Genomic DNA, 124879 nt, shown 5'->3' with positions numbered 1-124879 from the left:
TGGCGTTAGATGTGCCAGCTCAGAGCAGGAAAAATCTGAATCTCTCTGTTGCCAGACTCTGCTGCCCTGCATGGGAGATTTCTCCAGCTCTCTGCTTGAAATTCAGAGCCTGAACTGCCACAGGGAGGACAAAGGACTAAGGCAAACATTACAGTCAATGACAAGGACGGCTGTGAAAGCTCACAGTGTCCTCTGTGCTGTCTCCTGGCAAGCCTTACAAACAGGTTTTTAATCTTTTTACAACTTGTCAAAACAAACTCATCTAATTCCCTCCTGTCTTTTCCTCAACCCTGCTAGGGAAAAAAGAAGGAAAAAAAGAAATAAAAAATCAGTGGGAGCTAAACCTTCTACTTGCTGTAACAATGTTGGGAGTTGAAGACCAAGGTACATGGCTGTACCCAGAGGTGCCTCTATCTTTTCTGGAGACTTAATGAGTCCAACTACTTCCTAATCTATTGAAACAGGAAAATTCAGACACTCCCTCTGGAGGGGAGAGCTAGATGAAGGGACTCTGCAGTGCTGCTTGCAATTCATTGTGGCTTAGACTCCAAAGCCATGCTGTGAATGGCTCTTTTCATCTGTAGATGGAGCTGATAACTAATCCCTTCATGTGTGGGGAGTGAGGGACATATATCTAGGGATTGTTTTTCCCAGCCCTGAAATGCTGTCACCTCTAGGATGGAATTAACAGCAATTTACAGGGTGTATTCCCTACATTCCCTTCAGTGACACAAATTGTTTGGGATGAAAGGTGTCAAATCTGCAAAGGGCACTGCTGAGGTTGAATAAGAGCTTGGTGCTGTGAGCACAGGGCACAGGGCTTCGGTTTAACATGGCTTTGCTCCTGAATTGGAGACATGCTCTTCCCTCTAAATGTCAGTGCAAAAACCCCTGAGGTTGTGACATTTGGAGTGTTGTGCTGGTGGAGAGCAGAAGTTCCTCCAGGCCTGGATCCTTGCTCTGATGTGGACCAGTAATAGAAATCAGGGAAAGAGGAGGAGAAATGGCCAGTAACCTTTCCATTAACATATTCTTGCAGCTTCCACCAGTGAAGACAGAAGTAACCATCTGGATTTCCCTGTTCAATACCAATACCATTTCCTGCATGAATTTACCTAGTGTCCTTTTTTAAAATCAATTAGGTTTTGAGGCTTTATATCAAGTGATGGCAACTTGCACAATTTAATTTTATGCTACTGAAGGGGAAAAACCATCCTCCAGCTTGTCTCAAGCCTACTAGCTTATGTTATGAGCTTGGCCCCAGTCCTTGTTGGGAAAACAGCTACTCCACAATCATCTTCTCTTTAACAGCTGTAGGTTTACAGTGGTCCTCTGTCCTCTCAGGAGAAGTTTCAGTCCATCTATCTGCCTGTCATGCCCACAGGCAGCTTTCTGAGCACAGCTCCACCATCCTCAGCAGCTCTGGATATCGCTGGCTGCTGTGCCGTCTCTCTGCTCTCTTGACTGAAGTGCTTCCCAGGCTTGAGAGTGGGAGATAATATATTTTTAGTAGCTTCTCTTCCTTGTTTTTGCAGCTTAAGTAGAAATATTAATGTCTAATTTAAAGGGCACATTTTACAAGGTTATTTATGGGAGCAATAAGCTTTTTTCCTCCTGTGTCTTTCAGGAAAGAAGCTGGCAAGAGCTGAAATCCTTTACCTTTTTACTGTAAAAGTAAAACACTCTCAGGCTTGGAGCTGAGTGTCTCTTTTTTTCTTTTCTTTTTCTCTTTTTCTTTTTTTTTAAGGAAAATATTTATTATGCAATGATTAAGAGAGCAGCAATTTTTCCCTAGCTGAAGCGATACAGGGAGTGATGAGATGGGCAGGCCTGGGGATCTTGGGGATCTCCCCCAACGGCATTTATGTTGGGAATGAAGGATGCTGCTCCCGTGCCTGCCCCGGGAGCACCTCAGGACTGGCACAGACACACCAGCACCGGCGCTGCCGCTGCGGGAGGGGACTCAAGGAGCCGTCCTGAGCCTGCCCCAGGGCTGCCGGCTGAGCCTGCCGTGTGCACAAGGGGAGCCTGTTCCCCTGCGTTTATGGCCTGGCATGAACAGCAGGACATGGGAGAGAGTGTGCTCTGGGATAGTCTGGATAGAGGGAGCCTTGTTGGTGCAGCCCATCACTGCTGCTCCCTGCATGGCCGGGCTGCAGCGGGTGTTTGACTTGGACAGGATTGCTGGGAGCGAGGTTTGTCCAGCCCCTGAGCTGCACCTTTGCTGCTCCTCCAACAGCAGAGAACCAGCAGTGATGCTGGACTTAGGAAGACCAGTGTGCCTGCAGTTACTGCTGTGCCTTTACCCTGTGTCTCCTGTTCCTTCTGGCCCTGGCTGCTCCGTGCTGTGCTCCTCGAATCCCTAACCCAGGCTTGTTGGATTTATCAGTATTATGGAACATAAGCCTGGAAGGGTCTGCTTGTGCTGAAGAAGGTACTGGCTAACTCACTGGTGGCTTATGAATTGCTGCTAAAGATGAACTAATTAAAGACAGCATTTAGTTTACTAATGCTTTATCAGACTTCAAACTGAAGTAGAAACTCCTCAGCTGTTCCCTTCCCTTGCTCTTGTCTTCTCCACACACTCTTTTGGTAGGTTTCTTTAGTGTTTCTGAGGTTTGATCTTCTATGCCAGCCAATATTTTTCACTCCTGCTTTAACTAATGGAAATCTGATTTCAGATGAATCTGAAACCATTCAGATGGTAATGATGGATGTAATTAACCATCTCCACATCCCACTTCCTCTGCCCATTTCTTTGCTGCTAACTGTCACTTTTAGGTCAGCTCTGGCCTGCAGAAAGTACCTCAAGTGATGGAAATGCCTGGTAGCAGCTGAGCAGGTACCAGTGCCTGGAGGCAGGTTTTAAAGGTGGTATCTGGTGTCAGCTTGGCACCTGCAGAGCCCCAGACTCATCACTGCCAGCTCTTGCTCATTACAGCCTGTGCTTCTCCATCCAGCAGCCATCCACGTGATGGCTGCTGCACTGAGGAATGGCTCAAGCTGCTCTGAACTCCCTTTTTAGAAAGTGTTAGCCGTGGTGTTGGATGCATCCCACCCTGGGGAGAGGCAGGAAGTCCTCGGGGAGGAGGATGAGAACAAGGCACGTGGCTCGTGCTGGGGAATGGCACATCTTGAACCCTTGTAGGGCAGTTACAGCCTAAGGAAGGAAGTGCTTTGTCCGTCTGATGGCTGATCAAACCACTCATCCTCCAGCCCGTGTGTGCCCGGAGCCTGCCGGAGTTACCTCCCTGGAGCGAGCAGAGCGGACGCTGTCCCAGCCTGCTGGGAGCATCCCTGCCACCTTCCCGGCTCCCAGCCCAAGCCTGGCTGGAGCCAGCGGGTGAGAAGCCCGCAGAGCCAGGCTCGGATTGCAACAGGCTCCTCCTCCGAAGCCTGCCGACAGGGAAGGAGAGGCGGGGAGCAGGACTCAGCAACTTCAGGCTGCCAACCTGCACCCTGCCAGCGGCCGGGGACGGCGCTGGGGGCCCGGATCTTCCCAAGCCGCATCCCATGGGGAGCATCTCCCACCGCCGCCCACCGTCAGCCCGGCATGGAGAGCCTGAGCAGCAGCCTGAAGAAGAAAGCCACCGAGCAGCACTACCGGGCAGAGGTGATGATTGCTGGAGAGCAGCTGAGGTAGGAGGTGTGGGGTCCTCCTCCAGCCTGGGGCAGGGCTGTACCCGGGGCTATGGGCTCTATCCTGTTAGCAGGAGGCTCAAAGCTTTACCTCTGAGCAAGCACTTTCCCCCCAGGTATCGGTATCGCCCCCTCCCCAGTACCTGCTGATCCTTCCTTCACCCACCAAACCAGCGTTGAGTCAGGTCCTTTCCCACATTATCTTGTCCTGCTGCTCCTCTGTGGCATGTCCTGCAATTCAGCTCCAGGTGCCACGAACTGGCAAGTGGGTTGAGGTGGCAACAATTTTTTTTCTCCCTTTGCACCTTCCCCCAAGTGCAGAGCATGGTGTGCTGGCACTGAGCAGCACTGAGCACTGACCCCAAGGTCCCTGGTCCCTGCCTGGATGGGGTCAGCATCGCTTCTGGGGATGCTTGGACTTTGGGGTGACTTGGAAGGGCATCTCCTGAGTGTCATGTGCCTGAATTGGATCTTACCTCTCTTGAAAGTCACTTTTGGGAACTTCTGCTGGTTTGCAGTCCCAGCTTTTAAGCAGCTTCTGAGATTTATTTTTTCCTATGAAGACAAAAATCTATTCTATGCAAGGAAACCTGTGTGGCTCAGAAAGCGTGTTCCTTGTGCATCTGGGGTCAGAACCCTCACTTGCTTCAAAGCATGTGACTGTGGGCTTTCCTAGCTCTTGAGCAGAATGTGCTTGTTTGTATCTGAAGTCATTCTGGTTTGTTTTGAAATGTGGGTGGAAATTAGGAAATATATCCTGAATAATGTAAATAGCCCAGGGTTTGATTTTTGCTAGCATCAGACTCCTAAAATTAGCTTGGTGTTGCTCTGTTGTCCGTTCTCAGAGAGTACTGTTAGCTTTAGCTTTATTATTTGCACTGTATCAAGGACTGATAACTTCCAGCTAAGGACTGGGGCCCCATCTTGAAAACACAGCCAGTGTTCAAAGTGGCAGGGAAAGTTTATTCATATTTCTGTCTTATTTATATTTCCAGTATTTTACTCATCTGGGGTGACTGAGGTTTAAAATGAGTTCTGTAGCCAGGGCCAAAGGAAGGGATCAGGTATTCAGAGAGAAAATAAAATAATCAAGCTGTGAGTTAAAACTGTGCTCTGTGTGTGGGGAGTGATGTGTCTTCCTTGTACCTCTTGCAGGGCAGGAGCATATCAGATGCTGGACCATTGGGTGATTGTGGCTGTAAAGTGGAGAAGGGGATACAGTAAATTTATCTGTGAACAGAGCTCTTCTAGTACACTGCCCACTGGGATAAAGTTGAATAGAAAACCCAAAATTCAAGTAGTTTTGGGGACACCCATCTGAGAGTTCACAGTGATGGAAAGAAGGGCCCTTTTGCTGGTTGCTGGGAATGCTGCAGTTGCATCCTTCTGCTTTGGTCTGGGCAGGAGCCCATTGCCAGTGCAGAAGGACAGGAAGGAGCTGCTGGCCAGCACAGGGTGTGAAACCTGGGGAGAGGGTGAAGAGATGGACACCAGCCTGCAGGTGTCCTTTCCTGAACCCCTGGCTAGAAGGAGAACTGAGTGATGAAGAACATGCTTAATATTTATTTGGGGGATCTTACAGCCTGGCAGGTAAGTAGTTAGTGGTATGAATCTTCCTGGGACCTGGATTTCCAATGCATAGCAATGGGGAAGGTGAGGCAGAGAGGCTGGATGATGTCTCAGACAACAGCAGAGGGACATGGCTAAATATCCATGTTGTTATCCCTCTGCTTTTCCCCACAGATGGAATACAGAAGCATGTGAAGGAGCCTTGCAGGCTGCCCTGACTCTGTAAACCTCCATCAGCAAATAACATTGTTGCATCTACACGAAATATCAAACATTTGTTTTTCCCTGTTCTCCACTTCCTGCCCTGCCTCCCCACTATCACATTTAGTCAAACAAACCTTTGCTCCATCTTTACAGTTCTTTGGCTTCCCAGCAAGTTTGCAAATCCCTCCGAGTTTGGTTTGGCCAGAGGGATGAGTCTGTTCAGTGTCAGGATGTGTTTCCCAGCCAGAAATAGCTGCACGAGGGAAGGGTGAGGGAATGCTTCGTGGGGATGGCTGGGAATGAAATGGATCCTAAAGGAAGAGAGGGGAGATAGGCCAGTGTGGTTTGGGCTGTCTATCTGCTAGGTTCTCTCTGCTTCCATGAGGATGCTGCTGTTTGGTCTTTTAAGGGGGAAGAGGAGTTTTGGGTGTTGAGTCTCTCTCCACTAAAAAGATGAAAATAAAAATTCTAATTGATATTCCAGTCTGGAGTTTGAGAGGACTGCTGTCTTGGGCTCATTCCTCACATCTGCTGCCAGTCTTCTTGTTTCAGACATATAAACTTGCATGAAAATCACACCAGTTTTACTGGGCGTTGTGTGTTCCTGGGTGGCATTCTGTAAGAGAGGCCCAATTAGTCACTTCTAATTGCAACAAATGGCTTATCTGCACAGAGGTATTCTGGAGCAGCTTCCACGCTTTGCATTCACACCCTGCTGTAATCAGAGACTCTCAAGTATGGACAAGCCCTTGTGCACTCTCATCTGGGTATTCCCATGGTCAAGTGAACCAGCTGGGCTCTAATAACTCTGTTAAGCTGCATTAATCGCTCTTAAACATAAAATATACTCAGTAAATTTATGTCTTGCGCAGAAAAAGTGAGAGGAGAAGGAAGGTTTTCTCCTATGAAGAACAAAGTTGTGATTTCAGCCACTGTCCCAAGTTTTCAGAGGTGACAAGTGTTTTATTTGGATAATCAAACTGCGATGCTGTTAAACAAAGTGTTCATGCTTTGATGCTCTGGAAATTGGGCTCATTTAAAGATGTGTAGCTGAACATGCAAAAATTTTTATTCTTGCCCAAAAATCTTGGGTCTGCCGGAGTTTTGGTGGTTCTCTGTTGGACTTGTACCTCTTCTAGTGGGGATGTGTTCCTTGAAGAATCGTGAGGCACTGCTTGATGCAGCAGTGAATGTTATTCAGAAGATGATACTACATAGTCAGAATGACTTTTAGAAGTCAATTATTAAATTTTCAGCACTAAAAGCTGAGTAAAAGCGAGGACTGGGAAATAGACTTGTGCTTGTTGGGGTTTCTTTTTGAGATTTTGGTCTGTTTTAAATACAAGCAGGAAAAGAAAACATCTCTACCACTTTGGGGTGCCACGGGCAGGCAAAGCTCTCCCCTCTTCCCACATGTACTGGTGCTTTTGCAGACTGGGGGTGCAACAAACTGTTTGCAGTGCCTGTGTCACCTGAATGTGCCTCTCCAGCAGCTGTTTTGCAGAGATTCTCTTGTGGCTGTTGTTACCTTTTAGTGAGCACTTAGCTGATTTGGGAGGTTTTTTTGTTCTTTTTTTTTTTTTTCTGTGAAAATAGGAACAAAAAAGATCCTTTGGATGAGGTATCTTTCCAAGGCCATTCATTAGTGCTGAACTGCTTTGGGAATGTGAACTGCAGTTAGTATCCTTGAAAGATCCACCTTGGCATTTGAGATGCTCAAGGTCTGTTTACAGGGGTGGTGATGGAGAGTTTATTTCTCTTCTGTTTGCACTGCTGTGGATGTCCCTTTCAACAAGGTTACACAAGGATGAATAATGATGGCTTTGTAGTGACCTTGACAGAGAAACAATTCGCTTACCCAACACAACCAAAGCAAAGCAAATGCACATGGAAGCAGTGCTTTGACTGCCAAGCCAAGAGTATTTCATAAGAGCCCATTCCCATGTTCCAGGAAGTGTTTCGTCCTGGCTTTATTCTGCTTTTTTTTTTTTTCCCCTTTGGAGAAATAATGTGTTCACAGGGTAGATTTTGCTGTCTAGAAAACTCATAATATTGCAATATATATATTTCCTTATTTTTTTTTTAATCTGGAAGCATGATTATAACCCAGTCATGCTTTGTTTTATTACCATCATACAAGAGCTACTGGAAGACGCAGTTGCTGTTACATCCTGTGTCTGAAGGACAAAATTTGTCTCCTCAGAGTTGACAGGAAACAGTAAACAAGAGGAAAGTGAAAAGAGCACAAGGACACTCAAGTTGTGCCTTTTCCGCTGCCCTGGCTCTGTGGGACAGAGGGAAAACTTGTCACAGTCTTAAAACAGCCCACAAAGCTCCAACGTGCTGCTGCTCCAGAGGTGCTGAAATACCACCTAATTCCTGTCCTGACAATTTTCCCCAACAGGATAGTTTCAGAATAAATGCATTTTTTTATTTTTATTTTTAAATCTTAGGTGTTAGCAGCACTGTTTGTTGGAAATAATTTTTCCTTTCTTTAATTTTTCTTCTGCAAGACCTCTGAATTTTTTTTCTGTATTCTGAAACACGATTTAAAAAAATATCTATAGGGGAAATAGTGTTCTCCCAATGATTCAGGCCTTGTGTGTCTATGTGTTATTTTATGTGAAAGGCATGTCTGAGTGTGTGTATATATATAAATGTATATATATGTGTGTGTGTGTATATCTCTATATATAATGTTTATGGAGTCCTGCAGACTCTTTATGGCAATAGAGCACTCTTGGAACATTTCTTATCTCTACAAAACATGCCTCTAAAGTGCCTTCCCACTTGCTAATTGCAAAGGAAAGAAAGCATATAAAATTGACTGTGTCTTCCCCCGTAGCAGAGGGAGGGGGAGCCTGTTTGTAGTCACTGCTGGCTGTGCCTGATTGCATTTTGACAGTGGACCATGAAATAAAGGAAAGGAAAAGACAAAACCTCTAAAAATAGCAAGGCAGCTGTCAGTGGACTGTTCTTTCTGGGTAAAATCTGTATTCAGAATGAGTTCTGGACACCTGTGGGAATGAGCCTTCCAGGTAAAGAGTGAAATGCTGAATATAGACCTCAGGATTTGAGGGAGGTCTGTCAAAGGCAAGGCCAGGAGCTGGCTCTGCACGAATCTTTGGTTTAAACTTTGAATTTCCAGGAAGGTCTAAAAACTTCTGTTAATCATACTGGCTTGTAGTAGCCTCAGCATTAACTGCAATAATCAATTACTGATTTCTCATCTTAAAGAAGTTTTTATCTTTAGATTTTTAGGACCTTAGTATTTGTAAATCCTACAATAGAGGATAATCCATTATTATCTGATAGATTTTTAGGGTACTTAAACTTCTCATATGGTACCTAAAACTGTTGTCCAGCATGCTGTGTTGTACACATAACTTTTCCACAAAGAACAAAAGAACTCAAGGCATGGAATAACAAAAGGCTGCAGTGATTAATGCCTTAATAAAATACACTGGCCCAGGGCAAAACCAGGAATTGAGGAGAATAATTTGAAACCAAAAACATCCTGGAGTTACAGAGAAGTTTAATTAATATCTCCCTTCTGAGCCTGCTGCATACAGCCTGCATTTTCCAGGGTTGGTGTTTTGGGAACGGTCATGACTATAGGGCAGAACTTGGGCCCCTGGACAGATCTCCTGCCAGACTGGGTTGGCTTTGGCTGGAACACAGAAGAACTCTGTGCCTTGTGGCTTACTCAGTTGTTAAAGTCCTTTTGAAAGTCAAAGCCATGCTCACCTGAGTACTTTTGCCCATATATATCTTTCCATCAGAGCTGCAGACTAGCCATAACATCAGGGTTTTCAGGATAGGAAGGTTGTTGTTTTTGTAAACTCTGTCCCAGTCAATCCCACTTTGAAGCAGAAAATGTCAGGACTGTTGTCCACTGTTGCTGTGGATTAGTGGTTCATGGATTAGCGGGTAGTGATGGGATCCACCTGGCACTCTCTGCTTTGACAGAAGAAACCAAGGCTCCTGTTACTGCTCCCACCTGGAGCTATGACTAAAACTTTGTCCTGGGGGCAGCTTTATTCCTGTTTTCATGGTCATGGGGAAGGAGAACTAGACACAGAACAGTGCCAAGATGACAAATATACATACTGCTATTTTTTTTCCTGAGTTTTGTCCCCTCTTCACCCCCTCTGGTTTGCTGCTGCGTGTTTTTTAGAGGCTTGCTTAGAGCAAAAAGACACGTGTGGGTCAGACTATGCCTGATGCAGGCAATTATATAACCTGCATAGTAACAAGAGGAGAGAAGGGCCTGATGGAGGGGCTCCTTAGGATTGACTAATCCAGTCTTGCAATGCCAAGGGGTTTGGTTGAATTTTTTAGTCTCTGGGTGGTTGCCAGAAGTCCCAACTCATCAGCAGTGTCTCCAAGCTGGACAGATGCTGGGCAGTCAGACCCAAATTCCCCTGTGACACCAGCTGTGCTCAGTGGCTGCCTTTCCCTCCAGGCTTCGCCTCCACGATGGGAAGCTCATCAAGGACAGACGTTTCCACCTCCGGACGTACCCGAACTGCTTCGTGGCGAAGGAACTCACGGACTGGCTGATCGACCACAAGGAAGCACCGGACCGGGAGACCGGGATCCGCCTCATGCAGAAGCTGATGGACCACTACATCATCCATCACGGTGTGTGGGTGTCTCTGCTGCCTGCTGAGCCCCCTCAGGGAGGTGTCTGTGTGTCTGCTCACCGTGTGTCCGTCAGCCCAGGATACGGAAGTGTGGCCAGGTCCCTGTCCACCACTTTCCTACGGGAAGAAGCTTCTCTCCTAGAGAAGCTGGGAGAGGATGGGTAGGCAGGAGGCTGTATGGGGCTGGATCCGTGTGATGGTGCATTGCTCTGGGGAACGTGCCAGTTCCCTGCCCATCAGAAAAGGGGCTTGGGCTGTGTGCTGGTTAAAGGGCATCTGAAGTGTCTCCCATTTGGAAGCAAGTTCAGTAACACCTGGCCTGCATTGTCCTGTATCCAGCCAGGTAGGTATTTGTACAGCAGCCGGTCTGGCTCATGTTTGTGTCATGCAGAAGTGGAAGCTGAATTATAGCACACACTTCACATCTGCAGAAAAATTAATTTTCTTTCCATAAGAGCCCAGTGTTCCTCAGTTTCCCCATGATGGGACAAGTGGGGCTGTGGAGTCCACATCACTCCAAGCAAAAGTAGTCTGGTATCTGTGAAACTGGAGCTGAAGCAATCCTGTAGGAATGCCTCTCTTGGGATTTGTGTTTCAAAGGCTTGTTCATGGAACTTGTTAAAAAAAAAAAAAAGGATGGGGACAGGGGAGAAGGCAGCTTGATGCTCAAGCCCAGCTCTTAGTAATTCAGGTTTTTTTCTTTTTAAAATTTATTTGGAACTTTCAGGAGTTCTGGATTAACTCAGGTCATGTACTGACCTCTGTGCCTGTCCCTGAGCTGCAGAGCAGTCCCCAAGGTCCAGCCCTTGATCCCAATATAACAACAGAAAACAAGTGCTTCAGATTGGCAAAAGGTAGTTTCTCTCCATGTGATTTTCAGGCACAATCAGGAACAAAAGTCCCAGATTATCAAATAGTTCTTGGACACCTTTGCCATCGGTGGGAAGGGCTATGGCTGAGCTCTCTTACTCCCAGGTCTTTGGGACAGGAGATGTGGTAACCTGGAGCTGGGTGGTGGTTTGTCACACAAGGATGCAGCTGAGGAGACAGAAGCAATGACTACACCAAATCCAGTCCTCTCTTCCCCTCTCTCCTCCAGGGTCCAGAAACAGCTGCCTTTACCACTGCAGTGCAAACACTCTCTATTGCCATCTGCTACTTGCTGAGGTTAAAGCCCTTTACATTAAACTGCCTTGAATAAAAATAGACTGCTGCTGTGCTTTATCACAAAAGCACAAAGCTGAAGCAGGGAGTTCTCAGTTAACCATTAACACTTAAAGCTGATTAATTTTCCATCTCTCCAGCTGACAATTTCAAATAAGTCCATTAGTTAATTAAACCTGTGCAGCACTGGGTGCTAGTGTTGTTTTGATTGCTGACTGGGATGTGTCCATCCTGCCTCTGTGATAATTCCTGGCAGGACACAGAAGTTGACTTTCCAACTCGCTTTTTGTCCATTAATTTTTGTTAGCCCTGTGGAAAGAAGGCTGCCTGCTAATGCAGCACTGCTCTGGGTGCTTGGCAATTGCCTGACTAAACTGTTTGCCCTCTTCTCTGCTGGGATCCAGATGATAATTATCTCGTGAAGATCATTGTGCTGCCTCTTAATTGTCTGATGTGGTTTGAGCTTTGGTTCCATTACACGCTGAAAACACATTGAAAATGGTCTTTAAATAGTAAAAGTGCTTTGGTTTTCTATGGGCACAGTCCTGTAAGTCTTTAAGTTCTATTCCTGATTGCAATGGAATCAGTGGCTGCTCCTTGGAGTTATGAGGATGCAAACTTTCACTGTTCAAACCACCTTATCCTGCCCTCCTGCTCGATGACTCACCGGCTTTAGCGTCCTGATTTCATCCGAGACAACTGCTCAGCAGGAATGGTGAACTCCAGATCATCTGACAAGTTTTGGCATTTGCTGCTCACCAAAAGGGGAATGTGGTTTTGCTGGTCTGCTCAGGATGGAAAAAGTGTTAAAATTTTCACAAGAAGTGTCTTGCGCCTTTTGAATTTCACTCCAGTGGATGACGTTACTTTAGTGAGGAAATATTTGTGGGTTTTCTGTTTTCCCTTGACAATTTTTCTTTGTTTTGCAGGCATATTATTTTCTCTGGTGTTTTTTGTTTGGTTGGTTGGTTTGGTTTGTTTGTTTGTTTTTGTTCGTTTGTTTGGGGTTTTTTTGTGTGTTTTGTTTTTTTTTTTTACTATTGAACTTTGTTCTTCTTGCTTCAGATGTGTGGACCTGAACACAGGCTGGCTTTTAAAAGCTGGTGTGTGATTTTTGGGCTGTTTTTTTGTCATAATTTTATTTTTGTTTTTTAACTTGTAGTCTAGGAATGTGTTGCAAGCAAGTTCATCTCAAAGATGCATCCCAAATATTTACCTGCTAAAGGTTGCATGGACTTAACAGCCATTCATTTACAGACTGTGTGCCCATGCCCAAGATGAAACCAAGGCTTTTCAGACAGATTTGATTATTGCAGTTGTATGTATCTGGCTTTGAAGAAAACTTTCTCTTGAGGTCAGTTTGCCACACAAATGGATTGGGCAGGGTTGGCACAAAATGCTGTGGAAAAATTCATGCCACTATATTTTTTAGCTTACAAGTATTTTTGACAGACAGAGGTGATTTCATGGGGGTTTGGACGCAGTGTGGGTTTTTTTCCTCTGTCATCCAAATCTGCTTACAGCGGCAGCAGCTTTCTAAAAAAGTTGATTGAGGGAATTCTGTTTGTTCTCTTTTAGTCTAAACCTAAACATTTAAATTAAAAGAGGGGAAAAAAATTCCTGTTTTTTTCTACTGAATCTTTTAGTGTCTGGATCAATTGCAGACTCAAACTCCAGCTTTCCCGAGGTTGGGGCTGACCTCTCCCACCAGCATGGGCTGCAGGTGTTTATAAGCAGCTACTTTTTGGGGACTGAAGGCTCGGATGCTGGTTGCTCCATGGTGCAAAGGGCACGGAGAAGGACACAGAGCAGCCCTCGCAGCTTTGAACCTGGAGACAACATCCTGCTGAGTGTGAGCCCTGCCTGTCCCTCACGGACTGACATCCCTCCCCTGAACTCTTCCAGTCTGCGACGAGCACTCGGACTACAAGGATGCCAAGCTGCTCTACCGCTTCCGCAAGGATGACGGGACCTTCCCTCTCAGCAAGGATGTGAAGGTGTTCATGCGAGGGCAGAGTCTTTATGAGAAGTACGTGAGTCCTATCCCGGCACTGGGGTGTTGGGAATGTGCTCTGCTGGCTGTGCTGGCTGCTGGTGCTCTGCAGCTGGGAGCCACAGCTCCTGCTGGCTTCGCTTTCCCTTCTCTGTACCCAATACTGTCCCTCTGGGAAATGCTGTTTCCTGAGCCCTGTCACAGCTGCAGGACAACCACCATCCTTGGGGATGGAGCAGGAGCTGTACTATGAACTCATGGATGCTTCCAAGGGCTCCAGCCCAAGTGCAGGTTCTGGGATCTGTATAAGGAAGCACTAGAGTTCAGTCTGAGTGCTCCTGGGATTAGAATGTCCAGTGGCCATTCCCAGTGACCTTCTACCATCCTCCAATGAGCTGCTTCCACCAGCTCTTTTAGGACTTGTGGCCAAAGTCAGCAGGGTATGGGATTTTCAACACCCTTGTGAGCCTGGGGCCCTGTGTCTCAGTCTATTTGCAAAATTTGTCATGAAAAAGCTAATTTTCAGACAGTAAAGAAAACTCCTTCCACCTCCAAGTTAGGTTTTCTTGTGTTGATTGTTTCTGGCTTTAAATCCAGGCCACCTTCCCAGGGTTCAGCCTCAGCTCACCCTCTGGACTTGTTTCCTTCAACAGCCCCTTCACACCTTCACAACCTCACACGCTGCTGAACAGAGCCACAAACTGGTGCTGAAGGAGAAGTCCTTCATCCAGGCAGGTGGTGATTTCGGGTGTCTCTGTGCCCCTTCTCCAGATGTGCATTCCTTGGACTTTGCTTTTGATCTGCAGCAGTGTCCGTGGGATGGGGAGAGCATCCAGCCAACTTGTCTCATGGCTGAGCCAGCTGCACCCTCTCGTGGAGACGCTGGATTTTGCTCTCACATATGCTGCAGATGGAATATGTGCTGTCTGAAACCCACCTTCTCCATCCATTTGGATATCTGCCATGTGTTTCCTGCATTTGGTTGCTTTTCCCTGCGTTCTTTAGCTGAGGTGGCAGCTGAACTGGTTTTGCTGAAGCTGCTCCCTCTGCTGTGATGAAGATTTATAAAGATGCCTGACTGCAGCTCTGTGTTCCTCCCTCCTTTCCCAGTGCTCCCAGGCGGTTCTGGCTGCAATGCTTTGCTCGCTTCTCTTGGCCTTGCTTTGTCTGTCTGCAGTTCCCATGAGGAATGGCAGGGATGTGTAGCATCATGGGAGCCGTGTCACTGCTTTGTGTGGCTGCAGCTCCTGTGAGGGATGGCAGGGATGTGCAGTGTCACGGGAGCCTTGTCCCACCTCTGTGCCAGGCTGGTGAGCGTGGAAGAGTCAATTCTGAAGGTGAGAGAGGAGAACTCGGTGAAGTACCAGAGGACTTTCCTGGGCTGTGAGATGGTCGACTGGCTCGTTCAGGAGGGAGAAGTAGAAAACAGACAGGAAGCTGTGGAGCTGGGACAAGCACTGCTGGAGCATGGGATCATTCAGCATGGTGAGCAAGAGTCTGGCTGGAGCCAGGATGGAAAGCGAGGGATGAGCATTAACTGTCAAGGCTGTGCTAGGAACAAACCCCCATTCATGTCATGCAACAAGTGCTGGTCAAGTGCCCACTTGGAGATGGCAATGGAGCCTTTTAGTTCTATGTTTGGAGCTGGTGACCTTTGAAACCGGAGCAATCTTGCACCACCCGCAAAGGCTTTGAGATGAAATCTGAGCTACTGCTCTTCGGTTCTTCAAAGCAGCCGGCCACAGGCCTGGGATCCACCCCTGGGTTTGGAGGGCTGGGGTGTGAGGATGTAACGTTTAGCTCTGCTTGGCTGGACATCAGAACCATCTGCCGGAATTAAACCTGCAATTCGGAAGGCAGGAAGTCCTCTGAGTGTCTTGGGACAGGGGCAGGTGGAGAGCTGTGACACCAAGTGCACCCCTGGGAGATGGCACCTCTTGGGGAGGTGGCCCTGCTGTCCCTCCCTCCCTGCAGGCAGCGTTCTCAAACAGTCAGAAAAACCGCAGTAGAGCACAGAGGCATTAAAAGCAATTCACTGGGGTCACTCAGGATATTTGCTACATGTTTTTTGCACCCCCTCAGCCTCTCCCTCCTCCCCTGTTCTCTCCTAGTCTCCAATCGGCATCACTTCTTTGACAGTGACATCCTGTACCACTTCTGGATCAACTTCCGCCGGCGGCGTCGTCTCACAGAGCTGCTCAATGAGAACTCTTCTCGTGCCCTCTCCGAGAGCCCCGACAGCCCCTTCTGCCTTCGCAAGCTCAACCCGGACCCAGGCAACACCAGCTTTCTCTCTGGTAACTGGATGTGTTTGTGGAGGGGTGTGAAAGCAAGGATTACATTACCAGAGTGTCCAAGGGTGTTGCTCCAGCAGAGGGTAGGATGTCCCTCCAGACATCCTGTGAAGTGACCCCCCATCCCACTGGTTTGTGGTGGATGTCACAACACAGTGGCAATCTCTGTCACAGCTCCCCACCCCAGGAAAATAACTCAGCTTAGCATCAACTCAGCTCTAGATCTTTCTTTGAAGTTAGATTTATTCTTTCTAAGCTCAAATGCCATCTTCAGCGGGTGCTTACCTTTCAGGTGTGGGTCAGGCTGAGGGGTGAAGTTTGTTATTTTAAACTAGACTGTTTCCTCCTTGAGCAATTGTTATTTCTGCCTCTTTCAGTCCAGACCAACAAGGAGATCAAAATTGTCTCAGCAGTTCGAAGGAGTAGCATCACTTCCCTCTCTGGAAACTCCAACCCCTACTTCAGTGCTGCTCCTACATTGGTATTCCCTCCTGTGGCCGAGTGCAACCCCAAATCAGGTCTGGGCTTCTGCATTGCCCTGTTGTTACATGGGATACATCCATTCCTTCAGGGCACAGGCTCGCTCAACCCCAACTCATCAAGAGGAGAGGGTCAGCCTCACCTCTACTTTGTGATTTAAAAAGTTGTGCAAGTGTTTGGAAAAACCCTGAGATGAATGCAAGGAGTTCTGTGTGCAGAATGGGCAATCCCCAGGCTGCCTTGTTATGCACTTTATAGTACAAACCCCTTGATTCTGACAGAATCTGTCACCTTCTGCTCTAGTGTTAAAGAGACCCGTCACCAACGAAGAACTCCTGTCCCCTGGGGCCCCTTATGTCAAGAAAACTCTGACTGTGAGTGACCATTGTGAATGGCATTGCCAATCCATCAGTATCCAGCTCCCTGCCTGTGCTTGGATGGCTTTCTGTTGGCTGCTCTGACCTCTCTATGTTGTAGCTTTGATTGCATGTCACATCATCCTGGCTTTTGGTTGGTGACTCTCAGCGGGGATATGTCTTCACATATTCTTGTGGGTGAAAATGTGCTCAGCCCCTGCAAAGGTTTAATGTATATTAAAGGGGTAGATTAGGAAAGACAATGTTTCCTGGACAGGAAAAACCTCCCATTTTGGAGGGTTTTTTTGGTGAGGCCCTGGCACAGGTTGCCCAGAGCAGCTGTGGCTGCCCCATTCCTAGAAGTGTCCTAGGTGAGGTTGGACAGGGCTTGGAGCAACCTGGTTGAATGGAAGGTGTCCCTGCCCATGGCAGGGGGTTGGAATGAGATGATCTTTAAGGTCCATTCCAATCCAACCCATACTAAGATTCTATGATTTCTGTTTCATCCAGCTCCATGCAAACTATAGAATCAGTAAGTCTTGTGACAGCTGAGACTGTGACACATCCTCTGTCACATGGCTTTGTGCACAGCTTTATGCATCTTTCAGGTTTCTCTGCAGATCAGGGTGTGTTGATGTGATCCATCAGCAGCATAGAATAGGGGGAGCATCCAAGGGCCACTCTTGCCTTTCTTATGATGGGCTTTTTACATGGACAGATCTCCAGGATGCTGCAGACAACTCAAGTTTGAGCCTTTTCCTTTTCTAATTATTTCTAATGCTGTAGGATGGGTCAAGGCAGGGCTGGCGGGTGCTGGGTGTAAATGTTGCAAGACAACTCCTGACCTGTGGGTCTTACTGTGCTTGGTTATTTTTGTGTAAAACTTCTCATGTCTTCACTGCCTGCCTCTGAAAGGGGGGATCTCACAGAAACCATGGAGGCTGTCTTCCATACTGATTTGACACAAGTGGGGTTACAAAAGGAGCTGTGGATAAGGTTCCCAAATTAAGTGTGCCATAGAAAGTGGTGGGAAAGAGCAAGAAAAATAAAGCTGGTGATTAGCATGGCACGTATGAGGACGTGCTGTTCATTCTCCTTCTGAATGCTCTTGCCCTGCCCTTCAACTCTGCCAGCCTGGGCCTTTCATGGCTCATTTCCTCCTGCTTAGCTCTGCAGTTGCTGTTATTTATTTATATGGGTGATGTGCAAAGTCTCTTGGGAATTCCTTTTCTCTTTTAGTCACATCAGAGGGCCGCAGTACTACAGCAAACTGCTCTGACAGACTGAGATCAGAGTGGAAAAGGCAAGAGGGGCTACTTCCACCCTGGAAATGCTCTGCTGTGCCAAGGAGAAGGCACCGTGTGCGTGCTCTGGAGATGTTCTCAGCACACTCTCGGTGCATGCCTCGCACTTCAGCTTAATACTGCCTGTGCTTCACTCTTCTGCTCTTGCTGGCAGGGAATATTAATCACAAAGCAGCTTTGCAGAGGGCAATTAACCAGTTCTTCATCTCACTGGAGCACAACCCTTTCTCTCCCACCCAGAAGAGATTAGGATCATGAGCTCTCCATCTCTCTGGGAACTGTTGCATCTCCTCTATCCAGCCCATTCCTTGGTTTTTAAAGCCCTTTTGTTCTGCTTGTAGATTGTGGGGGATGCAGTGGGCTGGGGGTTTGTGGTCCGAGGAGGAAGACCTTGCCACATCCAGGCAGTGGACCCAGGAGGACCTGCTGCTGCTGCAGGGATGAAGGTACTTCTTCCTCACGGTGACTTAACTGGAGGCAAGACTTCTGTCCTGTTTGATCTTTCTGGGCTGAACACATCCTCCATGATAATCCCACCTCCTGCAGTGGAGATCAGACCTATGGAGTCAGCACATGGAGCTGTGGGAGAGGTGGAGGGAAGGATGACCTCTGCAGGCAAAGTGCACCCTGTGCGGTGGCACAGGGGAGGATTTGCCTTTGCCAGGGCAGCACAGGGGCTGTGGGCAGCTAGAACTCAAAAAACTCTCTCAAAACTAAACCATCCCTTGACTTTGGAGCTGTCAAAACTGTTTGAGCTGCTGAAAACAAAGCAGAGAATTCCCAGTTCAACTCCAGTGATTTCCCAGTGAAGCAGGGAAGGAACAGAGCTTTATCCTGGATCACATGCTCTCACAGCTCCTGAGATGCAACACATTTTGTTTCCCTGCTATCAGCAATGGAGTTCTACATGGAGCTTTTTTCCATGTGAATGAAAGCTGAATAACCTTAGACTGATGCCTTGATTTGATTCATCAAGTAACTTCCAGTATTTCCAGCTCAGGTGAAATGAAGTGAGATCTTGAAACTCATTTTGGGCCCAGGCATATATGAGTTTCACCTATAGAGTTTTAGGCATGTATGAAAGAAATGTTGAGTTTCCCAGTTCCTTATGGAGACCCTAGCAGACAGAGAGAATCATTTCTACAAGCTGATATAAATCTAAAGTCACATGGATATTTGAAATAATGGGATCCTTCAGAGGCAGAGTGTGACTCCTTGTTTGCTTCAGGCAGGATTCGGAGGGGATGGATGAATTTGTTTCATTTACTCAAGAGCCCAGTTAATTTCTCTTTACCTAATCTCATTTGCTACCAAATTGCTAGATGTTAATATTGTGCCTCATTTCCATCTGTGAAATGAACCACTGCTCATAAATGAGTCTTTTTTTCTCTGTTAGCTCACAGTCTAAATCCCCTTGGTCCCATTTTTATGATACAGTGATTGTAACACTGTGATATCAGTGTAGCTGTGGAGTGGTGATGCTTTGGGGTTTCAAGGCTTTTGAGGCAAGTTATTTGCATCACAGCCTCTGGCTCCAGTCAGTCATGGGCAGAAGGTGCCAAGAGACTGAAGGTAACCCCTCCCTCCTCTCTTGCAGGTGTGCCAGTTTGTTTTCTCAGTGAATGGTGCTTGTGTTTTGCATCTGGACTATCAGACCATCAGCAGCCTCATCATGACAGGACCACGGACTCTCGTGATGGAAGTCATGGAAGCCAGTGATGAATGAAGGAGTCTCATCCCACTGCTGTTTGGAAAGGCAGGACACTCTACTAAGCAGGGATGGACTGTGGGGAGGGACCAAGCTTGACCATTCACTGTGACGTGTTACCCAGGCATTTTAATATATTTTCAAATAAATACATTCTAATGGACAATTCTTGGATTTTTACATTCTTCAAATTCTCTCCCTGCTCTCAGGCATGCCTCAGCTCTTGCAGGTCCTTTTTAGTGCCAGTGTGAGAATTCAGCACTTTATGACCCAAGCCTTAGAACAAGCCATCCACCAGCCAGGCTGCAAGGCAGGTGGTAAAGCTGGTAAGCAGCAAGAAGTTTGATACCCAGTGAGTATGTCTGAGCTCCCCTGAGCTGTCTGTGCAGTCTACCGAGAACACAGTGTGCTCTCCAGATGGCCCCATAAGCTGTGCCATCGGCTCTGTCAAGAAAATAAGGAAATGAATACAGGAATGTGTGCTTCCTTGGAAAGTCTGAGGCTCCTGCTACTCTGTTGGCTTAGCCACACTCACTGCCGGGGCTGGTTGCTGTTCCCAGCTGTTTCTTGAAAAGGGGAGACTTCCATGATGGTGCTTTTTGTGCCCCTACCCCTTAATAATGCTTAAATTAATTAATCAGCTTCACCTCAGCGTGGAGGCAGGAGAGGTCCCAAATATTGTAAGCTTCTACCAACCTAGTGGTGAGGGGCAGTGAAGGAAAGGAGAGACCAAAAGCAGAATGTGCCCAAAAGTGTGTCCTAGTTGGAGTTTGACTCAGGGAGGGAACAGAAAAGACTGAAAGCCACCAAAATGCAGCCAACCCGGACTCTGTTGCTTGCAGGATGACTGTGTTTGTAGTCAGTGCAAAATATTCCTTCCAAACTACCCTGAAAGTGAGCTAAAAATAGAATAACAGGTAATAACAAGAAACTGGGGAGGTTTCTTGCTTTCCAGTTCGCAGAGCATCCTGCTTGTGATTAGCCTGCTGTGCTGTGCACAGAGACGATGATCTCCAGCACTCCTGCTTAGGGCAGGGCTCTCCGTGCAGCTTGGCCACAAACCAAGCCTTAAAAAAAACCCCAACTCAAACCCAAAAAAGCCCCCAAATAGTAATTTTGATTTGTGTTAAAGTGGGGTTGACTTTCTTGGAAAATCTGGTGGCAGCTGTGTATTAGGTATTGCCTTACTGCTGGCTGCCTTTTTTTTTTCCCTTGGTATAAAGGGATATGTGTTCCCCCAGTTCTGGTGCTGAAGTAATAGGACTACTTGGAGCTCAGCATTCCTGGAACATGGTGCAGGCAAGATGTTTGCATTGATAATCCACTGGGGTCCCTCCAGCCCTTAAGTGAAACCAGACCATCTTCTCAGCCATTTGTCAATACACTCCCAGTTGTTAATTGTAGCCATTCAGTGCACGAATAAAGCAGCCTCAATCTGCCTTTTTGTTTTTTAAATTCTCTTCAGGGAGCGTTTGGGTGTCCCTGATGGCCCAAAGGTTTAACCCGAGGTGTGTTCAACTTGAACTAAGGTCAAATCCAGGCATTGTGTGGGCACCTTGGGAAAGGCAGGCCAAAAAGCAGCAACCTGAACACAAGCATGGAAGCAGGTCCAGATTTTTCTGATGTAAACACAGCAGGAATTTTTAGCTCTGCATCTGAATTCCATGAAGTGAAGCACAGGAGATATGTGCTTTTTCCTTTCTCACCTTCTCCTACTTTTAAAGTAAATTGTAGCAAATCTGAGCAAATTCTGAAATCCAGTAGGAATTACAGAAGAGGTAATTTGTGGTATTTACAGGTAAGGCAGTGACAACCCTCTCTCCATGGGGTACCAAATGCTCCATGTTTTGTTTTAATATGATTTGTTGCCCATATGTTGCCCAGGGAAGCTGTGTCTGCCCCATCCCTGGAAATATTCAAGGTTAGTTTGGACTGGGCTTGGAGCAACCTGGTCTAGTGGAAGATATCCCTGCCCATGGCAGGAAGATTGGAACAAGGTGGTCTTTAAGGTCCCTTCTAATCCTTTCTGTGATTCTATGATTTAAGTGCTTCATTTTGGCATTATCCTTTGATCTGTATATTGTGATGCTTTAAAACACTCACAAAGTTATGAAACAAAACTGCAATGAACTAACAAATGTTCATTTATTATGCAGAATGTTTTGAAAACTATTATTTTTTTTCCATCTAGCTTGACTGTTCCAAAGGCACCTGTGTTTCCCATGGAATGGCAATTCCAAGTGTCTTATAGCTCGCTTGGTTGCAATGGGAGAGTGATGCTGACAGTCCCTGTAGATGCAGCTGAAAATCTGGCTTCCATTTGTAATGAGAAATGACACTGTCAGTCATTCCACTCCTGCCAATGAGGACAAAATCCTTCCAAAAGACTTTTGGCAGGGAGCTGGGTGTCTCTCCCAGGTGCTCCTGGCTCTGAGCACCTCGCTCTGGAGCGGATCAGGGCTGTATCCCACAGCCGGGGAGCCCGCAGGCACCATCGAGCTCCAGCTCATGATTCAGCCTCTGGCCTTGCAAAGCTTACAGATGTGCCTAATTTCCTTAAACAAACGCAGCACAGCTCGCCTTCAGTGCACATGCTGGGCTCTCAAAATCATTTAATGGGATGCGGGTGCTTCCCGGGGAGTCTGGCGGTGGGCGGGAGCCACGACTTGTTGCTGCGTTCTAGGAAGTCAGCGTGCAGATTCCCAGACGGATATTTTATTTAGTTAGCAAAGCCACTAAAAGCCGTTTACTGCTTTTCATAGAGGCAGACTCTTGCTTTTCATGCTTTATTTGGCTGCACGAAAGGGCCAAGCCGCTGCGTGCGGAGAGGGAGGTGGGGGAATCCCATCCCTCTCCCCCTGCTCTCCCTCCCCTTCCTTATCCCTCCTGACGTCTGGGAATTGAAATCTTTAATCGCGCCGAGGAGCGGACGAGGCGCCAGGGCAGCTTCTCCCACAATTTAAGAATGTAGCTGGATTCCCGCAGCTCCCGGCTGACTCCAGGGGAAGCCGCGCCGCTCCGCAGAGGTCTGTGGCTCGTTCCCCTTTGGGGCTCGGTTCGCAGGGATGCTCAGGAGGGGCTGTGCTGTTTTGGGGCGTGTGTGGGGATCCCAAGCAGGGAACTTCTGCAGGGTTTTGCTCTCCGGGAAACTTAGAGCTGGTGCAGCTGAGCTCGGGGCAGCACTGCCGATGTCACACAGGGGTGACAGGTCTCATCCTCTCTCTTACTGTGAAGTGGCTTCGAGGCTCACATTCCCTGCCAGTCGGTCTAAATACTGCCAGGACTACTTTGGCAATTCTTTAGGAGTGATGGCTGTGAGAAATGCACTTTTGCCTGCTGGTTTGATTTTTTTTTTCATTCTATTTTTGGTTAATAGTACAAAACTGCAGGAAATGGTTGCCAGAAAGGACAGTGGGAAGGGTTTGCTATCTGTGTGAGTTTTTCCCACCTGGAGGTGTGAGTGGGTCGGTATCAAGTTGAAGTTACTCAGCCTGATGAGTTGGGAGTGTTGCAAATGTTCAACCTAGAAGTGAAACTTATTCCTGGCTTTTTGAGGCTGGTGCTGGGATAATTGAGACTTTTTGTTGATTAGTGGAACTGAAATACAGGAACTTTCCAGGAGAGAACAGAAAGGGGTTGATGAATGTGTTTTTTTTAGTCTGGTTTAGGTCCTTCTACCAGCAAAGCACTCAGGGAATGTGGGACAGATTTATTCCCTGCAGTTGGCTGCCTGCAGGGCTGTCCCCAGTGCTGCTCGTGTGTCCGGCAGCGAGTGGGACACGAGGTGACATTGCTTCTGCCAGCACTTCTGTGCAGAGACAGTGATGACCTCTGGGATGAGAAAACATCCCCAAACTGTGGCTGTGGAGAGCAGAAATTATTCACAGTGCCCCCAAATCCTCACCTTTAGTTGTGCTGCTTTAAGTAAGTGGCGGGAATTTTTTGCTCTGATCTTTTTTTTCTTTAAATAAAGTGAGTACTTATAAAATTTCCCGTACAAATAAGGGGATCTCTGGCCGCACTAACCTCCAAATCCTCTCTGAGCACACAGCTGGGGCAAGTGGAAACTGGTGTGTCCCACACACACACCTATTTTCCAGGCCCTGGAAATACTGACCACATGCTCCATGTGTTGCTGTCTCCAAATTCCTTCCCTGAGGGTAAGTAACAGGAGAGAGGCTCTCTGCCTGCCAACAGGCTGGTGTCACTGTGGTCCCCTGAGTCCCAGGGTCCACAGCTCAGCCTGGCTGGATGTTGGCACAAGCGATGGCAGAAATGGATAGGGAGGGACCATAGAGCCCTGGAGTGAGGGCTTGGGACCTGGCAGGTGACCTGTGCAGAGAAGTTCTGCAGAGAGGGTAGGAGAGAGCTCCTCCAGCTGTGTGTCTTCCACCATTTCAAACAGGTGCATTTGTTATTTGTGATTTAAAGGGAGGAAAATGAATGTTGGAGAAGAGGTTGAATAGTGATGGATTTGCCTCTGAATTTTTTGCTCTTCACTTTAGTTACAGTAAAGATCCACACCCTGAGGACAAACTGTATCCAGCCTGGGTTAACCCCTGGTTTACTGTGAGTGTGGTGAGGCCCTGGCACAGGTTGTCCAGAGGAGTTGTGGCTGCCCCAGCTCTGGAAGTGTCCAAGGCCAGGTTGGACAGGGCTTGGAGCAACCTGGGACAGTGGAAGGTGTCCCTACTGCTGGAACAAGATGAACTTTAAGGTCCCTTCTGGCCCAAACCATTCTGTGATTACATGATAATATTTAACTCATCTTTACCATCAGGTGGAAGCTCAAGCCTTCAGGGCAAACAGAGCCTGCAATAAACCCAGATCAGTGCAGGCTGGAGGAGCCCACAGGCTTAATTTTCCGGACTTCAGATTCCATGTAACTCTGGTTAACATGAAAAGATAATACACAATCCAGTAGTTTTGCCAGAGTTTGGCATCTCATTTGCCAGCAGAGCCACGGGGAATTTGCAAGGCAATCAAAGGCAGTTTGGTGGCATTGCAAAAGGGCACAAATGAACTTTCAATTCAGGGATTTTTTTTAAAGAATGCCTGCTTCTTGCTGCTGTTTGGCACATGCATCTCTGAAGCCAGGGCAGGCTTTGTTTTTCTGGAGCTGATAGTCAGAATCCCAAACCCCCCCGTAAAATGTTTGCTGTTTTTTATAAGCAATGACCTCATTAGCTGGAAAAATAAAGCAACTGTTTCCCATGGCTAAAGGCTTTGGTTACACTGCAGTTGTTCCATATAACCTGATCTTCAATCAAAAAAAAAAAAAAAATCACAGGCAGAGTAGGGCGGTTAACAACTCCCTGTTATAACTTGCATATTTTTCCACTCATTCTTCCAGCAATTCAGAACTGATTTAAACCCCAGGAGATCATGGCTGGGTCACTCACGTGTGTATTTATTTTTCCTTGAAACTGCTACAAAGTTGACGTGTTTGAGGGGAAATAGACATTTGCCAGGAGCCTTTAAATACCTGTCCATCAAAATGAATAGAAGTGAAATGTCACTGCAGACGGCAGTGGAGGAAGCGGGTGCATGGTCTGGTTCTGCCAAAAGCAATAAGGCTGAAATGTGGAGCACAGAAATGACAGATGCCAATGATGCACTGCAAAAGGCCAACAACGTGTGTTTAAGACCTGGTTTATTGAGATCAAGACAAGGGGGAGGCACTGTTTCCACCAGGGTCGTTGGATGCTGACCTGACATTTCTGACTAAACTGAGTAACAAGGAAATCCAGGCCAGCAAAACAGGTGCAGGTGCTCGAGGTCTGTGGTCCAGGGCTGGCTGTCCTTAGCCAGCCAGCTTTGTCCGTGCTGCAGAGATTGTTCCTGAGCCAAACTGATCCTCTGCCACGATCAGGTCTGTAACTGCCTCTGCTTTCAGCCTGTTCAGGTGAACAAGTTAAAGCAAGACTATCCCAACCAGTCCCAAATGTAACTTCCTTGGGAACTCCACTGTGAGATAAGAAGCAAACCTCTTCTTTGTAAACTGTTGACATACAATCTCCATTCAGTCTGTGGACCCCTCCTGCTGCAGAAGTGCTTTATCCCAGCCACTGAGGTGTGAGGAGCTTGGCTGACAGTGAGTGCTCCTCTAAAGGCTTTTCCCCTTATGATCAGTGCCTGCATGGCAGGGACATGAGAAAGGTGCTGTCTGTATACCTGTTATGATTTTGGTCATGATAATCACAATTAATTACTTCTGTACAATTTAAAACAGAAGTTACTCTGGAATCTGTCTGTCCAATCATTTGCCAGTGTTGCTAATTTCCATGATCAGAGCAGAACCCAGCACTTAAGAGTGCCACTGTTGAGATCAGAGCAGTTCCCAGCTCCAGGACCAAGCAGGCTGAGGAGTGCTCGGGAAAAGCCCACTCCCCCTCAGGTTTATAAACACAATTTAGTTCAAGGCAATGAACAGCTATACTGGAGACACCAAGAAGATAAAATAATACATAAGAATTGCAGGAAGATTCACGTGTGATTTTCCATCCGCCCTTTCAGTGCTGTCAGTGATGCCCAGAGCTGCAGATCTCAGCTTGTGGTGCCTTAAGTGAGGACTGCAAAAAACTGGATTTTGATATGGTGAAATATAACTTTTACTTCTCCCTCCTGATATCTGCCCTCTTGTAGGTCCTGGTCATCATGCTGATTCACACTTGGTTCTTTTTTGCCTGCCTGCCTGTGCTGAGCCATGTCTGGGGACGAGTGGGCCAAGGTAAGGAGCCTGCCTGCCCTTGCCCCCAAGTTTTTTCTGTCCCCTGGGATAGCCCAGCCCTTGCCCAAGCCCTGGGCACTGGCAGTGGCACCACTGCAAGGGACATTCCCAAGGACATGCAGGATTTTGGGGGCTTGCTGTGCTCTGGTGTCTGCTGGTGAAGCTATTCCCACGCTTGAAGAGCAATGAGAGATCAAGGGGCCCATCTGGGGAGAGCACCTCGATCCCTCCCCACCCTGCAGAGCCTGTCCTCAGCACTGGCAGCAGTTCAACGTGCCACTCCCTCCCACCAGGGATACATTTCAGCCTGTGCAAGCAATGAAGGGGCTTATGTGATCTGCAGATGGAGCTTGAGATACAGGAAGGAAAAGGGGGGTGCCTCTCTCAGTCACTGCCTCTCTCCTGGTGCTTTGGATGCCTATGGTGACATGTGATGCAACATCTGGATAAGAAAACAAGAGTTGCCTTCCTCCTGCAACACATTTTGCTCACGTAGTGCCACAAGTGATCAGAACTTACCTATAGCACCTCACCACTGCCCTTCTGATGTGGAAGAACCACCTTCACATTATATTTGAACCCTGTGTGGAATTGGTGACCACAAATGTTTCTAGGGAGGTGATGGTGCTGCAGAGTTGGGACAGATGTGTCTCTGTGTTGTGTTATCTTCCAGACCAGGCTCTGCAGTTAAGCCTGGGCTTAACTCCCTGTCAGCTGGAGAGCAAGGTTACAGCATCAAATGGTGCACATCCAACACAGGGCAAGGAAACAGTGAAGCTTTCATGGCACTGGGGATCATTTGCATCCAGCACATAATGGCGCTTTAGAAGATGTTGTCCTTTCTGGTCTGCCTGGGGAAATTCTTGTCTTTTTAGCTTCTGGGCTCCTAGAGTGATGGCCAAGGAGCTGGACCACACTTGGCCAAAAGCAGACAGCTCCATGTTTAATCTAACTGTGAATTCCCCTCATTGTTCCATGATCTTTTACCATTTCTCTTAGGCACGATTCTGGGATTTGCTTTTTTCCCCTCACCCCTCTTTCCCAAGTTTTCTTTCTTCCCCTTCAGATTTGCCTGGGGTGAGATGTGAATCTGAGCTTTGTTTCCCCAAAATAGTTATCTGTTTGTTGGGCAGCCTGCAGGAAGCCTCTGTGAGGAAAGGTTAAGGCACAGATGTGGGGCTGAGACAAGCAAGTCCTCACTGCAGGCTCTCACTGCTTTCCTGGGCAGTGACTTCACAGCAAGGATGTCAGGAGGTGTCTGGACATCATGGAAAGCGAGACTGGGGACTTGAGGAGTCCTGAGTAACAGTTTGGCAGCACTGAGTCGACTCTCCAGGTCACCCCAAGCTTTTATTTTATGAGTTATGGTAAAGAGGCTGGTAACAGCTGCAAATGATGTGGGAGGGCACTTGAGTGCAGATGCTTATAGTGTGCTCACTCACTGCAAATTAGGGCATCCTGCTGGAAAGGCAGCTCTGGGCACAGTGTCAGAAGGAGGGGAGAGAAATCTGCTGAGTTGCCATCTTACATCCAGCCGAGTGAAAAAGTTTCATATGGTGGCATTTGTACGACAGGAATCATTGATTCAAAGAGTGACACATGAGCTCAGACATCTAGCTGGGGTTTAACAGATAGCTGTGAAATCTGGAGATGATAAGGCAATGTGCTCTTTCTTCTTTTTGCCTCCTTGTCTGCTACTATTTTTTTCCTTGGGATTTGTCATTTGGTTTGCAGCTCCCTGCAGCAAACTGATACAAGCTGGTGCCTATGAGTTATGGTCCTGCCAGGAACTGTTATTTACACTTTATCAGGTTTTCTTTCTTTCCTTTTTTTCTTTTTTTTTTTTTTTTTTTTTTTTTTACCTTCTCTCCAAACCCTGCTGGTCCTTGGAGCTGCTGCTGAAATGATCTCTCTGCAGAAGCATGGGATCCATCACCTTGGGAATTTCTGTATTTCTCAGCAGCCCAAGCCCCTTGAAGAGCCTCACTGAGCCCCCTTATCTGTTTCCTGCCCTCCCATTTCAGATGTTTGCACTGAACACACTTGCTGAAACAAAACACTTCGCAGGAAAGCTCCTGGGGGAGTCCTCCAAGGTGTGAGGGGTGCAGAGAAAGCTCCTACCTCTGTGGGGGGCTGTTTTTCCTGTTTTCAGAGGTATAAAATGAGGACTCCTTTGAGTGCCTGAGAAACTCCTTTTTGCATGGGTGGAGGATACAGGTCTGCAGAGGTGCAGGGGAACTGCAGGAGCTGCTGTGCAGCCTCAGGGGATAGTGAGGACTTGGGTGGGATGGTGGAGGCTTCCTTTGCACTGCTGCTGTTCCCAGGTCCTTAGAGGAGACAGCACATGTGGTGTTTTGTGGGTGTATACACAGAGGGAGGAATTGCATCCATAACAGCATGGACACGTCTCCTCCTCCCCAGGGTCAGGCCGGCTGAAGCTCACTGTCCTCTCGGAAGACAGGCTCCAGATGAAGTGGAAAGAGACTGAAGGGAACATCAGTGGCTACAAAGTTCGGGTAAAGCCCATGGCAGGTATGAGCTGAGACACTGGACATCAGCAGAGATCTGTGTATGAATGAGGGACTGATATCCACGTTTTTTTTCTGGTGGAAAACAGGACCTAAGTAGGAGCATTATTTAGACCTTAAGGTGATAGAAAGAAGTCAGAGGGAATTGTCCACAGCTTGTTCTAGTTCCAAGTGTTGATTGCCTACATCAAAACTTTTCTCTGGGCTGTACCTGTAGTACAGACAAGAAGTCTTTCTTTCATGGTCACCATGGGAGCAGTCCATAGTCCCTCTGCCACTCATTCACAAGAGAGAGATGAAATTCAGCTCTCTTCACCCTGGGGGAAAGGATTAGCCAGAAAGTGCTGTTCTTTGGGACTGTGTGATAAAAAAGATGAGGAAAGGTTCATTGCCTGATTCTTCTGTGAGAGCTCCCAACTCTGCCACCACTTGCACAGACACAGGATGGGAAGTCTTTGACTCTGTGTGCGTGGGGAGGCTCATCCCCTGGCTCCCTACCCCTACTCCATGATTCCAGATGCTGAAACTGGTGGTGTTGGAAGGACAGGACATCCCTCAGCAGAGAGCAATGGTTGGAGGCAACCTTAGTCCTGGCTGGCATCTGGTTTCCTGTTGCTGAGGCTTTCCCAGCGAGCAGAAGAAGGGAGCTGCCAGGCAGGATTGCGGCACAGCTCCTGTGATCATCCACCCGCTTTTAGCTCAGCCCCCACCTGTTTCCCCAGCTGGAGCAGGAGGTTTCTCATTCCTTCCCTGTTCCTCCCCACAGCCTCAGCTCAGCAGAGAACATCCTGGGAATGCAGAGCATCCTGGGAATGCAGGGAATCCCCACTGGCTCTCCCAGCACATGCCTGAGGCTTTCCCTCTTTGGCTGGGGAGTCTCCAGCCCTAGGCACAAGCACAGGGATGGTGGGGTCAGGAACACATCCATCTCCATAATTTAAAGCTTGTAGACTTCTCCCAATCAGAGGGGTTTAGGGAGCTGGTGTGACCCTCTCTGTTTTGTGTAGCAAAGAGCCTGTGGGGCAGCAATTGCTGCCTTGCTCCATCTGCTCACTGCCCTGCCAACACAGAAACACCCCAGTTCTTGAGTGGCCAAGACATCACAGTCCCAGGACAGGTTCCAACAGCATGGGACATCACTGTGAAGTGGTCTGGAGGCAGTGCCAGCCTCAGAAATGAGCTGTCTCCTGCAGAGAGCAACTGCCCTTAGAGAGTTGGGGCAAAGATAGCACAGTGAGAGTGTCTGGGATAAGTAAGATGAGTCCCAAGTGCCAGAATGACCTCCAGAGACACCAAGTCACTTCCTCATTTTGTCACATATGACCTCAATCAGTTGGATGTTTTCATAAGTAGTAGCCAGTTTTTACCCTCTCAAGACCAGCTTTTCACTCAAATACTCCTTGGGAAGTTGGCCAGAGTTGCAGTAATACTGGATGGGAACTGGCTTTCCATTTTGGGCACATATAAGGGATTTAAAAAAACCCACCTAAATCTTCTCAACTCTACAGAGAGAAAAAGAGTAAAAATCAGAGATCCTCAAAATTTAAGGAATAAATAAGAGTTGACTGCAGTCCCTAGGCAGAACATTCCCTGCATTTCAGCGATGCTTTCACTACTGTCAGCTTAAATTTAAGCTCCAACAGGCTCTCAACTGTGGCTTCATCCCACCTCAGGGGACTCAGAGCAAGAAGTCATGCTGAAAACCAAGACTCCCAAAGCCACAGTGGGAGGGCTGAGCCCTACCAAGGAATACACACTGCAGGTCTACGTGCTCAACGGCTCCCAGGAAGCCCTGTTTGCCAAAAGGAAATTTGTGAGTAAGTGGAGAGGGCTACATTTTACCATTCAGAGAGCTCCTGAGGCTCTTGGGGATGTGGTTCCTCTGAGCTCATCCTCTGGCATATTCCCTGTAGACTGTATGGCAATCACAAAGCTCTTTTGGTTGGAAGGTTAGAAAGGGAGATGGTGAAGACTCAGGGGATGAGGGATGGACTGTGACTCACAGACCTGTCTAGATGGACACTTTCTCTGTTTTTGGTCTTTCCACAGTAGAGGAACTAAAAAATGCATCCCAGACCAGAAGTAACAGAAGAAACACAGGAGCTGCATCAGGAAAGAATCTCACCTCTTTGGGCAGCTCGGCAGCTGAGCACAGTGAGGTGGCAGAGGCCACTCCACCACCCCTGAACACTGTCTTGACACAGACAGGTGGGTGCTCTGACCATCCTGGAGTCACATTGGCTTGATTTTGAGTCATGGCCTGTGCCCTGCTGCCATGGCTAGAGCATTGAGCTCAGATATCCCTAAAACCAATCCTACCCTTTTCCTGCTTTACCTACTGCATCAGAGACATTCATTAGTGAGACATGCTAGACAATGGGATTTTTCTCTCTGGAGCACAGCAAAGGACAGAGCTGAAAAGAAAAGGCAGAAGGGGGTTCAGCCAAAGGGCTCAGGAGAAACCACAAGACACCAGCCCAGTGTGGAGGCCGGAGTGACAGAAGCAACATCAGGAACCCCAAAATCGTCCCCGCGCACTCCTGTGAACTCAGAGCGAGAGTCCCTGGGAAAGGAAAAACCCACAAAGGATTCATCGAGGCGAGGTGAGAAGGGTTTCAAACATGTCTTGCTCCTTCTTCCCTGCTGTTTTCCCTAACGCTCGTTGAATACAAGCTTTCTATCCCACTCTCTACCCACAAGATTTTGAAGAGTACAGTCCTGCTGATGGTGCTTCCAATTACTAGGTCATGCTTTGGGAGATGTCAGGGCTCACTGGAGAAACTGGAGTTCTGTATAACAACTTGGACTTTAGGGAAAGCAGGAGTTGGGCCAAAAATTCCTTCCGGATGATTTAATTTATTGACTTTTATTGATTTGGCATTATTCTCTCTTCATGTTATCATCTCCCCCTGCTTCTGGCAGATTCATGTAAGCATTTGTATTCTTCAGCAGAGCATCCCCAGCCACAGACCTTTCCAAGCCTTCAGAAGGGGAGGAGCACATCAGGGATTTCCTTATCCAACCTGCCCCTCCTTCTGGACTTGTTCCTCATGTTTCACAGATAACTGATCCAGGATGATCCCCCAGATTCAGTTGAGACTGTGATGGCTCACAGCTCTGTTGGAATGGGATGGGCCAGAGCATCCTCTTTTGGTCCCTTTAGACCAGCAGGAATCGACATCTGTGAAATGAGATAGGAGAGGAACCTCTTTAGAGCCTGTTGAATCTTGATGGGGTCATCTCTTTCCCTCCACAAAAGATGGAAAATTCCCTATCCAAGAAATATTCAAGGAAGATGCATTCAATCAGCAACGTGCCCTATCTTATCCCCCCTTAAGCTGCAGGCCTGGGGTGGGGAGAAAGGCAGGGCTGGAGTATCTCTGATGCCAGCAGGTTTTTGTGGAGAGATTGGACTTAATATAAACCCACGAAATAATTATAGCCCACAGGGGATCTCGTGATGGAATGGAATTAAAAATCACCTGCAATTCTTGGAGACTTAGGCTAGATAAAAGGGAAGCACTGGGCTGGGGCTGAGATGGAATGGAGCTGACAGCTTGCAGAGAGCAGTGCCTGGGTTAGCACAGGCTTCCTGACAGCTTTAACCCATTCTTTGCAGAAGTGCAGCTGTGCACCACGCAATTCCTCGGTACTGAGACGGGTTATCCTTGGATCTGTGGCTTTCACAAGATGCTGAGATGTGTCAGACTGGCAGATGGTCCAATCCACCATCCAGACAAAGCCTTGCACAGCAGATTCACTCTTTCTCTTAAAACTGAAGCAGTTTTTCCTCCTTACAATTGCTTCCCTCAATATCAAACCTTTCCCCCCTCAGGTTCCCAGTTCCAGTGTGACACACCTGCAATGACTGATATTGTCCTGCTTGTGGATGGATCCTGGAGCATCGGGCGCAACAATTTCAAGCTCATTAAGGAGTTTCTGAGCAATTTGATTTCCCCATTCAGTATTGCCCAAGACAAGATAAGAGTAGGTAGGACACACTCCTGTTTCCTGACCTTAGGATGTCTGTGTTTGAAGGCGCCTTGGTCTCTTATTCCTGTGGTTATGTGCTCCTCTGAGGAGTTTTTTCCTTTAGGACAGGGTCCTAAAGCTGCTCTTGAAAGCTTTTCCTATCTGGTAGCAAGCTCTGGCCTCTAGCGGTGGTCAAAAATAGCTGCACAGTGAACAGAAGTGATGACTTTGGGCAGCACCAGGTTGGGTGGTGATGCTGAGATACTTTTGGGATTTGCTGCCTACAACAGCTGCCACAACACTGGATACAGTGGCACTGCTGCTCTGGGGCTGCTGTGAATTCAGCTAGGAATGGTGCTGCTTCCAGCTCTGAGTGATACTGACAGTCAGGATGTACATGAAACAGGACTGTGTAAATCCTTCTCACCCCTTGCAGCTGACTAGTTTGACCCCAATTAACTTTGAGACCTTAACAAACACTCCTGATCATCACAACAGGGGTAAGTACCCCTGTACCACGTGGGGTTTGAGGCACAGCTTTGCTGCCTGCATGACAAGGACTGTAGAATCATAGAATATCCTGAGTTGGAAGGGACACACAAGGATTATCAAGTCCAAGTCCTGACCCTGCAAAAGAATCCCAACATGTGCATGAGAGCATTTTCCAACACTTCTTGAGCTCTGACAGGCTTAGGGCCATGACTACCTCCCTGGGGATCCTGATGCAGTGCCTGACTACCCTCTGTGTGAAGAACCTTTTCCTAATATCCAATCTAAACCTCCCCTGAAACAGCTCCATGCCATTTCCTCAGAACCATGCAGAGAAGTGGAGTTAGAAACCCAACCTGCTCACCCCCACTCCCTTTCATTACTTTGTGCCACCTCCCCTGTCCAGGCTGACATCCCCTCCCCAGAGTGCAGCTCCTGCAGCTCACCTTGGCTGCCACAGTGCTGACAGCCCTTGCCTTCCCCAGGGCTGTCCCAGTACAGCAGTGACCCCCGCACAGAGTGGGAGCTGAGCGCCTACTCCACGAGGGAACAGCTGCTGGAGGCCATCAGGAATTTGCGGTACAAGGGCGGCAACACCTTCACAGGTAATTCCATTCACGGGTCTCTGCTGAGCAGTCTGTGCAGGGGAAGCGGTTCCCACGGGACCATGTGCTCTGTGGGGACCAAGGCCATTGTGGAGCAGAGAAAAGAGTAAAGGGGGGCTGCCTGGGAGGCTGTAGCACAACATCCAGCTCTGCTCCTCCCCAGGTCTGGCGCTGACCCATGTCCTGGAGCAGAATCTGAAACCAGACGCTGGTGCCCGGCTGGAGGCTGAGAAGCTGGTAATACTGCTGACTGATGGAAAATCCCAGGATGATGCCAACCTGGCTGCTCAGACCTTGAAGAACCTGGGCATAGAGATATTTGCCATTGGTAAGATCACAGCCATCAGTAAGGACAAAGTCAACCTACTTTTGGTCATCTTCAAATTGAAGATGATGTTCCCTCAACTTTGATAGGAGCATCCTGAGGCTGTAAAACTAAGGTAGTGGGTAAGACCTAATTACATTTTGGCTAAGATGAAAATTAACTCATTTATTCAGCACAGGCAGTGTCTTCAAAGGGTATTTTTTTTTGTTTAGAGAAAGCATTCACATGAGAGATTTCACACCTCCCATCTAAAGACCTTTGGGAGCCCCAGGGACCTGTGCAATAAAAACAATATTCTCGACTGTGGAATTAGGCAAGAGAATATTGTATTGGGGATGGCAGAAGACCTCCAGTATAATTACTGCCTCTCACAACTTCCCACTTCTCTGAATAATAACGTTATCTGCTCTTCACTGTCCAGCAGCAATAACGAGACGCAAAATGGCCTTGAGCAACTCTGTCCTTGATGACTACACAAGTCTGCTAGAGACTAATACATGAGCAATAAAGTTACACAGAAAACTCTCCTAAAGAAGAAGGGCAAAGCTGTTAGGGTAAAGGTCTTGGACTTGAGAAATCAGGCTGGATCCTGGTCTGGCAATGTTACTGCTTGGACAATATTAGGGAACCTGGAATGTAGCACTGGGAAGCAAAATGAGTTGTACTGTGGAGCTTGGTGGGCAGAGGGTTAATCTGGATGAGGAATAGAAGGAAATGGATGGAGGATGCTCTGTGATGGAGAAGTTCTGTTATATAAGCAGGCTCCTTTTTACTCATCCCTGACTCTTGAAATACAATGTGATGCTTGGATGAACAACAGACTCTCTGTGGGGAGTGCTGGCACCTCATAAATATCAAATTGTTGTTTATTCATTCAGTGCTTTGCCCATTTATGCCAACTGCCTCTCAGATTGAAAAATATCTGCCTTCCTGGGAGCACAGCCTGCAAGTGATGAGGAGGCAGGAAAACAGAAGGAGGATTCACTAGACCATCTCCAGGCCCTAAAGACAATCTGAACCCATAGCGCTGAAAGCTCTTCCCAGGCTGGACTGAGGTGGTTGCTGCAGGAAAGCCCAGGGCCACTCAGACACCACCCCTCCACTGGAATGACTGGGAGGCTCTGCTTGGAGAGAAGGGTGATGGTGAACCCATCTCTGGGGGGTCCATCTGCTCGCCTCTGGGGAGTCTCTCAGCCTGGTTCTCTCCCTGGTTGCAGGGGTGAAGAACGCGGACGAGGCAGAGCTGAAGCAAGTGGCCTCGGAGCCGCTGGAGCTCACCGTGTACAACGTGCTGGACTTCCCACTGCTGAGCTCGCTGGTTGGCAAACTCACCCGGGTCCTGTGCACCAGGATCAAAGAGAAGAGCAACAAGGAAACCGCAGGTGAAGTGAAACCTCCTCAGTGAGGGCTGACCCTCCCTCTGCTCACCATCCACCTTCCTTTGCAGTCGGGGTTGACCCTTTCTCATACCTTTCCCTCCATGAGATCCACCACCCATCGTCACCACCTGACTCTTCTCCTTCAGTGCTGATCTCCTTGCTCAGCCCTCTTGCTGCCACATCAATTTCTCTTGTGATTGTTTTCTTCTACAAGACCCTCCAGATGGAGTCCTTCCACCCTTACTCTGCTGCAGAACACCTACTGCCTCTAACATTTCACAGAACTCATCACCTGGAGATGTTTCCATTTTGATACTCTTGGTTTAGGAATCTGCTTTTGGCCAGTGAGCCAATGCAGGCAACGTCCATTCCTACCAGGGGTTTGGACAGCTCTTGGTGGATATAATCACCTAATGACAATAACTGCCCTTACAGGGAAAGGAGAGCTTCTTTTCCCTCTTCCTTTATTATATGGTGTGATAAATGTGTTTTAATCATCCCCTTTTCTGAGTTTCTTCCAACCAAGAGGAGGCAGAAAAAGCAAAAACATCAATGTGAGAATATATTAGGGAAAGTGTACAGAGTAAATGGGGAGATGCGATGAGGAGCTGACAAAACACCTAAACTCTTCCTTCTTTTCTCCACAAGACTTTAAATGGTGGACCTCCAAGGCATTTTCAAGTTAAAATCAAGCAGCCTATTTCTTTCCTTTGCTGGCAAAACAGCTTGTATGAAGAACCACTCCAGATGTTAGGTTAGATTCTCAGGAGAAATATCCTCTATGTATTTCCATCTCCTTCTGCTCTAAGATTGGCCTAAGGAGAATGGGAAAGTCTAACTTTCAAGCACACTTTTATTTTAATTGATTCATCCTCATTAATTTGTATTTGTTTGACGTAAGTACACGTTTTTCAAAGGTGATGATTAGGCCAAAGAAAAATGGGCTTCTCAAAAAAGAAACCAAAATAATTTTTGCTTGTTCATTTTGATAAATTTTTGCGATTGAGGGAAAGGTGGGTCATCTTTTGGATACATGCAAAAACACAGGCTCATGTTGAAAAAATATTCCCAGCACCCAGCAAAATACACAGCCTGTTCTCTACGGAGTATTTATGTTCTCTGTACACCCAGTTTTAAAATATTTATTTCAGAGCAGTTTGGAACAGCTTCTGTACTCTATAGGGAAGGAGGCTGTAAGTTGATTTGAAAAATGTCACTCATATTTATGAGCTGGAAAGTACGTTTGGCATGAGAAGTCTGACTATAAGAAAGTAACTGTGTTTCTGATTCCTAGGCAGCACTGTGAAAGATTTCCCTGTGAACGCAGGTCCCCAGCTGAGCCCAACTGACCTGAAAATATCAGCTGTGACCTCCAAGAGCATGAACTTGACCTGGAGTCCTCCTCTGAGACCACCAAAGAAATACCGGGTTGTGTATTATCCATCCAAGGGTGGTACCCCCAGAGAGGTGAGAGACCTTCCTCTGGATATCTGAGACTGCCACGACTTCCAGATGGTGGCTGGGAATTTAGGTAGACTTGGGTGGACAAAAAGAAGGTGGAGAATTCTTGTGGGACATCTGTTAATTAAATGCACACTGAGTGTAAATATGATGAGGTAATAGGGTGACAAAACAGAAGAGGGAGCAGGATAAATATCAGCTTGCTAGAAATAGTGTGAGCCTTGCTGACGCTGATTTTTCTCTTACACAGTGTTATCCCCTCCCTAAGGCAGGTTTTTTGACTCAAAGAGGACACTCAAGTACAGAGAGCTGTCCGATGATGCTCATCTGTGATGGATATGACTCAGAAAGGCAAATCCAAATTGTTGATGGATTTCCACTGATTTCAGTGAGAGCACAGTTAGAATCTGTTCCTTGGTGTTTGCATAGATCCCAGGCGAGGAACAGGAATCCTTACTTCCTCTTGCCTCCCTATTTTGGGGAGATGCTAGCTTGCATTAATTTCAGAGGGCAACAGAACCGCCACAGAGAAGCCACGCTTGCTAGGGCTGGCCAGTTCAGCCACTCTGCTGCCGGAGAGCATCTGGCACCTCCCTGTGTTGACAGCCCTCCCCTGTGCTTCCAGGTGGTTTTGGATGGAGCAGTCTCCTCTTTGCGGCTTTCCAACCTGACCTCCCACACCGAGTACCTGGTGTCCGTGCTCCCTGTTTACGACACAGTTGTTGGGGATGGGTTGAGAGGCGTCACCTCCACATGTAGGTCGTGAGTAGAGAAGATTATGCTGATGCATGGCTACGAAAGGTGAACAAAGCTCACTCTTAGACCACCTCGGGCTGGAGCCTGACGTGTATTTCCCCCTTCCTCAAATTCAGTCTCTCTACAGCTCTCTGTCCGTGGAGGTGTTCAGAACTCCACTGGACAAGATCCTGAGAGCTGCTCTTTGACCAGCAGATTGGACCACAGATCTTCAGGGGTCCTTCCCTCCTATGTCATTCTGCAGAGCAGCCCACTGATGTGGCAGTAACACACCCTGCTAGGAGTATATTGCAATCCTTGCTGGGTTTTTTTCATCCTTGGTCTCTAAGTGAATTAAACCTATTCTCTGTAAAGCAACTGCTCCACTGTGTTTTAGATGAGGGTTAGGTGTCCACCAGCTTGCAGAAACCGTAGCAAAGCCAGGTCTCCTCTGGGTTTTGAGCTGTTGCAGACCTATAACACTGAAGGTGTCTTTCTGCCTTATTTTTCTCTTCAGTGCCTTTGTCTCCCCCTCGCTCCCTGCGCGTCTCTGAGCTGAGCCACAACAGTATCAGGCTGAGCTGGAAAGCAGCCCAGGGAGCCACACACTACCTGGTGCTCTGCTCTGCAGCCCCTGATGGAGCAGAGGACTATACAGCAGAGGTAGAGTTCATGAGAATAACTATAATATCGTCTTTTCTCTGTTTGGGCTGAGTTCAGTGCTAGTTCTAAACCTTTGTCAACTGGTATTGTGTGGTCACAGAAAAAAAAATGTATCAGAATTATTGCCAGAAACATCTTTCCTAAAAGATCGTTTTTTTATGGTGTGTCTCAGAGTGATTTATAACTGTGAGGGTTTCACATGGGAAATTAAGGCATGGGAGGGATCTGACTGACTCATGGGGCCCTGGAAACCCACGCACTGAACTCACATCTTTGCAGCCCCAAGTGTAATTCCTGTATCCTTGAGGCTGTATATAAATGTCTTTACTGTGTTTATCTTTAAAATGTTCATTGAAAATGTGTTAGGGCGGTTTTTGCTGACATCTGGAAACAGACCTATGACACTGCACATGAATAAAACAATGCTTGATGAATGGAAAACCCTTAGAAACATTTAAGAACTCTTTGTTGTGCATTTTAATGAGTTATCTGAAGTACCTGTAGGCTGAGGATATGAATTTGAAACAAAAAAAAAGGAGTAGGAAGGAACACGTGTTGCCTTTTTGACTTAGATTCCCCCCTGAATGCACAGCAATAGGGGCAATTGCAGAGTGGTTTTCAAAACAGAACAATTAATACTTATACTCTGCTTTCAATGCATAATTGTGGGGGTTTTTTACAAGATGCAGAACGTTTGAAGCAAACGCAACATTTAAAATTGTACTTCAGCATATTGGAATATTTCCACAGTTTCCTGACCTACTCACTGCAAGAGTGCAATGCCCCAGAGCATGCAAAAACCCCATGTCTGCAAAACTAGCGTTAAAACGTTCCCAGCCTTTTATAAACTGTACTTCAGTGTGTGCAGACTCCTAAAAGTCTCTGGGGTGCATCTCTGCAGCGAACAGGCTGCGGGAGGAGAGCTGTGACTGTGCCGTGTTAGCAGCAGATGGCAGCAGCCCGGCTGCTCTGAGGTGCTGGCAGCAGCCAGCTCTTCTGCCAGAGCTTTCCATGTGTCTGAGAAAAGTGGGATCACATCTCTTGCATACCCCCGGTCCACCCAGAACAGCTGCAGCATTTTCATATAAGAGACTCTGGAGGGGAAGCCACATGAGGAGCGACTGAGGTCACTTGGTTACTTCAGCCTGGAGGAGTCTGAGGGGAGCCCTCATCGTGGTGTGCAGCTTCCTCATGAGGGAAGAGAGCACCAACCTCTGCTCTCTGGTGACCAGTGACAGGACCCAAGGCATGAAGCTGTGGCAGGGGAGGTTTAGGTTGGGTATTAGGAAAAGGTGGCTGGCCACTGGAACAGGCTTCCTAGAGAAGTGGTCACAGCCCCAAGCCTGCCAGGATTCAAGGAGCATTTGGACAACACTCTGAGGCATATGATGGGACTCTTGGGGCTGTCCTGTTCAGGGCCAGGTCTTGGATTTTGATGATCCCTGTGCCTCCCTTCCAACTCAGGATATTCTGTAATTCTAAGACCTAAGGTGGAGAAGTCCCCTTAGTGAAACCAAAGGGACCTTGGCCCGTGTTTCTGTAAGATCCTTCTCTGTTAAGTGCATTGACAGGTACCCTAGAGCTGAAGGGTGCCCCAAAACAGCTCTCTGTTGACAGGTGAAGGTGGCCCAGCCCGAGGTGCTGCTGGATGGGCTGTCCCCCAGCACTGAGTACTCCGTGGCGGTGTACGCGATGTACGGGGAAGATGCGAGTGATCCCGCCAGCATCCAGGAAACCACCTGTGAGTGCTGCTGCTGCTTATTGAGTTGTTATTAAACACTTAAGGCAGGAGAGATGTGTTAAATGAGGTGCTTCCCATATTGTGCATGTGGCTTGTAAACATGCTGCCTCTTCCCTGCCTGAGCTTAAGCGAATATTGGTCCCTGAGGGGATCTCTAATTACATGGTGAGCTGTGAAAAAGGAGTGATTTTCCCCTGGTTAAAAAGGACTGCAGAAAAAGTTGTTCCCTGAGGTCTCTTTTGTCTGTGAGAAAAAGAGAATTATTTGGCTGTTTCTCCACCTAAAGCCCAGGTAGCTTTTCACAGCCTCCCAAACGCATGTATGGTAGTGACATAGAGCGATTTTTTTCCCTGCATGGTGAATGAGCTTCTTAGTTCAAGGTAGGATCATCTAAGAACAGTAGGAGGCAAACAGTGGCACTGCCATTGTGCAGCCTGTGAAGCCTGAGAGTGCTGTCAGTAACTGTTGTTGCAGTGGCCTTGAGTCCCCCCAGGTTCCTGAGCTTCTCCGAGCTCAGCCACGCGTCCGTTCGAGTCAGCTGGGAGGCCGCGTCTGCCGCCGTGAGAGCTCACCACGTCACCTATGCTTCTAGCAGAGGGGGCAACACTGGAGAGGTGAGTCCTTGAGGGCTGGGGAAGGAGAAGAAACTTGGGAGGTCAGAAAATGCCTTGTTCTCCTTCCATAGCTCAGGGAGAGCTCATCTGCTGGAAGTGTTTTAACTTTAACTGAAATGGGCACCTCCGATGCAGTTACCACCCACCTGCTGACCTCTCTGCAGCTGTATCCCTGTTCCTCTCCTAATCATAGAATCATAGAATGGTTTGGGTTGGAAGGGACATCCATAATTATCTAGTCCAACTCCCCTGCAGTGAGCAGGGACATCTTCAACTAGATCAGGTTGCTCAGCTCCCTGTCCAATCTGGCCATGAATGTTTCCAGGGGTGGGGCATCCACCACCTCTCTGGGTAACCTGTGCCAGGGTTTTACCACCCTTGTAAAGTAATTTCTACCTTATATCTAGTCTGAATCTTGTAGTCTAAAACCATGACCCCCTATCCTATCACAACAGGCCCTGCTAAAAGGTCTGTTCCTATCTTTCTTATAAGCACCCTTTAAGTATTGAAGGGCTGAAGTAAGGTCTCTCCTCTTCTTCAGGCTGAACAACCCCATCTCTCTCAGCCTGTCTCGTACAAAACTCATACAACTCCTCCACTGCAGGTAGAAGTTCCTGGCACTGCAACATCCACTGTCCTGGGACCTCTGTCCTCCCTCACCCAGTACTTCATCAGTGTCAGATCTGCATATGATGAAGGGGACTCCTTTCCAATTACTGGCAATGTTACCACCTGTAAGTAGGGAATGGAAATACATTTAGTCTCAGTAACAGGTGACAAAGTTGGTTTGTGTGAGTCTTATTAGGGATGTTCTGAGACTGTTCCCAGCAGCTCGTGGCCAAAACCCCTGCATGAAGCACAGATGGCTGCTGTTCTTTGTGTGTGGAATATGTCCAACTGTGTTATGTTCAAAATGAGGTGGAAGGAATAAGGAAAAGGAGCAAATGAAGAAAAGCATAATGTATCACTAGCCTCTGTGTCCTTGAGAGCCCCCCTAGCCTTCTCCCCTTCACAAAACCAATGTGACATGTGTCCTCTCCATAAACAAGATAATCCTTCTTAATTAGGGCTTTAAAAATAATTTACCCCTCTCTGTCCTGATGACTGTTGTCATGTGGGTCTGAAGAAGTGACAGACAGGCTGGTCTCAGACATCTGCTTGGTTGATGTGTTGCTCCCCAGCCATCTGCTCCCCACCTCGGCTCTGACAAGGTGCTGTCAGTGCCCAAACTTCAACTCCTTTTCCTCCTGCATCCCTCAGTAAAGGTCCCCCCGCCGCGCGCTCTGAAGGTCACTGAGCTCTCTGGGAACAGCCTCCGACTGCAGTGGGAAGCTGTCGCTGCCTCTGATGTGGTTGTCTATCAGATCAAGTGGAGCACAGCCAGTGGAGAGAAGCCTCAGGAGGTATGGACCCACACACAGCTCTGGGGAACTGGGTTGGCTTTGTGCCTGATTGATGGCTCTGAACTCACCTACAACAGGGTAGTGTAAAACTGCTCAGGTAAATGCTCTTAAGCAATGGAACAGTTCAGCAGGGTCTGTCCTGGATCTGGCTTTCAGTGGAGCAGTCACCTTTAGTGCTGGAAGCAGAAGGCACAGCAGGGAGGAGTCCTACAGGCTCTGGGAAGATTGCAGAAGTGTTCCGGGAAACCTCAAGGATGAAATTTAATAGGGACAAGCAGAAAGTATTAAGCTTAGGCAGGAATAATTAACTACAGGTATACAGGATGTAGAACAAATAGCTAAGAAGCAATTCAATAGAAAAAGATCTGGGGTTGCAGAGAATCACCAGCCCACAATGTCAAGTTGTTGTGGACAAGAAAAAGACAATACTCAAATATTTATAGCTGGAGGTATTGCCTATAAGACAGGTGAAGCTACTTCTGCTCTCCTCAGAGCTAGTAAACACTGATACTTTTGAGATACTGCTCTTCAGGAAGGATGAGGTCCAGGTGAGAAGCACACAGAGGAGAATGACCAGAGACAGAGCTGGTGCAGGAGGGGCAGGGATGGATCAGGTGACCTTTTCCATCTCAAACCCCTTTTTTGAGTATGAGGTCAAACAGCAGTTTAAATGGTGGCTTAAATACACAAGTCTCTCCTGCAATGCTTCACATTTGGGCTGGAACAGGGGTGTACTGGGGCTTCTGTCCCCAGCTCTCCTAAAAGCTGGAAACTCAGCAAAGGGATTTTGTGCTCCAGGCAGGTTGACTGTGTCAGACCACTGTGCTGTGGTACTGAAGGAACTCCTCAATATAACGGGGCTACAATGCATGGGCATCTACTCTGCATTAATCAGGGATGGAATTTTGCCTTTGCTTACACGTGTGCAACCCCAGACAGTACCCTTTGTCCCCAAAGCCCAGTGCTAACTCATTTGTGCCTGTGAGCAATCACTGAGGTGGACACCTGGATGTCATGAACCAGCCTGGGGATGCCTGAGAATGTGACTGACTCATCTCTTCCCCTGCTGCAGCTCTCCATTGCTGGAAATGTGGCAACAGCTGTCCTGCCAGGCTTGCAGAAGAACACTGACTACAAAATATCCATCTGGGCCTATTACAAAGATGGTGCTCGAAGCGACACGGTTTCTGTTCACCACAGGACCAGTAAGTGATGAGTGCTTGGAATCCACAGCCCAGGGGTAACAAACAGGCCATGGGATGCCTCAGAGCTTATCACAGACCAGCAACTCAGACCTGGTCACCTCCAGCTCTAAAAACCCAAACCCAAATGTCTAAAAGAAGCTACAAATGCCTTAAAGTGTTCTCAGTTTCTCCTGACAAAAATAGACTGGGCAAACACATCAACCTGGTGCATTTAAAGGCATCTGATACCCTTGCATGTGTTTCATGGAGAATATATTTCTTCCCTCCCTGTGCTTCTGTGTAGTGTATTGATTCAAATGACTTGGCTTTCTGCAGGGTGTTCAGCTGAATGTGTCACTGTGCTGCCTAATGAATGTTTCCTGTTAGTAAAACATTGTCTGTTAAGGAGGGTGAGGATTTCTTCAGCTACGTCATTGCTGAGCTGTGCTTCATCTGAGGGCACTCACAAAATTAGGAGAGAATCCTGCAGGATAATGCCTTGGAAGCATTATCTAAATCTGGCTTTGTACAGGCAGGATAGGAGGTTAAAAAGTGGCACTCCCAGAGGTCCTTGTAATTAATATTGCGTGTAAAATGGATTTGTTGGCAGTGAATGGAATGCAATCCATTCAACAACACAAGTCCTCCTCCTCCACCTCTCAGCTCTCAACCTCCTTCGCAGAAAAAGCTCATTTAGGCTGGTGTTGAACTGATGAAGCTCAAAGTGAGTGGCAGTGTTGGAATAAGAAGCTCAGGTTTTATTAATAATAAATAATAATAACATATCTTTGTAGAAAGCTACCTCAGACAAGTACCTTGGAGCTACATACTGACAAAAGAAAAAAACAAGAAAGCAAACATCCTACAGATATATAATGATAAATGGAAAATTAGAGCTGTTTAGAGGGTTCAAAAATTAATTACTGTGCTTTATGTGGTGAATTATGAAGTGTCAGCGGAGCTCCCTCAGCCCACTGCCAGCGACACGTGACAGTGCCCTTCTGGGCACACTGGAACAATTCAGTCCTTGCTGCTGTTGGCAGCCTGGTGGGACAGGGAAAGCAATTTGATTTCTGCTTGTCAGCTGCTGTCCTTGTTCAGGAGCAAGGACGCCTTGGGGATGTCAGGCTTTGCCTTCCGCATGAAGAAATCACCAAGTGCTCAAAGAAACCAGGTGTGCAGCTGGGCAGGGGGGGTCAGTGCCTGGGTGCTGCTGGTCGGTTTGCAGGGGCAGCCAGGACACTGCCACACTTCTCCCAGATGATATCTGCACATGAAATTAATGGGTTTGATGTTAATTCTTTCCTAATGTTTAAAGTAAGAAGTGCCTGCAGAGAAGTGGCCCAGGGGAAGGGGTGGCTTGTGATTCCCAGTGCTGGTCTTGGGGAGTTCAGAGGAAACCTGGGGATGCCAGAAAATTGCTGGAGGCTTGTGCAATGGATGTATGGGAAGATGTGGCACTCTGTAGGATATGGGAAATTCTGGGATTTGGTTATACTTCAAATCTTCAGTCTTTCAAGCAGAAGGTACCCACTCATACTGTGCTGAGTGATCAGGATGTCCAACAGTGTCAACCTACATGTCAGAGCTGGTGAATAGTAACTCATCCAGCTGCAGCATGGAAACCTCTTATGTTATCTGGAAACCCAAACCCCTTGATTTGATTTTTGAGCCCTCTCTCCTTAATTTTCATTACAAAATGAAATTCTAGGGGCTGAAACAGCAATGAAACCTATCAGTTCTCCTCAGGATGGCAGAGACTTTGGGTTGAAGCCTGGTGAATAGCACTGATCAGGTTATGCCGAACAAAACCAGAAGTACGTGTTAGAGGAGGTTGAGAAACCACTCTTGCTTTCATCATGGTTTTTCCCTTTTCCTCTCTTGGCAACATCCCTTTATATAAGAATAGGTCAAGTCACAATGTTTTTCTTTAAAATGTCTCGGTAGAATTTCCAAGAAATGCTGAACTTTAAGGGCAGTGTCTGAAGTGAAACTCAGCAGGAAGCACTGGTAACACAAGATTCTCTCCCTGTCCTTCATCCTTCCAGGAATACTTCTTTGAAGGTGAAGGAAAAAAAAAAGCCAGGTCAGAGTGATGCCCTTTGCACGCTGGTTTTGCAAAATGGTACCGTGTCCCTCCCCTGGGGGTGAGGTGAGAACACCAAGGTCATTTCATTCAGGACCACTAATCCCTATTGTCCCACCTGAAATGCCCATTTTGAGACCAAATGGGTTCCACTCTGGGGCCCTGCAGACACCAATCCCTCAAGGAAAACAGGTCACCAGAAACGTCATCCTCTTATGAAAACCAGCAACATTCATCACTGTGACATGTCATTTGGAAGGATTAGGATGAGGTTTCTCATCTTTCTCGCAGGAAGAAAGGTTGTTTCAAAGTTACAGTTTGAGATGTGTCACTTTATGAATTCAGAATGGGTGAGTAGCTTCAGCTGGAAGGGAAACAAAATTTGGGGCTGTGATACGGTTCATGCCCCTTGTCTTCTTATCTTGCTCAGCACTTAGTGTTTAAGATGTAATTGTTAAATTTAATATTAAGAGAGAGCATGGAGGAGTAAAAATTACTTTTGGAATTAAGGCGTGTAGCTGGAAGGACTCAGGTCATGTCTTTTTAAATAATTTTTTGTTTTTTTAGATATTTAACTACTTACATGGAGTGAGATCATTGCAACATAAATAACTGAGATACCTTAATTTCATTCCCACCACCGGTGCCAGGTGGTCTGGGTGTCCTTCTAGGAGGAACCCCTCCCTGCTGCTGTGCCAGTGAGGGAGAGCTGGGATGCCCCTCTCTCCTTCCATAAGTCTGGTCCCTCTCTGCCATTGCCTCACTCCTACATGAGCCTGAAACCCAAGGAAAAACCTGGTGCCAAAGAGAGTGCTTTAGCTGTCACAAAATGCATGTAAGAAGTGGATTTTTTTCCAATTCTCAGCCTTGACAAGGAAGAAAAAAAAAAAAAAAGAAAAAGTTTAGGATTATTTTTCGGTAACCCAGTTAGCAAACCTTTCCCTGCAGACTTTTCAAGAGGCAGAGCAGGAACAAAAGCACACTGATGTATTTCCCACGGACAACAAAATTGTTACCATGTGATTATCCATGGTTCTGATGTTTCTTCTTGTCTCTCTGTTATATTTAGACTGAATTCTCATTTGAGTTAAGAGCTCTCCTTTCAGGATGTTGTGTAACTTGTCAAGTGTAACAAAGTCCTTATCCTTGACCAAAGGCTTTACACAGTGATCAATTGTCATACTAATGAACAACTTTAATGGTACTTCGAACCAACACAAACCTTCCGTGCTAGCATGTGGGTGTGCAGATGATGCTTTCTGGAAGAGGAGCTTGCTGGCACATGGAGAGGTTGCTGGGAGGTGATCCTTGGAAAATGCTGGAAGGGGTGGCTTTGGTCCTGCTGAGAAGCAGATGGGGACCTCTTTTATATTGAGGGAGAGTTCTTTCATCCAGGTTGAGGAAAAGGAGCTTGAGAAAAATAAAACAGTCCTGAAGGATGAGGAGAGAGCAGTTTGGATACAGTTTGGAACTGCTGCTGAAGCTGGGCTGAGCCACTCTGGCTGCTTTTGCACTGAGTGTAGTATGAAGTTATGTGCCCTGTTCCTCCAGCTAAGCTGTGCCAGCAGCATCTCCAGCCCGGGGCTGGGAAATGTCTTCAAGCTCTTTATCCCACTCCACAATGAGCTCCTCCCAGCAGAGCATATGTGGCAAATAAAAAGGATTGAAATGTGGGGATGATGCTTTAACCCATGGTAGCAGGGAAAAAACATGGCTAATAATCATTGTAGATGAGTATTTTAATGGAGTGGAGTCCAGCATTTGCTTCTTATTTCAATATGTGCCTGTCATTCTGGTTAGACCTGAGGCAGGCTGGGATTCCTCCTCTGGAGGAGCAGAGGTTCAAGAGGTTACAGAAGACACAGATGGTGTCCTCTGTGTCAGAGATGCTTCTATCCTCCTGGGCAGCTTCAGGAGGTGACCTTTCCCTTTGCTGTCAGGTCCATGCCATCAAATCCTGCCAGGCCCTGAGGGCTTTCTGGAATAAACCGGACTCAGAAGACTTTCCCTAACTTTCCCTTCAAAGTTCACTTAAGCAGAGTCTGCACTTACCTCAGCTGAAGGAAATAGCCAGTGCAGCCAGCAAAGATGCAGACATAGAGGACTGACTAATAATAGTGCTGCTGAAGTGACTTTACCTCCCACTCTTGTTTTCTTCTCTGTTTTACCTTGCGGTGATGCACAGCAACAGCCTCCAGCCTGATTCAGCTGCTGCAGTCTTGGTTCAGCCTCAGTAAAAGTAAGCTCATTTTATGCAGAAAAGGGAAGGAGAATCAATGGAGATGCAAATAATCCTCACTTAACCTGTGCTCTAAGGTCACCCCACACTTTGCTGGGTGGGCAGAAGATCCTTACAAGTAAAACTGCAGAATAGAAATCTCATCACCTTGGTGTGTGTCCTTGACCGTCTTTAGGGCTCATCCATCATTTTTGGTCTCCTCTGAATAAATTCTTCATTTTCTGAGCCCAAGACTTCTGTGTCTTCACACCAGCATGGGTTCAAGGCCAGACACATGCCTTCATACAGAGTGAGACACTGCTTGGAAACAAATCCTGGGAGCAGAGGACCCCATTCTCTAGCCCCCTTGTTTGAACTGATTTAGCCACCTCTGCTTTTCCCTCACTAACTCTCAGTTTCTGCTCAGAGAAGTCACTCCAGCATAACAGCCTCTGTCCTCAGGTCCAGTTTGCTGCACAGGAGGACCCCAGGGAAGCAAATGCATTTGCATAATTAAAAATTGCTCAGCTTTAGTCTCTGGCAAACTCTTTTCTGGCTGACTGTGGCTCAGCCCATCACCAGTTTGGATCCATCCATACATCACAGTGCAGGGCTAGAGAAGGGGGAGTAGCTCAGGCACTGCATGTGAGTCCCTTCCTCAAGGCTGTGGGTGCTGCTGTCAGAAGTACAAAACAAAACTGTGGTGTGCTGAATGTCCTGGGGGTTTTTAAGAGTAATTTTAAATCAAAAAGAAAAAAATGGAAAGTGTTAGGAATTATGATGGATTAACTTTGATATGGGATCTGAGTTTAATTGGCAATAAAGCTGTTTGTCCAGTGTGCCTCTAGATCCTTGATGAAATTCAGTTTCAATTTGGGTCTTTATGAAGAGTATGCTTTGATGTTTGTCCGTGTTGTATACAAAGGATCTCTTTGCCTTGTGCTTCGGGACTGTTTCTCCTTTCCAAGAATTTTGAGGGGAGGCTGTGAATTGCTGAATGCTTGAGTTGTGGTGTGTTGTCCTTGGGCAATCCTCATCCCCCCAAAATCTGTTTTCTCTCCTGCCTGGTCCCCAAGGTGGCTGTTTCTGCCCTGAGCATTGGTTACTTGCACAGCAGAGCCCTGAAGCGTTCGGGAATCACTGCCCACCTTTTGCGCTGCTCACCTTTAATCCCTGTTGCAGATTCCCGGAGCCCACCCACCAACCTCTTCATCGACTCCGAGACCCCCACCAGCCTTCAGATCCACTGGACCCCCCCTGATGGCCGTGTACAACACTACAAAATCACCTACAGCCCTGTTTCTGATGCTGGTGCCCAGCAGACGGTAAAGCTCCAGTTCCTTTGTGGGTGACAGACACTGGACCAGAGGGACAAGGGGACAGTGTCATGCTCAGGGGAGCTCTGCTCACTCTAGTCAGGTTTGCCATGAGGATATCAGGTTCACAGGACTACAAACCTAAATTGCTTCTTCCTGATGTGTTGCTTTGTGAACACAACCCCGAGGCTTTTTTGTAATTAAGATACTTATGTCATCAAAACCACTAATAATGTGGCTTTCTCTGCTCCCTGAACTGGGGTGGGGAATTTTTGGAGGCAGAGGGAGGTGGGGGATAAATCTACTGCCCCTCCTACTTAGGGAGCTTAAACATCATCCTTTTAAAACAATTTTCTGCTTAAATGCAGACTGGTTATTCTATCATAAGGCACTTCCACTGTATTTCTATGAGGAATATTGGTGTCTTCACATAGGTAAATGCTTTTCCCCTGGGCATGTCTAGTCCAAGAGCAACAGGCTTCCTTGGCTGAGCTAAGCAGGGATACTGCTCCATGTCCCAGGACTTGACACTAGAACTCCTATACCGAGCTCTGGGGTGTAAGTAAGAGCTAGAATGAGAAGCCTGCCCAAATGTTTGGCTCTTTTTTCATTCCATTTTAGATCATGGCTCCTGGCAAAAGTAGCAGTGTGACCCTGCAGTCACTGCTCCCTGACAGAGCCTACAAAGTGACCATTTCTGCCATCCACTACACAGGAGAGAGTGAGAGCACATCCACAACGGGACGGACAGGTAAATGTGTCCGTCAGAATGGACATGTTCTTCATAGCCCTCCATCTGTCAGTCAGAGGCAGTCTCTGTTGGGGCAGAAATGTCCTCACTCACACTGGGCTCTGGCTGAGGCCAGAGTTTTGCTCAGCAGGGTAAACTACTGGCCTTGAAAAATGAAAATCCTGCCCCAATTTCTGTACTCCAGACAATTCTGGGATGAGTGGGAAGGGGTGAAGGCCCTCCAGGTCTCGAGCCAGGGACCACAGTCCTGAATAACGGAGCTCACGTGTGGCATCAAGGAGTGCCAGGGGAGGTTCAGGTTGGATATTAGGAAAAATTTCCTCACTGAAAGAGTGGTTAAGCACCAGAGCATGCTTCCCAGAGAAGCAGTGGGGTCACCATCCCTGGACATGTTCAGAAAGCAAGTAGACATGGCATTTTGTGATATGGTTGAGTGGACATGGTGGTATTCGGTCAAAGGTTGGACTGGATGACCTTGGAGGTCTTTTCCAACCTTAGTGATTCTTATCAACATGATAAGAAGTGATTCTTAACAACTATGATTGTTTTCTCTTTCAGCTCCAGTGCTGTCTAAGTTCCCTTCAATACGAGGATTCATTCCACCTAAACCAGAGGGTAAATGATCTCCTGTAAAGTTCTGCTTTGCTGTTGTTGTTTTTCATTCCATAGCAAACAGCACAGTGTGGGCTCTGCAGAGCAGCAGGAACAGGTCTGTCAGTTAGTTATTGACAGACACCCTTGGGGACTGTCCAAGGACAACTAGAAACCACAGGACTTCTTAAAATCAGACTCATTTAGTATAAAGACTGATAGTATTTATAGGATTTCTGTACAACTTGACCAAAATGGAGCAAAGAGAAGGATGACATGCTTCAAATTAAAATTCCTTGTAAAGTCCCTTATTAAATTTAATGAGCATATGTTCTCATAGCTGATATAAAGCAAACTATGAAATGAATTAGAGAGAAAATGTTGAATTTACAGGGTCATAAAAAGTTATTAAGAAGTAAATATTAGAATACAGATATTATGTCATTGCTGGCTTTTCTTGACTATTTTAAACTATTCCAAACAAAATTTCAGTTTTCAAATTTGTTGAGGGAAGTAAAGATTGAAGAATGAAGCAGCCTAGATGAAAAAATTGTTAATTTTTAACCAACAAAGAATATATCGGATTAAGTTTTCAAATGGTTTATTGAGGTGTTCAGATCACTGTGGAAAAGTTCTGTGAACTTTCAAGCAGAAAACAATCCTCCCATAAGGCTGATGAGTCACCTTGTAGAATTTAATATAGCTGTTTGGCTATGAAAGCTGAAAAGACAAGAGAAAAAGTATTAAATTCAGCATGTTTTATAAAGTATCTTTTTTTTTGAAGAATGAGAGAAATATGTAGCAATGCTGAGACAATAGTTGGATGTGCAGAAAAAGACTCCAATATTGATATATAACCAAATTATTGAGAGTAATGATCTGACATTGCAGGAGTGAATATTTATTGTACAGTGAATAACTGCATTGGGCTGGGGTTTGGAGAGAAAAACAAAAAAACAAAGAGAATAACAAGACAGCAGGAATCCTAGGCTGGAAAGTCTAGGGAAAAATCTTCAAAGCAGAAGTGAAACTGCCAAAGTCAGGGATCCTTGCCCTGACTGATATGGTTCACCTAAGCTGAGCATTGCCAGATCAAAGAGCTGTGAGCAATCTCAGTGCCACCAGCCTGGGAAGGAGGTGAGAATTGCCAGGGATGTCAGTGAGAGGGACCCTGGAGCCTGGACAAGAGTCAGAATGAGCTCACTGACTCCCAAGCAAGAAAGTCAGATACCTGGAGAAGGGACAAGTCTGTAGCCTGTTTATGTGACTTTGGGGGCATTTTGTTTTTTGTTTTCTTCACCATTATTCAGTTCCAAGGAGGCTGTATAGGGACTTTTTACAAGGGCTTGGAGTGATAGGACAAGGGAGAATGGCTTCACACTGACAAAGGGCAGGTTTAGATTAGATATTAGGAAGAAATTCTTCCCTGTGAGGATGGTGAGGGCCTGCCACAGGTTGTCCAGAGAAGCTGTGGATGCCCCATGCTCAAGGCTGGGGTAAGAGCAGTGTGTAAGTAGGAGATTTAAGTCAGATTACCCTGAATGCAGGACATTGCTCCACAACCAGGGTCAAGCTCAAAGAGGTGGTTTTGAGGCTCAAGATTCAGACACTGATTTTTTAACTGATTTCCATAGATCTCTTCAAAATAGTTTTATACCCAGTTCTACAGAATTATGGTATTTATGTGTAAAACTAAGCATCAGGTTGAAAAATGGAGGTCATGGCAACTTGTAAGTCTTTGTGGTTTAAATCCTCGCTTCAGCAGTCTCATGGCTCTCAGAGTCATAGGTTTGGGTGCCCTTTCTCAGTCCTGAAGAATGGCATTGACACTCCTATAGACTTAGGAATCTCAGGTCTCTCGGGGAGGGTAAGTGACCCCCTTTAAATTTCTTATGTATTTTACAAAAGTGAGGTATGAAAAATTGAAAGGCCTGATTTTCTGCTGAGGTACAAAATGGCATTGATGCAAGAATGGCAAGGCTACAACAAAGCCTCAGTAAAATGATCTCCTAGATTCTATTATACTGATGACCTAGAAAACCATTTTTGAAGCAGCCAATCTTGTCAAGTGTCCTTGATTTTCAGGGACTTTTCTCATTTTGCGTCAAGCATTCCCTTTGTTCCAGCTCCATCTGGCATCCATGGCCTGGGATTTACGTGGCAGCAGATAACTGAAAGTAACATCCGTGAGCTGTTTTCTAAAGCACCCCCTCACCTGAGCCTTTTCAACAGAGAGCTCATAACCCTGGTGCCTCTTGTTCCAGCTTCACATCCCAGTCTCTGCACCTCTGGTTTTGCTTTCTGTCCTATGGCATCTCAGAGGTTTCATCAAGGGAATCTCTGAAACACGTCCTGCAAAACTCGGCCAAAACTCTTGGCCAAAAAGAGTTTTCCCCTAAAGAATTCAAAAGCCAAACTCTCAAGTTGAGATATATAGTTTTGCTGTGTGTATTTCAAGTTTCAGGTACAAAATTTGGTATCTTTCTTTTACAACACCACCGAGGCACTGTTTAAAAAAAAAAAAAAAGTGCTTTGATGTCTGTTTTTAAAGAGAAACTTGCAAAATATGATGCTCCCTTGTATTTCATATCATAAGGTGCCAGGTGAGTCAGTCAAAACAAAGTGGTCACGAAGATGTTTGATGATGAAAGACAGTATTTTTATTTTTATGATGGGCAAGCCAAGAAACAACTTTTAAGTTTGCACAAGCATTAATTCTCTCTTTCTCCATAAATATATAAACAAAGTTGAAGTCCAGGCTCTGATTTAAGCTGCGGAATATTCTGAGTTTTCCTATGGTTTTCCTTTGCTTTATCTAGAGGAACTGTGTTTTTTTTGCTTCCATAACCCCTTCCTGCCTTTTTCTTCCCTCTAACAGTTTTTCCCTTTCATTTTGTTCTCACAGCCTGCCCCACCATCACCTCTGCTGAGGGCTCCACACGAGGTACAGTAGCAGATCAAGCCCTGGTGGTGCTGGGCTGTGTGTGACTCAACACACCACTGGTCTTGGCTTTTGAAACGCACAAAAGCTGAGGGGGGTCAGGAGAAGTCCCATGGAAAAGGGGAGAAGTGTGAGGACCAAAACTGGAAAATATCCTTTATCAGGTAGAAGAATATTCTGCAGTACCTCAGTTGATATTCCCAATGGCTCATGCTCCACCAGCTTGTGCTCTCTGCTGTTAATGCTTAACACCAGGATTTTCATGGACCTTAAGGAAGTGTAGCTTCAAACAGCCATTGAATGTCAAGAGGATTTAAATTCCTAACTCATGCAGGCTCCTCAGTCTGTCAAACACAAAACCTCTCAGTTTGTCCCCAGGATCACCTTTGCATCCTCTGGAGGAGGGATAGATGCCCGAGGAGCTCTCTGCAGCCAGGCTGTATGGATTTTGCTAGGGCAGTGACTTCCCATTTCTCCTGTCTGTGCCACAGCAGCTGTTCATGCTGTTGGGGTAGCTGTAAGAACTTCTTACTTAGAAAGCAATTAGTTCTGCTTATAAAGTAGTATCCCCTCCTTCCCAGAGCATTTTGTGATACAGTTCAGACCGACAAACCAGCTCCAGGTCTCAGCTCTGGTTACTCTGTGGCTGAGTCACTTCATCTTTGCTCAGCTCCCAGCCCGGACCCTCCCAGCTCACAGGGATGTGCAATCCTCACCTGGGAGACTCTCAGCACTGTTGCCCAGTCTGTGGATGCAGATGCCAAAGCAGTCAAATCATAAAGCCACAACAAGTGTTGACCCTCTCTGTCTCCTCCTTGACAAGTAGATCAGTGAAGCCATTCCATGGCAGATTCATGGTGTGAGGGAATACCTGGAAGTGTTCAAGGTCAGCTCAGATGAGGCTTGGAGCAACCTGATCTAGTGGGTGGCATCCCTGCCCATGGCAGGGGGGTTGGATCTAGATGATCTTTAAGGTCCTTTCCAACTCAAGTCATTCTATGATTCCATGATTCTATGATGATAATATGATTATATTACAATATGTCTGTAATTGTGACTCAAGCCTTCTTTTCAGTCTTTACATTTGCACCTCTTAAAGGAGGTTCCAGTGCCAGAAGCTTCATATCAGAGATTAATGGCCCTCAAGTAGGTAATTTACTTTGGCAAACTCCCTAGTACTGTTGGAAAAAAAAATAAAAATAAATAAAATAAAAGCATCCTGGACAAACCCCCAGGCAAAAGAAAAACTCAAGGCAAGAAGCTGCAGAAGACTGTAAACAGTGAAAGGGTGAGGGAATCTGGACTGAAAGCACCTCACTGAAATGAAGCTGTAGCCCTTCCATTTGCTAAAGAAGGAACCATCTCCTTCACCCAGACTGCTGCAAACTCAGATAAACTAAGAAAGAATCCAAATTGTGAGATCTTGTCTCGCTGAACAGAAAACTGAAATGAAAAAAATGACTTGGAGCTTTAATTGGAGCTGGGAGAGATGAAGCTGCATGAGCCAGGGAGGTGATGTCAGAGGTGTCAGAGGAGAATCTGTAAACCACATGAGGCAGGTCACCCCTGGGTGTCTGGTGAAAACAGAGAGAAATGGAAATGCTCATATTTTAAAGTTCTTTCCTCAGTTTCTGACTCTCATATATAAGGCATTTCAGAGCAGAAATAATTGTCTCTCCCTGCTAGCAATTACTGGACTGATCCCATGTCATTTGAAGATAATATTTTGTGTCTAGTTGAAAAGGAGAAATTGTTGGAGTAACGTCTTTCTCATTTGTTTTTCATTCTGAAGATTTGAAAACACAATTGTGAAAGTCTCCATCTTTAGTCCACTCTCCTCTGAGAGGATGAGAATACAGCCATTGTGCACAGAGGATACAGACACAAACTTATTTTCCCTGGCTGCCACTTGTGGGGTACACTGGAGTTTGGACAGCCTTGCTGGTGTCATGTTGCCATGCATTTACACTTATTGCCTTCTCCATGCTAATTCCACCTGCTCTTCAAACAGACTTCTTTTGCATTTTTTTTCTAATCACTGATTTTTCTGTTTGTCCCTTCCAGGATTTGACATGATGGAAGTTTTTGGCTTAGTAGAGAAGGAATACTCCTCCATCAAAGGCGTGGCCATGGAGCCCTTCGTGTTCAGCGGTTCCCGCACCTTCACCCTGTTCAGAGACATTCAGCTCACCCAGAGGACCAGGTGGGAGCAGAGCTGTGACTGGTGTCACCTTCACGCTCAGTCTCATGCATGAACATTAGCTGTGTGCACGGGAAAGGAAGGTCACTGGTTTGGGGAGGGATGATGCAGCCCCCACTGGCAACCTCAAAACAAAATGATAAAGATGAGCTAAATCAAACCACTGGCAGACTGAAAAGAATGCCAGATGTTTTTTACCTAATGTATTTATAAATAAACCTCTGACTTTCCTCAAGATGAGTTGGAATATGTCACACAGAAGTTAAGGGAACACAATAGTATTTATTGCATCTTTTGTGTAGCCCAACATTTTCCCAGCGATGTTTTTCATCTCCACAAAATCACTTTTTCCAGCAGTGTTAGTTGCTGTGATGGACATCAGGATCATGTCACGTATGGACACTGCACCATTCTTTAGGCATTCTGTCCACAGCCACCTACTCTTCAGTGATGGCAGTTTTAGGTCATATTTTCATTTTCAATCCCTTCTCCCAACATCTCTGGTTTGGAGAGAGATCTTTGCTTTAGAAAACATTATTCTCATAGCTGCTCTCTGCAGCTCGGGCTGTATTGATGAGAGGGAGTAACCACTGACTCTGGGTTGTGACTTGACCCCATTTTGTTGCGTACAAAGCGTCTCTGCAGGGTCCCAAGCGGGCCAGGCAGCTCCCATGACCTCATTCATTTTTTATGATTATGAATCAGGAGTGATCTGACTCCTGACATTGCTATTTTGTTTAAAGTCTAATTACTGAGGCACTGGCTCCGCTTAATCTTAGTTAAAGAAGCAAAGCTTCTTAGAGTAAACAGAGTGAGGGAGATTCAGAGAACTCTTTGGTCTAAATACTCAGAAAATGATGGGCAAATCCTTTTGTTCAGCTGTTATAGATGCCATTCCAAGGACATTACTCCTTTAGAAATTGAAAAAGAAAGAAAAACCTCATATTATTTATGACTCAGTCCTGAAAAGATGGTTAATGAATTGTGTATATGCCCATGCAAATGTGTCCTGTTCCAGATTACAGGCATGTTTCAGGCATAACCAATGTGACCTTCCTCAGTTGCCTTGTATCCTCTCACTGCTGCTGAGCCTAAATCCTGCAGCTGGGATGTGGGGATCCACTGGGGGCTTCTCTGTGGGCTCAGGGCTTATCCCTGAAGGGTATTTACACTGATTTAGACTAACAGAATCATTAAGGTTGGAAAAAAACTCTAAGGTCATCGAGTCCACCCCTTAACCTAACGCTGCCAGGTCCACCACTAAACCATGTTCCTAAGCCAAGAGTTTAAAGATTTACCCCATGATATATGGCAATCATTCCTCCTTCTTGAAAAGGAGACCTGGCGTAGTGTTTTGGAACCTGGCAGGGGTGTTTTGTAAGCCCCTGCTGGGCTCTATTTTGGAAAGCATTAAAGCTGCACTCGCTGTGCCTTGGCATTCCCTAAGGCAGCTCTGGCAGTGATGGACTGACACTGACCTGAGCATCCCCCAGGCACAAGGGGAAGGCCCACGAGTGCTCATCGCTCAGCACAGACCTCAACAGCCTGAGAGGGATGCCCAAACAGGGTCCAGGCTCTTTCCAGGCATATCATGATCAACTTGGCAGCGAAGCTTTTCCAGGCCACCCTGCCCAGGAAACAGGCTGGATGAGCCCTGCCTGGAGGATGTTGCCTGTTGATTTAAGCCACTTGATGTTTCCTTGGCTTGTCTCGTTGCAGTGACATCCACCTCTTTGCCATCCCACCCGAGCACACCATCAGCATCCTCCTGCGCCTCCTGCCCGAGACCCCCAAGGAGCCCTTTGCCGTGTGGCAGATAACGGACGAGGACTTCCAGCCTCTCCTGGGGGTTAACCTTGACCGTAAGGTTTCTTGTTGAATACATTAAATTCAGGTATTTGCATGCATTTTGTGAGCAGCAGAACTCGCTTTGGCGTTCACTTGGAAAGTTTTAATGGTTTTGTTACTCAGCAGTGGTTTTGTGGGAAGATTTCCCGTTGCTGCCTTCCTTGCATTTAAAATACTGCCTTGAAGTGCAATTAAAATACATATTTTCATTTTCATTCTGGTTGTAACCTATTCTTTATTTTTACATATTGTTTTCCATTGTTTAGAAGTATTTCATGATAGTATACTAAATCTTCCACCTTATTTAAGTCTAATTATTTACTATTGTGTCTGTGGATGAAATCAATTTCTCTCTTAATTCTAAGCTGTTATTTATTTCCCCTGTAGCCAGTAAGAAATCCTTGACCTATTTCAATCATGACTACAAGGCTGATTTACAGGAAGTCTCCTTTGACCAGCAGGAAGTGAAGAAGATATTCTATGGGAGCTTTCATAAGGTCCTTATCAAAAGAGGGAGAAATGTGGCTCACAATCCCACTCTGGTCTGGGAGTGTTATGCCAGCAATGTGTATTGTTCAAAGTGAGGAGTGATTATCCAAATGCTTTGCATCCCGATTGCCAGGGAACTGACAGACCTCTTTGATATGCTGAAAGTTATAATTGTAAAGCATTTAGGTTTATCTTGTGATCAAAACATAATTTCCACATATTGATTCCCTTTTTCCCCAGAAACTCCAAAATTGAGGTGGTTTTTAGTTCTTAATAATGAGGGGGAAATGAAAAATCAATTTTTTTCTTTTTTTTTCAATTTTGGATTTTGGTGATCACTTAGTGCTGGAAGAAGGGAAAAAAAAAGAATCCAGCTTTGTGAGAAAGCCACTTTATCACTCATAGCAGGGTGGGGTTTTGGCTATCTAGGTATTGCACCCAAATGTGCAACAAGCCCTTTCCATCAGTATCTGTGGACAGGGTCATTATTCAGCTAGTTCTGAAGGCTGAGGTATTTAATACCACAGGTCCAGAAAGGCTTCTCCCGAGGAAAGGTGAGGGGATCAACAGCAGCAGTCTGGGAAGTGGGCAGAAGGCATTACTGTCTGTAAGAGACTCCCTCATCTCGTCGCAGAGCTCCAACACACCTTTTTCCACCTGCTGCCCAGGTGCACGTGGCCGTGAGCCACTTCAAGATCAAACTCTATCTGGACTGTAAGAAAATAGCAGAGAAACCCATCAACACCGTCGGCAGCATCTCCACCGCCGGCTTCACCATGCTGGGAAAAGTGACCAGGACCAGAGGACCCAGGAGCGGGTCTGCACCAGTGAGTGCCGGAGAACGGGGGGGCTCCATTTGGATCTGGCTGGGGTGGGCAGATGGAGAGGAGAGCCATCTCACAGCACTGTCTCTCTGAATGCCTCCCAACACCGATGTGACGCACAGCCGTGCCCTGATCCCGCTGATCCCTGTGATTTTAATGAGCTTTCCCAGCACCGGGAGAGCGCGTTCGTCCCTCCCACCTCCTGCCTGGGTTTGGGGATGGTGATCACAAGCAGCAGCGTGAGCGTGTCCCAGAGGTGCCTTCTGCTGGCTGCATCCTCTGGGGACTGGGGAAGCGCAGCTCCTGCACTGAGATGCTGAAGGAGACAGGAGGGTTTGGGAATTGCTTCTGCAAGGGGAGGTTGTGTTCGTCAGCCCCCATGGAGTGATGTCGGGAAATGCTGGTGACTGAAGGCAGCAGGGCTGGATGCGCCTCAGTCTCCAGTGTGTTTGGACTTGCCTATCTGCATGCAAATGAAAGGAAAATAATCTTCAGTATAGAGACTCTTTATCAGCTGCTGCTTGGAAAAGAAAACAACCCAAACAGTGTGTGCCAGCCTGTGGGTTTGTCCTGACTGCCTCACACAGCACTGCCAGGGGAAAGGACAAGGGAACATGTGGACTCAGTGTCCTGCCCTGAGACAGCCCAGTGCACAGTCCTCAGGACAAAAACACCCCTGTATGCCTTCTCCTGGCAGTCTGTTCCATACTTACTCCCCAAAACAGGAGTATTAATTATGTGCACAATCAGTGACAAGTTCATCACTCACAACATGCTGCTGGGGCTGTCGGAAATCATTCACCACTGATGTGAAGGTTTTACTCCTTGGCTCTGCTCTTAGATCTATAAGTCCATGGGAAAATAGCTCATCAGGTGATTTATAACTCCCCTTGCCTTAAGGCAGCACTTAAAAACAGTTTGTTCCACGTGCCTTCCCAGCTGCAAACTGAGATATACCTGGAAAAAAATGGACACTGGAAATGCCTGTAAACTCTGGGGTCCACTGTGAAACAAATCAAGTGACATTGGTATTCAAAAATTATTCACTTAATTCCTAAATAAATTCTGTAGCAATCTGATCACAAGTCTGTGGCAAAGAAGGCAGGAATCTGTGCTTTCCTCATCCCTCCCAAATTCTCCCTGCCAGCAGCTCAGCTAGGCAGGTCTAGCCAAGTAATGAACAGCTTTGTGCTGCCCCTACTCCCACTGCCGTTCCAGCCCAGAAACGTTTCACATCTTCCACAGCTCTGCTGCAGGGTGTCTCATTACTGGTTATCATGGAGCCTCATTTAATTTAAGATATCTTTAAATGCCACTTGATCTACAGGGCTCATCTATATCCATATGCTGCCTGTCACCCTCCCTGGGCTGTACAGGTTGCTTGTTGTTAAATGTATGAAGTGAAAAAAAAAAAAAAAAAAGATGAGAAATGGTGTCAAGGAAAGAAAAAATAATCTCTGCCTCATTATTTTGTTTGGCTTTGTGTGCTCCTTTGTTAATCAGAATGGGAAGATGTGTTGGTTGTTAGGGATGCAGCGAGAGAGACGGGTTGGGATTTCTTGGGAAGGGGTCACATCTGCCCTGGGAAATGCTGCTGCCACATTTACTCTTATCTCCACACCCCCAAGGGGAATAAATCAAAGTCTGCTTTCACATTTTGGTGATGCTGAAGCCCAATTACTTGAGAACCTGCTGCTATTGCAAGCCTGTGAGTAAACTGGAGACTTGTCTTTGCTGCTGTGAAGCTGCTCCTTGGCTTGCTTAGCAAGACAGAGACCTGAGGGGTTGGAGAACACTCAACATCTGAGGATACTTTTCGTGTTGTGGTTTTTTTGTGGCACAATTATAGATGGGATCATATGGAAGAGTCCTGGGAAATCATCACTGAAGATTTTTTTTTGTCACTTGAACTTCATGAGATTTGGTGATGGATGGTGGGTGCCAATGGTACTTTCTTATCAAACTCTCTCTTTTTCCCAGTTCCAGCTGCAGTCTTTGAAGATCTTGTGCAGCAGCACAGGGGCAGAGGAAGACAGATGCTGTGATCTCCCTGCACTGGTAAGACAAGAGGGACCACTCAGCTTATTGACAGGAAACTGGAGATGATGGAACAAGTCCATGGCACTGAACTGACACTGTGAATGACTTTGACAGACTCAGGAGGGAAAATATTTTTTTTCCTCTTCTCTTGGGAATAACATCAGTGTGTTTCTTGGTGAAGTAAGCAGAACTATGTTTACTTCAAAAAGAAATCCTGCACCAAATCCTGGTGCAGTGTCTGTGCCTCCTGTCACGACCTCATCCATGACAGCAGCCCTGACAGCCCTGCCAGCTTTGCTGCCATTTCACCCCTGAGGCACAACATCTCCCACTCTTCCTTGCACTTTTCTTCTCGACACAGAAAGCTGCTTTATGGAGTGTATAAATACTTAGCAAGGAGAAAAATTATCTCCCAGTATGTGTTTTGCACATTACAGGCAGGGATGGTTCATTGGGGTTTTTTTGTCTTAACTTGTTATTTGACAGAAAAATAAAGCACTTGATTGCTCACAAAAATCTCAGTGGAGTAGAAAAAAAAAATTCTGCTTTTCTTTAACTGAAAGACTGAATTTTGAAACACTGAATATTTTACTTGTGATCCCCCCTGTTCTTGCTATGCAGCTGCTCATGACCCTTTGGTTTGATTCCATTTCAGAGGGATGAGGAGACCTGCCCTACCTTGGCTCCTGCCTGCTCTTGCACTTCTGGCCGTCCAGGCTTGCCAGGACCCCCAGGGCCCCCTGTGAGTTCACCTTTCCATGCAGAATATTACACAGGCTGCTGTTGCTTCATGGTTTTGGGGCATTACGGGCATGAGGGAAGTGCTCCTGGGGCTCCATGAGGCTTTAGAGTCACAGGATCAATCAGATTGGAAAAGGTCCTTAAGATCATTGAATCCACTCATTAACCCAGCACTGCCAAGCCCACTAAACCATGTCCCCAAGTGCCACGTGTACACATATTTTAAATCCCAGCAGGGATGGTGACTCCACCCCTGCCCTGAGCAGCCTGTTCCAATGCTTGAAAACCATTTTGGTGAAGAAATTTACCCTCATACCTAATCTGAACCTCTCCTGGTGCAAATTGAGGCCACTTCCTCTCATCCTATCTTGGGGAGCTTTGCGGTCCTACTCGTGCCAGGGCAAGTCTGAGAGCTGCCCTTCAGATTTCAGATGCTGATGAAACAGGGAGATGGTGAGCTGGCAATGCAACAGCTGCAGCTGGGAACAGGCTGAGCAGTTCCTGGTACCATGTTAATCCTCTAAGGAGAGGAGGACAGGTCACCCTAAGTGTCTGCAGAGATGTCATAGATTGTAGGCTCTGAAACTCTCTAAATTTAAAAAAAACCCTCAACCCACCACAAAACCTTCCTATGTGGATAGTATGTTAAACTGGACTGTTTTAAGTGTCTGTGTGGGTGGGCAGTGTAAAGAGGAAGGGGAGACTTTGCAATCCTGTCTGTCCCCAAAGCTCTCTTTCTTTTCAGTGAATGTCTCTTGTGAGAAAACCCTGAAGAAATGAGTGGGAAGATAAAGCAGTCATTACATATGTAATATGCTCAGGGATAAAGGGCAAATGCAATATTCTACCCTATCCATTATGGATGCAGGGAAGTCACCATGGGCTTAAATCGCAGGAGATAATATTCCAGTTAAACACTGGGAAGCAGTTATCAAAAAATTTGCATTTTGAAAGTTTGGGGGAAAACATTTTATTTGCACAAAACAGCTGAAACCTGACAGTCTGTCCAGAGCACCTCAGTTCAACCATTCCAGTTGCTTTTCTCCTGGAAAATAACCATTTAAAAAAGCATTTGCCTCCTTTCTCAAGTGAAAAGGTCTCAGATCACCTCCTGCATTGCCCTGTGGTTTAGCTGTGAGTTCAGTTCCGTGCAAGGAACAGCTTCTCATTGCAGAGTAATTACTTGCTCATTCCGGTGGAAGTTTAATTAACAGCACACTCCACTGTCACAGTTTGCTCCAATATCCTAAGTGTGTAATTACCACTTGCATTGCCCTGTGGTTTGAACATCTCCACTGACAACTCCTTAAAGAGCAGGACTCTTTAAAGTATTAGAGGAAATCGGGTTTCAACACATAACCTTATCTTCACACCACTAAACCCTTGGTAATTTGCTGCAGTCACAACAGCACTCATTGCTATTTTTAAAATTCCAGTTAGCAGGACTATGTCCCACCTTGTATTCACTGCTGCCATAATGAGGGTTTTTGACCAGGTCCAGCTGACTTGTGAAATGACTTTCTGGGCACTTCTGAAAGCACCTTTCCCAAAGGTGCTCCTCAATTCAAACAAATCCAGTGTTTTTTTAGACTCAGGAGTAGCAACTTTCAGATTCAGATATTGAAAATTCACACAATATTAGTTCATGCCAGAAGGATTGTTTCTTCTCCCCACACAGCAGTTAGGCAGAGTTGAGCCAGGTCTCCCAGAGCTGGTTGCTGTCCCTGATCTCAGCATGTCTCTGCTCTTGGGGTGACAGTATAAAACCCAACAGAGTCCCAAAGGGCTGTAGGTGTGAGCACTCCTTTTTCTTCTCAAGTGTGTTCCCATGTCCATATGTGATGTCCCAGGATGGCTTTGCTGGGGGAATTGGAGGGAGGTTGGAAAGTTTGAAATTCCATCTCTCCCTGCTAGAGGTGAGTGCAGAGTTCCCGCTGCTGGTCACCAAGGGGATATGCTGTTCCTTTCTTCTTCCCTTTTCCACGTTTCCTGGATGACTTGATTAATTTTCTGCTTGTCCCTGTTTGCTGTGACCTCTGTGGGGCAGGAAACACCTTTCACTGTGTGCAGCAAAGTGCACCAAGTTCTGTCCCCCAGGCTCCTGGCTACAGTGCAATAAATATGATGATGTTCTTTGTGTCCCACTGGCAGGGCAGCCCTGGGAGGAGAGGACCTCAGGGGGAGCAGGGGGAGCCAGGACCCAAGGTGAGTCCTGATACTCAGCACTACTTCTGGCTTTGTTTGCTTTGGGCTGTGTGGGAGCAGGAGTGCAGACCCTCTGTTAGTGCAGCTGGGTGAGTTCATTCCTGGTCTGAGCTGGACTCCTTGGGCTGGGGACTGTCTCACTGCACCAAGCTGAGCCCAAACAGAGCCTTAATGGTGCATTGTGAAGGATGGGATCACTTATTATGAATTAAATGATCAGTTGGGCTTTGGAAATAGATGATGAGCCCAACTGTGCTTTAAGGCAATGTACGTGGTCAGCGATGTCCTCTGAGAGCAGCTGTGCTGGAAAATGGTCACTCTTTGTGCTGTGCTTGTTCTGGGTGCCAAGCCTCTGGACCAGACAGGCTGGTACTGCTCTGGGGCAGAGCAATGTGAGGAGGGAGGCAGAGCAAGAACCACACAGAGCCCTCAGGAGGAGCCCTGAGGAATGACTGGGTCTCAATCCCCACACCTTGGGGATGGCAGCAAACCCTGGTGCAAGTGTTCACGGCTCCATGGATGAACACAGGGCAGAGCCAGAGCAGCCCACTGGTCACCTTCTTTGGGATGACCTCTGGGAAAGCAGCATGGTCAGAGGGGAAAGATTGTGGGGAAGGAATGAAAATGGATGAAGATCTCAGCCATGGGTTAAGGAACACTTCCCTTTGTTCTCAGACCATCTTGAATAACAGGAATGACCTGCTGCTTGGGAAGGTGAATCATGTTCTGCAAAGCACCCTCTGCAGCTTTGCTCTCTGCTCTCATGACAGATGAACCAAAACCATAGACCTAAAAGGCAAAGGCAGCTGAGGTTACTAGAGATCCCACCTTTACCTTGAATCCTGTAGATGGTGAATGCTGAACCAGGTCAGCAGTGCAGCCCATGAGGAGAGCAGGCACTAAACACTTCCTTTCCTTATGATTCTTTTCTTGTCTTTGGTTTTAGGGTGAACCAGGCCCACCTGGACAAGTAGGACCAGCAGGTCCCAGTGGCCAGCAAGGCTCTCCAGGTTCCCAAGGAATCACAGTCCAGGGTCCTGTGGTATGTGATCTCTTCCACTGCCTTTTTTTGTTACTTGCTCTCTGCAATGAGAACATGTCTCAGAAATGGGTGTCTCAATGCTGTGATCTGTGTATTTACATCATCCTTACCAGCAGCTGAACAGCTGTACCAGGGAGAGATGACAATCAATATTTTTTGTGCTGATGAGGCCCTGCACTTTTTCATTCCGGCCAAAGCCTGCTTTTGTCCAGATTCTCACTAATGGGCTTTTATTGAAAACAGCCCAGTGGGGTCCCTTCCAACTCAGGATATTCTATGAATATTCAGGCACTTTCCTTTCCAGTGATCATCATTGCTTGGCAGGGAGTAGCTTCTGCATGCATGTCTGGGATGGCAGAATCCCCACGCACATGCTCTGGCTGCAAATTATCCTGGAGCACTGCAGGGAGCAGGAACAACCTGGGACATGGATGTGGAGCAGCAGGATGCTGTTTACCTTAAAGGGTGCTGCTGCCATGTGCCTAACTGAATGCTTCTGTTTTAATCCAAGGGACCACCAGGAATTAAAGGAGAGAAAGGAGACACTGGAAGTCCTGGCATGCAGGTAATGAAAGACACCATTTCTTCTACTTGTCCCAAAGATTTGTCCTTTTGTCCCAGGAACTATTTTAAACAAGACTGAAAAGCCACAGAGCTGTTGCTGTTGTCTGCTTGGGAACTGCCTTTCATTTTTCAGTGTCATCACTTTCCCAAAGGAAACTGAGTCAGTTGGGGAAAGAAAGACAGACCTATCTGGAAGCCAGATATAATGGAACTAAAGCTGGGATAACAGTCCTTGCTCTGTTTAAAGAAATTAAAACTATTTCTTTTTCTATATTTTTCTTCTGTCCACTGTCACAAGATGAATTAGGGCAATGATAATCAGATGCCAACTTTATCCAGCAATTCTGATTCACAGGGCATTCCTGGTGTGCAGGGAGCTCCAGGCAGGGATGGACTTCAAGGTGCAAAGGTAAAACACCTCACCTCTGAGTTTTCATGCACGGGTGCCTAAAAATCTGCTGTGAGTGTACCAAAACATCCAGTTCTCCCAATGCACTCAGTGCAGAAGTGAACAGTCTTTTCACAAAGCCAGAGGGATTGGGTCCAAAAATGGGGTCATCTCAGGTTTGGCCAAATTTGAGCAGGTGCCACCTTTCTTGCTGTTTGGTAGATGCATTTTTTAACCATTCTTAGCAAGTTCCTGTTAAAAGCAGCACATGGAAAAAACATCTCACTGCTTATGAGGTCTGTTAGAGTTCTTTCATTAGTAAATGACTGGATTTGGCTTTGCAGGGGGTGAGGGGACTAGAAGGCACAGCTGGGCCTCCAGGACCTCCTGGACCAAGGGTGAGTACTCATTAAGAGTGATCCATGCCAGAATCTCTTCCTCAGCAGAATCTCGGGGTTTCATCTGGGAATGTCAGGACAAAAACCCTTCTTGGGGCACCATGGGGAATATCTGGCACATTGGGCAGGTGACAATTTCCCCTGCCACTCTCTGTGTAAGAAGAAAAACCTTGGCTTCTTCTGGCAAGTCCTGAGGAAGATTTATCCCAGCAACGAGATGCTTGTTTTGCTATTTTGGCTTTCCTGGTGCCACTGTTTTCCAACTGTTGGTTGAGTTTGAAGTAATTTGGCTTGCTAGACTGAAATCAGCAGGGGCTGGAGGATGGAGGCAGGTGTGAAAGGTTTACTCCCCACACCATTGCCAATACCTGCTGCCAGGGCTGGATGTAGGTAAGTGTATTGCACTCTGCTGTGCCCAGAGTAGCAGAACCTTAAGATCTATTGATTTACATCTGCTAATTTGAAGGCACCACAGGTACATTTCATTTTACATGGGAAACTGAAGCAAATTTGGGTTTAGTTGATGGATGGTGGACCTCATAAGTTACTGATTCTCACAGCTGAGTCTCACTGCTCGATTACAAGGAATTTGGCAGCAGTTGTGCTAAGTTATTTATGGGAGCTAAGGTTGAATTCAGCTCATAACTTTGACTTGCTCATCCTGGGAAGATGTAAAGCTGGCACGGTTGAACCTCAGCTTTCTGAATACAAGGAAAGCACTGTAGCCTTCAGAGGAGGCTCTGAAAGCTGTTCTGGTGTCTTGAAGACTTCTTTTATGTTCACTGTTCAGAACAGTTGTTAATCTACTGAGCTTAAATGTAATAGCTGGAGAATTATAAAACAATATATTTTTGCTAGTTGGTTTTGGCTTTTTTTTTTCTTCCCTTTAAGTCTCCAAATGACTTGATAAAGGGGAGATGACCACAGAGGGCACTTCCCACTCTCTAAGCTGCTGTTACTGTTGAAAAGTATTAGAGGCCAACACAGGTCTTAAAGGAAAAAGAAAACAACCACATTGTATTGGGAGGCTCAAGAAAAGGGTTGTGCTTTAGGCTATGTCTAAATCTGAATATATAATGAAGGATCTAAAGCCAAGCCTGTAGGGTATAAACTACATTGCAGTTTGTTGGTAAAACTCAGCTTTGCTGGCTTGGCCATAATTGAGACAGTAATAGGGAATGATGTGAACATGACTCACACACAATATCCTCTTAACATCGGGCTCACGGACGGGTGAGGTACTGACAGGAAACTTAAGGCTGCAGTGCCCTTGCTAGAGTCCTCTAAGATCTTACTGCTGGTGCCCCTGGAGCTCCTTGAACAGAAAAAGAAGAAAGGAAATAACTGGATTTTTAATTTGTATTCTCTGCAGGGTTTCCAAGGAGCGACGGGCACCCGAGGCAGCAGTGGCGAGAAGGGACCTCCGGGTGATGTTGGGCCAACAGTAAGTTTCTGGTTTTGGGTATCAAAGAAGGGCAAGACACGGAATACCTGAGTGGAAACGAGCTGTTCCCACAGCAGCTCTCTCCCAGGGTCTAAAGAATAGTTTGAATTCACTCTCATCCTTTTTAAGCAGATGTCTGGACATACAAAGCCCAGGCTACTAAACTGTTGATAAAGTGTTCAACAAATCCCACCTCCCTTTGCCCTCTGTAGATTCACAGGCTACACAAAATCCAACAGCCAAGTGAATTTCTCATGTAAGATTCTAGAATAAAGCGAGGGAGTCTGTCCTGAGCTGGCATAGCCAGTGTTGGGCTTGCAGGTGCAGCCACAGGTCAAGATGTCACAGGTATTTCTTTTTCTCAGATGATAAAACCACCTTCCCTGTTGGGAAATCTATTCTAAGATTGCATCTGAGAAATTTCTGCATCCCTGTTGTTGGTGCTTATGCCACTACTCCAGTTACTGCTTATTTTTCTTTAAAAGGAAAACAAAATGTTCTTACGGACTTAAAGCTCTTCTAGTCACTGTCATGAGGTCAAGCAAACAACAAAACTGTGAGAAACAAACTTTGTGCTCCGTGTCCCACTAATGTAACCCATATCCCCATTTATTTATATTGGGTTTTTACCTGCTCTTCCTTTCCCTAGACTTCTTTATCTTATTTTTTTCCCCCTATAGGGGCTGCCAGGTCCAAAAGGAGAAAGAGGAGAGAAAGTGAGTTTTTCTGGTGCCAGGTAACACTGTCACTGTATCCTACACTCAAAAGAGTGGATGTGGTAACCTGATTTGCAACCTTTGCTTACAAATATGAGCCAAACTTCTAGTGCTGAATAACTTCATGTACCTTTTGTTTCTTGCCTTCTCATTCACCTGCACGGGCTGTGCTGGTGAGATATAAATAATCCCACAGCAGTCAGGAGCTCCTTAGTATCATTTGTAGTAATGAAGCAGAAATGTCAACAGAAAAATCCATTCTTTGCTGAAGAGAAAAAAACAAACCCACTTGGCTTCACTGAATTGTTCTGTTTTAATGCATTGCATGAGAGGACTCATTTGGAATAATTGTCAGCTGTGCCCCAGCACAGAACCTTGGAGGTCAGGGCATCCACACTACCTTGGAAGGTTGTTTTGTTGGGAAATGAAATTTTTCTCATCCTGACTTTTAGTTAAGTAGAAACCCCATGACTTTCTAGGAGTCTGAGGTTCATTGCCAAGACTGGCTTATGCAAATTAGGCTTCAGAAGGGGCTGAGTTGCTTTTGTCTCAAGTTAATGCCACAGTATTATAATTTTTAAAAGCATTCTCCTTCCAATCCCACCAGCTTTTCCTTTTCTATACTTTCTTTGTGTTTTTTTGCTTTGTTTTTTTTTCTTTTCCAGTGGAACTTTCCATTTCCCCCTCCCTTGGTTGTTGTGCAGAGCAGATTTTAAAGTCTGAGTATTCTTCACTGTGATCCAGCCAGACATGCATGTTTTATAAATGTTTCTGGAAGTACACAGTGCATTAGGCATGAATTTTCACAGAGCCAGTGTTTATTTTTAAGCATTTTTTTTGAATTTTTATCACTTTTCTTTACTTTACTCGAATTTTCTAGAGGACCCCTCACATATGATTTATTCAGAATACAGTAACAGTAAGAATCAATATTCATAAAAGATTGAGTCAAAGATAGCATGTTGTAATATCTGATCATACTAAATGTTTTACATATCACAGAACACTGAGTTATAGACTTAGCATCTTTTTTGATAAAATTTGGGGGTGAAATTTGCTCTCCCTTTTTTGGTAGCTTCGGTAATTATTTAGATTCGGTCAGGGCTTTTTGATGTGCAGGAGAAAAGCAATTATTGATGTTTCCAATTTCAATTTTCTGGTTTCAGAGCTTTGTGATAAATAAACAGAGCCGCATTTCACAGTAATTAATATCTCTGAAGCTCAAGCTGAGGAAATGAATGTGCAGAAAGCTATCATGAACTATGATATCGATCCTTTATAAAAGATATTAACGCTTCCCTTTTTTCTTCATTTAAAAAAAAAAAATGCTTCATTTCAGGGGGAACCACAGTCCTTGGCCACAATTTACCAGCTTGTTAGCCAGGCTTGTGAGCGGATGATTCAGAGTGAGTATAACCAGCCCAGCTCCTGTAGTGACAGGGCACAGGGGAATGACTTTAAGCTGCAAGAGAGTAGATTTATTTTAGACATTAGGAAAAAATTTTTCTCTGTGAAGGTGGTGAGGCCCTGACACAGGTTTCCCAGAGAAGTTATGGACTCCCCATCCCTGCAAGTGTTCAAGGCTGAGTTGGATAGGGATTGGAGCAACCTGGTCTAGTGGAAGGTGTCCCTGCCCGTGGCAGGGGGGTGGAACGAGATGATCTTTAAGGTCCCTTCCAACCCAAACCATTCTGTCATTCTATGGTTTTATGACTCTCCAGTAGTGAAAAAAACAGAGGAGAGACAGCATGAAGCTGTAAGTGACCCCAGGAGCTCCTCCATCCTGTGCTGTGCTGAGCACTGCACATAACAAATGTCCCATTGCAGGCTCTAAGTGCTGCTTTATTGGGTGGCACTGGCACAGAGACCTGTGAAATATTTCTTTGCAGCATCCTTTAGTATTTTGCAGAGGCTTCTTTATTTCTTAAATGGGAAAGCTTGAAACTAATTTGAAAGAAATAATTCTTTTGGTGATATATTCTGATTCCTCTTGAGACGATGCTTTTTTAATAAAGCTCCTGTGCTGTGATGCACAAAGAGAAATAAAGGTTTGACCAAGGTCAGGCAGCAAAGTCATGACTCAGCTGCCCATCTTCATCTTCTGGCTTTCTCAGTTTGGACTGACAGCTATTTAGCACTATCTGATCATTTTAAGTACCTTTTCAGACAGCATCTTCTGATTTTTATCTCTCTTCTGAATTTCCCAGCCAAGGAAATGTTAATTTTCTGTCTTGCTTTCTCAGCTCATGTCTTGAAATTTGATTCATTCATTCATGAACACGCAAGGAAGCCAGTTCCCATGTGGGAAGAAAGGGTAAAACCAGGAGAACCAGGACCACCAGGTCCTCCAGGTCCCCCTGGGAGCAATGGAGAAAGAGGAGAAAACGGCATCCCTGGACGGCCAGGCAAAGATGGGTATCCAGGAGAGAGAGGTATGGACAGAAGCCTTTGTAAACATTTTTTACTGTATCTTTGCTACTTTAACTAAACATTTCAGTGCCTCAAGCAGTACTGTAAAGATAATCCATGATATCATCTCATCTCATTGCTGTTTTCCTTTTGGACTTCTCAATTCTAGGAAGAGACACCCCCTCTCAAAGAGTAGGCAGAAACCAGATGCAGCCCATTGTTTTTCCAAGCTTTGCATTGAGAGGAAGGCCAGTGTAGGTTTTGGGGGATGGAGAGTTTTATTTTAGAGGGCAGGAGGCTCTACCTACAGAAAGGCAAAAGAAACAGCCCTTTGGGTGAGCATATGGTGGTGGAACAGATCACCTTTGGACAGAAATGAGGAATGTTGGAAAACACTGACTGAAGGCATGAAGCAACTGAAGCAACATTGAAAGTGGAAGTGGGTTTCTGGAGCAGTAGTTTCAACAATGAAAGACTCACACATGACTAAGGAAATAGATTAATGTAATCTCAGATGTGGCATCAGTTATTGCACAGGAATGAGTGAATAGTGGGAAGATGTCTGTTTCACAGACAGTGTTTGGCAGTGGCTCAAGTAATTATCTGTCAAAATAAAATGAAAAACATTGGTTTCAGCAGTGTCCTAACACCTCTGAGGAACTAGAAATGTGCTGTTTAGCTCCTTACTCCTGCACTAGTCAGCCTTATCTGGTATCTGCAAAGCTTATCAAAATGTCACTTCAGAGAAAAGGGAGTATCAACCTGCAGATGTTTCCAGCCTGTCGAGCTGGAGATGGGAGAAGATGAATCTCACTGTAAAACCATCTTGAGGACGTGGCTGGTCAAAATATTTTCATCTTAAAACGATCAAAAATTGTGTTTTCTAAAAATGTACCTGTTTCTTTGAGATGTGCTGGTTTTGTGACTAATTTAACACAAAACCAGTAATCCTGACTAACCAGCACCTGTTGAAGAGACAGGTCAGCTTTGTGATTTGTCTGCTCGGTGTGAAGAGCACAGAGGTGGATCTCACCCTCAGGCTGGTGCACTAACATTATCACTGTGAATTTCTCTGTGAAAAAAGTTCATTTCCACCCATATCAGGCTGCAAATCAATGCTAATTGGATCAAAGAAATCAATGCCCCTTTGGTCACAGCAAGAGAGTAGGTGCCCAGACTGAATTAAAGCAAATGGATGTTTCTCAGTGTTGCCAAGGGCTGTGACTCCACTTCAACATGTGGGGAGACTGCAGGAGCACCAATTCAGGGAGAAATTTGAAATGCAGTGAAGCAACATTTATCTCTTATCTGTAATTAGGTGCCCCAGGGCCCAAAGGAGAAAAAGGAATGTCTGGAGCCAGTGAGGAGGGGAGCCAAGGACCCAGAGGCAGAACAGGTAGAGTGAATACAACCTCTTTGCATTAACCCAGCAGGGCCATCTGATGCCCACCAGCTCTCAGATTCAAAGCATTAACCAGCTGTAGGACCATTGTGGCGGGGTGGACTGGCATTCCCCCCCCCCCAGCACTGTTGGCAGCATCCTGGACAGTTCCTCTCTGCTAAGACACAAGAGATTATTTCAGGCAGCTTCTTCTCTCTGGTACCAATTTCCAGGTGATGATGTACTTTAATGACCTGAGATATATCCAGAGAATTTTAGTTTTGCTGCCTTTTTGCATGCAAGGCCAAATGCTCTGGGGATAGAAACTCTGAAAATTCAGCTCGTGACACGTAAGGGTTTGTGAGTGATCTGTTAGGATTTAGCATACAGCAGGAGCTTTGCCACTGACATAACAAACCAGGCACTATCAAGAGAGTGTGGTCAAACATATTGTTATTCTTTTAAATTTTTATAATTGAGATGTAAAACCACAAAAAAAAGTTACTCTGGGATGGATCATGGGGTTAAGGTGATTTTCCACATTGGCATGTTGTGGATTTTGGATTCTCATAACCAGGACCCATTTTCAGCCAAGGATGGAGGAAAATACAGAAGAGGTATTACATTGAAGCAGCTAATGTAGATGTGCTACAGCTTACAGTGCTTCTCCTTCTTCAGGCCCACCAGGAGAAGTTGTGCTGGGGAAACCAGGTCCGAAGGGTTACCCTGGGAATGCTGGTCCTCCAGGTTTTCCTGGTGCCAGAGGACAGCCCGGACAGCCTGGACATCCAGGGGCCTGTGATATCTCTGGATGTTATGGGGCAGGTAGAAGAGGTAAGTCCTGACTATCACAGTACAAAAGTTATCATTTTATGGCTGGTCTCTGGTTACTTCTCTTAAGCCAGGCAGAGACCTTTGTTCATCCTTCAGGCGCCATCAGTCCTGCAAGAGCCTCCCCTGCAAAGCAATCGGGGTGATTCAGTGCAACCCATAGGGATAAAAGGCAGTTCCATTGACTGCTCCTCAGCCATCCTTCATGGATTAACACATAACTGCATCAGTAGTCGAGCAGGTGGGGTGATCATGGGGGTATCCTCAGCTCTTAATGTCCCCAGCAATGTTTCCGTGGTGGATAGAGAGGAACAATAACTCACTTCCCACACGCACATTTCACGGGGGCTCAGTGCTGCAAAGACCTGGGCAATGAAGGAATTCACCGGCACGGAACAAAAGATTTACAAGGGAAGAGGATTATTTCTATGCCATTCCTTCTCAGACCTTGACACTTATTTATTCATTTGCTCAGTGGCCTCATCCTTTCCACACACAGATTTCGTCCCCTGACGGCTGGTGCGGAGGCAGATGAAGACTTTGCTTTTCCCCGGAAATCTCTGGCTGAAAACTCCATGCACATCCAAAAGAAGCAGCAACCTGAATACCAAATGTGTTGTTTATGTTTTTTTTAATGCCTCATCATTTCTATATGGACGTGTCAATCAAACACTACAGCCACCAAACCAGCCTGTGTTTGGGTGAGCCCTCTCTCTGGTTCTCAGCACTGGACCCCTGCAGTGTTCAAACTTCATGTCCCACAGCAAGACAAAGGCACAGCTGGAGATGCAGGCTGACAGACTTGTAGGAAAAACAAACACTGTATTTAAATGCTCAGAAATAACAGATAATTTCTGCCCATTTGTCTGCCTTTTTTTTTTTGTCAATTTTTATTCTGGGTCCCCTGCACAGAGAAAAACAGCACATCGTCCCAAAGATGCAAATCCACTGGAGAAAAGCTGAATTTTCTGTTAGTTGACAAGGTAACAAAGTTTAGCACCATGTTGCCTGTTTCTGCTTCTGGCAGAATGTTGATGGCTTCCTTGCAGGAGTGTTATGTACACAAATATTGCAGACCTTCCCATGGTGTGACAAACCCCTCCACTGTCCAGCCTCCTTCGCTGGGGCTTGGTAACTCAAGCAAAGCCTTATATGAGTCACAGCACAGCAGTGTGCTGAGAGGAGCTGGAGATTAACCTGCTGCCTTTTCCATCTCTCCCTCCTACAGTCTGAGTAGCTACTTTACATGTTATCAGCTGGAATATTGAACAGCTCCGAGTCTGGCTTTTACCCATATGATATGGAGGTAACTGTCGTGTTACATCCCCTTTCCTTGCCATTGTCTGACATATGTCTACAACAAACCATGCAGATACTGATAAAAATGTACCTCCTTTGCAATCACTACTTCAGGCTGTGCTTGATCACTGCTTGTACTCTGCCCCTGCTTCTGAAACAATCCTTCCTGAGCTCTGATTTAAAATTAGAGCAACAAAATATTTCAATTTTTTTTTTTGCTAAGGCAGGATGACACAAAAATTATCAATAAGTATTTTTCAAAGCTGTCAAGAGGTAAAAAAATGGAGCATCGTGCAAATTCCTGCATAGAAGTATGCACTCTCATAGAAGTAACATTTCTGGTCACTATGGAGTTTTCTAGAGTTGCCTTGACATATAAAATAGAAATCTTTGTAGCTCAGATGAAGTGTTGTTGCAGACAAAGCTCCAGGCAGAAGAAAAAGGAGAGGTCAGAGGAGCTGAAGGTTCCAGCACACTGAGAACACAGTGTTTGAAGAGACACATTCACTGGGACACCCTGAATGGGTGCTGGGAGTTGCAGGTGTTTCTGTTTATACAGGTCAAAAAGCTTTTGAACTGTGTTTTCACTGTTCTCAGGGGAAAAAAAAACCACCACAACTAAACCAAAGAAAAAAAGGCAACCCAAACCTGCATGAAGTTGATTCGAAATGGTTCTGCATTTAGCACTGGATATAAACCCCTACAGCTGTGATAACTGGCAGATGAAAGGAAAGGCAAAGAGGTAAAAGAGGTACCTGCACAGCAGAACCGAAAATTGTTCCCATGGAATGCTCACAAACTGGGGAAGGTGAGCAGTTCAACGAGGAACATCTGCATTTGCAGGTGATGCTGCTTCCTTTCTGTCCCAAACTAGTGCAGCCAAATTCCCAGCTCTGGACTTGCTGCTCTGCCTGTTCAAGTGTAGTAACTGCAGGTGACTGAGACAGAGCTCCTTTATGTTTCTTTATCGACTGCTTCTGAAGGTTACTCACACCCCCTCACTGCCTGCCTTGGGATGAAATCTATTTGTTGGAATTTCTAGTGTCATTTGCTTTTGTCTTATTATTTCAGATACAAGAGGAAGGGTCAGATTTTAACAAAATTGTGTCCCAGGAGGGCTATTGATTAGGAGACAGACAACCTGAACAAACAACTTGTCCATTTATCTTCCTAAACTTTGTCCCATGAGTGGTTTTATTTACTTGAAATCACGGCTATTTAGCCCATGTAACATCACAGAGCCTGTGCCAGTGCTTTGTAACCCAATTCCTTGAGCCAAGGGGCATTTCTGTGGGGAGATTTTGGGCACTGAGAGTGTCCTAATCCAAAAAGAAAATATTTCAGTGGCTGGAGAAACACAGCAGCCCTAAAGGTGATGGTACAGGGAGGCTCAGGAGACCCTCTGTTCTTTACTGAACAGAACCTGTTGTTTTCCCTTTTGTGCTGTTCTTTTACATGCTTTGTGCTTTTCCCTCCCAGTTTATCATTTTTAGTGCAAACTGTAGTTCAGAGCAGTGTAATTCATTAGCAATGCAGTTTAAAGAGTTCTATTGCAGGTCTTTCCTTAGTGGGGACTTTGCTCTCAATTATAAAAATTTTAACATATCCTTGTGAAACCCCACACATTCAGACTATTTTTTTCTCCTTTGCAGATCAATGCCTGTTTCCCTGCCTTCTCTTTGGTCCTTATTAAAATCCTTTCTACTGATTTGCTCATTTTTATTAGTGCCCTGAAGTAATCTGTGCCATAGAGACTTTCTTTTTCATACCATCTGTAGTGTGACATCATTTCTCAATTTTCTTTAAACCTTCTATCCTCCAGTCTTTAAATTGCAATAAATTTAGATTTTTATTCCTGCTGCAGAGTTTGACCCACCTGGTGCAGCTGAATTCTGGCATTGGCCTTTCAGTGACAGATATTTTTGCTAAAAGTATTGTTTTAAGGTATTAAATCGGTCTCAGAAGTAAAATACAAGCACAGAGGAGTAACCAGCAACACTGCTAACAAGCAGTAAATGCTTTCTCCAGGGTTCAGCAGTTGGGCTGGGCCAGATTTAAAGGGCTGGGAACAAAAAGACATCCTAGATAGGAACGAAAGATCTCATAAATGGACCTCACTGCAGTGGGGGAGAGCCAGGTGGGGCTGTTGGGGGGGGGGATTTTCTTAGTACTGTACGTGAATCTTGCATCTCACACTTGCATCTTGCTGCCTGTCTGTCCCTACACCAGTGGATTTCCTTGAGTACAGTTTCTTGCAAAATGTCTAGAGAAACTTATCCAAAAGGGAGGTGATATAAACTATGTGGATTAGCTTGTTGGAGAATGAGAGAGAGAACAGTGCTGAAAATGCTGGGGGAAAGGGGATTACAAATCATCCTGCCATCCAGCTGCATATAAAATACCCTGCATTCTCTATGGCTGGGAAGATGATCTAGACAAAGTGAGCATTAGGGAATCAGAAGAAAGAGGATGTGGGGGAAAAGAGAGCAATGGTGGTAACTGAGGTTATTACAGTCAGTTTTCTTCCATTCATGCCCAAAGGAACTGTACTGGAGGGGAAGCAGGAATCACCATGCTGAGGATACAACATCTCCCGCTCAAGTAAAACAGAAAAGATCAACACCTATATCTGCTGTTTGTGGTGCCTTTGGGGTCTCTGAGCTTAGTTTTGTACTCCTGGAGCCTGAAAACCCGTTACTTTGCTCTGAGTCTCTTCCAAGACAGTTTTAGAGCTCCTGCTGTATCCCAGTCTTGCTTCCTCACTCTTCTTCTGACGTCAGCTTGTTCAGTCAAGTCCTTGGAATCATTTCTGAGATGGGAACATTATAAATGCTAGCAGTCTGGCTGCATGCATTTTCCTGGAGTCTTTCATATGCTAAAAACCTCTCTTTGTGTTTCATGGGTTAGGAATAGCAGAATTATTCATTATTCTACAGTTATAGTCTGGTTCATGTCCCAGTTTTATTCCAGTTTCTGATCATTGAATCCTATGGAGGGATAGCATCCTCCTAAACAACCTCCAAGAGGGAATAACTTGTCTAAGAAAGAGTGGTAAGTGTTGATTCCTAATTTCTCTCTTTAGAATTCACAGGGAAGCATGTCAGAAGCAGAAGGAAGAATTTATTTGAACTTTAAAGTGGGGAACTACTGATGCAACATGAGAAGGAGCGTAGCTACCAGTGTGGGAAAAATATTCTGTCTTTAGCAAGGCAGGGGATGCCAGAGATCTACCCCAGTTTCTCCCCAAACACCAGTCACACCTTTGTAACTGGTTTCAGCTGTCACTTGTCATCTTGTCCTGCCAAACTCTCTGATCCCAAAGTGGCATTTACTCTTCAGGGACACAACCACATCCTTAGCACTCCTATTCACACCCAATACTTTTGATGTGCTAATAGAGCCCTTTCCTCCTCCTGCCTGGCAGGGCCATTCTGCCAGAGAATTCTCTGTTGCTGTCACAGTGCCACGCTCCCCTTGAGACACTGCACTTCACACTGTGTGCACTGGCAATAACTTTTAGCAGAAAAGGTGAAGATTTGAAATGGGCCCTTTGCTGTGAACAAAATACAGCCTATGCCTGTCCCTACTGAATTTCCCAATATGCCACCTTAAACATTCGGCTCTTAATCTGTCCTTAAATTTTTATCAGTTCTCCTGCTGCCTCCAAATCATTCCTTTCTGCTCTCATGGGCCCGACAGCAGATCTTGCTGTACAGCCCCCCTCTCCTCTGTGGGTCCCTGCCGTGGGTTGGCTTCGGGCATCTGCTGCCCAAGCCTGTGTTTGCTGGGAGATGTGAGCAGAGACTTGAGATGCTGCTGATTCCATCCTAGCTTGGAAAATGAGTGTGGTTTTATTGCTAAAAATGTGCATGCACAGTCAACCCTCCCACCTGCTCCATTGCCAGCAATCCTCATGGGCTCAGGGGGAGGAGGAGGAGGCGGCAGCGGGAGCTCTGCACATCTGTCATGGGCATTGCTGAGATACGATGCCCCTGACCCAGCAATGCCCAGGGTCACAAATCTTCTACTTTCGTGATTATTGGTGCACTCAAAATGTGAAAAGGTGCTGGAGAGGGCTCAGGCTGCCCCTGTGAGCCCGGCGTGCCTGTCACACAGACCGTGAGGCAGCCCCGCTGTCCCCTCCACTGGCAGCCCTGCACACAGACTGCAGCTGTGCTGGTACATTTATGCACTAGACCTTGAAGATGTTTGACTGTTTGTTTTCCTTTCATTGCCATAAGCAAACTCACTGACTGTGAAAAGGGATAAATTAGCATCTCCAAAGACCGAGGCTCTCTTTATTCTGAAAACAAGCAACAAGGAGCAGCAGCTCAGGCTCCCTCATCCTCCCTCCCTGTGCTGTGCCAGCACAGCTCTTCGGGAACTGGCCCAAAGCTCAGCTACTCTGGGTTTTTTTGTGAGCTGAACAGATTTTAAGCACTTGGCTGAGTCTGTGAACATGGAGGTCAGTTGTAACTTCTTAGATGAATCCACACAGGCTGATCACTGCATTGATTTTTAGCCTGTGCTGTTCGGACTGAGGGCAGTAACTTGTATTTCAAAGAAGTCTCTAAACCATATTGTTTCAGTTCCAGCATTGCTGTCACAAGCCTGAGCAGCTCTCTGCTGCTCACTGAGCCATGTGGCACAGGTAAGCCTCATGTCCCCCTTAGATGTGGCACACCCACCTGGGGTGTCACCTGGCTCTGGCTTCACCTGACTCTGTTCCAGTGTGGTCAGTCTCCTGCAGTTGCACTTGCACACAGAGGACAGGCAGAAGGCAGGTGAAGCCCACATTTGCCCTCTGTGTTCCAGGCTTTCACCCACACCTCTAGCTCAGCTGAGCCTTGGAGCACCAATGTCACCCTGCAGTAGGACAGGGCTTTGGAATCCCTCTCTCTCTGGCTGCTGCTGCCTGTCCCTGCCTTCTTGTTGCAGGTCCCAAAGCAAGGACGAGGTGGGCAAAAAGGTTGATTTAGCTTGGGTAGAGCTGGGAAGAGCACAGCTGCTGAGACAACTGGCCATGTTTAAGGCCTGTAATTTCTGCAAAGTGTTATCCTGAATTCCTGAGCCTGTGTGTCCTGTTTGGGGTTCCCCCTATTTCCTTATTATCCTAAAATCATCCTGGGCTTCTGTTAGGCTTCCCATTCTCTAAGTACCTTTCTCACCTATGCCACAGGTTTTACAGCTCAAGGTGACCCTCTGCTATTTTGCAGCTTGGATCCAGGGTATTTCCTTTGAAAGTACACTAAAGTGCTACTAACATGGTCCCAGTCTTAACCCCAAATCCTCCCTCCATCTGCATGGTCCTCACTCAGCTCTGGTCCCCACGGCTTCTGAAGGGCATTGGCCAAAGTAAAATCTGTCAGTGTAAAAACTGCATCTGCTGTGCTAATGATCACTGTCAGTCCCAAGCAGTTATTTCAGCCTTTCCACCAGCTGACCACAGACCACATCCTCCACAGGTATCCCAAATCCAGAACTTTATTTATAAAATGACTCATACAGGGACACAGAGCCCTGAACCACTTTAGAATGACAGGGCAAAATCACTAGGCAGGGCACACCGAGACCTCTGAGGACGACTGGAGCTAATTGCCAGGGGCTGGTTTGGGGATGCAAAGCCCCTTTATGTGCTGCTTTAGGGACAAGCTCGTGTTCTTACATTGCTGAGTATATGCCAATGAATGCCACCATGCTATGGACAGACTTTAATAAGAACTTTTCCCCTATATTAGATGGAGAAGATGAAAATGTCTTGGCAAAATGACGCGACCTCGGAAAGGATTCCCCGAGAGCTCTGGAGCAACTCAAGCGTGGACACACAGTGAATTATTCAAAGGGCTTCCTCCCTTTCTCTGTTCCTCTCCTTCCAGGTGAACTAAAATCCATAGAGTGGGATAATTTTTCTTCCTTCTGGGCCTGTATTTAGATCATTCCTGCCAGCCACGGTGGGAGGAAGAGGCCAACAGTTCCCAGCAAACACACAATGATGAACATCCAGAGGAAGATCCTGTCAATGACCATTGCAACGTACTTCCAGTCTTCCTTCACCTGGGAACACAGAAAGGCCGATTATTAACATTTATTTGAGACCAAAACTTATGAAAACTATGAGTGCTTTGTTCCAAAAAAGGATATTGTTGTTTAATTCCAGAGATAGGAAGGGAAAGGTCTCACATTTAGTGGTCCCATAAGATGGCAAAGATTAATCTATGAATTGTTGATGTGAGAGACAGATTCCCAGAAGGTCTGTGGGTGTACATGTGCAATCACAAACCCTGTTCACAGACCCCCAGGGAGGACACACACTCGTGGATAATTAAGCTCCTCACTTGCACACTCACTATCCCATTTCCCATGAGCAACAGCTGTAACTGGGTGTGTAAATGAGGATGAGATTCAAGCTGGGGAGGGTGAGGGCTAAGAAACGAGTTGTTTCCCCATGCTCATAAACAGATTTGCTTACAGATTAATGAAGCCAACCTCTTTCTGCAAAGGGATTTAAAGCTTTGGGTGAGTAAGCAGTGAAAATGAACCAGCAAATAAAAGCAGTGGTGTCCCTCATCCTCCTTTTTCTCTGTTTTTGCCTTGCTGTGGGAGGATTTTCCAGCAATTCCTCTCTGGGGAGGTCTAGTACTTATTAATACCATCAGGCAGAAATTGTAAATGGCTGTTTCATTAAGAAACCACATAATATGAAAACCTCTTTTATTACATTGCTGTTAATAATTTCTTTCCAAGGAAGAGGACTGATCAGATGGCAAAGTTTTATTTGATATGACTGTACCCATTAGAATTTCCTACAATTTCCTACTTGGTGATTAATAGACCCGAGGGCTGAAATTTGGCACGCTGCCTTGCTCTTCAGGGAAAACATCTCAGCAGGAGCTCGCTCAAACCTCTTCAGTGGCTGTGAGTGCAGCAAGTCAGGAGTGTGGTGAAAGGAGAAGGAGGCAGAGCAAAGCCAAGGCTGCCAAAAATTCATTTTGTTGAAGGAAGCAATCCAAAGATCAATGAAATGTCATTTTGAGCAGATGATGCTTCCACAGGTACAGTGGCATTACTGAGCTCCTTGGCTCAGTAAGCAGCTTTGTGAACTGGGAAATGAGGCATGCACTGGAGACCAAATCATATTTCCTCTGAACAAAGCATTTTCAATTTCAGGAGCACCTGAACGTTGCCAAAAGTGTAAGAATCAGTTAAATATTTTCATGCAATGGATAGATTTATTCCTTATAAAACCAGCACCAAGTTAAGCCAGCCTTTATTACTGAATAGGTAGAGGAAACAAACAGAGGTTCATCCTGTGTCTTGTCACTTTCTTGGGGAAAATTGTGTTATTTTATGATTGCACAGCCCTCAGTACAACCATCTATAATTAGAGTAAAAGAAATAGTGACCACTGAAAGCAAAAGTAGTTATGTCATCCCCAGTATATATAATAACTGTCTCAGTCAATAACTCCCCTTTGCTGCACCTATTTTCTGATCTGTTCATCACTTGCTGAGTGTTGGAGTGAGTCTCTGATGCTTAAAATTCCTCTTGAGAAGGGCAGCTAAGTAAGCTCTGGATTACTGTATGTGTGTGTTTAGTGTCTCATGACATAACCAATGTGTAAGGAAAATCTGAAATGTACCATCTGAAGTCCAACTGGAAAGCTGGATTGAATTAATAGTGCCCCATTCTGGCAAAATAAGCTTTTTTGGATATTCAGGCTAGTAAAAGTGCTAGATCATGCAAAGAAAAGAAACTAGATGATTTTCTCTTTGAGAAAAGAAAGGGGAAATGGGAGAAGAGGAACAACTTGAAAATTTGACAGAAATTTGCTTTCAAATGTAATGGTGTATGCAGAAATACTCAGCCCATCTTGAAAATGATGGCTGGGAGTGCATCAGATGAGTTTGTAAAATCAATATCCAGCTTCAGACCAAGAGCACAGAGGGTGAAATTGCAAATTATGGAGAGATAATGGAAAAAAAAAGGAGGAGGAAGAAAAAAAATGATCTGGATTTTGTGTTTTGTGCTCTGCCAGCACTGTAGCATTTCCCTGTGGTCCAGCACCTCACGTGGGGCAGGATCCGCAGACGTCCCTCTGACATCTCTGCAGCTGCCAACATCTGCCACCACAAGTGCTGAGCTGCATTTTGATTAGTTTTTAAGAAGCTCACTCAAAACTATTTTCAGAAAAGAATCAGGGGCAACTGATTCCCCCACCCTCAAATTTCCAAAAAGTCAGGGAATCTGCAGCTCTTTCCCGGTCCAGCTCCTCGCGGGTCTGAGCCCCAGGATTTAAGTGGAGGATTGAGGTGACTTGGTGGCATCTGATCCCCAGGATCTGGAGTCTGCAACACAGATTAGAGCAGTCCCAGGTGGTTTTATTGTACTTTGTTAAAAATAAACCAGTGAGATTATCCCCTGTCTCCTCCCCTTCAGCTTTATTCTTTCCCATTTTATTTTTAAGCTGTCTTCAAAGTCTTCATATTACAGTATTCCACAGACACACACAGCCATGGACAGCAAGGCTTCCCAGATGGTGCTGTTGGTGTCTGGTTATTTTGGCTCGTGTGTGACATCCAACTCGTTTTGCTTTTCAGTCTGTAATTAATTTCTAATGGCATTTCCATCATTTGCTGGGACAATTCCGCCTTGCGTTTTCCCCAGTGTCCCACTGTGCTTGTATTGTTTGCAGATATCTTTTTGTAACAAACAACTGCCTCTTGCATTTCCCATTTTGTCTTCGCTGAAGCACTTAATTAAATGAGCTATTTACTTTTAATTTAGAAGCGCTGCCCCTGTGGCAATGGAGCTTTAGAAAAAAACTTCAAAAGAAGCTCTGTTCTTGTTCTGGGAAGGTGCATATCTGTGGAAATATTGCCCATGAGACAGCAAGCTGTGTCTCAGCAGTTTTATCAGAGACGCCTCCTGATAGATTTATGGAAGACTTCCATGAAGAAATGCCACAATTTGATTTTATGATGAAAGCAAACTCCCGAGTACTGATTTTTTCCCCAGTAAATTCTCATTTTATTCGATGAGTTCTGCTCCTCACAGTATATTTCAATTCCAGAAAACTGTTTTTCCCTCTTCTTTTTCACTTACACCTGGAGAAAAAAAATGTGCCTTCCCACTTGATATCTCTTGGATCCAGAAAGAGAAAATAGTATAGCCTCAGACTGAGGTCAGCATTATTCCCCTAGATCTGAAAACCCAAGCTCTGCCTACTGTGCCAACAACAACTGTTGTGCAAAAGCAGCAAAAGGTCACCCCCAGGAACACCAGTGCTCCAGACTCCCCAACAGGAGCCCACAGACCTGCCCACAGCTCATTGCTGGATGATTTCTTGGTGCCTTTGCTCACAGGCTGGCAGGAGGTTGGGTCAGAGACCAAAGGCTCAAAAGTGCTCCTTTTCTTCTGCTTTTGATGTTTAGTGCTCTAAATTGCTTTTCCTCAGGATAATCATTTCAAGAGGGAAGAGTAGCAGAAGAAAATTCATGGCTTCTGAAGACTGTTTTCATTTTAAAGAATTAAAAGGAAGGAACTCAAGATGTTAATTGACTCAGTTCTTGATGATACCAACCAGCTCAGCAGAGAGAATCAGTTGAAATGGGAAGTATTATTGGTGTAATATTCTTTCATTTGCACCATGGGGAAAAGAGTGAGTTAAACTCAGCTGCCATCCCTGGGTTTACTTGTGGTTATTGCCAGAGGGAGAGAGCAGAGTTTAATTCCTGCACTCCTAATGTGCTTGTGAAGTGCTCTAGCCTGGCAAAGAGTTTTGGGCTGTCAACTAATAAAGATGAGGATTCACAGCCCATCTCTGCCACAGATTTGTTCTGTGACCTTGAACAGGTCACTTCATCTCTGTATTTTGGCTGTCAGTCCTCAACATGAGGAACAAACAGTTATTTCCTCAAAGGGATGTTGTGAAGTGAAATACATTAAAGAACAGAAGCCTTTAACTATGGTATCAAAGAGGACAGTAGTATTCAACATTTTGTTGCCGCTTCTAAGTGCTCAGTGCTGTGAAAAGTGCAAATAAAAGACACTTTTCATGCCCAGGAAGTCTTGTATAAAAGCACTGTGACTTGCACTGATTCTGAATCTTGAGAAATTTAAACTGTAGGCACAGCTAAGAAGTAACTTTTGCTTATGGATCTGTCTAGAAAAAGCTAGGTAAGACTTTCCATTAATAACATGACTAATTTCAGATTATCTTGTGCCTTCCTTCATTATGGCCATCATTCCTAGCACACTGCATCCATAGTATTGCAGGAAAGAGCTACAGGAGGTGTGAAAGAATGTGGCATTTGTTATGTGCATCACTATTTCCGTTGAAAGAGATTCTTTCAGCCTATATTTCCTTCCTCTATTTGTAGCCATATTTACCCTCACAGAGTAAGCGTGGAATTTGTCTGTCCACCCACGTCCCTGCACAGAACCAACTGCTCCAGTGGAAGTCCACTAATGAGGAATCACACCCTGCAATATCCCCATGCTACTATGTGCTTCCCACATCCGCAACCTGTTTGGGGAATTCACTTTCCTCAGCTCCATAGTCAAAGTCAATGCTTAACAAAAAACAGAGGGTGTGAGTTCCCTGTCTGTCAGAGGCTTCTCTGTAAAGAATAAGTCTCTCTTCCCACCAGATGATTGCGTTTTGGGTCTCTTTCACAACCTTACCTGCTTCCTCCTTACCTAACAACAACTTTATTCCTATTTTCTGCTGGAGAATCCATTGTCCTAGAGCAGCCCTGAGCACAGTCTGGTTGTGCTGCCCTCTTGGCCCAGACCCCAAGGATGTCTCCAGCTGCGTCTGCAGTGGCCAGTGAGTCCAAAAGCCACAATATCAGGGATGGCTGAGTCTACATCAGCACTTACATGCCCTGTATAGCCTTAAGGTTTGGTGGGGCTTCCCTAGCAGATAATTTTTGGGTTGCTAAAGGAGAGCAGGCTAAGTTGGCATACTTACTGAGAAATCAGCATCCTCTGCTCGCAGGTGATCTGCAATGTAGTGAACCCCTTCCACTGCCAGCTTCAGGGCTGGGGACATCAGCACGAGGTGTTGCTCTTTGGTGCCGTGAATCTTGCTCCCTTGGGCTGGTGTGCCAGCTGCCTCCCCCTTTTTGCATTTACACTTGCACTGAGGGGGCTTGTGCTGGGGCTGCTCCTCGTTTAGGTGGCACCGCTGGGATGCTGGAGAGCCAGTGGATTGGCCATTGGTCTGGGAAGAGTCCTCCTGCAGGTAGCAGTACTGGATGCTCCGGGACCTGCAGCGGATACTCCCTTCCTCTGCTTTATTGGGACTGTACATCTGCTGAACACTCAGTGATCTGCCTTTCAAGACAGAGGTGGCCTGGGTGTCACTCAGGGGGTGGCATGAGGGTTGTGGAGATGAGCAGGTCACCTGTACAGGCTCTGGGTGCAGCACGGAGTACTGCCCAGAAGGTGACTTGCAGATAGGCTGAGGCTTGGCTGGGTCCTCGAGGTGGGCACAGAAGGAAGATGTGGGTGAAGGCTCATTACTCTGGGGGCTGGGGGAAGATGAGGTAGTGAAGTTGGGCTCCACGTCGATCTCGGACCAAAGCCTCGGTGCGTTGGTTATTTTGTGCATGGATTCAATGAGCTTCTTGCAATTGTCTTTCACTGTGGAGGGGCGTTTCATGAAAAGGATACGCGGGACTACATCAAGGAAGACCCTCCTTACCCAGTCAGGCATCGTGTGGGTACGTGGGGAACGATGGTGCACGTTGAGCACAAAGACAGTGATGATGATAGACAGGGTAACAAATATCATGGTGAAGAGAAGATACTCCCCAATCAGAGGGATGACCAAGGAGGTAGATGGGATGATCTCTGTGATGAGCAGCAGGAACACAGTCAGAGACAGCAGCACGGAGATGCACAAGGTTATCTTCTCTCCACACTCGGAGGGCAGGTAGAAGACCAGGACAGTCAGGCAGGAGATCAGCAGGCAGGGGATGATCAGATTGATGGTGTAGAACAGCGGCAGCCTCCGGATAATGAAGGAGTAAGTTATATCAGGGTAGATCTCTGTGCAGCATTCATATTTCTTGCTGTTGTAATTGCCCACGGCGTTGATGATGACCCATTCCCCGCTCTCCCAGTAGTCCAGCTGGTCCACATGACTGTGCATGCTCACCAAGTCTATCTTGGCTTTGTCATAGGTCCAGGAGCCAAACTTCATGGTGCAGTTTTGCTGGTCAAAGGGGAAGAAGGTGACATCGATGCTGCAGGAGCTCTTATATATAGCAGGTGGCATCCATTTAATTCTCCCATCATAGAAGAGGTGAGCCTTGGTCAGGTGGGTGACTGCAAAGTCACCGTCAGCACTGGGGAGAGATGGAAGATCAAAAAAGACTGAGACTTCTCTAGGATGTGTCAACTCTGCTAAAGAAATAGGATATTTAGTGCCTGGCTTCCAAAAATACATTGAGAGAGATTCAAGAAGCACATTGTGTGCAAACACTGGATCCATCTGCTCCGTCCAGTGGATTGTGAACTCTGTTGGCTTATACAAGCCCTGAATTTCCATGCAGTGTGAGCCTTTACCTGGCATAAGTCAGTTCTTTGAGGTGATTGTGCACAAGTTTTAAGTGCCCTGGAATGGGCTGAGTTTGCTTTAGAGGGCTGGGAGGAAGCACTCTCAGGCAATGTAGCTGTGAGCTCTGCAGAATTAATTGTGACAGCTGCTAAAAATGAAACAATGTTGGGTAATCGTTCGGTCTCTTACATGAAAACCAGCAAGAGCATCCTATTAACAGGAATAATGGAAGTCAATCTCTTGATTTCCCAGTCAGGAAGAGAACTGTCTTTTATGGTGTCTTCTTACAGGGACTCTCAGTCAGGTTCTGTGTGGCAGTACAGGATAAATAGATAACAGCCCAGGATTTTGTATCAGAAAGCCATTTTCCAGGCTTTTGGAGGAAGAAGTTGAGTCACAAACAGCAGCTCTGCCAGACAAAGGGGAAGCTGAGCAGGGGAAGAGAGCTTCTGCTAAAAACTTGAGATGAATTATTCAGGCTGATATAGACAGAAAGCTCTCTGCTCCTGCCCAGCCCTTCCTGCAGGAGCTGGCCCAGCCTGCAGCTGCTTTCCCAGCAGTTGGCAAAATCCCTTGGCCCTGCTCTGCTGCTTCAGTACCCAGATGTGCCCTGACAGCAGCCATACAGTGACAGGGTGTGCAGGGGTCTCACCTCTGCTACTTCTCACCAGTAGCAAGATGAACAACATAGGAATGATCTGGCAGGATCAGTTCCTTAAGCTGCAGAACGCAGAGGAACTTCCCTAAATTCATTTCTTTAGGAGAACACCAATTCATTCATATGCAAAAGGGTGAAAAAGGACTTTTTGACATTTCATACAATCAGACAATCATGGAATTATTCGGGTTGGAAAGGACCTTAAATACCATATGGTTTCAACTCCCTGTCATGGGCAGGGACACCTTCCACTAGACCAGGTTGCTCCAAACCCCATCAGCTCGGCCTGGAACACTTCCAGGTATGGGTAATCAAAATTTCTCTGAGCAAACTGTTCCAGTGCATCATAGCTTGCATCACATATTCCTTCTTGCTCTGTGAAACATCCTAAAAATGAGCCTGGTGTAGTATGGCTCATTTTGGGAAATAGTGGCAGGGTCTGGCCCTCACTGAGCTGCTTGGTCAACGTGGTATCTGGGCAGAGGTAGAACATGCCCCCAGTCCCCATGATCACAGCCCAGACCTCTTTCTCTTGAGATAGTTTTCTAGGTTGGTTGAATTAATGGAAAAAAATAAACTCAACATTCGTGTGTGGTTTTACTAAACTCTTCTTTGTTTCTCTAATGGAAAGTCTTTGTGCTTTGTGGCAGATTTAAAAAAAACAAAAGGACACAAGAGGACCTAGTGCTTTTTTTATCTCTAAACTGGATTATTTCTGAAGATCGAAAATGCCTTTTATTTTTATTTTTTTTTAAAGGAAAGCAAAAACTATGTATAAACCCAGATTGTCTCAAAGGGATTAAGGGAAAAGCAGCACCGTGAGTTACTCCAAAGCAAATAAACCTAAGAAATACCATTGTACAATCCACCCAGCTCCTTTCTTACCTCTTCTTTCCTAAATTTAATTTACACCCTGAGAACATGTGCTTTGGATGAAAACCACCTCTTTTTCTTTTTTTTTACCTCCTGGGTTTTGCCTGTACTGTAAAGCCAGATTGAGACATGAAACATGCACAGCAAGTGACAGTCCAGAGTTTGCTCTTCTCAGTGGTTTTCTTTCTAAATCTCTATAGGAATATGGAATCCAATTCTGCATTTAATGATATCTCTGAGGCATGATTAAATCGCTCATTAATAGAACAATGTTTATAATTGGATCTTATTACAGAAAAGGGATTATGAGCATCCACTAGTGGTTCACTTCTCAGGTAGAGCAATGTGTAAGTGGCTGGGGAAACAACAGAGGTGTGCATTTTTCCTTGGCAAACTGCTGGAAAAGGGCATGAAACTCTTCTTAAAAGGTCATCCAGGACTCATATTAATTCATGTAATTGTGTTTTAGTCCCCATGCCTGGCAGTTTTGCAGCCTCTGTGTGACCAGCCACATACCTCTTCTGCAAGTGTAGATGGAACTAGTGTGGTGCTGCAGATTTGTATGTCAATTATTTCTGTAAATGAACTGCATGTTTGATGAGGAATGTATTTGTTTACTGCTTGCCTAAAAAACCCAGCCTCATCCTGGGTCCTCTTTGGCTCACAAGTTATTACAAATTACACTGGTACTGCCTTCCAGGCTGGGTCTTGCCTGCATTGCCAAGGCAGGAGTGAAACCAGCAGCAGAACAGCTTCTTAGATTTAGTCAGCTATTGACTTTTAGGAGCCATAAAACACCCCGGGATCCTCCTGCTTCACCAACCTAAGAGGGCTGTGAAGTATTTCCTGACTCTACTGGGTGTGTTTGAACTTCTCATCGCAGTTCAACGCAGAGGAATTTGTAAGCAGGGTAAATTAGCCGTGCTGTGTACACAGACTGTATCCCAGCCAGCTATGTCATGCAAAGGCAGTGTTCTCAGCTATCTTAACCCTTCATGCATGTATATATTTTTGCCTCCTTCCCCAAGCTTACCACCCACATTGGACCTTCAAACATATGTTTACTGGACTGGAAGCTACTCCTGCTGGCACCCTGCCGGTGAGGGGGAACCTGCAGAGATGCTCTCATCCCGGGTGCGAGCCCAGAGAGATGCTTTCATCCTGGGTGAGACTTTCATTCTGCTTCTCCCCACATGAGAGAGGGAGCAAACAGGGTCACCTGGCTGTTGACAGTCTTCCAAAGTCTTTTCTCAGTCTCCTCCAGGGTATAAAGGTGAGACAACCAACTGCAAACAGAGTCTGCAGTTACGAGGCTGGGGAAACCCTGTTTCCTTGGGGACAGCTTTGCTGTGGGAAGACCCATTCCTGTGCTGACAGCCCTGGCTGCAAATGTGAATATTTCCTTAGGCAGGAAGGTGGGAGACCTGATAGAGTGGGACAGAGAAAATCTGAAGCCATTCCTTTATAGCAGTAGCACATTTTCATCTCGTTCAGTCGAGACCACTCTGTTGTGACAGTTGTCATGAAAAACCATTTGGAAGAAGGCATGAGTGCAAGGTAAACATCACAAGATCTGGAGAACTAAGATAGTCAGGCTCTCCTGATTACTCTGACCTGACAGCTTTAAAAATATATCAGTAATAAAGTACTGGAGCTCTCACATTTTTGTGCCAAATACAACACCACACGGCAAGAAAGAAAGTTGCATATTTTTCTCCCAAGGAAAAAGCTGTGCTGTGTGCTGCAGCCTTTGATTTCTCATTTTGAGAATAAAGGCTGCTCTCCTAAATCTCCTAAGTTTATAAGGGTTCAAGGATGGCATTGTTTTACTGGCAGCCATCATCCATGTTCCATTAAAAAGCTCTGCTAATGGAGAATTTTTCTTTTTTGTGTGTGTGTCAGTTTCTATTTTCCTGTAGTTGGGAGATACATCATCTCACAAAATTAAACGTTTTCAGAATGCATGTAAATGAGGCACACATTTATTTTAATTTCTGATGATAAAATTTAAATCCAAACAGAGCTTTAAAAGCCTGAAAATTAGCAATATACATATATGGATAAAGTAGAATATCCTCATTTAAAGCATTTTTCATCAACCAGCAGCAGCCAAGAAAAACTGTGGTTTTAAGACCCCTGTAAAGAATGTACTCAGCACCCTTTCAGTACACACTGAAGAGACATTTCTGTAATATTCTGATTAAAATTGTCTCCAAAGGTAAGCCAGAAAACATTGTTTTCTGCTACAAAGTTATAACTACAAATGCACAAGTTGGAAGGGACTTCTGGAATTGTCTTGTTCAAGCTCCCTGCCCAAAGCAGGATCAGCTACAAGAGGATCAGGATCTCATCTGTTTGGGTTTTAAATGTATCCAAGGTCTTGGCAAATTGCAGAAAAAACATTTTGGGTACACAGATGGAAGTGTCTGTCACTGATGTTACTTCTTTGGGTCACATCCCAGCTTTTGCTTGATTTAGATATTTAGAAACTGGTGATAACCAATACTTTGATAGTCCCTCAGCAAAATAGGCATCTGTCTCAGAAACGGCTGTGCTACGCCCATGGAACGAGCACAAGTCTCTCAGAAGGCTCCAACAGTGCTGAATTGGTGCATTTTGCTCCAATTCTTCCCTTTGCCAAAGATCCTTGTCAGCACTTTAAAGGCAAAACTCCAGCTCTGTCCTCAGCATAGTGGTAGGAGAAGCCCTTGGATGGGAACACAGCAACAGCCCAGGAGAGGGATCCCTCCTATAGATTTCTTTGCATCAGTTCCTGTATTACTGGATAGTGCTTGGCAGAAAACCTCAAAGCATCTAAAGATATAATCCCTCCCCAGAATTACAGTCACTGGAACTCCCAGAAGAATCAGGGAAGCTGAAGTGTTAAGTAGTGATTTTTGGCCTATTGTAAGTTAAGTGCAATCTGGTGCACAATGATGAGATCTGTGCCAGCACACACAAAGAAAAATGTCAAGAATGTTTCCAATATTTTAAAGGTTAGACTGGGGCATCTTTTGGTATTTCTCCTCCAAAGAGCTTTGGATGAGTCATGAAACCAGCATTACTCCAGAAATAAAACTGGTTGCAAACATCACAGAATAGTTCAAAAGAACAAGCTGCTGCAGTACAGTTCAAAAGGACTCTTTGCTTTCTCATGGTTTTCAAAAGCTGCCTGCCAGATGGTCATCAAACCCAGTCCAGTAATCCTTTGTGTCCATTTTACCACTGGGTGAATTCCTCAAGATATTTCCTACTCCTAATTACAGAAATTTGTGTTTGATTTCCCTTCACGTCAGATCTTTTATTTTATTTTATTTTATTTTACTTTTTGTGACTGTGGAGTCTAAGGCAGGGATTATTTTCTGGAACACTTAACACCAGAAAATACCAAGGACTTTAGAGTTCTCAATGTTCCCAGGTTTTACAATCAGGCTAGAGAAGACAAATGCTATGATGCTACCACAAATATACAGTGGAAAAACAGGCAGTGAAGCTCACATTTCAAGTTCCCTGCCCATCCATTAATCTCAAGGACATGTCTTGGATTTTCCTGGGCAGCCTTTAGCAGCTGGAGCACCTGGATGCAAACCTGCACTTTCAGGGGTTTCTGCTCTGGAGCTCCTATGTTGCACAGTGGCCAAGGGACTCAAACACTGGTAAAGAAGCAAAAAAAAAAAAAAAAGCAGCCCCAAGAGCTTATTGCCTTTTTAGAGAAAAATACATATTTTTTTTTTTACTTCAAATATGTTAAAAAAAAATAAAATGTTCTTCATATATATTAATGAATGGGAAAATAAATCAATGCAGAGGATTAGATAATTCATTTATAAATGATTTGGTGGTGCCTGAAGAGTCTTTACAACTTCAGATAAGGAACAGCCAGTTTTCTTGGCAAAGAGGAGGCTTTGTCACTTCACCATGAACTCATATTCCTCTGTTATGCATATGTTATGTCACATCTAGCAGAAACTATTTACAGAGTCTTGGAACTTATCTCATCAAGCCTGAAAATTCAGCAGCATAATAATTTCCCTGTAGGATATTAATTTGGTTTTAGATTCCTTATGAGTGTTGACAACTACATATACTCTCTAGGCCAAATCAACTGAGTTTACTGATTTAATTTGGGCCTCTGGAGTGGGTAAATGGAGGGTTTTCAACAATAATGAGCCAAGATATGAGAATAACCTCACCGCAAGGGGTTCGGTTTCCTTAACGATGTAAATCTGAAATCAATTTAAATTCTACCATTTATATATATAACACAAAATAAAAACAGAAGGGGCATTTGTATAATCTCCTGCCCAGAATGTCTCTTTTCCAAAGGATTCCACCCCAAACAGAAATACCATACTTCTGGTGGCAAGCATTAATTAGGTCATGTTAAAAGGCCTGAAGAGTGCAAAAGGCCAATGTGGCCACTTGCTCTCCTCCACCAAAGTTCCTTTGCACATTCTCTTACTCTTAGAGACCCAGAATTCCGTGCACCTATGTTAAATTCCCTCTAAACTATATATGCATGTAAAATATAAGATGGAATCCTTGTTAGCATCACCCAGGAGCAGTCACTATCATTTCTATGCCCCCAGGGAGAAGCCCTGGCTGGTAATGCAGCTGGTGAGCTGCTGTGCAGAAGAGCCTCATCTTGGTGTCCCATCATGCTACAGGTTTTGCCTTGCATGTATTGTCCTGCAATCCCTAAAAATGTGAAACCTGACACAGCAGTGCAACTGAGATATTGACTGCAGCTCCAGATGTGTTTGGTAGGAAGTTAGGTAGAAGAGAGAAGTACATCCCAGGGCAGAAAACAGTTCACATAAGGCTGTATGAAAGAGCACAGGGAAATATAGCTGTAAAGAGGTATAGAATTAATGGAAAACCATTACTGACTGGCTAATGGATGGTGTCTACATCCATGTTTAATTCATGGATAAAGGAACCAATTAAAAATGCATGATAGACTCATGACAACCAACAGAGGAAGGCATGATTATTAATGATAAGTATGGATGAAGGGAGAGAAGCAGCTTGGATTTGGGTAGCTGGGGCACTAGAACTGCCCTTTGTGGCAGCGGGTCCCCAGTACAGTTAGATTTGCTACCTGCCCAACCTCCTGCAAGTCAGAGCAATGAGGTGGGCAAGGCTGAAAGGCTTGTGCCCCAGGAGAGGGTAAGAAGGACGTTCTGGAGTAGCTGCTGTGACTCCAGGGCTCCCTAGAGTCCCTGATGATGCTCAAGTGACAGTGAACTAGAACAGAGCAGAGGGGCAGAGCATGTAGGGGGTACCAGCTTGGAGGTCTGAGTGCCCATGGACCTCTGGGGGATGCCTTCAGCATGAAGTCCCAAAATGCCCAAAACACAAAAGGATACCAAGGTCTCCTTCTGGAGGCCTCACCATCCCTGGGAGCATTCAAGGCCAGGCTGGATGGGGCTTGGAGCATCCTGGTCTAGTGGAAGAGGTCCCTGCTCATGGCAGGGGGTTGGAATTAGATGATTTTTAAGATCTCTTTCAGCTCAAACCATTCTAGGATTCTATGATTCTTCATTTCTAGGCCCCTCCTTGCATGGTCCATGCTCATCAGCCGTGATGAGCCTGGTGAGCCAAGGGAGCAGAAGCAGAGATGACACATCAGGCTTTGGGCACCATCCAGCAAATGAATGGTTTGAAGCACAAAGGGCCCATGGAGATTTGTGCCATGCTATTTCCTTTGGCACCATGGTCCACCACAACAACCACCAGAAGCTCCAGAAATAATAATTCTTGCCAATGTCATTAATTAAGCAGTGAGAATGACAAGGACATTCAATTTTTTTTTCCAGTGGAAGCTGTGAACACCTTTCTTGGCTGCAGTGTGAGGCATTTGTAATACAATATTCATGCTCAGAGTGTGTCCCTGTAAGGCAGGAAGGTCCAAGTGCCTATGAATTAGTCATTTCCATTGGGCTAATCTCTGAAAGGTGCTGAGTGGGGATACAGTGGTTTCCAAGAGGTTTGCAATCACTCCACACCACTGAGGATCAGAAACGAGCTAATGGGAAAGATAACAGTTCCTGTAGTCTCCAGAGCTCAAAATTCCCTGGGCAGATTCCTGCTTCAGCCATTTATTTTTCTTTTTTAAACAGAAGCAAAATCGTATCAAGCTAGAACCAGGCAACTGTTTATTAAAAACAAGCCTGGCTGCTGCTGTGAGTGTCTTCTCTGAGTGTAAGCCACATACTAAGATGTTTTTGTTTGATGCCTGCAGTGTTTTCTCTAGAGCCTGTGCTGGGGTGGGAAATTGGTATATCCAACATCCTAGGAGACTGGAGAGCTGTGGTATAATAAGCCTAGGAGAAAACAGTCTTGGCACTTGGGCAATCTTTCTAAGAATATCAACAGGCTTCAAAGGAAAGAAAGAAAACCATCACCTGCTCCCTAAGAAGTGTCCATACAAGAGAGAGGTTCCAATCATCTGAGATGAGGAACAAATACCTGTTTCATTCTAGAATGAATCATTCTAGAATGGTATTTAGCTGACCTGACATTGCTATTTGTAGACACACAAGCCTGACACGTTTCAGCATATTTTCCTTATTTAAGCCCATCCTCAGTAATTGGCTTTTCCAGTTGATGGTGATGAATTAGGGGAGAGCTCCTGGGTGAAATGAAATCTAAGAGGACCGAAAGCTCAAATCCAGCTCAATTGTGCATCTGACATGTGAAGAGAAAACAATACCTGGCATCCCCCAACAAAACTCACTCCTCAGAGAAAGGATCATTAGGAGAGCAAAGCCCTTGCAATGAATGTCAGTCACATCATTTAAGGCACGTCTGGGACAGATATTATAGAATCTGCATGAAATCCAATCACAAAGGACAAAATTAAAGAGGAATAATTGCAAGAAGCATTTTAACACCACAAACAGAGAAAATTTGCAAGGATGGGTTTGCCCTCTGGCCACGGTGCCCACACTCACTTGTTGTAAAGGACAATATCTGGCCTCCAGATGAGCTCCGAGGGGATTCGGATGGATGTGACATTTTCGTATTCTTGGGGGTCCCAGCGCAGCTTGTAGTCGTGCCACTCCTGCCAAAAATGAGGTGGTCACAAAGCTGTGAGAGTTCAGTTGCAAAACTGAAATGGAACACGGGAAAAATACATATTTGGTCACACCCACCTGCTTCACCCACACATTCGTGGTCATCATTTGATTTTTCTCATCCTGAAATGCAAGATCAGATATTGGTTATGGAAGCAGACAAAGCAGCCTGAAGGACTCATTAAATTTCTCTTAATTGTACATCATTTCTGTAATTACTAATCACCTCTGCAATAAATGTAAGTTCCATCCTGGAAATAAAAAGCAGATGTTTCTGTCATTTGACATGGGACAGGGCACAGCTGCCTGATACCACCAAACAGCTGAGCCTGCACCTAAGCAATCCTGTGAGCAGATGGACTGGAATTTGTTGGGATTTTCCTCAGTGCTGATGGATTCAGCCCAGGACAGTGATGCCAGGTAGAGAAGAAACCTCCACAGCCTGGCTTTGACCTGTGCACTGAAGGAAGGGAGTTCTGGATATATACACCCTTGCTCACACGTGTGGTGGATTACAATGCTCAGCTTCATCTGCAAGTGGTGTTCAGTACTTCTCCTGTGAAATGTTACCCATGAACACAGCTCTGGAAACCAGAAGCTCAGCAGTGTTTTTCCTTTTAGCAAATAGATGAAGGAGAGCATATGGATTGGGTTTTCTGAATAAATCCAAGCTGCTCTGCTGACATGGAACACTTGGACAGCCTGGTGTATTCCCATTCTGCCAACAGGTAGATTTTTTTCCTGACTCTAACTAGAAATAGTATGGAAAGGTATGACTGTACATATATATATTTAAAAAATATAGGGCAGATATAATGCTGGTAGCACTGTAGTAGAGTTAATTACTGCTTGCTGCTTGCCTTTTTTGTTTGTTACAACATTTCTGTAAGTAACTGAGATGACTTACCCAGGGCAGAGCCCAGTGCTGCTCTGACTGAAGTGTCACACCAGAGCTCAGAGCTTATTTGTGTGTTTATTTCTTTTCTCTCCTTCTTTGTTTGGCATCAAACCCAGCTGAATTGGCAGGGCTCATTTGGAAGCAAACTGCTCATCATTAACCTTGCTCTTGTGGCAGTACAGGATTGATTGTGAACATTAAGTACCAGGAGGTTTGGGAGGAGCTGTGCCTCCTCCTTCCTGAGCCCCCTCACTGCTGTGGTGCACCAAGTGTAAAACCTGATCAGAGATACTCTCCTTGGGGGTTAGGAACCAGAGTGACATGGAGGAAGGAGAAACATAAAAACCACTCCAATGAGCAACAAAGGAAGACAAAATATCCAGCTACTTCCTTGGGTGCTGACGGGAGATGAGGAATGCCACTGGAAGAGGCTGCACACCCTGGACTGGACCGATCCTTGAACATCTGCTTCTCTTACCACTTTGCAGTTCAAGCACCTCAGGGTCTCCACCACAGCCCCAGTCTCTCAGGTCCTGTCCTTTTTTGACATTTTTCTCTCTGGAACCACCCTTGGTGGAAGTTCCTGCCCATCACACCTGAGGCTCTGCCATCCTGCTGACCTGAGTGCAGCATGACTCCAGTCCCATGGGTTTATCTCAGGAGGGGGGTTTGCAATGTGCTGATGACCAAGTGCCACCAGCACAGCTGTCTGCTCCTCACAGAGCCAGCCTGGAAAACAGCAGTGACTCTGCAGCCATGGGGGTATTGCACTGCCTGGCCCCTTTTCTCAAGGTGAACACGGCAGGTGAGGTCCTGCAGAGAAACAGGCTTAGGATTCCAAGTGTGCCTCTCAGTGGCTGCTCCTGGGCACATGCTTGATCCCTCACCACTTATTTGTGGGCTCAGAAAACCCTCAGCACGCCAGGGTGAGGTAAGGACATGCAGGGATGTCAAGTTCCCCATTGATTTCTGTTCCCCTGCCCCCAGCTTTTGTCAGCAGGAGCTGGGGTTTGAATACAGCTCTGATTTCTCTTTCAGACTCCTTGTCTTTGGGAGCTGAATGTTGGGTCTAACAATTGCAGCAGGGTTTGCACCAAAACTGTCACTGTCGGGAAGGGAGAGACACAGCTGAAGTGCCGCAGTGGTGGCAGGGGTGTCACCAGTCCCAACCACACAGCCTGGGGCAGGAGGGGCTGAGACACCTCCTCCAGCCATGCCCACAGGCCTCAGCACAGATCTGCCTGTGAGTTGCACTTCTAACCACTGACATGATTTTAAGAAGATTAATTCTTCCTAAGTAAACTGGGAAGGCACTATGGAGCAGGTGTATCGATCCCCCCCTTCCACAATTCAGCAGCTGCATAATGGAAAATCTCTTTCATGCTTCCACAGTCACTAATGTCTCATCTTTAGTCTTATCAATTATTCAGATGAGAACTGTACCACTTCAACATTAGCAACTGCAAACAGCCCTGGATCCCTCAGGCTGATGTAAGAGTGAGGAGGGGAATGGAAGACCATTTCTGTGCTGCAAAGCTGAATGTTGATGGCTTCTGCCCAAGGAGATGCAACTCACCAGCAACTGGTGTCTTTGATTCCCCACCTCCTGCAACACCTTGGCTCTGTGTCCATTGCATCTCAAAACTGTGATCTCAAAATATGTCATGGTGTGGAGAGTCATCTGTTATGATTGTCCCACAGAAGTAATGTCTTGAAGTTGCATTATATTTTCCTTTATCGTAGAAATCACAGAATGGTTTGTGCTGGATGAGACTTTAAAACTCATCTCATTCTACCCCCTGCCATGGGCAGGGACACCTTCCACTAGACCAAGTTGCTCCAAGCCCTGTCTAACCTGACCTTGAACACTTCCAGGGATGGGGCATTATCACTTCTTTTATTCTGCCACATCAATACAGTAAAAAATGTCAGGAAGCCTCCTCCTCTGAAAAATAAGGGGGTTGGACTAGATGACCTTTAAAGGTCCCTTCCAACCCAAACTGTTCTGTGATTCTATGAAAGACAAGCTGAACTTGCTCAAGAAATGTGCAGGTGCCCAAACACGCTGTCCTGGGAAGTGCCAGGTGCAAACAGAGACAGGAAGGAGAAGCATGTGGGAGCAAGATCTGCACAGGCTGTAAAGCCTGTGACTGTGCCTGACATCTGCAGCCCTGCAGGGATGTCCTGTGGATCCAACACTTGACCTCAACATACTGTGACAGAATAATCCCTTAAATACCATTTCAGTGCACATCAGTCTGCTTGCAGACCACGTCATTCTGTACAGAGCACATGCAGTTTGCACACGTGTAACTTCTATTTGAGCAAACACTCAGAAACAATTTTCTCGTTAATATCTGCCAGATTAGCTAAAACCCCTCAAAACTTCAATTTGCAGAAAGTTCTTCAGCAAGGTCTCTTCCCAAGGTACGCAAAGCGCTGTTCCTATTAGCTGGTGTAAATTAGTAATTATGGCTCAAATTCCAAGTGAGGTATTTAATCTTCTCCTTAGCCAGAATTCTCTGGCATTTATGCCAATTGCTCCTCTGCTCTGCTGTAATCAGTCCCATGGATTTTGATAGGGAATTTAGGATATAGTAAATGAAGAATAAAGGATCCACTTTGATGACCAGCTACTCACATGAGTCATGCCTTCTTTCAGCAGAGCTGGCTGCACAATCACTATTCTCTGCTGAGAACAAAGTCTTCCCAACCCAACTCTGGATCAGCCAGTAAAACCCACATGCACCAGGAGCCTCTCCTCAAGCCCCAGCCTGGCTACTCTGGGCCTCTTGTCACACAAAACCAACGGGTTGTACTCACCACGTCGATGAGCTGGGCGATGGACAAGCCAAAGCGGACAATGACCACGTCCGAAATGTTGGCCACGGGACGGGACCACTTGTTATAACCAGAGAAGAGTTTCTTCAGGAGCCGCTCCTCCGCGTGGGCTCGGGTCTCCACATGGCCGAAGGCTGCGGGGAAGGAACGGGGCACAGCAGCATAAAACACCTGCAGCTCCAAGGGCTGGCACAGCTGGAGCCTTCTCTGGGGGGGAAACTGTGGCAAACCCCAGCAACGGGCACATGGGGACACATGATATCACCCGGGTGACTTGACATCCTGCTGTACATCTCCGTGTATTTCTCACTCTGTTCACCCACAGTGGCCAATTCCTAATGTTGGGTTTCTATTGCAGAGCAGGACTGGTCTGAACACAGCATGGCCACCAATAATACCACATTTGGAAAACACTACATGGGCCATTCTTCCCTGAATCTAATTTTTATGGTCACTTTATGGCAAGTTTCTAGCGCTGAAGTCTGCAAGCAGGAAAGAGTGATACTAGAAGGGCAAGCCTAAAAGGAAAAAAGCAGCCTCTTGCTGGGAGATAGGGGGTTTGGATCATATTTATACATTAAAACTGGCACCAAATGCATCAGAAAAAAAAAAAGGAGACTGAAATTCAGCTCTTTAACCTTCATAGCTGTAATTTCACAAAAACTAAGGGGGAAGGAGGAGGACAGCGGAGAGCACAGGTTGGATAACAAGACTGCAGTTTTCCTCGGGCACAACTTTAAAAGTTGGAGGCTGCAAGGAGCAGCCCTGACCCCGCACATAGGCTACAGGAACTGTCGGAGGTGCCTGTTGGTTATTAAAAATTGAAGCCACGTTTCACGCAGGGGCTGTCGGAGGAGCTGCGCTCCTGTGCCGGCTGTAGCAGACAGCGGGGAGAGGGAGCCGGGGGCTCTCCCCACGTCCCTCGTGGAATATGGCTTCTACTTAGTCTTTAGCTGCCCTGGATTATACAAAGGGAAGCATTAGCTGAGCGCTGGCTGTGCTCTCCCCAACCGGGGCTGTAGCCTCGAGACACATTAACACACTTTACCCAGGGAAGAAAAACCCTGGCAAGAAGCAGGATGTTGAGACCCTGCCTGGGTTCTCCCTCCTGTCCCCTTTCTACCGCGGCTTTAACCCTTTCAGACAAGGAGCAGAAAATAAAGGCAAAGCATTGTTCAGCAGAGGCTGGTGTTCGGGGGACCAGAAATGATGGGGCAGGAGGATGGAGGAGTCAGGGAAATTCCTTGTTGACAGGGACTGGTCTCCACAGCGTGTCTTTGAGAGGAATAAGGGAGAAAAGAGCTACAGAGCAGAGCAGGGGAGAAAAGCTTTCTCAAACTTACCAGGGAAAATGCTGGCACACAGCAGGAGGAGGAGATTTCCTTTAGGCACAAGAAATCCCATCGTGGAGCAGAGCTCTAGTACGCAGAGTCTCCCGTCAGGGCAACTTTTCCACTCTGAGTCTCTGGATCCTCCAGGTTCATTCCCCTAAACTCCTTTCACTCTCTCTCCCTCAGGGAAGGGATAACAGCTGGTGCTTTGGTTTTTTTCCTTTTCTCTTCTGAGAGATTTCCAGCTCTTGCTCCTGGAAAGATGCTCTTTCCTGGGACACTGATGCTCGTACACTCACAAGTGATGCGTAAGGGCTGCAGAGAGCTCCTGTAAAGAGTCCGGAATGCCCAACCTCCCTGGGCTCTCCTGCTGCTCCTCTCCCCTTTCCTACGGGGCGCTTTGACTGCTCGCTTTATTTGTTTTTGTTGCTGCTGCTGCTGCTGCTGCTGCTGCTTTCAGCCTTCCCCCAGCCCTTCGGGCAGCCTGCGCTCGGATTTTGATGCTGATGGGCCACTGATGCCTCTGAAGCAGAGAGTGAGCACAGTATGTTTGTATATTTAATGTAGTTAGACCTGCCCACCTCCTGCTTAGGAGGAGGAGGAGGAGAGAAGCCCTGCGTTCCAGCAAACAGGCTGCAGGGAGGAAAACTTTTAACAGGAGAAATAAAGGGGGAGATACGCAGAGCCCAGCTGCAGCCAGAGGTGGAGGATACGGGGCCAGCTGGGATCATTAAAGCACCGGAAGCCCAAACAGTCTTTAATTAACGAAAACTGTCTCTTTAATCTTGTCCAACTGCTTTTCAAAATCACTCCAGTGTAATTAGACTGAGATATTTCTGGCTTGGGCACGTATCTTTGCTGCCGATGTTTACCGGGGTGATGAACCTGCCCATGAGAACAGGGCTCTGCTATGCTTGGTGCTGTACAAACATGTAGTACAAATACAAATATTAGTCTCTGCCCCACGGGCAATATTGCAAATCAAAGGTGAGACTGAGATGAGGTCACTTGAATTTATCTATATGCTTGAATATACCTTAAATATATCATTAAAAAACTCTGTTGAAGTCTTGAAAATTTTGTGTAGAAAAGGATAATTCCTTGTGCTAGCAAGAAATTATTACTCTAGCCCTTCATCTCTCATCCCTGATTCCTTGCATGGGAGACATGCAATAGAGCTCTCCCCGTTTCAGTTTAAAACTAGCTTTGATATTAACACAATTACTTCCACACGGATAGCAAATGGATTTAATTTTCAGGCACGGGTAGTGTTGCCAGCTGCAAAATTAATCAAAGTCTGTTCTAATAGTATTAGCTACATATTTTATGTATAATAATTTCGCTACTCCCAAAGCATCTCAAATATCTTCCAATATAATAAATTGCTTGTTGCAAATGGGGAGGATTACAGTCACAAGAGAAATTAGGTCTGTAGTGAGATTATAAATAACATCAGTGTAGTACCAAACTCAACCTGTCTTGTTTTTCTTATCTCATCTCTTCCTCAGCAATTGTCAGCCTTTCCAGTGACAAACCACACTGTATTTTCCCATGGTTGTGTGGACTCCTGTACAGTTCCCTGCTTTGCTTTCGGTGGCCTGACCCTCAGTGCAGCACCTGAGCACCTGTGATATGCTATACAAATCTGTAGTGCTCATTTTAGGGAACTATCCAGCATTAATTTAATAAGCAGCAGATGTGAGATCAAATTAACTCGAAGCTGAAGCGTGGGATTACATCCTGAGAGCCAGGTCCTCAGTGTAGCACTGAGCACCTCTCCCATAGCCAGGAACAGGGGAGCAGAGGGGCAATCACTCCTCATCGGGGCAAAACCAGCATCACTCAGTCACCTACTGCAGCCACACATTCCCAAAAAACAACCAGAAAAAATACCCCCAAACCAACATTTGTCTAAACCCTTTTTCCCTGTGGAATTTGCAGGCTCCTCTGCTCCTTGCTGGGTTCAGCCGTGCTCAGTTGCAATCCAGCAGCATTCAATTGGGGAATCCTGGATTTCAGCCCATCTACAACCAGCAACAAGCACCAGATACAAGAAATCTTACGGATTTCCAAAGGAAATAGTGGGAAATAGGATTTCAAAAGGCTGTGTTTTCAAGGAGGCTGGTACTCTGCACAGGTCACACGTTGGGCGACCAAACCCAGGGGATCCGAGGCCATCTATTCCCTTTTGAAAACCCTGGCCATAAATAATACAGGTATCCTTGACTACAGGCCCTCCTGTGCTGAGCTGATTCAAATCCCATGGACAAATCCCATCCATCTTCACCTTGCCTTGGTTTCTGTTCAGGCGAGCAAACACTGCCTTTAGATTAACCCTATAAATTATTTTGATTAAAAAAGGATTTCCTTCTTCTGGAAATTAATAGTAAATCACTATTTCCTATAAGTGAAAGGTTTATCCCTCACCTCCCTGGCCATGTGGGGAATGAGCATTATTTCACAGAGGTTTCTGTGCCTTGAAGTGACCTTGTTAAATCTCACTGCCAGTTTCTTTCTGCATCATTGGGCCATAACAAAATTTCCATCAGCTCCTGTGTGTATTTGGAAGGCGATGACTTCCACTGGTACATGTGCAAGGGACTCTGACTGGAACAAAAGATGCCATTTAAAGGTTTTAATGATTTTTTTTTATTGTAGTAGAAAGCTGTGACTCCAGTCTTACTTGCAGGCACCTAGCTCCAAGCCTTCTCATTATTATTATCTTCCTTTGTCTGATAAAGATGTGGATAATTTGGGTAATCCAGATGTTCACAAAAACTGACTCAAAAATCCCAGCTATTGAAGACTGTAGACTGAACAAAACAGAACCAAGGCAGTGTTTTCCCCAAGATTTTCAGTGAAATCTCAACTTGTCCTTGGAATAAGAGAAAGCCAGTAACAAGCTCAGTTTTAAGTGGTTTGGGTCATTTAATGGAATTCCATGATTTTGCAAGGATCTGGTAAGTGTTGACTGCACTGCCTTGCATTCTGCACTCCTGTAAATCTCTTGTCTACTTTAGCCCTTTCTTAAATAATTTTTATCCTAAAAAAGGCATTGACAGAAGGGGATTGAATGTCCCTGAGTAGTGGGTGCCTGCACATAGACTATGTCTGAGCCCCCTCTCCTACCAGCACTAGTTCAATATTGAAAAAAATCAGCTGCTGAAGGAGGCAGAGGCAGCTGCACTGACAGGGAATCCTAGGACTGCACACTTCCTTTGAATTTGCCCTCTCTCTCCATGATCTTGTCTTGGATGTCACAGCCAGCTCTCCAGGGCAAGCCCTTGACCTCTGTTTATTTTGTAAAATGTCATCTGAATGTTTAAATCTACAGAAGTGAGACATAATAATGATAATATCTCCTTACTTGTTCCCTGTCTGGGCTTGACACAGGGGACAAAGCAGGTTAATGGAATGCTTGAGAAAAACCATCTTTGCATTCAAAGGTGATCTGAATTTTTTTCTGTCTCCATTCCTGTGATAAAGATTTCCTTCTCCTATTCCTAACTGCTTTGTCATCAACAGAGGCTTCAGGTGGAGCAAAAGCAGTGAGGAGAAAACCAACACTGAAGGGGCAGAGATCTCCTTTCAGTGAAAAGTGCACTGAAATGAGCAGAGCAGAGGGATGTGCAAGGCTGTTTCTCAGCAGAGCGGGCTCCATCTGCCTCTGGGGAAATCTGCGAGGTACTGCTGGCCTCACAAGAGTGACTCTGATTTATTCAGATTTATTTCAGTTTGTCTCCGAAGTGACAGCAGACTTTGAAAGACATTTTTAACTAAATTTTAACTAAGAGACTTCTGGCCATGCCAGGGAGCCAAGACACCTGCATGGGAGTAAGAACAACAGTAACACAACAGAGTGAAGCAGCAAATGCAGTAATGGCTATTTACAAAGCAGTAGATATGTCTATGGAACCCAGGCTTCTCCCAGATTTCTTGCCTTCTTGGAAGCTGGCTGTGGAGTGGATGGGTTTCCAGCCACAGAATACTAATGTAGCCTCTTATTATTTCCTGGAGCATCCTCGTGGCAATGTCCAGATTCTGCAAACAAAGGCAGTGCCTTGGTTTTGCAGAACCTACAGTACCCACAGGAGGAACCCAGATGTCCACTGGCCATGAGCAGCATGTCTGATGTGAGGTGCTCCAAAGCTGCATCACACACGTGATTCCCTTCTAGACTCATTTCCCTCTCAAAATTCACCCAGTGAACAGACAACACTGGCAGCCCCCAGCCTGGCTGGCAGCCCCCAGCCTGGCAGCCAGCCCTGTGTTCCTGGGACACTGCAGGTACATGTTGTCTTGTGAGGACACCCCAGTCCTGACCCTGGGCAGCCCCCTCTGTTCCAGCCCTGCTGAGATGCTCAATGGGGCTTGGAGCAGACAATACATACACTTCACAGCAGGGCAGGAGGGCTAATGCAGCATCTCTCCCTCCTCGCTGTTGTGCTCATTAAGATTTGAATCCAAGCACAAGAGCCCTAAAGCATTAACCTATTGTGTTGCCTTGGAATTCTCACGCATTGCTGAGCTGGGAGTTAAGGGAGCTCAGTACCTTGCAGGATTAACTCCATAATGAAGCTCTGGGGAGAATCCAGTTGTGTTTACCTCTGAACAGGCTGTGCTGATGGAGAGTAGGGGGAATTCTCTCACCCCCTCTGTCTCCTGACTTGTTCCCACCTCTCCTGTCCACAGCTGTGTAAGATAGTGATAATTTTTTTTGTCTGACCAATGACTCATGATGTCAACAAAATGCACTAATCCAGACATTTCTTCTTCTCTGGATTTCTCCTCTTCCTGTTGCTCACTCAAACATATCTCAGGAATTTCTAAATAGGGTTCTTTATTAATACAGCAACAGGAGGATTTGTGGTTCTGGCTATGCTCAAACAAAGCAACAAAGTGAGCCAACTATTGAAAGAGGAAAGGAAGCAAAGCAGTAACTCATGGCCTCATTAAGGCTTCCAGCTCTACAACTATTAAAGAGCTCATGTTACAGATCAGATGAACCTCTATGTCTTATTTGTAAATGCCAGAATTCATTGTAAAGAGCCCCTAAAGAGCAAGGAGGCGGCTTTCACTTCTCTTAAGATCCAAGAAGATGGCTTTTTAAATTAGAGAACAGAAGCATGTTTCTCCAGACAAGTTTGTTCTCCAAGGATAGCTTTGGTTTCACTGCTCAGCTTTTAGATCTAAATTAGGCTCTTGTCCTTCCTCACCAGAGGGCAAACACTGCCCAGTTTACTCACTAAGGAAATCTGGAGTTGACTGGTTGACAAATCTATTCCCTTTCCTTTCCATAATGTGCAGCAGCTACAGACCACAACTTCCCAGCCAGTACAAACCTGTCCTCCTCTGAGCTCCTGGCCTGATGTAGTGATGTGAAGTGTCATAAATCTGCTGAACACCCTGGGCTATGAAGGACAGGGGGTCTGTCCATCCATCTGGAGAGCAGGAGCTGGGAGCTTCCATTGCCACTCTAAGCTCTGCCTTGATGACTTCAGGCTTTGTTTTCATGCCCACACCAGTGTGAATGGGATCTGTGTCCTCTGTGCAAGAATCAGCATTAAAAAATGCAGCCAGTGCTAAAAACTTGGTCATAAATATTGTGCTTGGCACAAAGCTTTGGCCATAAATATTTCCTTGGTTAACCAATAGGAAATGATAGCTCTTAAATCTCAATTATAGTTGAGTTGTAACTGGCTCACACTCATTGGCACCAAGGTCCTGCCTTGCTTGTGTGGGAAATAAGGGCAGCTTTCCCACAGCTTTGGAAGCAACCCTGAAACTCCGATTTCTGATTTCCGGAGTTCAACAGCTTTTTTTTCCTTCTCAAGTTAGGAAGAGCTGAGATGAAAAAAAAAAAAAATACATGTTTATAATTCCCTAAGCTCTATCCAAAAGCTTCCTGCAGTAGATGTTGTAATGACAGCTCTGTTCCAGCTTCTTATTTTTCCATCAGTTTCCTCACTACTGGCAGGATTCATTCATATGTAGCTGACAGACAGTCTCAGGATGTGAATCTTCAGAAATATTGCACAAGTAGGAAAAGAAAGGTGGGATTTTTAGGAAATGTATGGAATTGGGAGTTGTTGAGATGCTACAATCCTGCCTGGCTATGATCAAGCCAGTTGAGATACCTTTGGTATCTACTACAAATTCTATGTTCATAGTTAAAAAATAATAAAAAAGGGGGTTTAGAGCTTTTTACGTCTGCAGACAGGCTGTGGCCACACTCACTGGTACCTGATGTGGATGCTGCATCTCCCCAGTGTGCACCTACGAAGGTGGAGAGGGGGCAATCCAAGAGCTCCAGAAAGACATGCCATAAGCCTGGATTAGAGCCAAAGATCCTTTCTCCCTTCACATCTCTTTTTGTGCAACAGATGAGAGAGCCCTTCAATAACCAGGAAGGTACAACCTGACTTGTCTGCATCCACCTCCCACGCCACTGGTACCTTCAGGCTCACATCTTCTTTCTGCTCATTAAGACATATGCTTCTATTATTTTCCTGCTGACTGGCCCACAGGAAAAGAAACATCAGCCATCTGTTACTCCCACAGTTTTCGGGATCACAAGAGTTTTGTTGATTAAGGAGGAAGTTTTTCCAAAAGGCATCCATTTCCCACTGATTTCCAAAAAACTATAGTGTCTTCCTCTAAAATTACAGCTTCTTTTCCTGCATGGTAATGACACACTGGCCTTTACTTGGGTTCAGATTCATGTGCAACACTTGTATTTACACAGCAGTTATTTACAGCACTACACACTGCTCAGTCTGAGTAGAGGAACACAAACACTTGATTTCAAGTGCCTGAATATCTTTGGAGATCTGGACCATGCCCAGCAAATTGTCAGAAAACCACAGCAGTCTCATGCTATTTAAGAACTCAGTTATTTTTCACACTTGTCTACAAAAACAATTTATTGTGATGTCTTTAGGCCTCATCCTGCCACTCCAAACATCCAAAAGTTCAGGGATATTTATACCTGGGCTGCTTCTAATTTTGCCAACCAAGATGATTGGGCTGGCATGACTACAACAGCTCCCATCACTGTGACTGTAGAGCTTGGAATTAGCATGAAGATACTTTGACATATTTTATTCCTGATTCTATTCTTCTTCTTTTGGCACAGACTGATGTCCCATATGGCCCATTGTTGGACCCTGCACCAGCTGAAGGGAAAGCATCTATGATTGACACTTGAAAATACCAAGTTGTGCCTTTGGGCTGGCTCAGGCTGAAAATGCTCTTGGCAAATGGAAACAGTCATGTCATTTTTATTTCACTGCTCAAGAGGAAGAAGACATTTTCTACACTGAGCAACACACATAAAAGTTTGTTCTCTAAGGGGATGAAATATTCCTCTTTTGATCTCCTGCAGCATTTCCAACTGGAAACTGGTTTCAGATCAGAGGTTCAGCTCTGATGGAACTTGGAGGAACAGAAATCCATTCCCATCTCTGGCCTCTGGGTTTAAAAATCAAATGGTTCCTTCCCTTATGGAACCCAACTTCCCTTATGGAACACAACTCTTGGTATGATTAATCTCCTGCTCCATGGGTTTGAAGTTCCCACATGGCAAACCAACACCCAAAGTACACCCAAAGAATGAGATCTACCACCTGCTCTCATCTGTGATGATGGAAATGCAACCAAACTCAACAGAATGATCTGGGGTTAGAAGTTTGAAGACAAGGACACTGGCATGATTTCTTTTTGTAAACAATCTCCAAACCCACAACAACCTGTCTCTGCTTACTTTTCTTGAAGTCCTCAGGACTATCCAGACCATCTGGAGTAAAAGTTCATCCAATCTTTCAAATTTTGCCATTATGGACTAGGAGGGAAATTAAAAAGGACTTCCCAGACTTTTTAACACATGAAAATGTGCAGCAAATTACAATACCCCTTCTCATTAATAGCTAGGGTTGTGCTAACATTATTTTTCTTGAAAACCTGATGAAAGCATTTTCCTGCAGGCAGAGAGGAGCTGACTAATTTGTGGGCTGTAGCAAGAAGTTAGATTTGTGTAAAGGCAAAAAGATGGGCATGGAGAAATTATTCCCTCTGCCTATTCAGAAAGTGCTTATAATAGAATATTTGCAATCCTCAGATATTCTCAGTCATGATCCTGTTACTGGCAGTGGAATCAAGCCAGGTTCTTGGAATAGGAGAACACTGAAATCACAAATTATGTCCATTTTGTGGATTGAAAATTTTGGTGGATACAAAGCTGTTCCTACGTGAGAGCAATTGAGTTTGATCCTTTGGCTTTGGATATATATCATATAACATATAACACTTATAAATTCCTTGAGCAACGGGGGTTTTAAATAGAAATCAGACAGAGAGCTGCACACAGCACAGAGTGAAAAATCAATCAACTATAACAGCAAATATAAAGGCTGTGCTGCAGGACTGAAGAGCCATTTTGCTCTGTGTATTCAAACACCTCCCGCAGAAGAGGCTCCTGTGGAACATCTCCGTTCTACTGGAGAGAGATTTCTCATCTCGGTCCTTAATGAAGACTCAAATCACTGGGCTGAGCTTTGCTTTGTGCAAGGAAGAAAGTGCTGACCACTTAACATAGAGAAGTGCCTGCAAACACGAGTCATAGTCCAAAGAGCAGGAGTTTTTCTTAAAAATCCTGGGATATGATACACATATATGAGGTTCTTTTCAATCTTTATTATCCTCATCCGACAGACACTGTATACTTCATTTCTTTCCTACAAGTTTTTACAGCTATAGGAAAGGAAAAAAAACAGAGGCTGTCAGATGCTTGTTTGACTTCACTGGCAGAGGCTGTTGAGCAGTCATCACCAGCCCTGTGGTGTAACCCCAAGATCTGGCAGCCCCAAACCTCAGCCCTTAACCAGGTGTTGACAACATTCAGCCTGTGCCAGTGACACTGCTGCAGAATTCCAGGGGGAAGCAAGTTGAGAAAGGGCAAACCTCTGGCTCCATTTCATCATAGCTTGCTCTACTCTGGAAAATGCTGTTTGCTGGAACTGTGGAAAACTTTCTGGCTTTGATAACCCACATAACATCAATATTTTTTTATTGCTGGCATTTGCTACTTAGCATTTTCTTCTTCTGTCAGTGAAAGAGTTTTGGAATTCATGAAGGTGTTTCGTTGAGGGATATTTGCTTCAAAGCACTGCCATTGTTTGGTCCTTTAGTCACACAGAAGGAAAGCACAAATGCATAAATTATGCAGGAAAAAATCAATGAGGCTTCTGGAAGGGGATTCACTGACAGTGGTTGGGAAGGCAGCGAGTGGCTCCTCTCTGTTACAGCCAGTGATTCATAAGCACTGATCACACCAGCCCCACGGTTTATTAAAAATCCAGTCAGGTGCCTTGCAGAAGTGATGTTATTTTAATATCACAATCGTTTCAGCAAGGTGTAAATTGCTTGGCTGCAAGTAATGACGTTGCCTGAGGCAAGCTATCAGTTTTGTGGAGGGGGCAGGAGATTATTCGTGGAAGAGACGGCACAAGAGCAGGCAAGGGGCTGACAGTCTGGATATTTCCATCAGGATCCCAACTGTAGCAGTCAAAGCTTCAGTCAGAGACAATCATTGCTAGGATACTGAGAAATCTGTCCAGAGCCATAGCAACAACTGATTACAAGCAATTCCCCAAATGTTTGAGGGGACGGATCACTCTAGATCAGCACCTCAGCTTCTCAGTGATTATCCAAGATGCAAACAGCTTTACCCAAATAATCTAGCTGCTGGCAGCCCTGGGAATTGATTAAGTGGGAAACAGGATGCCTGCAAAACAGTCCCTGCAAAGATCTCTGTGTAGGTGATATCCAAGGGGGTCAGCAGTGTGGGTGACAGTGCAGGAGCTCAGAGCCATGTACATCCTTTAGCTTTATCCACATAGTGTTGTCCAGCCCTGCCAAGGCTCTCCTTGTCCCTCAGATGCTACTGCACCAAAAATTTAAATTTATACCCCAACTCCCATAAAGCTGCTGGGTGCTTAAGGCATCCAAGGCTAGAGATGGCCAGGGGAATCCTCACAGGGTGGATGAGGGTAGGACCTGTCCCACCACATCCTCCTGCATGGTAGTGCTGGACATGGTAAAGATTCCCATGTGGCTGGCAGGATCAGCAGTTCATAAATGATCCCAGTGCAGTGAAAGCACAACAGAGGCAGAGCCAGAAGAAATCAATTGGAGAAAAAGATGTTTTCATAGAAAACCTCCCCTTTTACCACCTTGAGAGACACACAGAAATCCCCTTTGGAGCAAGATGCATGACCTGGCCTTGGGATAGTGGGAGCTTTGTTGGGTGCCTCCTGCCTAGCTTCAGGTTCCATTATCAGACCATTTAATGCCTTTTTTTTTTATTGTTTCTTTTTCCTCCCCCCCAAAACTCTCAGATACTCATTGATCATGTAATGACAGGCAACGTTGCCATTGCTGTGCCAGGGTTTGACTAATGGCAACACATGGAAGCTGTGCAGTGGCTGATTGCCCTGAATGAAAGCCAAACAAAGGAGCTGTGGCAGGGGGTTGGAATGAGATGATCTTTAAGGTCCCTTCCAACCCAAACTGAATCACCCAATCCTGTGATTCCAGGATTCTATGAACAGGGGAAAGCCCCATGTTTGGTGGTGGTGGATGTGGTGAGAGAGCATTGCCATGGACTGGTGCCCAGAAAACCTGGGATCCTTGTTGGACTGTAGTATTTGGGGATAGTGCTCCAAAGGGAGTATTTCTAATGGCATCCTACAAAGGATCAAGTGCTTCCTGGACTTGTCTTGGAGTTGGGAGCAAGGGAATGATCCCTTACCTCATGAGGTCTGTGCTCAGGGTCCCACAGCCGCCCACAAACTTTCTTAACAAGGCTTAACTCAATGCTGATTTTAGTCCTTCCTTGGATAGGGAGGAACCAGGTACAGGGGAAATGCTCACATCCAAAAAGGCCAGGCTGCCATGTGGAGCAACACTTTCCAGTTCAAAGACCACCAGGTGCTGCATAAATCAGATAAAAAAAAATCATAGACTGAGCACAGAGATATCCGAGAGAATGAGCTTGGAAAAGCCAGGGCTGACAGCATCTCCTGGGGATCACTCCAGCATCACTCCTGGGACATTTAGCTCCTGGCAAAATATGACCCAGTGCCAAGCAGGGCATTGGTTTCCACAGGAATCCATGTTTTCAGGCTGTGGTCTGCCACATGGTGCCAGCCATGCTCCCCTCACTGCTGGGAGGAAGGTTGATTTCCCTGCATTTCCCAGAGATGGCACTGGCCCCCCCACCTCCGGCAGGACAGTCCCTTTTCCTCAGGTCCCCAATTTAATTTATCACCTCCCTTCCCTGGATTCCTTCTCCTGGCAGAGGACACTGTGTGAAGGTGCCAGGTGTGAGCAGAGCCCTGAGCTGGCCTTCAGGGGAGGAAAGAACTGACAACCAGAAAAGTCTGAACCAGTTAAGTGTGCACAAGGGAGGCATTGTAAGCCTAATTAGAGGTAATTAGAAGTCCTCCAAAGCCATCCACCAAAGCCCTGATGAATATTTATTGCCCTATTATGGACTGTTCACAGGTATTGTCCAAGAGCACTGGTATTTTTGGAGGGAAGGCAGTGATATATGTACTTTTAAAGCAATTCTTTTCCAGAACTGCAGTGATCTGTGGCATTTATATGATTTCTATATAACTTTTTTAATTTTTACAGCAAGTACAATGACTTTTCTCACAATATATATGAGAGGTGACCTGATCTTAATGACAATAGTGTTCACCTGCTATTTCTAAACTATTTGGAGATACATTGAGGAATCAAGGTGCTATTTGCACCCTGGGCTGTGTGTGTCATTCTGTGCCAGCTCAATGAAGCCACTGGTCGGATCAATCTCTCAGGAGGAGTGGAAAGTTTCCAGATCCAGAGAGTACAAATCTAACAATGAAACACAATCACAATGCTCATGTGTTTGGGATGTGAGCCTTTAAACCATTCAAAGGTAAAGCTGAGTCACTGGGTTTAGTCTGGGCTACCAAAATGGCATTTGGGAGGATTTTAGTGATAACTGCCCAAAAAAATGCTACAGATGAACAAAACTTTCCAAACTCAACTCTCACAAAGCTTGCCTGTGAAATGCCTTTCCTTTAAAACTATAGATTGTGGAGCCATAAAACAATCTATATTTTTTTTTATTTTGTAATGTAAGCTTGTAAATCTGATATTCGCAGCTAAAATTAAAAAAGGAGGTTAAGAAATCACAGGCAGATCAAACATGAAAACAAATCTTGGGATCATCTCTAGACCCTCGTGATTTTAAGCTTTCCTCAAGATTTTCATGGGATTGGCAGACACATGGGTTTGGGGAAAATGTGCTATGCACAAATAGTATGTCCTTCTCCCACCCAGCATCACATGTTGCCCTCAGTAAAGGCAGTACCTGCCCCATGTGCACTGAAAACCTGCACCTACATCTCCACATGAGAAAGAACAGAGGAGAGGGAGATAAGGAGAAATTTAACACCCCAAGAAACCCAGTCAAGAAGAAAAGTTGCTGCAAGGCATGTGCTGTGCAGAGGGACGATGTGGGATTTCAGTGGCTTTTGTTATTTTATTTTAAACAAACAAATAAATAAAAATTTTAAATAAATAAAAAATTATTTTATTTAAGTGGACGTGCTTTGGAAATAAAGACTATTTATCGTGCTCCTGATCCAAACACCTGCAGAGGTGAAATACAAGACTCTGGACATGCAACAGCTTTGCTTTTGCAATTCAAACGCTGCAAGGGTTTGACACATCTCATGGTGCAACTCAGGTTAAAATTATGGACTTGTGTCTCTGAAAACCTATAGGGACCTTGAATATTCAGGCTCCATGTTAAAAAAAAAAAAAAAATTACCCTTGACCCCACACATCACCCAGCATTCCAGGGAGATGAACTGAAGAACTTCTGCACACTCGTGGTTACACAACCTGCAAATCAAACCCCGTTTTGACACGTATCTCTGGAAGCTACAGGAGATAAATATAGAGAAGGCAGTATCTCAGCTAATTAAGCTCTCACAAAGGTGAACTGCTGCAAGTTTAATTAGCTCCCCGATGTTCCTGCTGCAAGGGTGTTTAAATCAAAGTCAGCTTCATCTGGATCTAATTTGTAATGTGCAGGAATCCGGAGGGGTGAGCAGTCTTTCACCTTTTGTTGGGAACAGCACATCATCTCAAGCATGGGGAAAACAAGGCAAATGACATCATCAGGCACCTCTGGGCAATGTGTTACATTTTTCTGTTAAAATTATTCATCTGTTATTTAGCTTCCCATTGCACCTGTTCTTGCTGAAGATGCCCAGCTCAAAAATCCAACTGCACAATTCCCCTCGAGTAGAGTTCTGGTATAGTGAGAAAATGCTCCTGGTGAGGCCATGGAGGGGCACGGGGTGTTGGGTGGCTCTCTCCTAGTGAATCCCACCATAGGGATACAACTGAAGGTTACCAGAGCTCCTGGTTTGCTTCCCCACAGACTGAGCTTCTCTTAATGGCATTTTAAACAGAAGATAATTGGTATTTTCCAGTAAAGGAAGAAATGTGAGGCAGGGGATGTGGGCTGTAAATAATCACTCCCGAGTGTCCATTTCACCTCACAGCCACAGTCAGAACTGCTGATCCAAGCCAAGACTCTTCTCAAAGCTGGAGCAGCATCATTTGATGTACAGCACCAGGTTAGGGCAGATACTACCCCGTGCAATGGGGAAACTTCATAAATGCTACTTTTAATTAAATCTTGAAACCATCAGCTTTTCTAAGCTAAAGTGAAAATCCTACCCAGTAACTGAAGACTCTAAAGAGCTTGAGAGAAATTATCAAATGCAGATGGAGAAGAAATAAACACATGGGAACTATTAAAATTTGCGAATTGGGTTCTTTACCTGTTGTGTCCAAATCTCTTTTGAGAGTGAAGTATAGACTGTGGCCAAAATTTCTGGAAATTTCCAAGCTCTGCCCCCCACCCCTATTGAGGGAAAACTCCACCCCTGGGCACCACCACCCCTGCTTTCCTCCTCCAGGGTCATTGCAGTGAAGTACTCCTGCTGCAAAAGCTCTGCCTCCATCTGGGATTCCTCCACTGCCCTCACAATTCGAAGGCAGTAAGAGCATGGAGAGTTTCAAAAGGCTTTCTAACAATTTATCTAAATTTGGGCTCTTTCTGGCTCTCCAATACAACCCACTGTGATGCTCCCCTCTGGCACCATGGTGCCTTTTCCTCTGCCACTACTCATCCCACAAGGCTCTGAGCCAGATGATGGGAAGCTCATCAGGAGCATCCAAGGAGAAAGGAAGGTCAGACACTGTCATCACACTTCTTGAGCCAAAAACTGCTAAACAGGAGGTCCTCTGCTTCAAAATTAACAATGATTTTCCATGGGTAGGAATCCATCATTTTACCAGCTATTCTTATGAACTGAAACTGGACAGACCGTGGATGTAAATGGATCAATTTAAATATACAGCAGTAAAAGGATCTCTTCCCTCTCTCTTGCTTAGATTTAAAATCAAAAGGGTTTCTTAATTCTGTCTATCTCCATCTGAACACGTCAGCCCATATGCAAACTCTCACCACCCCAGAGTAAGTGAGAGCTGGTTGGAAATGGCTTGTCATGGGTGATTTAAAAATATTTTTTCCAAAAGCAAAGATTGTGAGTCTGAGGCTGTCCTAGACATGAGAAGTTATAATAATGTTTCTCCCTTCTAATTTAATCTTATCCACAGACCTTTGATTCCACAGTAGCATCTTCCCAGCAGTATCAACAAACAATTAGTATTTTTGCTGAAACTTGTTTACACTTCCTTTACTTTCAAATGAACAGAAGGTATGGCTTCCTAAAAAAAAATTATAAAAAAAAGGAGACAAACAGAATATGTCAGTAGGAAGGAATTACATAGTGCCTTGAAGAGAACAATTAATAGCCTCTGAGAAGTTGAGTAAGAGCCACAGAATTCATTCGTATCCTAACAGGATTTTCCTTCGTAAAGGAAAACACAAAATATAAATCAGCAATTGACATTTCTCCTCGGGGAATGAGAGAGAAAGAGTGACATCTGACAGATGGCAGAGAAGTGACAGTACACTTTGCAGAGATGCTCAAATCATTTGTTGACAGGGAGAGTTTAAAAGCTTGAACGAAATGAGATATTTCTGCTCGTGCATTTCAGTCAGACAGTGCTTAACTGGTTTTGTGATGAAGGCAGAGAAATGCTATTTAAATTTTCTGAAGATCTGAAAAAAAAATAGCTCACAGATGATTATTTCCTTTAAAGTCCAAGTTGTGAAAATATGATAACGCATTGGCAAAACATTTTCTCTAGGATAAGACTTGAAAGCCAGCACAGGAAATAGGTTAAATAAACATAACTTTACTGTCATAAGAAGTTATAGGTTTGCATTTTCCATAAATATGTTTTTTATTTTTAAGCAGGGAATAGAAACTCTTTAAAGCCTCACTTAAAACACCCCATTTATATAGACACATAAAATATATATTTTATATATAAATATATAGATAAATAAATATAACATGCACATATATATTTGTACATTTTTACGTATTGTTTTTTATCGTCACTCACTGAGAGGGACATCAAAGACTGATCCATGAGGAACAATGAGAGGAAACTTCAAAAGGTACCAAATAGGATAGGGAGAAACAAGGTGGAACCAAGCTTCAAAGTCATGTCTAACTCTTCCAGAGGTTTCTCAGGAGTTCAGGAAGTCAATACAATTCCTTATTTTTGTTTGTGTGGATCAGTTTTGTAGATACTCGCAAAGCCCAATCTCACGGGAACAATTTGGACCACCCCACACTGGGAAGGGATGGGATGGGAAATCCCATGAAGTCAATGACACAAGGTCTTCAAGAGCTGTGTAAAAATTGTTTCTTGTACACCAGGTGAACGATTCCTATTCAGTGCTGGTTACACTTTCCTGGCAAGTGATGGATGAAAACTGGTTCACCTGATCCCATCTGCATAGAATTTAAACCTGCAAGTGACCAGGAACAGACTCCAGAAAGAAAGAGCATTTTCCAGATGAGCAGAGCTCATCTGCTTTCTCCATATAGCAGAGAAAAAATTCTTTATCTAGGTACTTCTAAACACAAGGTGCTGTGAGCCAGAAGTGCTCAGGCAGGACAGGGATAGTGGGATTTGAACCTGGACACAAGCCATGGCTGTTTTCTCACTTCACAGCTTTATGACCAACCTACTTGACTTCTGCAGCATGAAGCAAATTCCAAACGCTTCAAAAATAATGAAAATAATTAGCAAAACTGCTGCTGACAGCCTCTGCCTCAATAAACTTACATCCACACTTAGTCTGCAGTGGATTTAAGCTCCTGAGAAATGTGAGACCTTCCTCACCTCTGCACAGGATCTGCTGCAGAACAGAGTCTGAGGGAAACTCTCCACCTCTTAAAAGAGGAAACAGGAGATAAGGAAGGCTTTAGCAAGAAGGAACTCACTGAATCTATGCAAATTGTGAGGTCTGTGTTAACAGGGTTAACAAAGCTTCATACTTTTATAGAGATGTGCACGGAGAGAACGAGATTTTTAGGGTTTATTAACCCTCAGACCTTGCTGGTTGGGATTATGATGCAGCAGAGAACTGTGATTTCTGTGTGCTGTATTTGTTTGGAAAGCCTAAGGCATTTCAGAGAGAGGACAACACTCAGATCTGAGCTGTTTGCTCATGCTGAGCAGAAGAGGATTCCTAATTCCTCCTCTGGCTCAGTGGCACTTTGGTTGTCTTCTGCAGAGGAACTTGCTGAGGCCAGAGGGGTGAGCAGCAGGGAGATAACCTTGCCCTGCAGGAATGGGACATTTTGTGTATTCATCAGCCTTTCCCTCCCATGCAACAACAGCATAGCAATGAGTTGCTTCCACCCTTTCCTTGCCTCTCCATGTATTTGGAGTCAGGCAGAAGATCAAGCTCAGCTTCCTATCAGTCCTGGTTGTATTTCTCTTTCTTTTCACTTCTCAGTTAAGAAAATAAAAAAAATTAAAATAAATAAATAAATAAATAAATAAATAAATAAAAGGAAGGGATAAGACTAAAGAATGGAAATTTCATGGGGAACAACAGCTTTGAGGGCATGAAGGCAGGAAAACCCTGAAAAGATGGAGCCTAACACTGTGGATCTTCTCCATTCTAAGTCCCTCATTGATAGTACCTACCCAGAGGGTTCTGTCTTTTCTGCAATCTTTTTTCCCCTAAAAACTGCCTTTCCAAGTATTTTCTGTTTGTCACAAATGAAACAAGAGGAAGCTGATTCACAGAGATGCAGGTGCCACTTTTCTGGTGGGATCAGTAACCTGAAGCCCCGGAGGAGGGACAGGCACCAAGGAGAAAGCACTTGGGTTTCCAGAAATGGGCTGCATGGGAAAAGACAGGTGAGCCGAGGTGATAAATAATTATCCTTTTGGTGTGTACTTCAAAGAAATGGGTGGATTTATGGCAGGAAAGAACAGACTGAGTCCCTGTGCTTGTGGCTCAGCAGGAAGTTAGAACTGGGGGGTTGTTAACACATATGGAAAATCACCATTGTTTTCACTGCACCTCGTCAGGGTGGCAAACATCAGCCTGCTTCAGCAGCACCATCACAGGAATAAAGTTGGGAGCAGCCTGCTGCACACTCTGCGTGTGTTTACTGCAGGGAGAATGACTCCTTGTCAGGACTAATTCTGTAATGGGAGTGACAACCATTTAGGGGCTGAGTGGTGTCATTAGATGTGGCTTGAATGGTCTCCAAGCTACTTTTGCTGGCAATTTGTGCCATGTTGTCTTTCAAGATGTGCAGGAGGGGGATGAGGGGAGGAGGGGGTGCAGTGGGTTATCTATTTCCAAACCTTTCTAACAGTGTTTGGGCAATGGCAAGATCCTGCAGGCTTAAGGATTCACTTGGGGAGGCATGGAGAAGAGAAGTGAGTGCATGGGGAGTGGGGAAACAACCCCAAACCTGCTCTGTGTTACAATGTGCAGGTCCCTGATCCCCCTCCATGTTCCTCTGAGCATCTGCAAGTGTCAATGAACAGGGTGGGAAAGGAGCCCTTTATCTGCACAGCAACACTTATGATTTCTCACACACCCAGAGGACTGCTGGATCCTTATTCTCACATCACCCTTGTGTTACTTTTTTAGACCTAGCAGTACAAATTCATCCAAGGTTTCCCTCCTGGAATTGCAGAGGAAGGAACTGTTAAGCCCATTACAAATATGCTTTTTGACTGACAGCTTAAAAAAGTTGAGATTCTGAAGTAAGTTGTCCCCTGGACAAATATTAATTACTTACCATTATTCACCTTGGAAAAAAAGGTTGTGGTAGTTCTCTGATACTCATGTCTTAGCTCTTAATTAGAATTTGACTTTGGTCAAGGGCAAACAAAATAGGGAAGCAGAGTAAGCTGCTGTTTGAGCTGGAAATGCAGCTGTGGTTTTCATTTTTTTGGGTCTGGTCTCTGGCTCTCCCCCTGAAGCCACACACCAGTGTGGGTTTTGCTGGAACAACGCTCTCTCCATGTCATCTGGATTGGCAGGAGCTTTGCACTTCTCATCTAGTCCGAGGATAACAAGTTTTCCTCTTCCTTTGGACAGAAAGAAACCAAAGATGTGGGGAGGGTAAAATCCAACCAAAACCCGAAGCAGCCTAAGGACCCATTTGGCTTTGTTTTACCTGCTCACCAGAGGTTGGCATTGCCTTCTCTAACACTGCTCCACTTGGTCCCAGCTGCTGGAGAACTGGCTGTGTCCTCCTGCAGCTGTCAGATGGCCCCAATGCCCAGCTGAGTCCTTGCCATCTACTGGTCAGCTAATCTGTTCTGAAAGCAAATGAAGATGTTTTCTCCTCTTCCCCCATGGTTAGCCATTCCTAAGAACAATTTTTTTTTTCAGCGCTCACACTAAAAAATGTCTGAAATGGGTTGAAATGTCTGAATTGATTTGGGGAAGATGGTTAATCACATTTAATTGTATGACACATTTTAGCCCTGATGCAGTGATATGGTCTTATGAATCATATTCCCACGGGATCTGAAGGAGTTGCAGAGTTTTATATAACAACAAAGCATTTGGACAATAAATCCCCCATGTACTTTACCTGGCTGGCTCTACAGATCCCTGCAAACACTACCTGCTGATTTTTGTACATTTTGGGGGGATACTTGGATTCGTTTGCACATACAATTAGCAGGGCTGATCTCAATAGGAGCTATTCTTGGCAGAGGGCAGGCAGGCTGGGATTTGAAATTAATACAGATGTTAGACAGAATTCATGTCGATAAAGTCTTTCAGCTCTAGTCCTGGCAAAACCCAAAAGGCAGCGGTGGACTATTAGTTTTTCAGTTGTCAGATGAAGGTTAGATTTATACAGTGCTGAAGGTAAAGGGTGGAGGAGTGGGCGGCTGGGCTATCTCAGCAGCCCCAAGGTTTCACTCAGCAATAATAATTTATGGTGCTGACATTCTGCGCACAAAAACCTGAGGGCAAGTCAGCCCTGTGAGGGGAAGGAGGCATCTGAGGGATGTGAAGTGTGAGGTCCACGCTGCTGTGAGTGCTGACACGTGTGATGGATGGGCAAGAAGTTCAAGTAAGTGCAATGATGGATTATGAAAGCTGTCTTGACTTTGGGAAGAAGAATTGCCCAGGTGCTGAAAGAAGAAGCATCCAGGGTGCTGCAGGGAATGAAACCTTTTATTTCTGTCACTGGAGCCAGGCCAAAAGACTATGTTTAGGATCTGCATGTCAGAGAAACTCTGCAACATCCAATTTCTTTTCTGTCTCCTGGATGGTGATTGATTTACTGACCTTGACTCCAGCACCTCACCCTGTGAGCAGCACACAACCTGTCCCCTGCTCTTCATCCATACCTTTTCATGCATAATCCAGGAATCTCATTTTAATTCAGTACAAAATAAGAGTTTTATGTTTCTGCATGATGTAACACAGGCAGAGGCAGGTGGTAATCCTACTGCAGGGACTTGGGAACATGCAGGTGAGAGAGAAACACCTCTATTATTTATAGAGCTGAAAGATAGGGCTTTTCTGTCCTAGGGAATGTGGAAACACAGTGGGAAAAAGTCTCCTCTGTAAAATGAGCCTCCTGTGACTTCTGAGGGCAGAGGAGGCTCAACCACCCCAAGGGTTTGCTTCCAGCCCTGCAGTGAGCCCGGGGAGGGAGGCTGACTTGCTATACACCTGCTTTGAAAGATGCTGGGAACTAAACTCTGGCCTGTGCATCCCAATACAGAGCCCTGGAACAGCCGGTCACTAAAACCAGCCAGTACCCGGGTACTACCTGTGGACCAGCTGGGCTGAGCCTCCGAGGGAGGTCGGACCTGTCCAGCGGTACTTGTTGGTTTCTCTCTGCTGAAACTCTGGGTCCTCCCACCCCCCACAACGCAGCTCTTTGCCTGTTTGTTCTTAATCACTTTACAATCTCATTTTCTCTCGCCTGGCTGCTCCCCCTCCCCCTTCCGTCCCCTTCCATTTTTTTCAGCCTTTCCTGACATTTGCCCCCCTCTCTCCTCTCCCTTTCCCTCTCCCCACCTCAAATTGTCCTTCCTTTCATTCCCCGATCACTCTAAATCCTTTCTGACGTCTGAGCTTTTGTTCTGCTCCCTCCTCACCCCTGCTGGGACCTACACCGCCTTTCTGTTTACACGCATGTCTATACAAATTCTGTGTCTGACAAAGCATGGAAAAATGCCCCTCTGAGACCCGTTTTCCTTTTGCAGAGCAGACTGTGCTTTATGCCAAAATAATGACTCAGCACTGCCGGGGGGTGGGGGGGAAAGGGCTGTATTTGCTCCTCAAGAAAGACAGATGCAGATGAGCTGCCCAGGCTTTGGACTGAATCTCTGCCTAGAAGATGCTGCTTCCAAATGAAAGCAGCAGCGAGGCAGCGAGATGAGAACGAGGAGAAATGATCCAACAACATAAAATGAACTTTCAGCTTTGTTTTCCTCTGCCTGGATGGACCAGAGGCTGGACAACAAGCCCCTCTATTGCTCTTGCCCACCACCTGCATGCAAAGAATTCCTGGGTGTTTGCCCATTCCCTTTGTGTAACTTAAAACATAATCCTACTATAAACAGAAATTGGACCATTTTGAGCTTTCAGCCAAGTGTTCTTGAACGGTCACTTGTCACTTTGACTCCAGCATCCTTTATCAGTCACTTTATGCCATGGCATTTCAGCTTGAAGACAACCAGCTGCATCTTTCAACATTGCCCACTAGATCTGGCTGCCAGTTTCTCTCTGACTCACAGCATTTTATTTTAAGCAAAAAGGAGTCATGAAATATTTATCCTTTTTCTTAAGAAACTAGAAACCAAAGGCAAAAATGTAACAGTTTTGCATTTCTCTTCCACCTCCACATCTCTGAATCCACTCACTCTATTTGGGATGACAGAGCTCAGGAGTGACCACCAGTGCATCCTCACTTTACAGATATTGGGATTTCTTTGTGGGACAAGGGCATGGGAGTCTCTCTCGATGATGCTCCTGGTAACACAGAAACCCTCTCACCTTCTGCCTGTCCCCACAAATTCACCCTGTCCTGCTCTGCATCCCCACATTCCCTGTTGGCTCTGCTGGGGCTCCCCAGCATCAGTTCTGGAGACAGGTAATGGCATATTTTCTCTGTGTGTTGTGGGTTATGCTAAAGGAAGTAGCGTAACCCGCTGTTACTGTGAATTTAAAAATCAGAAATCAATCTACTGATTTTCTTTGTGCAATTTCCGTGCTCTTGGCACCCTTTAAAGATGGATTGCCCTCATCTGTCACCAGTGGGAAAAGGGGAAAGGCCCTACTAGAGGGCCTTCCTGGTAGCCCTGTATGGGGATATACTGGGAACAAGCTGATTTTACCCACACAAGATAATAATAAGCCCGTGGGAGGAGGCGATTAGTGGAATAGATTCAAAAGGCACCCTGCTGAGTCTAATCTGTCTGTTGTCATTCTGCTGCTGCTGTTAGGTCTAAACAGCCAGGCAGTGAGATAGCCACACATTTCTGGGGGGTTTATGTCAATCTTCTGACTTTTCACTTTATTGGTGTGTTTCTTTATTTATGGAAGGTACAGCGTCGGGCGCGGCTTGGGCTGTGGATAATCTCTGCTTAGAGCTTTTTGATCCATTTTCCAAAAAGATTATTTTAATCTCTTCCTCCCTTCCCCCAGCCCATCTCGCCACACCAAGGGATAATTATTTATCCTCTTGGCTCACCTCCCTTCCAGTGGCCACTGTTTAATACTGGCCAGATGCTGGGAGCAGAGGAGCTGGGGTTAGTCTTTGTGCAAGGGATGGTATGTGACAAGGTATCAGTGATTTGAGTCAGCAGGACAAAAGGGCTAAATCCATACTTAAGTAAACTATCACAAATCATAGTTTTGTTGCTTGTCTGTGTGCCCTGAGCCAGGCAGAGGCCAGGCTGAACCTGGCACAGGTTTGAGCAGTCCCTGGGATGCTCTGGTTTGCTGTGACAAGTTGTTCTGCCAAGAAAGGAGAGAGTGAACAGGCAAATCCTTCAGGCAGAGCCAGGCGGGTCCACAACACCCAAAATTGCCTCCACTCCGATGTTTTGCCAGCAAAAAAAAAAGGCAGCAGCTGAGACCTTCTGCCTCTTCAGCTGCTCAGTGTTAACAGCACTGAGTTTGTTCTGGAAGAAATGCTTATATTAATATTCAAAATCTCCAAACTTTCTAAGCTCACCAAGTGACAATCAGTGTTATTTCCTTCAAACGCTGCTCTAAAGCCACACGTTGTAAATGGCTGGGTTTGGTCTTCAAGATGATAATTAGGGAGAATGTCACCAATCTCAGGCCACGTAGAGCTGGACAGTGTGCACAGGCTGATAAAGGGAATTGGAAAGTCCATAAAAAATATGATTCAGAATATTTGTTTTTCCCTTTCTCCTCCTCCTGCTTTTTCTTTAGCAATCCTCTCTTCCTACCCACCCAGTCCTGGAGGGTGATTTGTCTCTTCATGGCTTGTGGAGGCTACTTGAAAAGCTTCAATTAGTGAAGAAAGGTTCTGGCTCTGTATTTGCAGCACTTCCATTCCCTGGTTTTGCTGAACCTCTGTCTTCATGGAGATTACACATTAATCTTAATTAGGAAGTGGAAAAGGAAAAGAGGGGCTTTTTAGCCTGCATTATTCAACTTTGATCTGACTCATTCCCTTTCATTCTGGAAGAAAAACATTTCAAAGACTTTCAGGAGCCTTAGTCTAATGGCATTGACCAGAGGCACTGTCAGTCTTGCTGGAGAAGAGAAGAATACACCAATATCACAGTTTCTTATAGAGTGTAATAATGCCCTTCTTAGAAAATAGCTTTCATTAGACAAATTTTTAAATTTAAGGTCATACGCTCTTCTTTGGGTGATTCTCATTTAAGAGTCTATAATGCAGATGCATCATATATTTTACTTAGCTTTTTAGTCAGGGAGAGAAAAAGATTCATGGTCTCTTGCTTCAGGTTTCACAGGCAGTTATTTAACACATTTAAATACACTGAGTCTTTTTAAGAAGCTTATGGGCTTTATCCTCAAAAAAGAGTACCCTAACCCTTCCTCCCTCCTGGTGTAGCATTGATGAGTTGAGTGGATTTATTTACAAAGGGATAAAGTGCTTTATTTACAAAGTGCTTTATTTACAAAGTGAGCTAAATTGTCACATCCTGCTCACTGATATTTGTTTAACAAGTATCACAATCACAACCGGCCTGGGAGGTTTTTTTAGAGAGGGTTGGGGTTTTTGCCATCTTTTCAGGAAGGTGATTTTTGCATTAGACACCTTAATGTAGTAATTGGGGATAGCATGGCTTGGTACCCCTGGAGATGTCACCTCCTGTAAAGGAAACCCTTAAAAAAATTTAAAACTTCGGCTTTAAGAGCAAATTATATGATGGAAATGTCCTGGTGGATGTCTCTGGTTCTGGAACTCACACTTGTGTCTCACTGCTTCAGTTGTCACAGTGCTGTCCTCCTCCCCAGGCTGTGTAGAGCCTTCAGCAATAATACATTATTAACATCCTCTTTCTGGGCACCAGAAATCAAACATTAATAGACTCATACAAAGTGTTGCAGTTCAGATTACTCCTTTCTTCCCCTCTTTTTTGCTAAGAGGAGATGTCAATGCAAAGCACACACTGAGCTGGGGATTGGTTCAGTGTGGAATTTCACCATGAAGTTTATTGTTGGAGCAGGGGGAGGTTTGATGAAGTTTCGGTTCGCTTAGTCAAAACTAAATATCTGTTGACTGCAAGATGGAAAATTCAGGTTTTGCTAATATGTGAAACATGGACCTTCATCTGAGGTTTAATAATTAAAGCAAATCACCAACCACTCCACACAGAACACACCCTCCCTTCTTGTGTCCTACTTGTTGAGTGGCCCAAGCAGTTCCTCACCGGGATCTCCCACTACCTTTATTTAATAATAATAATAATAAAAAAAAATAATTAAAAAAAAAACCAAACCAAACCAAACCAAAACAAAAAACCACAAAACAAAACAAAACAAAACAAAAAGCCAAAAAGAAAAACAAAACCCAGGCAATCCTTCCCCACAAAAGCTCCCATTCAGTGCTAACAATTGCTCTTGATTTCAATAGAGGAGGACTCAGGGAGACTCTAAGCATGTGTGCAAGTCTTCACCCTGTCTCCAGGAAGGAAAAAGTTTAACAGTGAGACAATTTCTTG

The 124879-nt window shown here is 45.5% G+C and overlaps 3 protein-coding genes across 6 annotated transcripts; 2 read left to right on the top strand and 1 right to left on the bottom strand.

Annotated features, from left to right (window-relative positions):
• The first annotated feature begins 3288 nt into the window (after positions 1-3288).
• Positions 3289-19523, top strand: LOC135423593 (DEP domain-containing mTOR-interacting protein-like). Of its 3 annotated transcripts, none has more exons than XM_064674023.1 (9): positions 3289-3639; positions 9878-10056; positions 13128-13251; positions 14522-14700; positions 15327-15512; positions 15887-16027; positions 16293-16363; positions 17991-18095; positions 19247-19523. In XM_064674023.1, the coding sequence occupies exons 1-9, from the start codon at positions 3554-3556 to the stop codon at positions 19373-19375; spliced, it is 1200 nt and encodes a 399-aa protein (XP_064530093.1). In that variant the 5' UTR covers positions 3289-3553; the 3' UTR covers positions 19376-19523. The 3 variants fall into 3 exon arrangements, 1 of the variants encoding a protein (XP_064530093.1); XR_010434840.1 differs by lacking the exon at positions 19247-19523 and adding an exon at positions 17585-17706 and having other exon boundaries at positions 3438-3639; positions 17991-18054; XR_010434841.1 differs by lacking the exon at positions 19247-19523 and having other exon boundaries at positions 3438-3639; positions 15355-15512; positions 15887-16363; positions 17991-18044.
• Positions 19524-22177: 2654 nt separating this feature from the next.
• Positions 22178-74616, top strand: COL20A1 (collagen type XX alpha 1 chain). Of its 2 annotated transcripts, none has more exons than XM_064674022.1 (40): positions 22178-22383; positions 26003-26087; positions 28509-28619; positions 30289-30432; positions 30665-30823; positions 31018-31218; positions 32451-32606; positions 33562-33681; positions 33845-34009; positions 35224-35388; positions 36713-36852; positions 37472-37601; positions 38099-38244; positions 39862-39985; positions 40460-40599; positions 41204-41333; positions 41860-42002; positions 43075-43207; positions 48673-48815; positions 49428-49557; positions 50116-50172; positions 53054-53092; positions 55154-55292; positions 57009-57151; positions 57525-57634; positions 58295-58453; positions 60431-60508; positions 61146-61232; positions 63383-63436; positions 64383-64478; positions 64990-65043; positions 65398-65451; positions 65775-65828; positions 67201-67272; positions 67953-67988; positions 69328-69394; positions 70232-70420; positions 71716-71793; positions 72457-72612; positions 73109-74616. In XM_064674022.1, the coding sequence occupies exons 2-40, from the start codon at positions 26015-26017 to the stop codon at positions 73120-73122; spliced, it is 4389 nt and encodes a 1462-aa protein (XP_064530092.1). In that variant the 5' UTR covers positions 22178-22383; positions 26003-26014; the 3' UTR covers positions 73123-74616. The 2 variants fall into 2 exon arrangements, with proteins under 2 accessions (XP_064530092.1, XP_064530091.1); XM_064674021.1 differs by having other exon boundaries at positions 36680-36852.
• A 4758-nt stretch (positions 74617-79374) lies between these two features.
• Positions 79375-100369, bottom strand: CHRNA4 (cholinergic receptor nicotinic alpha 4 subunit). Its single transcript, XM_064674020.1, has 6 exons — positions 100166-100369; positions 98805-98956; positions 95162-95206; positions 94961-95070; positions 84881-86261; positions 79375-79962 (listed from the first exon to the last, which is right to left on the bottom strand). Exons 1-6 carry the CDS (start codon positions 100224-100226, stop codon positions 79837-79839), a joined length of 1875 nt encoding a protein of 624 aa, XP_064530090.1. The 5' UTR covers positions 100227-100369; the 3' UTR covers positions 79375-79836.
• Between the last annotated feature and the right edge of the window lie 24510 nt (positions 100370-124879).

Source organism: Pseudopipra pipra, chromosome 17, assembly GCF_036250125.1.
Source record: "Pseudopipra pipra isolate bDixPip1 chromosome 17, bDixPip1.hap1, whole genome shotgun sequence".
Taxonomy (NCBI): Eukaryota; Metazoa; Chordata; class Aves; order Passeriformes; family Pipridae; genus Pseudopipra; species Pseudopipra pipra.
Note: the sequence above shows the minus strand (reverse complement) of the source record. Positions and strands in the feature narration are given on the sequence as shown.

Coding starts and splice junctions, on each gene's coding strand:
- LOC135423593 (XM_064674023.1), top strand. CDS start 3,554: ATGGAGAGCCTGAGCAGCAGCCTGAAGAAGAAAGCCACCGAGCAGCAC. Junction 3,640..9,877: donor ATTGCTGGAGAGCAGCTGAG/GTAGGAGGTGTG, acceptor CTTTCCCTCCAG/GCTTCGCCTCCACGATGGGA. Junction 16,364..17,990: donor ATGTCAAGAAAACTCTGACT/GTGAGTGACCAT, acceptor TTCTGCTTGTAG/ATTGTGGGGGATGCAGTGGG.
- COL20A1 (XM_064674021.1), top strand. CDS start 26,015: ATGCTGATTCACACTTGGTTCTTTTTTGCCTGCCTGCCTGTGCTGAGC. Junction 35,389..36,679: donor GAGCAACAAGGAAACCGCAG/GTGAAGTGAAAC, acceptor TCTGATTCCTAG/GCAGCACTGTGAAAGATTTC. Junction 50,173..53,053: donor CATTCCACCTAAACCAGAGG/GTAAATGATCTC, acceptor TTGTTCTCACAG/CCTGCCCCACCATCACCTCT.
- CHRNA4 (XM_064674020.1), bottom strand. CDS start 100,226: ATGGGATTTCTTGTGCCTAAAGGAAATCTCCTCCTCCTGCTGTGTGCC. Junction 95,071..95,161: donor CGAATGTGTGGGTGAAGCAG/GTGGGTGTGACC, acceptor CATTTTTGGCAG/GAGTGGCACGACTACAAGCT. Junction 86,262..94,960: donor GATATTGTCCTTTACAACAA/GTGAGTGTGGGC, acceptor ATCTCTCCCCAG/TGCTGACGGTGACTTTGCAG.